Below are 144,179 nucleotides of genomic sequence, written 5' to 3' on the forward strand. Positions count from 1 at the left end.
ACTTAAGTAATACTAAAAACAGGTGAAAAGATTGCTGCCATTAGTAAGCTTACTGTGACAGTTGTGTGTGAAAGCCAGAGACATCTGCTAGCTTTATATACTGCTGCTGGATTATGTGAATTTCCCCTTGGGATTAATAAAGTATCTATCTATCTATCTATCTATCTATCTATCTATCTATCTATCTATCTATCTATCTATCTATCTATCTATCTATCTACCAAGAGGAGGTCTTCTCTTATTTGGACATGAATGGCTAAAAAGTATCCATCTTAACTGGCAGTCCATAAACAAAATGCGGGTCACCTCAGGACTGAGCACATGTCCTAAACAAGAAGAGCTGAATTCACTATTGGTTCACTATGCCCAGGAGTTCCAAGAGGGAATTGGGGGTCTCAAACACATCAAGGCACACATTGCAGTGGAAGAGGATGCACAGACAAAGTCCCATAAGGCTCGCCCTGCACCATTTGCTATTCACATTCACTAAGGTTGAGGCAGAGCTCAAGCGTTTAGAAGGGCAGGGTGTCCTCTCCAAAGTCAACTGGTCTGAGTGGGCAACGCCCATCGTGCCCGTGATCAATAAAAATGGTGCTGTATGCATCTGTGGTGACTTTAAAGTCACAATAAATCCTGTGCTACATGTTGATCGATATCCTTTACCACGCATAGACGATATCTTTGCCTCACTTGTTGGGGGCGAGTACTTTTCAAAGATCGATTTGTCCCAAACATATTTACAGATGAAATTAGAGGAGTCCTCACTATTAATACTCACAAGGGACTCTTTCGTTATAACAGACTGGTTTTTGGAGTTTTGTCTGCTCCTGCCATGTGGTAGAGACCAATGGATCACGTGCTACAGGGCATCCCTGGTGCTCAGTGTGACTTAGATGACATAATTGTGACTGATACAGATAATAGTGCATATCTGACAAACCTTGAAGCAGTCCTTACTAGGCTGTCAGAATTTGGACTGAGAGCAAATAAAAGTAAATGCCAGTTCTTTAGAGACTCCTTAGAATACTGTGGACATATTATTGATAAGAATGGCCTCCATAAATCCAAGACAAGACTGATGCTGTCCTGAAGGCACCTCAGCCTGAGAATGTGACCCAGTTACTTTTTTTCCTGGGCCTTGTAAATTACTACCATCAATTTTTGCTAAATCTTTCAACAGTGTTGCATCCACTAAACTGTTTGCTACAGCAGGGAAGTAAATGGGAATGGTCACGAGATTGTGAAGAAGCGTTTAATACTGCCAAACAACTGATTACCTCTGATGAAGTGCTGACACATTTTAATCCAAAGCTGCCATTGCGCCTGGCTTGTGATGCATCACCGTATGACATTGGTGCTGTTCTTTCTCATAAGATGGCACAGAAAGACCAATTGCTTTTACATCAAGGTCTCTAAGTCCTGCTGAAAAGAATTCGGAACAGATAGACAGGGAAGGTCTAAGCCTGGTGTGGGCGGTGAAGACATTTAATCAATACCTATATGGTAAACATTTCACATTAATTACTGATCATCAGCCCTTAGTTGCTATTTCCAATCCTCATAAGTGTGTTCCGACCATGACTGCAGCACACTTACAATGATGGTCTGTTTTTAGGTGGCCATGACTACCAAATTGAATTCAGAGACACAAAACAACATGCGAATGCAGATGGACTTTCCCGTCTACCTTGTAAGTTTAAGGGAACTCAAAACCTTTCTGATCCAGCTGAAATTCTCCATCTAACACCACTGGAGCCCTTACCCATTACAAGTGCTCAAATTCAGAAAGAGACAAGTCGAGATCCCACTATGGTCAAATTAATTGACTTGATAAAAGGTTGGCCTTCTAGAAGTGATCTCCCTGAGTTCTCAAATCGATGTGAACAGTTATCAGTTTGTCAAGGATGCATTATGTGGGGCACAAGAGTGATTGTACCACCCAAACGTCATACACAAATACTTGAGGCACTTCGTGAAGGTCATTTAGGTGTTGTAAAGATGAAAAGCTTAGCCCGAAGCTACATATGTTGGCCTGGACTCGACTCTTCAAGTATAGAATCTGGGCAAGTCACGCACAGGATGCCAACAGACTCGGCGACAGCCCCAAAGCGCTCCCCTTCATACCTGGGAATGGCAAAGCTCTGTCTGGAAACGACTTCACATTGACTATGCAGGACCTTTCCATGACCATATATTTCTTGTTGTGGTTGATACACATTCAAAATGGCCTGAAATTTTTGCAGTGAAAAAGGCAACATCATCTAAAACAGTAGATATACTCCACACCTTATTTGCACGTACAGGACTTCCAGAACAACTGCTCAGTGACAATGGAACTCAGTTTACATCTGCTGAGCTCCAGGCATTTATAAAAAAGAATGGCATTAAGCACATGACCTTTGTTCCTTACCATCCTGCAACAAATGGTCTAGCTGAACGTTTTATTCAGTCCTTCAAACTATCTATGAAAGCCATGGAAAAGGAAAAAGAGTCGCTACAGAAGAAAATGACAAACGTCCTTCTAGCCTATCGAAACACAGCTCACTCAACCACAGGTCAGACTCCAGCACTTTGAAATGTCAACAGTACCAAACAGCAGAATCTGAGCTCAATGAGGCCAGTGATTAAAATACAAAGCAGGACACAAACCTTTTAGTTTCTTTTCATAATTGGTGACAAGCAATGCCCCCCAAACAATACCTTAGCGTGTTAACCCTTGCATTATGTGCACACCCTGCAATACTCACCCCTGGGACCCTCAGCAGTGACAGGCTGCACACTTCTGGACCTACAAATAACAGTCTGGACCTTTCGTTTGGCTTCACTCAGTTTGTCCACCACTATGAGTGCCACACAAAGAAGTCCTACAGGACGTGAATCAGGTAATAAAGCAACCGCTAAAGTCTCGGCGACTTGTGTCAGTGAGGTAAAATCAAACTTTATTTCACCTTAACCTGCACAGGTTCGTTTTTCAGAGAAACAACACTTATCAAACACTAGGACTTAATTTAATTAAATAATTTCATTCACCTGAATGGTTTAAATTAATGTCCACACAGCAGGCTTCGTGTCAGGTGGGCTCCCTTGAGCAGTTACAGAGCTAGGAGTCTTTTCTTCTTGAGACAGCCAAGTTGATATTGATTGCTGGAATGCTGTTGTAAGCTTAATAATGTCCAAAAATAAACACAACAGAAAAAGCGTCCCCAAAGCCACTCTTTTATACAGTGCCTTGATTATGTTGGAAAAGTCCTGGTAAAGTTAGATGACACAGCGAGTCTCGTATCTTACATAAACCAAGAATTACACCCTGCTAAAATCAAGCAACAGATCACCTGCCACTGGTTATGTTCTTCATTAGTGAGACCACCATGAGATGACCAATACAACAATGATTATAGTCGTCCTCACTAGAAGACATCCCAGTCACTTGTTTTATATCTTCACACAAACACACACAATGGTGATTTATTCTGAGTGTTCAGCTCATACAATCTACACTCACAGCACTATATGAACTTTTACTCTCCATGTGCGTAACGCCCATCAGGCCACAGACAGTTCAGCATCTGCTGACATTCCTGTCTACAAACACTTCAGCTCGTGTCAAACTCCTGTCAGATGTAACCTCACTCACAGAGTCAGCCATTGCATTATGAGCTCCACGGTCTTCTTTACATATTTTATCCATTTACAAGCTGCATCTCATCTACAGTAATAATCTCATCTAATAATATTATATTCACACCACACACATTTTAATATCACAAGTCTTTGTTTGCACATAGTGTGAAAAACATTATTCTAAACCTTTTATACCTTGTCATGTGAAAACAGAGAGCATCAGTATGCCCTTATGATAATAATATTTATGTTTCTATTATTTATTTTTCTCAACACAAATTTGACACGGTTGTTGCATTACAGAGAGATTTAGTTTCTGTGGTATGAAAATATAATCGATATTCCCCCCAAATCCATCTCAAAACCAGTGAAAATCATTAAAGTGGGGTGACATGTATGAGAAAGTTGACATGGAGGGAATGCCACAGACAAGATTGTGAGAAGAAAGGACGACAGTGCTGGTCTGAAATGTTGACATGAAAACAACGAATGTGACACAAGAATCTGACCATTTTTCTGTCTTTTGTGTTTGATGAAAGAATAGAGTGAGGTATATACTGTATAGTGCTTTGGTGGGCTTTTATGCTAAATGTGCACATTAATTCTTTCATTTCTATCATTTTTGCATTCTCCATTAAACACACATTGGACTGTGACTATGTGGTGATAACGACTGGACATTTGCCAGTGATGCTTTGACTCTTCAGTTCTTTGTGGTGATAACCAGACGTTAAGTTGAGAGTACAACTCAAGCAATCGCAAACACTTCTCCAAAACCAAGACATGAATTGTGGTCCACAACCTGCAATGATTAATGAAGGAAACTGATGTAAACCCATGAAGGTAGTTTTTAGGGGGAATGAAATGACTGTATGAAGAAAAGTGATTACCTACTATCAGTAAAGATGTAAAACCCTTAGTAGGAGACAGATCTGTGATAAAGTCCATAGGAACATTCTGCAATGGTTGAGATGGAGCAAGAATGGGCTGCCATAACTTTATGAGAAAACCCAAACCTTGCTGAAACATCATCTCTTGTTTCTTTGCACATATTTTCACATTTCCAAATCTCTTTAAAATGGCCAAGCTATGGTGAAGACAACTCTCTCGGGGAAGAACACCCCATAATCAGTGTTCCAGGTCACTCCAGGTGTGTTGAGCACAGGGCTTACAACCCAATCTCAGAAAACAAAAGTTAACGTTGCAAAGTCAAATAATGAAACAGTTGGGATGGCAGATGAAAAATGAACCGAGTGTAGGTGAGAAACAACGTGTGGCTACTGATATAATTTACACATGGCCTGTCCTTGGGACTTCACATTTATCCACTCCATTGTTGTGTAAGTCAAACAATGTTTATTTTCTAAGTTATATATTTTCACAGGTATAATATGAAACTTTAAGACAGACACGGTAAGAAAGCCAGTGTGTTTCCATGGCTTTATTAATCCACACACACCAACTTATAAACTTTCTGTTCACATTAACCCCTGCAACCCAGCATCCCATTGTAAAGAAACAATATCCCATTAAAGCAGAATCATTTTTGACCCCAATTCTTTATACAAAAGCTAATCTTGAACTACAAAGTAAATTCAACTTAACAGGCCATAAAAAACATCAATGCAAAGTCTGGCTCACACATACCCGGCCAATAATTGTTTTCTGCTGCTAAAACCAATTATCATAACGCATGATTCAAAGTTATTAGAAAATTAAGAAATATGCCTCATTCTGCTTCTTGCAGAAGACAAATTAGTGATTTGTCTACCAAATGTCATTGTTATTGTCTTCACATAAACTTTACAGACAAATCAATGTTCATCTGGATGGACTCTGTTTCTAGGTAGGTCAGCCATTAGTTGGCGACCAGTTGTGCTATGCAGCCTGTGACAAGTTTTACACTTGGACCGGACTCTCCTGTTTCAAGAATTAGCATTGGGAATCTGGGACCTTTGACACAATTTAGAAGAATATGATAGCACCCAACGTGATGTATTTCTTTAGGAATCTCAGTTAATAGTAGTATTAACTCTGACACATGACGGTCTTTGCCATGACAGCAGGGTACTTGGCTTTCTCTGGCATTGCCGATAGACTGAGTCTCCCTCCAACACAAAGAATTCCATCTTGAGGTATCAGATTTAGATTGTAGATGTTACTGCTATCAGCTCAGGCTCCCAGCTACTCTTCTTCTTTTGTAGAGCTGAGATTTCCTCTTGATACTGACAATGATGGATCATTTCCATCTCAGCTTACATAAATTCCTCAGTTCCTCTTTAGTTGCATTTGAGAAGACAACCTTCCTTAGTGCAGCTGACGTTGTTGTGGAGCTTTGTCTGTTTCACTCTGTGCTCTGTTTGCTCTTAGCTCCTCACTCATTTTGGATTGGTTAAGTAATATCATTTTTAATCTAAAGGACCATGCCACTGTTCTTTTAGAAGTACTCTATCACTTGATTAACTCTATTTACCCTTTCATTAGCCACAACTGAATTAACCAGGACACTTCTCTTTATCTCAGGATCTGTTGTAGTAAGGTCTGCCAGGGGATCTTGACATTCTGCCCTTCATTGGTTGGTTTGGTATGAAAGTCAGGCTCAAACAGTCAAACCTTGTTCTGCATAAACACATCCACATTTTGGCCATTAGATGCATAATCAGCAGGAATGATTTGAGAGCTCACATACTTCCATTGAGACACCTTTGATGTTTGTAGAATAGCTAATACCTTATTAGCCAAAAATGTGCAGAATCTTTTTGTCTCATTGTTAATATATTTAGTTACTGTCTGTCCAAAACACAGAATGTTGTAATGGCAGCTGTAGTTCCTTCCTTAGCAATCTATCCATGCGTACTGCTAAAGTTGATGCTGTTAATGCTAATCATGGGATGGTTATGGGCTTGACTGGCCCAACTCTAGCCTGCTTCACCAAAGCATGCTGGCTTGAAACATCCATCGAGTTCAAATTCGCCTAATAGATGGAGATCTTACATCCACCTGGACCACTGCTGAGCGAGGTGTCCCGGCACAGTGTCATCCCACCCTATTCTCAACCCACACAACTCTTGTAAAATGCTTCTTGTAGACAAAATCACTGGTGCTAAGAATCCCTGTGGGTCACATACAGAGGTCACCATGGACAGTAAACTTCTTCTGCTTAGAGATTTGGTGTTGATGTCAACATCTAAAGTTGAAGCAGTCGGACTGGATACACACCCGGACCCCTAGTGCTCTTTCAGTAGGAAGTAAAACTTAATCGAGGTCAAGGCCTGTTATTTCCTTTGCCCTGTCATCTTTAGTAATGTTTTCCAACACAGCTTGATCATTGCTAACCCACCTTGATATCTTAAAGCCTCCTGTCTGAGAGATGCAGCTTTCAGATTGTGATACAGAGACACACTTTGTCCAGCTGATTCAATTGACTTTTATAGAAAAGTATATTCTTAAAGTTGATGATCTGCATATATTCAAAGAGAATCGGGAGCATATATGAAAATAAGCCTTATATCCTGGTGCACGTTAGTATAGTCTTAGACCATGAAGAAGTTAATTAAGAAAGGCCACAACTGATTTTAGCATAAAAGACCAGCCTGCCTGCCCTTTTACTTGCTTTGTTTTGAATTTCTGTGAATCAAGGACGTTGTGTTCTTTGAAGGAGGTCAGCTGACGAACAGCGAGATTTTGTTTTAGGAACACAAGTGCTGGGTCTTCTGCCTGACATACTGTGGATTAAGCAAGTCTCTCTAAGCACTCAAGGCTTAATTATGTGAACACTACAGGCAAGCTTTCATATTAGTGTATATATAAATATCTCTATATATACTGTGGCAGAGATCCTGGCCGGGACGCCCCTTTCACACTGGATTTGGGGGAGCAGCCATGGGATGCACACTACATCCCCCAGAACACTTGCTGGCAGTTTCCCCCCCCCAGGTTACATCAGGGCCACAATTGTGTAACACCGGAGCTCATCCCTGTTGGGCTCCGTGGCCACCGTCAGGGCGAGCTGCATGGCTTCCTGAGCCCATCTGGGCAGCAATACAGCGACACCCGGGAGTGCAGCCTTAATTAGGTTAATTATCACCTGAAGCACTTCTGGGTGGGCTATAAAAGGAGCCTGCAGCCACTACCTGGGGCACCAGAGTCGAGTGGAGGAGGACAAATCTGCCTAGGAGGAGTGGAGGAGAAAGACAAGTGACATTTGCGGTGTTTTGTCTTTTGTGTGTGTCTTGGAGACTGTGTAGGGCCTGTAGAACACGGTGAAGACATGCCCTATGCTGAAGACAAAAATAAAATCTTTTTGTTCATTTTAATACGTGCCTCCATGTCAGTCTGTGTTGGGTCGATGCCAAGGGAGCGCTTTTACCACAATATATAAAATCCAACGTCTGTCTGTATGTCTGTCCGCTTTTCACGAGAGAATTACCTAATGGATTTAGATCAGGTTTTTTTCTATAATTTGCTTCAACATTCCGGTTGATTTTGTGACGTCTCTCATTGTGCTAAGTATCATAGTTCGCTTGCAGTACCGATTTACTTGTGCGAATCAGAGGGGAGAGATGTGTGTCCCTCCTTACTCACGTGGCAGCCTCTGAGCTTACCTTGTTTCCGCTTAGCTAGTGAATGAGAGAACTACTTAACGGATTTAGATCGAGCTTTTTTCTATAATTTGCTTGAACATTCTGGTTAATTCTGTGACTTGTCTCATGGCGTTAAGAATCATAGTTCACTTATAGGAGGGATATACTCTGCTAATCTGAGACAGAGGCTGTGGGTCGATGGTGGGGGGAAACGTGACATCAGCAGTGGGGAGGCAGGCGGGGCCCTACTCACTCACGTGCCAGCCTCTGTTTGAATCTCTCTTCCTGTGGTCACGTTTTGGAGTGTACCTTACCTCCGCTTAGCTAGAGATACCGGTTTGATTTTTAAAGTTTGTCCTGTTTCACTGCTACGTTCAAATATATATACTGTATGTAGGAGCATTTAAGTTTATATGCTTGTGCCCCTTTATGAATAATAATAAAGTTACAGAAGTGTATACTAAACCAGTTTTAAACTATGTAAGCATTAACTGTTATGGGCCTTTGCATTTATTTCGAGTAGTTAGGAGGCACCACGCCAAGCTGTCCACAGCTTAGTCCTTATCAGTGAAGCTGCACACTGCCACCTAACTGGCATGGCTATTATGTCAGCCATAAGAGATGCTAGTGAAATGAGTAAACATTAATTGAATTATTAATTAAGCAGTCCAGTTTTCATAGGTGGGTTGTACAGAGTCTACAGCAGTGGTGAGAACTAATTAACAAAAAGCCGTCAATCTTTAACAGCTCAGGATTAGGGAGGAGTGATTAGGTGACGCTCACCTCAAAGAGGCAAATACGTCTTTTGAGCCAAAGGGATTTTAATGAGAAACAGATAGTGAAGGGTAAATTGTTATGAGAAAGTTTATGACAGCAAGATATTGTTATGAGAAAGTCAGCAACATCTGGTGATTGTTATGAGAAAAGGTGCTGAGCGAGGTCATCATCGTGAGAAACCCTGGAAAGTAAATGATGGGAATCTGTGTGAAAGGGGGATATTTAGTGATGAGAATTGTAATAAATCTGAAGCACACAGAATGCTCGGGTCTGAAGTCATCTGAGCTGAGTTTGTATGTGCGCCGTACAATAAAGTCTGATTTTGCTGCCTGTCCCGAGACTCCGAGTGCCTTCTTTTGGGCTCAAGGTGCCCGAGCTGCCTGATCTGCTTCAACACTTTATGCAGACATCAAAAAAAAAATTGTGCAAAACTGTGTCTACTAATGTAGCATCAAATAAATGCCTGCTGTCCTCAGCACATTGTCCAAGAGCATAACTAGCACAGCTTGGTGAGGAGGTGGCACCAAACAATGGCACTTGCATTCCTTTAATGTAACTATCTGGCCACCATAATAATCTGAGTAAATCAGCATCCTCTGAAGGAACACTAACCTGGAGGAACATGGCTTCCACATCAGCCATAATACCAAAGATTCTTTGTGGAACCTCATAATGACACCAATCAGTGTGCTAGTAATATCTGGCCTCTGAAGAAGATGCTCATTTAGTGTGGTCCTTTGAAAAGAAGCTGCACAATCGAATACCACACACACCTTGCGTTTCTTGAGCTGGTATACCCCATGATGCAGAATGCACCACACATTTCCATCTCTGCGACTGCAGTCTTTATTTGAATCTTTTTACTGCATAACCTTTAATGGCTATGGAATGTCATGGATTTGCTTGAACCACAACTGAGGCAGAGCAGAGTCTTCTTGTCCACAAAGATCTTCAGCCTTCTCAGCACAGAAGAGGGTGCAGATGAACATCATGTCTCCTTCAAGGCTGCTGACCTTGGAAATCAAACTCTCTGCTCCATTGTAATGTGACTCAGCTTTTCCTCTGTCTCATTTTAAAATGATACCTTCCTTCTCTCCTCCATTAATTGTCCCCCTCTGTCCTATTTGACACTCCCCTTCTGTCCCCTATCTCTCCTGTCTCTCTAACGATCTTTCTCTTTCTAGTTCTTCTTCATGCACCATTGTTTGTCTCTCTGTCTCTTCTCCTCTATCACACTCAAAGTCCATCTGTCCAAACTCTGCTTCTTGTCCAGCTGTCCAGGAGAAGCTCACCTTCAAGCTTAGGTCTCACGCTCCATCATCCAGGCCCTTAGTAAATGGACTGTCATCTCAGTTCCACTCTTACAGTGCATCCGGAAAGTATTCACAGCGCATCACTTTTTCCGCATTTTTTTATGTTACAGCCTTATACCAAAATGGATTCAATTCATTTTTTTTCCCTCAGAATTCTACACACAACACCCCATAATGACAACATGAAAAAAGTTTACTTGAGGTTTTTGCAAATTTATTAAAAAAAAAAAAAATGAGAAATCACATGTACATAAGTATTCACAGCCTTTGCTCAATACTTTGTCGATGCACCTTTGGTAGCAATTACAGCCTCAAGTCTTTTTGAATATGATGCCACAACCTTGGCACACCTATCCTTGGCCAGTTTCACCCATTCCTCTTTGCAGCACCTCTCAAGCTCCATCAGGTTGGATGGGAAGCGTCGGTGCACAGCCATTTTAAGATCTCTCCAGAGATGTTCAATCGGATTCAGGTCTGGGCTCTTGCTGGGCCACTCAAGGACATTCACAGAGTTGTCCTGAAGCCACTCCTTTGATAATTTGGCTGTGTGCTTAGGGTCGTTGTCCTGCTGAAAGATGAACCGTCGTCCCAGTCGGAGGTCAAGAGCACTCTGGAGCAGGTTTTCATCCAGGATGTCTCTGTACATTGCTGCAGTCATCTTTCCCTTTATCCTGACTAGTGTCCAAGTTCCTGCCGCTGAAAAACATCCCCACAGCATGATGCTGCCGCCACCATGCTTCACTGTAGGGATGGTATTGGCCTGGTGATGAGCGGTGCCTGTTTTCCTCCAAATGTGACCAGAGAATTCCAGAGAATTTTGTTTCTCATGGTCTGAGAGTCCTTCAGGTGCCTTTTGGCAAACTCCAGGCGGGCTGCCATGTGCCTTTTACTAAGGAGTGGCTTCCTTCTGGCCACTCTACCATACAGGCCTGATTGGTGGATTGCTGCAGAGATGGTTCTCCTTCTGGAAGGTTCTCCTCTCTCCACAGAGGACCTCTGGAGCTGTGACAGAGTGACCATTGGGTTCTTCGTCACCTCCCTGACAAAGGCCCTTCTCCCCTGATCACTCAGTTTAGATGGCCGGCCAGCTCTAGGAAGAGTCCTGGTGGTTTCGAACTTCTTCCACTTATGGATGATGGAGGCCACTGTGCTTATTGGGACCTTCAAAGCAGCAGAAATTTTTCTGTAACCGTCCCCAGATTTGTGCATCGAGACAATCCTGTCTTGGAGGTCTACAGATAATTCCTTTGACTTCATGCTTGGTTTGTGCTCTGACATGAACTGTCAACTGTGGGACCTTATATAGACAGGGGTGTGCCTTTCCAAATGTAGAATTCTGAGGAAAAAAATGAATTTAATCCATTTTGGAATAAGGCTGTAACATAACAAAATGTGGAAAAAGTGATGCGCTGTGAATACTTTCCGGATACACTGTATTTCTTATTATGTGTTTGGTGTCCTCCATCCCTCCATTTTATGAACCCACTCAGTCCAGTTCAAGGTCAACATCGGGTTCAATGCATGACATTTAACATTGGGTGGGCTGCCAGTCCCTCACACTTTGTAGACCAGCAGGCGTTTTGCTCTCATTACTTTTTAAATGGCTCACTTGTTCAGGCCACTGCTCCCTAAAGAGGGCACGAATGGAGGTGACAATGAGGGAATGACAAAGAGACCTGAGCCTTGTGTGTGTTGAAGTGTCACAGAAGTCCAAACCAGCACATGGTAGAGTCTGTTCCGTCACAAACAGAAGATGACATGAATTGTGTGCAAATGATGCAGTGAACCAGGAGTGGAGCAGACAGGGGTTCAAACAGCACCACATGATGTTGAGGAGCAGTAGGTTTATGAGGTTTCAGCTCAGAGGACCATCAGCTTGACCTGTGATGGCCCGGTGCCTGTCCAGAATTTGTCACCAATGCCAGGATTAGACTCACTTTCCATCACCCTACAACTGGACTGTTCACTCATGTCTGCTCCTGCTGCTGCCCTCGGTGGGCTTTGTTACCCCCGCTGGTTTCAGATGACAATTCTCACTGTGGCCCTCTGGCTGGTGAAACTCAGGGGTCTCTGGTCTGAACTTGTGGAGTTTAGTGATAAGTTAAGGGTGACAGGGTACAGAAACACAAGTGAGTTTAAAGAAGAAGCACACAGGCTGAGAAGACGACATGGAGAGTTTATTAAATATGGAGGAGAGCTGAGGGGATTATAAAAGAATAAAGAGGAGAATTCAGAGAGAGTGGACAGGGGGCGTCATCACAGGGGTCAGTTGATCAGTAGGTCCAGTCTTCTCATATCTTGATATTCACCTGCCGTCCAGTCCTGTTCAGCTCATCCTGTAGTGACCTCAGGTTCGTCTTCTCACTCTCACCGATCTCGTTACGACTCAGCCTGAGAAGGACACAAGTGTGAGTTACAAACATAATACAATACAATTTATTTTTGTATAGTCCACAATCACACAAGAAGTGCCACACTGGGTTTTAACAGGCCCTGCTTCTTGACAGCCCCCCAGCCTTAATTCTCTAAGAAGAAAAGGAAAAACTCCCAAAAAAAACCCTTGTAGGGGAAAAACTGGAAGAAACCTTGGGAAAGGCAGTTCAAAGAGAGACCCCTTTCCAGGTAGGTTGGGTGTGCAGTGGGTGTCAAAAAGAAGAGAGTCAATACAACACACAGAACAGAACACAAGCAATCCTCAATACAGTAAAAAATAAAAAATGTAGAAGTACAGAGTAGAATTTAACAATAGATGTTATCACATAATTTGATTTAGATTTGCCAGAGTCCTGGAGACCTCATTCATCAAGCTGCCTCCCCCATTTGGCCATTCCACAGCTGAAATAGCGCTAATCCGATGAAAGAACCCCTCTTTCCCATGATTCCTACGATCCTTCATCAGGGATGACTTTACCTTAGGCAGGCAGAACAACTTGGCAGGTGGGCCGTGGCACCATAAGAGGACCCCACCACACACACTGTACTATCACAGTGGCATGCCCACTCAGGTCAGCTTCCCAGAATTCTCCTTAGTGTCCCTAAGTCACATGACATGTCTGTCACCCCGCCGGTCACTCAGTTCACTGTCCAGTCAGGTCACCGACCTCAGTGAAAGTGTTCAGTCAGGCCGAGGGTCCTCCATGGCTGCTACTGACAGTTTTATTTTTTTATTCTCCTTCATTGTTTTCCACTGTTTTTATAACATTGTTCTGTTCATTTATTATTTCTTTAATTCTGTATTATCTGTTATTTTTATTCTATTTTGTTATTATTGAGTATCTGTGTCTTTCTTGCAGTTCTCTCACATTCCTTGTATTTTGTGGTTTGATCCCAAGACACAGGACCACCTGTCCCCAACTCTCTAAAGGCTGCAGCTCATTTGACTGCCCTCTGGTGATTGGTGGTCTTTGTGAGTATTTTGCTCTTTTGTTTTTAATTCTGATTATTGCCTTTGAACCTTTGGCTCTTGAGTTCAGATTCTCTTACAGTTTGTGTTTTTTGAAAGTTGTTAGCATTGGATTTCCTTTGACAGCGCCTTAAGCTCTTTTGTTAATAAACCTCGTCTTTTATAAAGACCACTTTTGGACTTGTCTCTGCTTGTGACTTCATAAACCCACACACCTCACCCTGCTTACTCACCTCAGTGTCTTTAATTTACAGTTTGGGGTCCACAGACCCTCACACAGCTGACGAGCTCCTGGATCTCTCAGTTTGTTTCTGTTCAGTTCAGTCAGCTGTGAGTGTGGAGAAGAGAAGATTGAGGAGAGAGATGAGGAACATCTGGAGGTGAGACCACAAAAGGACAGGCTGTGGAGATAAAGAAAGAGAAGTGAGGACATGAGGAGGGATAGACAGACAGACAGACAGACAGACAGACAGACAGACAGACAGAAGGCCACAGAGCTCAAAGGCTCAATGACCGCTGGCATTTTTACTTTTCACTGAGCCTGTTTGAACCTGAGACCACCGCTGTTCTCATAAGTAACTCACCAAACACCTGAGAGGGTCTACGGCCTTCATGCTGTACTGACAGATGAGAAGTCATTGAAACAGACACACAGACATTAATATTGGACATGAACCTCAAAGAAATGAGACTAACAGTGTCCTGCACTAGAGAGTCCACAGGGACTTGTAGAAGGTGACAATGTGGGGTGGGGTGACAAAGTGGGATTTCATTGTGTCATTCAGGATTCAGGATGTGTAGATATTTTGTTTGATTTTTAGGACATCATGGAAAGACAACTGTTAGACATTCTGGTCACTGCAGAGCTTAACACTCAGCTGTTTGTCATGATGGACTCTCACAGTAATTAGATGATGACAATGACACTCTGTTGGCTTAAAAGGACAAACACTGGGCCTGACTTTAGAAGTGATGACATAATGGACATGGAGGACAAGACTGACATGTGACACTCCTGTCCTCGGCCACTGAGATCTCACATACTGACCGGTGACATTAACCAGCTGACCTTTGACCACTAAACACCTCAGTGGTGCTGAGCTCAGTTTTCTTATTCCTTCTACTAATTTGTAATAAAGCAGGAGGACGAGCTTCAAAAAGATTGTCAGCGTCCCAGAGTGCAGTCCAGTGGGCATTGAGGTGGTCTGAGTGGATTGTGAAGAGACCCCCATGACTGCTGAGCACTGCTGTCCATTCACAGCTCTGCCTATAAGTGATTTGATCAAAATAACAGCAAAGGAAATCCACAGCACTTTATCAGCTGACCTCACAGGATGTGTGGGGGTCACATGAGTGACATGTTTGTGTCCTCACAGTTTGAATTTGTCACAACAACAGCTCATTTCTTTATGTCCTGCCTTTTTAATGACTTGTGTTTATAAAAGTCAGGACAGGCCAGTGGACAGTAAGGGGGTGGAATAAAGATGCTGGGGTCTTTACAAGGCTTTACAAATAATATCAGAAATATTCAAACAAAATGTTAAAGTCAATGGACTTGGGTAAGGATGTCAGTGCACACCAAAGGCCATCAGTCACACAGACGTCACCAAACCTACAAGTCCCCAAGTCCTCTGCTCTTTCCACCTTTCCTCCTGTTGCTCTGTCTGTCCTCCTCTCTCTCCTTCTCCTCTGCCTTGTCCTCCTCTTTTATTTATCCTTTTCTTCATTCTGTTCATCTACTTCTCTTGTCTCTCCTTATGTTTGCTATTCTATTATCATTGTTCTAATCTGTCACTCCAGTTCAGCTCTAGCTGTCCACTCCTCTTTGACTTCTGTCACTTTAGCCAGCTCCTCCGTATTCAATTTCAGTGATTTTTAACAAACTTTAGTAAGGACATCAGAGGAGTGTAAGGGGGAAAGTGACAATAGAAGACAGGGACAAGTACGAGATTAAAATAAAGAATGGACAGCGTGGGCTTGTGGGACAAGAAATAAAAACAGTCTGGACAGAGAGGATGAGGAGAGTGACCAGTGTGGTGGACTGGCTCAGGGTCACAATGCTGTCTTTAGGAATTGAATTATTAAAAGGAAATCTGCAGTTGTGTCACCTCATGTCAATCTGTCTGTCCATAAAGGACACTACAGTCTGTCCTGATTAAACACAGCGTTTGTGTTGTGGGAGTGGAAAAGTCAAAGCCATAATGCGAGAAGAAATAAAATTCATGACACACACTCTCTCACTTGTTGTTCACTTACTTCAGTTTCTCTAATTTGCAGTTTTCACTCCTCAGCCCCTCACACAGCTGATCCACTCCTGAATCCTCCATGTTGTTGTTGCTACACAGGTCCAGTTCAGTCAGTTGTGATTGTGGAGCAGAAAGAGATGAGGAGAGAGCTGAGCAACATCTGGAGGTGAGACCGCAACAAGACAGGCTGTGGAGAAGAAAAGAGAGTAGTGAGGACATGAGGAGAGACAGACATACAGACAGAAGGACAAACAACACAAAGGTTTAATGGCCACTTGTATTCTGACTTTTCACTGAAGTGCAGTGTGAACACGAGACCACTGCCATTCTTATACAGTACCTGACATGGTCTCCTGCCTTCACGCTGAACTGACTGATGCCAAGTCATTCAGACTAACATGTGGACATCAACACTGGATAAGAACGTCACAGACATGAGACTGACGGCGTCTTGCACTCATGTGACAAGAGGGACTTGTCACAGGTGACCATGGGGTGAGGATGACAAACTGGAATTCTGGTCTGTCATTTACCAGTCAGTACTGGCAGCTCTAGTGTTGACTGGCAGCAGGGACATTATACTCAAATTATATAATGCACTAGTGAGACGATATCTGGAGTATTGTGTGCAGTTCTGGTCACCATAATATAAGAAAGACATAGCAGCACTTGAAGCTGTGCAAAGGAGAGTAACCAAGTGTATCATGGGACTGAAGGACATGTCCTACGGTGACAGACTCAGAGAATTTAACCTGTTTAACTGAGCAGGTGAGACTGTGTGTGGACCTCATCCAGGTATTTAAAATCCTCAAAGGCATTGATAAAGGAGATCCTGCAGAATTCTTTCAGCTTAAGGGTGAATCACGTACTGAGGACATTGGTAGAAATTAAAAGAAAGTGCATTTAGGACTGAAGCCAGGAAGAACTTCAGTATGCAAAGAGTTGCGTGACTCTAAAACAAACTACTAAGACATGGAGTTGAAGCAGAAACCTTGACGAGCTTTAAGAAGAATATGGATGAAATATCGGAACAGCTTAGCTGTTAACTAAACAAACAGGCTTGATGGACTGAATGTTCTCCTCTCATTTGTCTTATGTTTTTATGTCACTTTGCTTCATCTCTTGTATGACCCCTTGTAAAGCACCAAGACTCACGCGAGGCTCCTGTTTGTAGACTTCTCTTCAGCTTTTAACACCATTCAGCCTCACCTTCTTACACATAAACTCATTAAAGAATTTAATTTCAACTTCAGTTTGGTAGGATGGCTGACTGACTTAAGAGACAGGACTTGAAGAGTGAAAGTCAATGGCTGTCTGGCTGACATGTTGTCCTCCTCCACAGGTCCCCTCATGTCTGTTCTTTTACCTCTTTTGTACTCCTCTACACTAATGGTGGTCTCAGTAAATCTGAGGTTCATCTTATTATGTGCTGATGACTCAGTAATTGTTAGCCTACTGAGTGTGAATGAAACCAGTCCTGGTCCAGTGGGAGATGACTTTGTGAACTGGTATGATGAGTCTTTTCTACTAATAATCAAAATTAGAAGCAACACCAGTCACCAACAAGAAACAATCACCAAAGAGCAGGCAGTGGAGATCATTGACAGTTATAAATATCTGAGGACAATCAAAGACTCAGAGCTGACTTTTAAATGAAGCACAGAAGCCATCAGCACAAAGGGACAGCAGCAGCTCAACTGTTGTGGATCACAGGGGTGTGTACAGCCATCCTGACCCCAATACAGGCATGCTGGGCACAAACTGCCACACAGCACACCTTTATTTATAGGTGGGGAAGCTTTGCTTCCTATGAAGAACATAATGTCCTCAAGAGAAAAACACAGTTTTCTCTCTCTCTCTCTCTCTCTCTCTCTCTCTCTCTCTCTCTCAGGTGTGGTGGACGTCCACTGTAGGGCTCTGCAGCTCCCCCTGGCACTCCCCACAGAACCAACAGGGCTTCACCAAACTCCAAATCCCAGCGTGCCCTGCAGGAATCCGTGCTGCCGCAGCAACCCAAAAGGGCTGCCGTCTAGCATCCCAGAGGAGGTAGCGCCTCACAGTTGCTCTCTTCCAGTGCTTCCAGCTGGGTAATGGCCGAGGCTGCCTGTCACACTGTTTATGGAAGCAGAGTCTTTGTAATGTGAGTCCTTCTGTGATGACACTCTTTTATAAATCTCGTATTAAATCTGTTTGTATTTATGCTCTGCTATCCTGGTTTGGAAATCTTAATGTCAAAAACAAAAACAGAATAAACCAGACTGTAAAATGGAGCAGTAAAATAACAAGGACTGAACAGTTCAATCTCACAGACGTGTTTAACAAGCAAGTGTTACAGACATCAGAGGGTCTTCTGTCAGACACGACTCATCCGCCACATTCGCAATTCCAGGTTTCACCATAAGGTCACAGGTTTCAAGTTAGAAGGACAAAAGGTAACCAGTTTAAATTCTGTTTCACTCCAACTGCTATTAATCTTTAAAATAAATTCAGTTTTAATAAACACACACATCCATAAATCATGGGATGATGAAGAGTAGCATTTGCATCTGTCATCAGTTAAGAGTAAATGTTGATTTAATTTTTTGTCTAATATGTTCTACCAGAAATATTACACTCACTGCTATATTTTATTTATTTGTACCAAGCTTATGTTTGATGGCTGTGTACTTTGTGACGTGTTCTTAACATTATGTTGTGGTCTCCTCTGTAAAACTTGATGAGAAACGAAATTTCTCTCTTAGGACAATAAAACAGAATGAGGGTCACTGCTGGACACTGGAGAGCTTGATGCTCAACTGATTATCCTGATGGACTCTCCTGATGTTACACTAACCAGGCGATGAAGACACTCTGTGTGTTTATAGTGACACCATTAAGGACACAGACTGGACTCAATCAATGACATAATAGACAGTGAGGACAACACTGACATTTGACACTTCTGTCCTCGGCCATTCAGACCTGACATTCTGACCGGTGACATTGACCAGCTGACCTCCACCACTAAAGACCACAGTGGTGTTGAATTCAGTTATTTTAGTCCTTCTACTAATTTGTTATAAAGCAGGAAAACAAACTGCAACAAAAACATCAGATAGAGTTAAAGTTCAACCTTCAGTCTAATCTTAATAACAATCACAGTAAATAATACTAGCATGACGTCACATACACAAGAACCTCAGATGTTGTGCCACTTCATTCACTCATTTCATTACAAACATATATCAGTTCAGCAGCTTATTACTGAGGTGCAGAAACTGCTCTTAAATCTCACAGTTCAGGTGTTCATAGTTCAGTAGCACCTGTCTGATGGATGGAGAAAGACAAATGTTCATGTTGTGTGACTAGGGTCCTTTATGATTTGTTTTGCCTTTTCTAAAGAGGTCTTGGCATCATAAATAAAGTTTATTCCAAGATGACAGATCAAACACATCAAAATCTGAGGTTGTGGGTTTAACAATTCTACCACTGACACTGTGTGACCACAAGAGAGTCACTTCACCTGTCTGTACAAAAAGAAAGAAATGGAACCAATTGAAAATCAAATGTTGTGTGTCATCTTGTTTAAAGGCATCAGTCAAACAGGAAGTAATAATAAAAATAACAATCAGCCTGATTTGCAGGTCTTCAAAGTCCCCCGCTCAGCTCTGCCCTCTAGTGGTGAAGCCCTGTCACTGCCCTCCTTGTATTTATTTCCGGCTCTCAGTTCTTTTCCCTTCTCCTACTCCTCTTTTTCCAAAGACCTCAGTTCCCATCTCCTTTTCTTTATCCCACTCCTTTTGTTTCCCATAATGCCTTGTGTTTCTGCTGACCAGTCAGTTATTTGTTCATTCAGTTGAATGAAGTTTGTGGTGTCTGGTAAACTCAGATCATTGACTGTGGACTCAGGTTCAACATCATTCACCATTAGTCCATCAAGTTACTAATCTGCTTATCAAAAGCAGGGTCAAGGAACAGCTGGAGTCTATCACAGCATGAATCAGGCACAAGGCTGGAACAACACCTGGACAGGAGACCAGTACATCACAGGGTGAGAACACAAACACACACACACACACACAGATCAGTTAATCATCACCAGTCCACCTAACATGAAGACCTTTGGACTGTTAAAGGAGACCAGAGATGCTGGAGGAAATCCATACAGACACTAGTAGGACATGCAGACTCCATGCTGTGGTTGGCTGGTAACTCCTACTGCTGCTGCCTGCCTGCCTGCCTTTCTTCCTGTTCTTTTGTATGTCCAGCTCTCACTCCTTCTCCTAATCTTATTTTATTTATCTTTTGACTTTTCTCTCCTTCTCTTGTCTCTCCTTATTTCTGATGTCCTATACTCATTGTTCTGTCACCTCAGTCCAGCTCTAGTTTGTCCACAGCCACTCTAGTCAGCTCTTCTGCCCCCACTCTCAGTGTTTCTCCTTCTTGTTCTGTTTCAGTGACTTTAACAAACTTTACTGAGGACATCAGTGGAGTGTGAGGGAGGAAAGTGACAAAGGAGGATGGGGGACAAGATTAAGTGTGGCATTGTGGGACAAGAAAGAAAATTAAAGACTGGATGGAGAGAACAATGACATTGGCCACTGTGGGGGTGGGGCTCATGGTCACAATGTTATCTTCATTTATTTAATGTGAGTCCACCTCATGTCCATCTGTCTGTCTGTCCAAATCTGAAACTGCAGTCTGTCCTCATTAAACACAACATTTGTACTGTGGGGGTAAAACAGTCAGAGCCATAAAGTCAGCAGAAATACAATTCAATGAACACACAGACACACACACTCTTGTTGTTCACTTACTGCAGTTTCTCTAATTTGCAGTTTTCACTCCTCAGCTCCTGACACAGATGATCAACTCCTGAATCCTCCATGCTGTTGTTGTTGTCGCTCAGGTTCAACTCAGTCAGTCATGAGTGTGGAGAAGAAAGAGCTGAGGAGAGAGCTGAACAACATATGGAGGTGAGACGACATGACCATAGGCTGTGGAGAAGAAGAGAGAGAAGTGAAAGGGACACACGTTGGGTCTCTCAGGTCACACATGCAGGATGGGAGAGGAGAGGCTCATCACAATGATGACAGAGAAAAGAAGAAACTGGAAAGAGCGAGTAGGAAGACCAGCAACAAAATGAAAGAGCATGTTGGCAATGAAATAAAAAGTCAAAGACAAGCAAGAAGAGCAGCTAAACAAAATGTATGTGAGCTGCTGGAGTCTCCTCTGTAATGATATACATTTAGAGAAGAAATGCAATAAGACAACATTGAGATTGTATGGAGAGGAAGACAAGAAAAGCACAGTGGGACAGACGTCATGTGGTTTGAAGACAACACACACGCTGGGATTTCATTGCTGTCGGTCTGTCTTTCTCCTTTCTTTCTTTCTTAACTCTTCTTTAGTTTTTCTTATTTTCCTCCACACAGTTTCATCTGATGAGCTCACCGAAGTGAGGACCTTTGTGTTTTCTACCCCATTAAATGCAGTTCTCTATTTCAGTCCATTCCTGCTTATCATGTCCACATGTGGCCTGTTGGTCAGACATATCAGTAACAATTTGAATGGACTGTTTACAGGACAACATGAGGAGCAACTGTCACCATGTGAGGACGTTGAGTGACCAGACAGGCCTGTTTAATAAAGTCAGAACAGACAATGTCACACTCTGAACCTGTCACCTCAGTCCACGTTCATTGTCATCACTTCTCCCACAATCCCTCACTTTATATTCATCATTGTCACCTCGTTAAAATCCCCATTCAGACACTTTTCAGCTCCATCTCATGTCAGTTTCATCAGGATATCATCTAAAATTGTCTGTTTGTCTTTCGGTTCTCTATAAATACAAACACATATAGCCTGGGGTCTCAATAAGTGACATGGCAACTACAGGCATAGCTGGACACTCAAGTGTGTCACTGAACTGCTCACATTTTATCTGAAACCCAATTTGAACCCAAAACCAATGCTGCCCATGAAGGCTCTGCACTCCTGGGTACGTCTTTTGTTCTTCAAGTCATCCTGAGTGGTGTAAGGTGGTCTCCTAAACTTACAGTATTCTCCACATAAGTGTCCAGACGGAGTTGTCACAGTTGATGGCAACAGAGTGACAAACTAATAATTCTGTTGGTCATTCACTAATCAGGACATGTGGACACTTTGTGTGACTTGAAGGTGACATCCAGAATAGACAATGAGGACACTCTGTTGGGTCTATTGTGACTCCTTGATTAGACGAGACTAGACTAGTTAAGAGTAGACCTATATTTCAGATCAATGACATAATGGACACGACTGACATGTGACACTTCTATCCTCAGGCATTCAGACCTCATATACTGACTGGTGCCATTGATCAGATGACCAGGCCTCAGTGGTGTTGAGCTCAGTTTTCTTACTCTTTCTACAGATGGTCAGCATCCCAAAGCCCAAACAGAGATCGTGTGAGAGTCTCTTTGTCTGAGTGGAATGTGAAGTGACGCCCATGACTGCTGACCACTGCTGTCCATTTCCAGCTCTGCCCATTCAGCTGAAGAGATCTGATCAAATGAATGGGTGACGCGCTGACATCGCCATCTGCTGGCTGAAACTGGAAATACACAGCACTTCATCACATAACTAGACAAGATGTGGGGGGGAGGTCACATGACTACCATCTTTATGTCCTCACTGTTTGTATTACTCAGAGCAGCTGATCATTTCTTCAGGGCTGACTTTTGTCTTTTCTCTGATGTGTTTTTCAATAAATAAAGCAGTGGACAGAAAGAGGGTGGACTAAAGATGACAGGGGCTTTATGAACATTTACAAACAATATAAATATTCAGGTACAATGTTAAAAGACATTAAATCAATAGACATGGATTCAGATTGTGAGTGCATGACCAAATCATGGAGAATTCACACATTTGACAAAAACAGAGGATTTAGGATCATGAACTGATACAGCGAGCTTCCACACCCACCACCTCAGGACCCCAGATTAGGACATGAGTTTAGGGCACCTCAGCACCACACTATTTCAGTTAGGATTGAACAGTGAGAGATTTTTTTACGGTGGTTGGAATGCCAATCCTTCCACCAACCCCCAATTTCCCCTGCAGATTGGAGGACCTACTTTCAGGGCTGGATGCAGGATAACGTCATAAGCAGGATGGAGCGATTGTAGGTTAAGGGCCATACTCATGGGCCGAATGAAGTGGAATTACCTTTAGCATTTACGGGATTTGAAGAAACAACCTTCCGATTGCCAGCACAGATCCATAAACTCAGAGCCATCACACTGCCCTATTAATAATATCATTATTATTATTATTATTATCACTCTTGGCTCTGTGATGGAGGATGTTCTTTCCAAGATAAAAGATCAGGTGTGTTTGTTCAAGACGTCTTATAAGACCCCTGAGTATCTGACAACATGCCATCACTCAGACCTGCAGGGTGGTATTCAACGAAGAGCATTTGTGAAACTGAGACTTAGCTGATGACGCCTTACTTGAAGAGGCCTTGTTTTCCATTTGAGGTTCAGTCAGTTCTATGAACGCCAAATGTTTCCAGTTAACACAGAGGTGTAAAATCATGAAGTACGACTACTTTGTTACTTTACTGAAGTACATTTTTCAGCTATTTGTATTTTATTTTTACTTTAGTAAATTTCTTTCATAGCTACTTTTATTTTTATGTCACTACATTTTAAGCTCAAATGGTATACTTTTTTCTTTGTTACATTCTCCAGCAAGTCCTCGCTACTCGTTACTCAGACTAAACTGTATCCTTCACCTAAACCATGATGGTGAACAATCTTTGAGAGTCATTTGAGAGTTGTTTTGTGACCCCCATGTTGCTACTCTTCAGAGAAAATTAAAGGAGGAGGGAAACTTAAAATTGACCCCCTTAAATACTCGGATTCACCTGTGTATGTAGGTTAGGGGTCACTGAGCTTACCAAGCCAATTTGAGTTCTAATAATTAGTTCTAAAAGTTTTGGAATCAATAAAATGACAACGGTGCCCAAATTTATGCACCTGCCTGATTTTGTTTGAACAATTATTGCACACTTTCTGTAAATCCAATAAACTTCATTTCACTTCTCAAATATCACTGTGTGTGTCTCCTATATGATACATTTAACTGACAATTTTTATCGTAACAACCAACGATTTATACAGGAAAATAATGACTATTAACAAGGTTGCCCAAACTTTTACATCCCACTGTATAATGCAGTGCCTTCTGTGCCTACCGGCATCTAAAGAAATCTCTGCTTTCAAGAATTCACCCTTAAATTTAAAAAAGCCTGTTGAGATTCGCGTTGTTTTCTCTTCTTATGCTGTGTTATATGGAGGCCCTGAAGTCTTTTCAGTTTTGTGCAAACAACATTTTATGGGCACTAGTAATATCTGGAGAGTACAAGTTGTATATTGTGCACATCATAATATCTGTATGTTGTACACACAAGGTATTGTGTCGGATTCTAACAAACTCAACTACTGAAAAGTTAGCGTGAACTCAGCCATAAAATCTGCTGGTTAGATGAAGAAGACAGACTCGGGTTCAAGTGAGATCTCGTGGTCACATGAGTTTCCATGAGAGTGGACTCCATGGTCCTGCTGTACCTTGTATGTGTGCCAATAAAAGAGGAGTCAGCTTTTCTACAAGCTGAGCTAAGTATTTGTGTTGCTAGAGGATCAATAAAATCTGATCGAGAGCCACAAAGACCAATGAAAGTACAGCTGACTTATGAAGTGAATATTCTAGCTTTGTGTACGAGAGTCAGTTCTGAGCAGTGATATATTTTAACGTTGTAAGTTGTTGGGAAATTACTGCACATTTGTTATTCTGTCTTAAACTGAACTGCAGTGTGTAACTTGTATCATCTCTGTTCTGTGCTAATTATTAGTTCTTTACGTGATTTAGAAGACAGAATTGAAATGTAACAGAATGTGCAGAGCATTCCTCAGTAGAACACGGACTCTCACATTTGTATTTGTCATTTTAGTGTGTGGTATGGAAGTTGAATTATTGGAGGGTAATATTAATGCAAATTGGTTAGAAGTGTGGGAAATTGCTATTCTGTAGACTTTAAATTGTCTATTGGAGGGCATTAATAATATAAATATGTATTGCTGCTTTTTTATTATTATTTATCTGATGGCTTTGTATTTTTTTAAGTATTACTTTATCAGTTAAGTTCACCAATTCATTATGATTCACAAACCAATTTCATGTACTCATCCTTGAGGGAACAAGAAACACGTTTTATATACTTAAGAGGGCACAACTCACTCGGGTCATGTCATGGCGGATACATAAGGACACTACTGTTCAAAATAATAGCAGTTAAAATGTCAGAGCAGCTGTGAGAAAGCCAGTGTTGGTGTTAATGCTTTGTGTAAATTAGCAGACATCCTCTCTGTGACACAACAACACTGAGGACTTTCAGCCGACGAATCATTGAGCAGAAGTGTGTGAAGAAACGAGATGAGGGTTCTTAATACCAACAGCAGCACATCTGTATAATGATAATATACAGTAATAATTTCTGTCCATTATTCAGGACTCGGGGTGAGGACACAACTGAAATGACTGACACAAGGCCATTTACAAATGTCAGCCTCTCCAGATGTGTGGTGACAGCAGCTGTAAATCAGTCAGCCTTTATTTTATAGAGCGCTAGTTACAAACTAACAACACAAACAAGAGGACAAATAAACACAATAAGGCAAAAATAAATAAGTGACAAAGGAAAGCTGACAGGAGAGGTGATGGGACATGGAAGGACATCACAGTCCAGTCCAGGAGGGACACACAGAGGGTCACCGGCTGCTCACAGTGACACTCCATTCTGTCCAGTCATCTTCTCTAAGGCCTTTCAGCAACCTGAGCTCAATGGACAAACTCCACTCAGCCGGGTGGTGACACGAGTTCAAGGTGATTGTTGTGTCATAGCGAGGGTCTCTCTCAGTGTCAGTGCACACACCAGCTGTCACAAACATGGTGGACCGAAGAGCTTTGGTGGTCAGTAGAGAGTTTTGACCCTGGACAGGCCTCCACTCTTCATGGACACTTAAGCACCAAATTTAAAAAACTGAATAATAAATAAGATAAAATAATAAGACAGAAAAATCAAAATCAAATAAAGAATACAAATGTGTTCGAGTGTCACTGTGACAAAGTGGACAAATGGACGCAGTTTACAAATTAGAATTTGTGTGCAAATATTGATGAAGATATTGCAGATAAAAAATATGAAGAGAGACAAAGCCATCCCCTTTATTTTATATAGCACCTTTCAATACAAATTCACCTCACATGTCCAGCTCTTTCCTTGTATTCTTAGTCTGAGCACAGACAGGTGACATTACTCACTCAGGGTGACACAACATGTGACAGGCAGGAACTGAACCCACGTCACTGGGATGTCAAGTGCGGCACCTCAGCCACTGGGCCACAGAACTGGGAATCAGGATTGGCCAAAATGACAGAGGAGGCGGGACATGAGCTGTCATTCAGCCTGAGAAGATGTGAAGAGAAGGCGGCCATCTCAGTGAATTTGATTTATCAGGCCTTTGATCAAATGGGACGCTTTAGTGTCTTTAGATGACCTAAAATGTGGATTGACTGAAGTGTTTGGTTATTGTGTTGTTAAACATTTGGTCAAAGTGTGAAGGCTAAGGGGGGGCTGAAGTGACACAAAGACACTCAAATGTGTGACATGAATAGGACAGTGGCACAGCGGTTAGACACACATCAGGGACCAGGGTGCAAATCTGAACACATGGCTGGATACTTTATAATATTCCCAGTAATGTGCAGTGAATACACTTGACTTGAACATTCCAAGTTTTCATCCTCTTTCTCTGTATGTTTAGCATTCGTTTGCTCAGAGGTTGATGCGCTTGATGCTTCTTGAGCAGTTCTTCTTTACTGCACCCTAGCGGCCCGCTGCTTCTCTTCTTTCGTCGGCATCTTTCACGTTAAAACTGATTAAGTCAGTGTTTGTGTTGTAATTACTTAGTACATTTTCCTTAATTTTTCACTTAAGCTGGCATTTCAGTCTGCCTCAAGAATGATTTAAGATATGAAGAGGGGAGGTGTGTGACCTGACATTTGCGTGATAGACATATGCGTGCCGACAAAATCGCGCAAGTTTCATTAAATATGAATTACTAGTTTAAAGCATAGATAATAATGTTTATTTTAGAAGTCAATATTATGAGATGCGGTATGCCATCAGCACGGCACGCAGATAGTCCTTAAGATCATGCCCTGCATATGTAGGAAGAATTGCAGCAAGGGTGTCCCACTCTCTTGGCCTCTCTCGCGATTTTGTCATGGCGATTTTGTCGGCGTGCATTTGTCGAAAACCAGTTAGTGGGTTTGTCGGTGCTCATTTGTCCGTCGCGGTTTTGTCGGGGCACATATGTCTATCGTGCTTTTGTCGGTGAACCGGGGAGGTGATGGCGAAGGTGGTAGGGAATGAGAATGGCGCCCGTACGCATGAGCCACACAGCTGCCCTGCTGGCTGCTGGAGAGAGTTGATTCTACAATAAAATAAAAATAAAAAGAGGAATAACCTTGGAGGTCAATCATCACCCGAAAGTAGATAGTGGGCGTCACGTAGTATATATGTACCAATTTTCAGGTGAATAAATCAAACGGTTTGTGAGCGACAGGTGATTTAAAATCCTGGACAGACAAATGAACAGTGACAGTAGCGTATTATATAGTTAAGCAAAATGACCCCTTTATTGGCTGACTAGAAAGATTACAATATGCAAGCTTACAAAGAGACTCAGGCCCCTTCTTCATGAAAGATGTTGATTACAAAGGTGTGGGAGTCACCATGTATATAAAACACAATTTAAATGGAAGGCTTCTTCAATTAGCTACAGCTACAGCTTAGTGAGGATGTTTGGTACGATGAGACAGCATTAGGGGTCAAGGCGTCATATTTGGAGTGTGTTACAGACCACCTAATGAAATCAATAGTTTCAATTTACATCCTTTTATAATATTAAAAACACCAGTTTAAAGGGGGATTTTACAGTCATGGGAGACATTAATTAGCTGAACATTTACTGGGCTAACCTTACAAATAACAAGAACAGGAGTTTATAGACGTAAGGAGTGACTGTTTATAACTCTGTATCTTAAATCATCTGAGCCACATGCGGTTTCTTCTTTTATCACATGACAAAGTCCTCCACAAGCCTCCTGTACTCCGACTCGTTTCTGTTAGTAATGTAGCCTATGATGGAGGGGTCATCTGAGAATTTCTGTACGTGGCAAAAGTAAACAGGAATGGAGAAACGACAGCTCCCTGAGTTTCTCCAGAATTTCACTCCACAATTTTTGACACACAGTCCCTCAGAGTCACAAACTGCTGTCTATTGGTCAGGTAGTCTGTGATCCAGGAGATTGTGGGGGCATCAAGTGCAAAGTCTTCAGCTTTTTCCCCAATCAATGAGGCAAAATGGTATTAAAGATACTGGATAAATCAAATAATATTATGCTAACTGTGATGCCAGCTTTGTTCAAGTGGGAGCAGACACTGTGGAGCATGGAGATCAGAACATCCTCAACAGCTACATGTGTCTGATACGCAAACTGCAGAAGACTGAGATGTTCTCAAACCAGAAGTTAGAACTGAAGTCCTCAGGATCACTGGATCACAGCAGCACATGTGAGGAACAGGAGTGCCAAGTGAAAAGTCAGCGTAAGTTTAGATGAGGAGATCATGTCTCACTGGTGAGGTGAAATTATAAGAGGAAGTAACAAAAACAGACTAGATACGTGTAAAAGAATAAAAAGCACAGTCTGTCTATGCGTACAGAATTGACTCAAACACAAGAAGCAAAGAGGTGTGAGGAGAGGAACCTTATCAAAACTTGATCACGTTAACAGTGGTGTCCCTCAAGGTTCAGTGTTGGGGTGATGCTCAGTTTAATATAAAAAAAAAATGGTAACAAACTGGGTGTATTGGTGGATAATGCAGAATCAGAAGGATTTGAAGAGCATAAAGGTTTGGGCATAAATATGCCTGATGGGATTTAATGTAAATTAATGTTTTATGTGTTACATGTAGGAAGTAAACATTTTAGATTAAAATACGCAATCAGAGGTCTGAAATTTGAAAGAAGAAAGGCCTGGGAATTGTAGTGAAATGCTCATCACTTACATCAAGACAGTGGGCAGGAGCCATGAATAAGGCTAGCAGGATGCCAGGTCATATAGCACCCCCATGTGGAGTACAAGTCACGTTAGGTTATACTAAAGCTTTATGACACACTGGTGAGGCCACATCTGGAGTGTTGTGTGCAGTTTTGATCTTCAGGCTACATAAAGTCTGTTTCAGCGGTAAAGAATGTCCAGGGAAGATCAACAAGGCTGATTCAGAACTGAGAGGTCTGCACTATGAGGAGAGACTGAGGAAGTTGAACCTTTTCAGCTTAAACAGAGGGAGATGAAGATGTCATTAATTAAGTTTTTAGCATTATGAATGTAATTTCTATGGTGGATGAATTTTATTATATTAGATGGACAACACAGATGTTAACATTTTTCTCCAGAAAGAGAACAACAGACACAAGTAAAAATTGTGGACTATTGGACCCTTCAACAGCTGACAGTTATTTTGAAAAATATTGAATAAGATTAGTGAGCTTTTTGAGATGAATGGCCTGATCCCATCACAATCGTTCTAACTGAGGTACAGAGTCCTAGAGGAGCTGATGATCGGAGACACAAGACCAGTGGCTTACCTTGAATATGAGTGTCAATGTGAGTGGGCTGGAGACTGGCCTGAATGTCCATCAAGTGGTCTGGTCCTAGTGAGATAACAACAAGAGTCAGTTACAGCAGTAAAGAGGAAGATTAACAAAAGTATACAGAAGTAAACAGTGAGGTATACAACCAGAAAGATATACAAAAATGAAGGAGCACTTTGTCTGGCAACAATGAAGACTTAACGTCTAAAAGTAAAAACAAACTAGCAAGTGTGTCCATATTGGGAGTCTGAAATTAACTGTCCAGGAAAGAAAACCAAGAAAATGACACACCAGACAGCATTAGGCACAGCAGACATATTGTGTGTTTATCATGCTGAGGAGAGCAGGAGGCAAAGTGGAGAGCAGGAACTCTTTACTGAGACCTCAGGGGAACAACAAGCTTCATGGGGATTTGAGGGGGAAACTTCTGAAAATACAAACATGGATGAGCATGAGTGTGGACATCTGGGGGCATCTAAAGCTAACATTTACACACATCGACATCAGTTGTGTCAGAAAACAACAGAATCTGTAACTTCCAGTTAAAGTAAAGAGAAAGAAAATATTACTGATCATCCAGGTGGGCTGTAGGTGTAGGCTTATAAAGTGTAGAAAGGGCGACATGCAAGTCAAATGTGCTGTCATGATAGGTGGCACACAGGTGACAGTAGCACACCAGTTACTAAATAATATGGTGGGACCACTGACCCCTTACCCCTTTAAAGACTTTAATAAAAACTTAAAAGAGAAAATGAGGGGAACTGGAGGAAGCATTGGCATTGATGGCCAACAATCAGGTGTCTCAGAGTAAGGAACAGACCTGACAGTTGTGTGTCCAGTGGCCTACAGACAGTAATGTTGTGTTTCTGTGTCTCTCACTTTGCCTCCTTTTGTGATTTGTACACATTTATTGTTTTGCTCTCTCTCAAGACCCCTTTAACTAGCCATGCTCTGTCACCTCCTTCAGTATTCTTGTCAGGTTTGGTGATGGAAATCTCGTAAATTCTTCAGCCAGTGCCTCCCACAGGCTCACCAGTACCACACTATCCATCTTCATTATGTCACTGATGAAGGACTCCACACCTGCTCGCCCCTCAGACTTTTCTTTGGCTTTGAATCTCTGAAAGACAAGTGGATAACCAGAGGGCTAATTTAAAAGAGACCACTGGTGGAGCAGAGCTAGTGGTCAGTAGGGTCTGATAAACTCACAATAACAGAAAGACCTGCTATGGAGGGTCAGGCAGTCTCAGATGATTCTCCTGAGCTCACCATCTCTGTGCCTTATACTGACAGGGAGACCTGCCTACCTTGGCCTCATCGTTAGTGAGGATGTTCTTGGTGACCAAGTTCTGTAGGATACTCGTGATGTTGTAGTCAATACCATAAGCCAGGTAGGGCTTGTAATACTCAGTGATCTTGAGGAGATCCTCATGAGAGAATGTTTGTATTACTTTAGGAAACTTGTGTGTTAAACCTGCAGTGTAATGAGAAAAGATGAAAATACACAAATACAAATGTGTTGGAGGCCTAGGGATGAGAATTTAGCCTGATATGACCAGCTATATTACTCCTAACTAGTAGCCTCATCTATTCACACAGTAAATATGAGAGACAGGCAGAACTGGTTGCATAAGACAGTGGAGCTGCTGTATATAAAAAAGGGCAGAGCAGACCCCTTTTTCAGAGAAAAGACAGTGCTCCTTTAATATGAGTTATGACATTCCTTACATGTTCTACAACTCTATGATGGCCTGTGTGGTTTGCTTGGTCAGTAATATCACTTCCACGAGAGGACCACCTAATCAACAAGATGATTGAGAAGGCACTCAATCACTGACCACAAAGATCAGGTTTGGTGGATTGGATCTTTGACACACTGAGTGAGTTCTGATCTCCAGGGTTCAATGAGAACAGCTGTCTCAGTCGCTATATTGTGTTCAGCTTCTAGCTCCAAAAGAAATGCTCAAACCTGATTTTAAGGGAAAAAGCAGCCTTATGGTGATCAAACTGAATCAAAGGTCCTTTCCAGTTACAGATCAAGTGTCTTTTTTAAGTCATCCAATTTAACCAGAGTTCAATTTGGAGTTTTAAGCCTAAAACACAAATGTCATTTTGAGTGCCTTGTTGTTTGACAGCATCTCAACAGACATGTCAGCTCATCCTTGAATTATGTCTTCATTCTCAGATGATTCAGATGACCACAATGTTTGTAGAGCTGCAGTTTTGCCCTTCATTTTACTGTTCAGGTGGTGGTAGTGCAGTCGGCTTTTTGCTCCTCTTCTTATTCTGACTAATTATCAGGCCTTGTGTGCCACAGAATGCCAAGACAAATGGGACACATACTGGCGCACATCACACAACTTCTGCCCCAGTAAATGTTTTTTTTTCCAACTTTAACACCCCAACTCTTTCATCAGTGTATGTGTGTGCATTATGATTTTGTGACGTCTATAATTGTGTTTAACTTGTGAACTCGTTAGGACTCTGAGCCTGCACTTGGTGAAGAGCGCATCACAAAATAAACTGAACGAAACTGAAATAGTGATGTCACAGGACCTGCTTGTCAGTTTATATCTGATTAGTGAGGTGCTGCTGGTCAGCTGTTCCCATGTTTGAAAAGTGTGGTGAGTGCAAATTCAATGTCATGTGATGTTGATGAAACCAATCAGCTTGGCCCCATATTTTTCACGTCAACCCTCAGCCAATCAAAATGCTCACACATCAGTGGTGAAGATGAGGCACAATTGGCAGAGTTGGCTTTTGTGAATCATTTTCATAATAAGTTTGAACTTCTTGAAGAACAAGCCCCCCGTTCTTTAGACAACTGGCCGCAGTGCCTCTTTTGTACGTTAGGTGATTTTTAAAGTTGTCAAATTGGGTCTCTGTCTCTCTCTCTCATGGTTTTGGATTCATTGTGACTCCTAGAAGGAAAACCAACAAACTGCTGGGCCTGGAAACGTGCGTAAGCCATTTCTTAATCAGAATTTGGAATATATAAAACACAAACTTGATGTGGAAGTTTCTTTAAAGTTAGAGAAGCATTTGACCATCAGTAAATCACGCACAAACTATTTTGGTGTTGGCATTTTAGGTATTCTAACCACCCGGATAATGAAGTGAACAGAAAATCATTTTTCATTGCACTTTTGAAGGTTAAGTCAGTCACACTGTGATGTTAGTATATTCATCCATCCATCCATCCGTTTTCTGTACCCAACTCTTCTAAACCCATAACTGAACTGGGATCGAGCTATTCATCTTTGATGGTCTCTGGAATGTCAGATCCAGGATGTATAAATCAGCTAGTAAGTCAATCATCATCATACAAAAATGATACATCTACCATTACAAAAATCTAAATGGCAGAAAATGTTGTGTTTTTAAGTCTGTTTCTCTGTGTGTTTTAATTGTGGTAAAATGAACACTTTCTTCTTTTAAGAAATTAGAAGACTAAGATCTGTTGTAAAATAAACATTATTGAGCTTAACTCCTGTTCTGTGTTTGTCTTCAGGTGTGACTTAGCTAACTGATTTAATAGGGTGTTGTACCGTGTCAGCCATTATGAATGGAAAGAAAACTGAAACAAAATGACACCTTTAATTGGCTAATTGAACAGATTACAATATGCAAACGTTCAAGGCAACTCTGGCCCCTTCAGGCAGTTTGTAATCAACTGATTTGATTTGACTGATAATTAATTGTAATTAACTGATTTGAAAGTTGGAGTGCTTTCTGTTATTGCTTCATGAAAGAGAAAGATACCACATTTTTATTTTTTTAACAAGTTACAGTGCATCCGGAAAGTATTTACAGCGCATCACTTTTTCCACATTTTATGTTACAGCCTTATTCCAAAATGGATTAAATTCATTTTTTTCCTCAGAATTCTACACACAACACCCCATAATGACGTGAAAAAAGTTTACTTGAGGTTTTTGCAAATTTACTAAAAATAAAAAAAAGCCCAGAAATCCCATGTCCATAAGTATTCACAGCCTTTGCTCAATACTTTGTCGATGCACCTTTGGCAGCAATTGCAGCCTCAAGTGTTTTTGAATATGATGCCACAACCCTGGCACACCTATCCCTGGCCAGTTTCGCCCATTCCTCTTTGCAGCACCTCTCAAGCTCCATCAGGTTGGATGGGAAGCGTCGGTGCACAGCCATTTTAAGATCTCTCCAGAGATGTTCAATCGGATTCAAGTCTGGGCTCTGGCTGGGCCACTCAAGGACATTAACAGAGTTGTCCTGAAGCCACTCCTTTGATATCTTGGCTGTGTGCTTAGGGTCGTTGTCCTGCTGAAAGATGAACCGTCGTCCCAGTCTGAGGTCAAGAGCACTCTGGAGCAGGTTTTCACCCAGGATGTCTCTGTACATTGCTGCAGTCATCTTTCCCTTTATCCTGACTAGTCTCCCAGTTCCTGCCGCTGAAAAACATCCCCACAGCATGATGCTGCCACCACCATGCTTCATTGTAGGGATGGTATTGGCCTGGTAATGAGCGGTGCCTGGTTTCCTCCAAACGTGACGCCTGGCATTCACACCAAAGAGTTCAATCTTTGTCTCATCAGACCAGAGAATTTTGTTTCTCATGGTCTGCGAGTCCTTCAGATGCCTTTTGGCAAACTCCAGGTGGGCTGCCATGTGCCTTTTACTAAGGAGTGGCTTCCTTCTGGCCACTCTACCATACAGGCCTGATTGGTGGATTGCTGCAGAGATGGTTCTCCTTCTGGAAGGTTCTCCTCTCTCCACAGAGGATCTCTGGAGCTGTGACAGAGTGACCATTGGGTTCTTCGTCACCTCCCTGACAAAGGCCCTTCTCCCCTGATCACTCAGTTTAGATGGCCGGCCAGTTCTAGGAAGAGTCCTGGTGGTTTCGAACTTCTTCCACTTATGAATGATGGAGGCCACTGTGCTCATTGGGACCTTCAAAGCAGCAGAAATTTTTCTGTAACCGTCCCCAGATTTGTGCCTCGAGACAATCCTGTCTCGATGGTCTACAGATAATTCCTTTGACTTCATGCTTGGTTTGTGTTCTGACATGAACTGTCAACTGTGGGACCTTCTATAGACAGGTGTGTGCCTTTCCAAATCATGTCCAATCAACTGAATTTACCACAGGTGGACTCCAATTAAGCTGCAGAAACATCTCAAGGATGATCAGGGGAAACAGGATGGACTTGAGCTCAATTTTGAGCTTCATGGCAAAGGCTGTGAATAATTATGTACTTGTGCTTTCTCAATTTTTTTATTTTTAATAAATTTGCAAAAATCTCAAGTAAACTTTTTTCACGTTGTCATTATGGGGTGTTGTGTGTAGAATTCTGAGGTAAAAATTTAATTTAATCCATACATAACAAAATGTGGAAAAAGTGATGCACTGTGAATACTTTCCGGATGCACTGTATATCTGTGATGTGTGACAAAGATTTGCTCAGAGCACCATGCCGCTCTTTGTACAGGCAGGCATAAGCGTCAGGCACATGTGCGTGCACCGCCATTTCAATGATTTTACAAACAACAAGGTGAGACCAATAAGGTTGCTGGGTGCTTTGTTTAGATTGTTTAGATATATATAGCGCAATAGAAAAGCACAGACACACATAAAGGTTTGGGGTTTTTAGCACCATATACTGTAACTTAAAGATGTCAGCAATTTTAAATCAAATCAACAGACAGAGAAGGTTTGGGAAAATGGACAATATATATGGGCGGACCGGAAATTAAACTGTGGAATGCGGGGAAAGGCGTGGAGATGGATGGGTGGTTAACGTCATCAGATGGGGACCAGAGGGAAGAAAGGGACCCGGAAGCACTGCCGCTCTTTAATGTTGTCTGGGTGTTAATATAGCAGCAGTGGTGCTTCGTTCTTTCTAAGGAAGTAAGAAAAGAGAGGTTATTATGCTGCCATTGTCCCCTGGCACGACTTGTCGCGGTGCGCGTCGGGGCCTCATGCTGCTCCCCATGCACTTGTGCGTGACAATATATATATCTCTTATACATAAACATCTAAGCATGGAAGTGTGGGTGTTTGTCCAGCCTGGAAGTGAGCGGTGGAGTCGGGTTAAGGTCTCCAGCTCCGAGGATACACAAGCAAAGAGAAACTTCCGAAGAAAGAGTCACTTGCTTAGCGGCTAATAGAGCACATCGGCAAACCCTTTTACTTTTCCTCCTGCCGCTAATACACAAGCGAGGAGAGTACGCTGGCAAAAGGAAACCTCTGAAGAAACTTTCAATTACCTGACATCTCAACATTTACATTTTTTTATTATGATTTTAATAATTTCTAGGACCACATGCTATTTACACAGCCAATATATATAAAATACCAAAAATAAGCAGAGGCAAAAAGAAAACACATCTTAACAGATCGGTGTCCACAACTGAACTAACATTGGGAAGGCTGTTCTATTTATATGAAGCAGACAGGAAGAACTGGGAATTCGTGGACTGGAAATGAGATCATGAGGAGGAGGGTTCTGGGAGGCGGAAGTGATGTCATCTGTAGGCAGGACTTGCATCCCTGAAATGACCGTACTAGGAGGGTTCTTGAGTTGGTCTGCAGAGGGACAAAGGAAGAAAGCATTAAATGGCAGTGCCAACCCCTGGTTTGAATAAGAAACAACATTATTTGAGAGTGAAACCGTTTCCCATGTGCACATGTGTGACTACAAAGTGTTGTTCGCTTTTCTATGATTATATCTACCTCAAGCGCAACTCATCACGTTTTTTGATAATTTCTTCATCATGGCTGGGCTCTATCACACACTCTTATCTTATCTTATCTTTTATTATTTGGTGACAAATGGCAGCCCTGAGGTTGTCACACAAACCAGAATTGAATCGGATTTACTGCCAGCAGTGCAGACTGAGGTTTCACTTCAATTCCACAAGGACAGAATAGCCCACAACAGTGGGTCTGGTACTCCATACTGTCAAGGCATCCCCAAAGGGCTATAGTGGGGGGTTGTGATGATCATTCTTCAGAAATGGAAAAGGCACGTTTGTTTAAACTGAAGCCTTTGCCACTTCAAAGTGGACATATTCAGTAAGTTTTAGGGCTTTTTTTCACATTAGGACACCAGTACTCTTCACCTCCATTATAAAAGGCAAGAACAGGCTACATATTTATTAAGGTTTATTAAATATGCTTTAGTTTAGAGTGCAATTTCATGCAGCAAACTAAGATATACAATGACTGTGAAGAAATAACATTGACTTGAAAAATATTGAAATTATCCTTTAAAAGTGAATAACATCCTAGTTTGTCCTACAGTCATCCTCACCATGACCATCAATGACTTTGTTAACCCAACCCCCTTGGACCTTTGGCAACTGCCTTCTGTAGTGTATGGGGTGAACCGGTGGGTCTTTTCAACTATTCCTACTCTGAACATTTCCTCCAAACCAAACAGTTCACCTTCTGTTAACCTTTTATTACTTATTTTGAAGTACACACAAGACCCACTGAACATTTTTGTGACAATGACAATTGGATTCACTCCTAGTTTGGCCAGGAGCTTACCCATCTGCTCAGGGTGGTCTCCTGCTTCAGTGTTGGGATGGTGACAGAGCTGAACAGGTTGCTACTTGTCTGTCAGTTATTAGTCTTCTCTTCTCTCTGGTAGTTCAGTTAGAGGACACCCACTGGGTCTTCAGTCCTGCTGAGGGTGTCCGGTATCAGAGATGACATCTTACTCTACAATGTTCTCTGAACTACCAGACATTGATAATTCTGTTGACAATGGTAGACAGTTTTGAGCACTCGCCTTGTGCTTATATCGGACCATAACCCACTAGCTGTCTGGACTGGAGTATCCTCCATCACCACTCTAGCTGTGCACAGTGTCTTTCTGAAGGTTCATCCACATAAGTCCCTCCAGTTCTCTGCTTCAACACTGGTATGCAGCATCTATAACTGATTTCCATACTATACATGTAGCTTTCTGACAACTGTTTCAAGTATACAGGATTACCTCGGTGGTCCACAAACCTTTTTCACACATGCACACAGATATTTTGGACTAATATATATATACTAACCGACGCCCGCCGTAGCATACGACGGTTTAAGAATAGGAACGGAAAAATGTGAGAAAGGAATTCAGAAATGAAGAAGTACTCTGGTCTTTGGGTATCCGACAGTGCATGTAGAATTTCCAGCCAAGTACATGTGATTACACGTGAAAGTGACAAATAAATCAGGCTTTCTGAATTTACGTACTATGGCCATGGCATGCCGATAGTTTTGTTGCATGTATCTTGGACTTCCTGGAAACGTAGATGGTAATATGATTATTTTGACTACACGTACGTTATTTTCAGCATGTTTGAAAGTCCTTTGTATTGTTCCATGTGCAGATCTTGTTGATGTAATCTGAGATAGTTGAGATGCGTGCCCTGTGTTTTAACATATGCATCTACGACGTGCTGTTGAAATAGTACTAGTCAGCCCACCACACTCATAGCAGGTGTGTTTTTTTTCCCATCTAACTATGGCTGTAACTATAGCCTACTCTTAGCAGTTTTATGATAAACACTTCAATTCAATTTACATATTTTTTGCACAATGTTCTGCACAAACATCTTCAAAATGAATGGTAATAACCTAAAGATCATTACAGTGCAGCATTTCTTGTAGTGAGTTCAGTTGCTTCATTTGTAAACTAAGTAAAGTCGCCCCTTATTTTATAGAAAAGAGAGATGCACAGGTAGCACAAAACAAAACAGAACAGTTGAAAAGAAAACTGAATGAGAGTGCTTTAAAATGTCTGAGGAATCCAGCTTGATATGCCGTGCTCTTCTTATGTGGATTAGCTGTAGAAAGAGGCAGCACAAAGCCCCCAAGACCCACCCCCCTCCCCCGGACCCTCTCTGATGGTGTCACACTGCACTCGCACTGAGGCCTGCTTTGTGAATGGCTGTGTTTTTAAGGGTCACTCTCATCTGAAAGCTGTGTGGCTTCATGTGTGTCTTTTAAAGAGCTATGCAGAAGCACCAAAAGCAGAAAAGTAAAAGAGTGATGATAAAGAGCACAATAATATGACATGAACTTACTTTTAAGAACGCATATGGAACATTTAAACAACATTCAACTATGGAGTTGTAAAAGCATTGCTCAGTGGCAATCAGATGTGAAGTCACAAAGATTAAAGCACAAACAGCAACATTCCCACACACAGTGATATAAGTCAGCAGTCCACCCACTGAACCTTCACAAAGTAAATAATATGTTAAAAAAAATAATAACACACACAAGGAATATGGTTTTGTGCATAAATTGTGTGGCTTTAAAATTGTTCTGGATGAAGATTTTGAAATTCAAGGAGAAAGTCTCCAAGTTTTTCTCACCAGACAGAGCAGCAATGTCTTTCTCAAATCTTCCTTTCCTGGAGCTCCTTGACACAAACTTCTCACACAAGCCGTCTTCACTAATCTTTAGGTTTTGTGGTTTAAATGACCATTTGTGTCTTCTAAAGGCTCCTTTCACCAAAGTTCAGGTGAGCTCTCAGCAGGCTAGGACTGTGGAAATAAAACAGAGAGGACGTTACAATTAAAATAATGACAAGAGCTGAGTAGTTAGATGGCAGATTTAGGTGTGTCACTCATTTGAACACTTAAAGGACATGATCTCCATGTGAAGGTCCACAAACATCTGAGCTTTCAGAAACTTAACAAGGGACTCAGGAGCTGAACTCCAGTTGTGAACCTCGAGTAAGAAAACAAGAAAACATTTTTGGGACATGTCAACTCAATGACCACTCCTGATCAGTCTGGAGCCCCTTATGGTTCTCCAGTGGATGTGGGAGCCTGTAGAGGTGAAATCACAGGAGGTTGTCCTCACATTGTATGACAGTCTTAACACCTTTGGTGGAAACAGAGCTGCTGCATCTACACAGAGATGCTTCACTTTCAGTGTCAATCACAATAAATGGTGAAGTAACAACCTCTGTTAGAATCTGCATTATAAAATCAGATTAACTTTTCATTAATTGATATTTATCTTATTAATAACTTCACTTTATAAGCAGAACTATGGTTTCATTTTCTGAGACATTCATAGAGATTCAATACAATGTGCTGTGAAGACCCAGCTGTTGTTCATCTTTTGGCAATAATTAACCGGAATATTTTCCGTTTAACATCTAGCACTAAGATTTCTTGGAAGTGGTCAATGCGTGGTTTAAAATTGGTAATCAAAGTGGGCATTCCCTGCTAGGTTCCCCATGCTACCTTCCCTTCAACTTCTTCCTTACAGCTCACCAGTTTCCCACTTGTTAGCTTTTCCAGGAGTTTGTCTATGAACTGAAAGGGGTTCTTGTAAAAGGCTTTCCTCTGTCGCTACTCCTCTCTCTGCTTTTTCCAGATCATTTCTGTATTATTGAATGTTCCAAACGTCCTCCTCCCCTTCCTTAGAGCTTAGCTAGCTCAGGGCTTCCTTTTCTGCATCATCTGCTTTTTGACACTTTTTCTTGAGTGTCCTTAGCTTATGCAGCCTTTCACTGTCTTCATGCCTTCCTACATGATTGTACCATGGCATTCATTTTCTTGGTAGCATCTCCTTTCTGGGTGCTATCCAGTATGATATGTACGTTTTCATCCAATTGTGTCCATTTATGATCTGCTGCTGGTGGTAATTTCAGCCACGGCCTCTATGACTTCAGATTCAGTTTATCTTCTTGTGCTCTGAGCAGATTCAGCAAAGAGGCCAGGGGCTCTGTGGTTTGCCTCCTGGCCCTGATCCTCCATTGACTTACAAGCCATACTAAGAGCTGGCTTTGATAGTAAGTGCTTTGCATGGTTGAATTTGATCATTGCACTTGGACTTAGTGTACCTTAGTGAATCTTTTCACCTTGTTTATTCTTGAAGACTCTTGCCACATCCAAAATTGTACTCTTGTATCTTGGAAGGAACCTCAGGTGTAGGTGGCAATGAAGGTTTGAGTGGTAAGTCAATTTTATCATTCTTTGCCACAGGTGCATTTGACTTGGATAAGTAGGAAAATGAAGTTACATCTCATCTGTTGGCAGATAATTACAAGAACCAATATGTTTTTGAACTCCAGGCTGTGATGCACCTTGTTCCCTTTTTGGAAACATCAGTGTTAAGATTTTTTTTTCCCTTGAAGGAAGATCAGAGGCCTTGCAGTGAAGAGGAGGAGGAAAGACATTGAGATGTATTTATAATTGTCTATGATGAAGGTGAAAACATGTGGTGTAATAGCATGTGGTGTTGAATGGTTAATTGGAAGACATTCTGTGAGAGTGCAGGTCTCCAGGGATTTGTATGTAAGATAACAGATTGAACGAAGCCTTTGAGATTACATTACAAACTTTCAATGCCCTGTTTGAAGTCAGATGGTATACAGAGATGTGTATGTGATGAATATTATATCACTTGCTTTCAGAAATGCTGCAGAGTCTGCAGATGTGAATTGCCAGGTGTTGTCTGCCACAAGAGAGTGTGCATGTTTCTGAATCTAGTAAGACTGAGATAAGGAAATGTATGACATTTTGAGTGGAGATAGAAACAGTGAAGGTAACTTCTGGCCACCTGCAATGATAATCAGTCAGGGCTAGTGTATAACTATAATTCCAGGCAGCCGTTTCCAATGGACCCCCAACATCTATTACCAGTGTTCCTCAGGATTCAGATGGAAATGGCACAGGTGCAGAAAAGGGAATTGGCTGTCTTATGAGAAGATGGGCACAGTTGAGAGTTTTTAACATGAACTTCAACCAAGTTGTCTATACCTGGCCACCAGTAGAGATGATACACACGCACTGTCTACTTTACACATATCTTTGGTGACATAGACAAGTGAATGCAACCAACATGTGACTCTGAGAGAAAGGAGCAATGAGGCAAGCACCACAGAACACATAACCATCTTGTACACTGAATTCATCTCGTAATTAGAAATATAGACATGTAACTGTGTCAATAGCATTAAGAGAAGATGGCTACCATTGGTGACCTGAGCTTGCAAGGCAGATAATTCACTGTAAAATGGAGTGGCAGAAGCAAACTCACTCAGTGACAGGGCAGTTAGAGCAAGATACTAAATCACCACAAAGTCAAGTTTTTTTTTCTTTATTTTGAATTTTATTGATTTTAATAACAAATAACATTCCATACAAATAAGTAAAGTTTTAAAAGACTCAAAACAAATCGAACACCACCTATGAGAAAGAGAGCTAGGCCAGCAGAGTTAAACTTTAAGCTAGTAAAAATAACTAAATAGATAAATTAATAAATGAGTAAAAATAGAGAATTCTAGAACTATAGAATATTCTAGAATGCTACTGATCAGATCCTGCAAGGTTTTAAAAGAGTTCTACACAGATCCTCTAAGCGAGAATTTAATTTTTTCCAGCTTTAAATCGTATATAACATCAGCTACCCACGGACTTAACAGAGGTGAGTTAGGATTCTACCAGTTGAGCAAAATAAGTCTACGTGCCAATAGAGTAGTAAAGGCAATTACAGTTTGTTTGTCCTTCTCCACTTTAAGCCCCTCTGTGAGCCCACCAAACACAGCTGTCAGTGGGTTAGGATGGATTGTGACACCAAGGATGTCTGAGAGGCACTTAAAAATTTTGGTACAAAATGAAGTTAATTTGGCACAGATCCAGAACATGTGGCCCAATGATGTTGGAATTTGATTGCAACGTTCACAGGTTGGATCTTGCACTGAAAACATTTTGGACAATTTTAAACAAGAAAGATGTGCTCAATATATAATTTTAAGTTGAATAATTGTATCCCTTGCACTTATGGAGCCCGAGTGAATTCTCCGCATTGCTCTCTTCCATTCCTTTTCTGAGATGTTGAGTGAGAGATCCTTTTCCCCACTGTCCTATTTGATCTTTGAAAGGGAGGGACTGTAAAATGCTGCTGGCTGCTTGTGCTGATCGACACATTTACATAACAAAAGATGCTGATGGAGAGATGCAAAGTGATTTAAGGTGGCCCGGGATTATGTGTTTTTTTAATGGGCTTCAGGAATTCTAGTGTTAAACAATTGTAGATCTCAGAAAGCAGAAACATTAGATATGCTAAATTGACAAAAGAAGAAGAAGAAGCTGAGTCACAAGGCAAAGCTCTCGATTTACCAGTCAATCTATGTCCCTACTCTCACCTATGGTCATGAGCTTTGGATAATAACTGAAAGAATGAGATTAGAAGCAGCTGAAATGAACCTTTTCCACAGGGTAGCTGGGCTCTCCCTTCAGGATAGAGTGAGAAGTGCAGACATCTGGGAGAGGTTCGGAGTACAGCCTCTGACCCTCCGCATTGAGGGGATCCAATTAATATGGTTTGGGCATCTGATATGGATACCTCCTGGATGCCTCCCTGTTGAGGTTTAACAGGAATGACCATCTGGGAGAAGATCCTGGGATTACCCAGGGCTCACTTGAAATTATTATATCTCCCAGATGGTCTAAGAAAGCCTTGAGGTAGCACAGTATGAGTTCTCATGTGTGACTGAGGAAAGGGACTTATGGGCATAACTGCTAAGACTGTTACTCCAGCATCCCGACTTTGGATAAGCAGTGGAAAATGAAATGAAATGTGAGGAACAATACAGCAACATTAGATAACATCTTATGAGAGGACACTTTGTAGCCTCGATTACCAAGCACAACTTGCCCCAAAACTCTTTGGTAGAACCGAAACTGACTGAAATAAACCTGGCATGTCAATTTGGGCCAGGCTGACCCACTGAGTGAACTTTGTGGCATATCACCTCATGTTCACAGTAACAGAGTGCAGACTGGAGGACTTAAGTAAATATGAACTGAATATTTCAAAGTATTTAAAATTTAAACATGAAAACAACAACCCTACACACCATTACAGCCCATAGAATGCTGACAGAGGAGCACAATGGAGCAGAGGTTGAAGAGTGGAGAAAACCTATAATGTGGAGTTTAGAAGCAGCTAGAGAGAGCTTAAGGCAAGAGGTAAACTGTGGAAATGACCTCAACCACTCCAGAAAAATGGGGGATGTCACTGGTGATGTCATTTTCTGGCATATCTGGAACACCGATTATATGTGCTGTTTGAGGATGTCCTATTGTGCTCATCTGTCAGTGTTCTACTGGCAGTAATGGAGTAACATTGAGAGATTTTACAGAATGAAAGGGTGTTTCCACACACATTTTAAGAACTGCCAAATTATTACAACTATTTGTTGTTGACATCATGGATGCTGCAATTCTTTAGGAAATTATTTTACCTTTGACCAAGCTATCCTCTTTGATTTCAAGTCTGTTATGATAAGAGCTTCTTTTGTAATTCTTTTTTCTTTTGTAATATATTTTCTTTTTTGTACTTGGGGAGGAAATGGTTGGGTGTAGCACACTATGAATAACTGCAGTATTTGACTAATATGTTTATGTAAATCTCCTCCACAATCAGCCTTTTGTAATTTTTAATGGTTAGCTTGTTATCCCAATTAGTAAAACTTTCAGCTGCTCTCCTTCACATCGTACTTTGGGACAGTTTTTCTGTTATGTGCAGTGGATGTCAAACATTTGCTTGCTATGTTATGGGATACTGCTGCAGTAATAACACTAAAGAGTCACTTCTTCTGCTTGTTTTTCTGTTATTTGCCTTAAAGCTCAGACAAGATGCATCTGCAGCTCCACACCTTCAAATATGGAAGTGTCCATAACATCAATGCCAGGACTACAGGAAAGCTTTGCCAGTTCAACAGCTTATTTATCTAATTATATATTTATTTATTTTGATATTTACATTGACATTAACATTTATTGGCTTGGCAAATACTTTTATCCAAAACGATTTACAACAGAGGTAAACATAATCGAGTAACATTAGCCTCGAGTCTGCTTGAACAGCAAGTGCAGTAGGACAGGGAACAAAAGATGATTGCCACACTGCTGACTAGAACATCGCATAAAGGGATCATTTTCCTGCAGATCACCTAATGTGGTCCACCTAATTCTCCGTATGAAATTTCCTGACACTGCACTCTATGTGGGAGAAACTTGACAGACACTCCGCCAGAGAATGAATTTACACATGTGACACATCAAGCATGGCAATAGTGAGGGTCCTGTAGCAGCCCACTTCAACAGCCATGGACACTGTGACAGGGACTTTAAATTCACAGCTTATGGGCAAATTCAGAACATAGCAAGAAAGAAAAGAATGGGACGTTAAACCCATGCTAAAATGTAACACATCACAACATGGTTTAAACAGAGACAAGAGTTTTATAACCAGATATGAGGATTGTTTGCATCTCTCTGACTGACAGACAACCTGACTACAGATCTACACTGTATTAAAAAACTCATCAGAAACTTCAAAAGACTTTGCTGGACAGTTATCTTATCCCAAGATCTTGACCATACATTGTCTTGCTTAATGAATCTTAGCCTGAAGAGGTCTATTCATTTTTTACATTTAAAATTTCTCACTTAAGGTTTTCCAATGTTGTTTCTTGTCCTACTGTGTATATAAACACAAGGAACTCCAGTCTCTCTATTACATCTCACCTGAAAAAGGGGCCGAGTTGCCTCAAAAGCCTGCATACTGTAATCTTTTTAGTTAGCCTATAAAAGGTGACATTTTTCTTGATTTCTCATTGCCACAAGTGAAAAGATGTAATAACTCATACATTTACAATCATCGATTATAATCAATAAAGTTAAACTTAAACTACAAGTTAATCATCAAATAAAAAAAAGATGACAGAGCATAGTTGGGTTTTTTACCCAATCCATTAAACAGATATTCGCAGCACAGGTAGGACTTCAATTGCTTCTTAAATACATTGAGGGATTCAGCAGGACCGATGAAGATTTGCACCTCGTTCTACCAACTAGGAACTACATACAGTAGAAAGTAGGAAAGTGCAGCAAGAGTCTGGATTGAGACTTGATGCCATAAAGAGGTGGCATCACCAGACGCTGTTCACTGGCAGACCTGAGTGGGCGAGAAAGAGCAGAGCACCTCACCAGAATCTCCATCTACACAGGTGCTGACCCATTTGGTACCTTGTATTAATCCCCCAGGGGAAATTGTCTTTTCATATGACCTTTTGAGGTCATAGTGCAGGGTCAGCCAATGCACAGCACCCCTGTATTGATGTTCAGGTTAAGGGTCTTGCTCAAGGGTCCAACAGAGTAGGATTCCTTCTGGCAATATTGAGATTTGAACCAGCAACCTTCCAGATGCCAGTGCAGACCCTTAGCCTCTGAGCCACCAAGATTTTCATTACCAACCTCTTGTTTTATTATTTAAATGATTTTTTTATTTTAAGAACAATTACTTGTCCTATATAAGTTATTTTTAACTAAAACTGCTTCAGGTTTCATGTTAGTACAAAAGAACGGTCAGAGAGTTTGTCTGGTCCTGAGTCAGGCACAGTTTGTGGCCTTTACATCAATGCCATCTTATTTAATGCCTGCTAATGAAATCTGTCTGTGTCCCTCTCAGAATGGGGGCTCCCTACACATCACTTGCAAAGAACTAGAACTCGTTTTGAAACTAATGAACTGGTGCGATTTCTTAAAACTAAAATGGTAAGCTAACAAATGACTTGAAGTAAAAAAGAAACAAGACCGATATTGACTTTAGACCATAGAGCATGTTGGATGGAAGTCTACGGGTATTTGTGAAAAGACAAAACAAGACCAATAACGACTAGAAACTGCCTGACTTGAAGTACAATGAGCGATGAATTGGTGCAGGGCCTGTAACAGCCGTGATCTGTGATAACTGCACTCAAATAAGACCAGAAAAACAGGATTTACAGGAAACACACGGCTGGATCTCAAGTTACAAGCAGGGACTTCTTAGGTACTGTAATAATTATGGGACACTTCAGGAATTTGTGACAATGCTATCCATTTGTCACACAGAAAACACAATGAAGATGTGTTAAGGAAGGGCTTCATTGTCACATATATTGTCACTTATCAGCGGCATGGTGGCGAAGTGGTATTGCTGCTGCCTCACAGTTAGAAGACCCAGGTTCGCTTCCCGCGTCCTCCATGCATGGAGAATGCTTTGAGTAGTAAGAAAAGCACTATATAAATGTAAAGAATTATCACATATCAAAGACACATGGGGTCTGACTTATCAGAATTCTGAAATGAACAAAATGGACTATCAGGCCCTTCAGTGAGTGAGCACAATGAACACCAGATTGACTAAATAGTGAGGTGGGCTACAACCACATGGTGCTCACTTTGGACTCAGAACAGAACTTCAAAACACGGCATCTTGTCTATCTGTGCCACACTTATGGGGGACTTCAGAATTCCTCAGTCATCAGTGCTTTAGTAGAAACAGTTACATGGATGGAGCCTCAGATTCACAGCAAGCATTTACTTCTTGCACTGTTTGTGAGCATGTGATAAAAACACACCTATAAAAGATGACCAATTCATGAAACTTCATCCTACTTTGCAGTCCCCGACTTCAATGATTTATTTTCAGGTAAAATTGCCCAGCATCTCCACTCAGGTCGTCTTTCTAACTGTATTGTCCTCATTTTAATCACAGCTACATAATGGAAGTACGCGCTACTGTTTTCTTGTTTTATTTGAAACCATTGCTCAGGTGTTAACAGTCAGTCATGTAGTTCCTGCTCCCCACTGAATCCTGACCAACATCCTCTGCCTTCAGACCAACACTTTCAAATCTCTTGTTACAAAATCTCTCGACCTAAGCATCCTTCACATGTCTTTTCATCCACTAACATGCATTTATAATTGGGGTGTCCACACCATGCCACCCTACTTCCCATTCCTATACCCTTGACATTTTGATGACATCCTTATTTATTTTTCTTTCTCTTTTCTTTTTGGCCTGATGAAAAGCTCCTACTTCTTCTTGATGGCCCAGATTGCATCCTCATACATCAGCACTGTTTGGACTCCTGTCTTATAAAACTTACAGTTACATTTTCTTGACAGTCTTTGAGCATTTGTACCTCCTCCTACTTTCTTCCATTTCTCAATCCTGCATCAGTTCCATGATGGCTGTTTGACAACCACCTCTTGTGTTAAACACCAAGGCCAGATATGTGACTTAGTTTATTTGTTTGAGCTCAAAATTTCATCTGTCTGCGGCTCAGATTCTCTTATCCCCTCCTTTATGGCAATTAATAACATCTGCCTTCCCAGCATTTACTTTTAATTTTTTTTTGTGTTTTATTGAAAAATATTTCTTCACAAACACCTGAGCAAGTTCAACTGAAGTAAAGCCGGCAGCAGACCAGGAGAAAAAAACAGCAGTGAGAAATTAAATTTGATCACTCAGCGGGTGGTGGAAACTTATAAAGCCGATGGTCTCTCAGTGATTCAGCTGAACACGGAAAGCGCCGAAGCACCGAAGTTACAACAAAAAATGGAGACGAGGATATCAACACTAAACGTAAGTTCTATCTGCTCTCTGCCTGTTGAGGGCACGTTTATATGTTGTGTATCCTGCAGCATTTACAGTTCAGGTTTTTCGGCCGATAGTGTAGACAGCTTCACCTACCAAAAGTGTTTAGTTAATTTAGAGTTGGTTGGGAAAATACGCAAATTGGAGGACCACGTTAGGAATCTGACAGCAATTAGGCAAACCGAAAATTGGATTGACTCGGTTTGTTTAGACAATTCGGCTACTTCTGATTCGGCTTCAGTCCCTCCAGGTCCCACTGTAGTCAGTGCGTGGCCAAAGTCAGCAGCACCAATTCAGCCACAGGGCGAGTGGGTAACAGTAAGACGGGGTCTAAGAAGCCAAAATTGAGTCCCCTGGCACCCAGGTCACCAATTCGGACCCAGAACAGATTCTCAGCACTCCGCAGCGCGCCTGTGGAAACTGAGAATAAGAAAGTGCTCATAATTGGCGATTCCATAGTGCGGAATGTTAGAATTCCAAACTATGTTAAACCAGCAGATAACGTTAAGTACCTCGCAGGGGCCAAGATTTCTGGCATAGAGGCCACATTGGACCGTGTCACCGACGATGAAGTATCCACCTTATTGCTGCATGTCGGCACTAACGATATTTATTTACAACAATCTGAGGTATTAAAGAGGAACTTCATCTCTCTATGCACCAAAGCTAAAAGAAAATGTCGGAATTTAATTGTATCTGGTCCCTTACCAAGATTATATAGAGGGGATGTGATTTTTAGCAAATTGCATTCCCTTCACTGCTGGCTAGAAACCTGGTGTGCAAATAAAAGCATAGCGTTTGTGAACAATTGGGATGATTTTTGGGAAAGGCCCAGATTTTTTAAAAGAGATGGTCTTCATCCTAACTGGAGGGGATCTTATGTGTTATCCCAAAATATGGCAGCAAAACTGCCTGGTTGACTGATTAGAGCACCATCCAGGCCGCAGTCATGTGATCTTAAATCATAGGCTGTTGTTTATCCCACCTGTTATTATCCTGAAGCTGTTACCCAAAATCCCTGTCGTGGGGCATCCAGTAAATTTAGTCTTAACACAAACCTTAAATTAATTGATAAACAAAAACTAAGGTGTATAATTAGACCACGGGATAAAACCAGACCCTCCACCAGGGGCATCTGTAATAGAAATTTACTTCAAATTAAAACAAAAAATATATCACCAGTTCAGAAAGAACCATGCAGTTTTAAATGCTGCTTATTGAACATTCGCTCTCTTGGCAGTAAAGCTGTTTTAGTAAATGATATTATATTTAGTACAATATCTGATGTGTGTCTTCTCAATGAAACCTGGCTTAGTAAACGGTTTGCTTTGGAGTGTATTATTACAGCAGTTCACTCAGTTCAAAGCTGTGTTGTGCTCGACTACTGTCATTATTAACTTGAGAAACAGCGATCACAATCGAAAAGAAGAAGGAAACTGTGCGGAAATATTAGTGAGATCGGTCACACGAACACCACTCTCATATGTACAGCATGTCGAAATCCACCATCTTGACAATTTTATAAAGAAAAGATTTGCATAAGGAGGCTCCTTCTAAACAATAACCACCTTCCTTTTCATTCTCCTCCTCCTCCTCCCTTCCTGCAGCCCAAAGATGTCAAATTAAATGGTGAGTACAGTATGAAATTGTTGTTTCTGGTAGGCTAGGCACTTTTTAGTTAGTACATTAGAAAAATTATTGGTGTTTTTGTAAATTATGCACATTATACAACCCTTTTTTTATTATTAAAAGGCTAAGTAAGTGTTGCTGTGGGAGGTTCGGAGCGCATTATGGGTATTTCCATTATTTCTTATGGGAAAAATAGTCTTGACTTACAACCAACTTGAGTTACAACCAGCCCTCGTGAACGAATTGAGTTTGTGAGTCAAGGGTCCACTGTATAGTGCTAGTCTACAGCCAACCAAGGGCATATTCATTATTCATGACTGAATTTAGCAACCTTCTATCTGATTTAGCTATAAATTATGATCACGTAGCACTGATGGGGGATTTTAATGTACACACTGATGTGGAAACTGACACTTTTAGCAAATGTTTTACTTATTTGTTAAATTCAGTAGGATTTTGTCAGATTGTCAAAGGTCCAACTCATAATCATAACCACACATTAGATTTAATTACAACTTACAAAGTTGAAATTCAAAATTTTAATATTACTCCATTAAATGAAGTTATTTCCGATCACTACTTAATTACATTTGATTTAGTTCTGCCCTTGCCAACACACTCAAAGATTAAAACAAAGAAAGTGAAACATCTACATTGTAATTCTGCTTCAAAATTTATAGATACTTTGAGTAAGTCGAGTGTAATTGTAGAAAACCATTTAGATCAGTTAACATCAAATGTAAACGTGGAAAACAATTTAGATCAGCTAACATCACATTATAATGTGACCTTGAGAGATGCTCTGGACACAGTGGCTCTCCTTAAAACAAAAGTGATCAAAGCACATAGAAACTCTCCCTGGTTTAATGAAAACACTCGAGCTCTTAAATTAGAGTGTCAAAACTGGAGCACAGATGGAGAACAACAAAGCTACATGTCTTTCAAATTGCATGGACAGAGAGTGTTAATAAATATAAAAAAGCCCTCTTTAAAGCTCGCTCAGAATACTATTCTACATTAATAGATAGCAATAATAAAAATCCTCTGGTACTGTTTAGAACAGTGGCTAAATTAACAAATGGAAATGTAGATCAACAGTGCAAAATACCAACAGATATTAGCAGTACAGACTTTATGAACTTCTTCAATGAGAAAATTAAAAATATAAGATCCCAGATCTCAGCATCACAGTACAAACCAAATACTAGCTTAGCAGACCCTGCCTCACATTGCATTCAGCACTTTGGCAATTATAATCCTATAACTGAGCAGGAAGTCTTAACTTTAATTTCTAAAATGAAGCCCACTACTTGTTCCCTAGATCCAGTGCCAACAAAACTAGTAAAAAGTGCAATGGATGTTCTTGCAGCCTATTCTAAACATTATCAATAGTTCATTATTGCATGGCACAGTACCTGATGCACTAAAAGTGTCAGTCATTAAACCATTACTTAAAAAGTCAGACCTAGACCCACACATACTAAATAATTATAGGCCTATTTCAAATTTACCATTTCTCTCTAAAATACTAGAAAAGTAGTAGCCAGTCAGCTTCAGTCACACCTTACGTATTACAATTTATTTGAGAAATTCCAGTCTGGTTTCCGCTCTGATCATAGTACAGAAATGGCACTAACGGGTTGTAAATGACATTCTGATATCCTCTGATAAAGGAAACTCCACTGTAATTATGTTGTTGGACTTAAATGCAGCATTTGACACCATTGACCATTCTATTTTACTGCACAGGCTAGAAATGGAGGATGGGTTACAGGCACTGTGCTCACTTGGTTTAGTTCTTATTTATCAAATCGATTTCAATATGTACAGAAATGTGCTGACAGGACTCCACCATTATACACAGAAGTTCAATATGGTGTCCGCAGGGCTCAGTACTGGGACCTTTACTGTTTTCACTTTACATGCTTCCACTGGGATCTCTCATTAGGAAACATAATGTTAATTTTCACTTGTATGCAGATGACACCCAGTTATACCTTTCATTTAAATCAAATGAAGTTTCTCCGATGTTGTCTTTAATTAGTTGTGTTAGTGAATTAAAAGAAGTGGATGAATGAGAACTACTTGTCTTTAAATACAGATAAAACAGAGATGTTAATTGTTGGAGGGAATGATGCTGATCACAATATTTTGTCATTATTTAACTCAGTTGGAATCCCCATTTATTTTACTGAATCATCCCGCAAAATAGGAGTTATGTTTGACTCTAGCGCGTATCACAAAGTTGTCCAAAACATGTTTCTTCAATCTTAAAAATGTTAGAAAATTAGGGCGCGATCTAAATAAACAGGATTCCGAGAAATTAATTCATGCATTTATCTCTAGTAGGATTGACTACTGCAATGCGGTGTTCACTGGATGTTCAAACTGTTCTTTACGTAGCCTCCAGTTAATCCAAAATGCCGCTGCAAGAATTATTACAAGAACAAGAAAATATGAACACATAACTAGTTCTTAAATCCTTACACTGGCTCCCAGTTAAGTTTAGGGCAGATTTCAAAATCCTCCTTTTAACATATAAAGCATTAAATGGCCAAGGTCCGGCTTACTTGTCTGAACTTATCATGACTTACAAACCAGAGCGCACATTAAGATCTCAAGATGCCGGTCTGCTTAGGATTCCAAGGATTAATAAAATAACAGTGGGAGGTCAAGCTTTTAGTTACAGGGCCCCTAAACTGTGGAATGGTCTGCCTGCTACTATAAGAGATGCCCCTTCGGTCTCAGCTTTTAAATCCCGGCTGAAGACTCACTACTTCAGTTTAGCATATCCTGACTAGAGCTGCTGATTAACTGTACATACTGCATCTCTGTTGTTAGTCATTAGCACTAAAACATAAGTAACATGATAGTTATAATTTGATACTAACCCTCACCTATTCTGTTTCTCTTCTCGGTACTTCAGTATCATACTTGGTGCCACGGCCCATCTGCCAAGTTGTTTTGCCTGCCCAAGGTAAAGCCATCCCTGATGGAGGATCACAGGAATCATGGGAAAGAGGGTCCTTTCATCGGATTGGCTGGCCCAGCACTGTTTCAGCCTGGAATGGCCGAATGGGGGAGGCAGCTTGATGGATGAGGTCTCCAGGACTCTAAACAAATCCAAATCTTATTACGTGATATCATCTACTGTTAAAATCTGCTCCATACTTATACATTTTTTATTTTTATACTGTATTGAGGATTTGTTCTGTTCTGTGTATTGTATCGATGCCCTTCATTTTGACACCCATTGTACGCCCAGCCTACCTGGAAAGGGGTCTCTCTTTGAACTGCCTTTCCCAAGGTTTCTTCCATTTTTTCCCTACAAGGTTTTTTTTTTGTTTTTTTTCCTTGTCTTCTTAGAGAGTCAAGGCTGGGGGGCTGTCAAGAGGCAGGGCCTGTTAAAGCCCATTGCAGCACTTCTAGTGTGATTTTATACAAAAATAAATTGTATTGTATTGTAAAGAAGAGGGACGCCTCAGACCTGGACAAAATGGTGAGGAAGGCAGGCTCTATTGTAGGCACGGATCTGGACAGTTTCACATCCGTGGCAGAGCGGCAGGCGCTGAGCAGGCTCCTGTCAATCATGGAGAATCCACTGCATCCACTAAACAGTGTCATCTCCAGACAGAGGAGCAGCTTCAGCAACAGACTGCTGTCACCGTCCTGCTCCACTGACGGTCTAAGGAGATCGTTCCTCCCCCACACTATGTGAGTCTTCACTTCCACCCACTTGGGGGGGTAAACGTTAACATTATACAAAGTTATTGCCCGTTATACCTGCATTTTTACCACTCTTTAATTTAATATTGTTTTATCAGTATTCTGCTTGAGTATGTGAATTTCCCTTTGGGATTAACAAAGTATCTAAATCCACAACCACACCAAGACAAGTTAGATTTGCCAGGCCACTAAACCAGAGCATCTTCAGAGAAGTGAAGAAAATAAGAATAAAAGAGCAGACATGGAAACTACATAGAGACTTAAAAAACATACTGAGATTCAAATTCATTCTGACAGAACTGTAAGGCAGTAACACAAACCGCAAATCTCTATAAACTTCTCCAATACTCACGAACAGACATTACTGGACTGGCTTTAGCACTGAAACATGGGAGTTTGTCATATTTCATACAGGTTATATGGGAAAAAGACACATATTTAAGTGTCTATTCAAGCAATGCATGTAAATGTCGGCATTGGGTTAAGCAGGTTTGAGGCCGTGTGTGTAAATACAGATACTGTTGTTCTCAGCTCGTATTCTTTTTAAGACTCTTCTCCATGGTTATGGACTCCAGATCGGTTTTCACTTTTACTAATCTGACTCTTCGCTATTCTTTTCATGGCCGGCCGCTCACCACCTCCGCGACTGTCTTTGAACTGGACACCGCGGAGAGATAAAAAAAGAAGCAAAAGGCAGAAATCAAAGCGCCGTACGTGTGGAATGGCCGTCTCCCCGATGTCTGCAATTCGAGAAGGAATCGACAAAAGAAACACATGGAGAGGACTGGAAAGGCGCCAGCGGTCTGACTGGGTGGAATGATTTAAAATTTGTGAGTCAGCCACGTTATGTGAACCGCAGATACAATTGAACAGAAACAGCACGTGGGTGGCCACAGGAGGATTCACTCAAGCAAAGTTTGGCGGTGGGCTAACGAACACGAACGCGACGCGCGGCGATTCCACACATCCACAAAATGCGTTCCCAAAATACAGGTCACTTACTGCCTACCTGTTGGCGATGGGATTGTTTCTTAACTTGTTCACTCAGCAACACTCTTGCGTCCGTAGTGTTTCACAAAGCGCTACAGTAGCTGTCGCGTTGTATGACGTCATCATGTGGACGACACTGGATCATCGGGCAGACACTGCCATAGACATAGAATTACTAGAAGCCGCATGACCAGCTGCATCGTACGTCAACGTCGCCGCCATATTGCGAGTGGCATTGTTGTGTAGTGAAATAGTGTATAAAGATGCCTCCCGCATGTGCTGCTTGGGATTGTACAAACTGCTGTACGCTCCAAACCAGATCCCGGGGATTACATTTCATAAGTAAGGCTGAACATTTGTTTTGGTTATATTTGGCCATTAGAAAATCCCGTTTTATAATTTTAAGACTCAAGGTCACCTTACAGTAAAATTAAACAACATTAGTAAAATTAAAACAAGAGAATGATAAATCAAAAAGCAATAATTAGCAAACAAACAAAGATAACTGGCAGTAACAAAATTTATAATTGGTATGCCAGTTTGAAAATATAAGTTTTGAGGGCAGTTTTAAAATGTTTTATGGAATCGAGCTGACGTATATGAGAGAGAAGAGAATTCCCGAGTTGAGGAGCACAATGAGAGACGCTCGAGCTCCCATAGCACAGACTCTAACATGTGGTACAGAAAGTAGAGCTGCAGATGAGGATCAGAGTGAGCGAGAGGAGTGCAAGTCTGGAGGAGATCAGTGAGGTTGTGGAGTGCTTGAAATGTTCAGAGCGGTGTTTAGTATTGTATTTAACAGGGAGCCAGTGAAGTTGACAGAGAGTCAGTGTAATATGCTCAGTGGATTTAGAACAGCAGGTTATTATCATGGCAGTAGAATTTTGAAGAAGTTGTAAACAATGGATACGTTTTTGTGCGATGCCAGATAGAATAGCATTACAGTAATCTATACGTGAGGTGATTCAGGCATTAACTTATACTTCAGTACTGTGTTGCGTAATAACAGGACAAAGTCTAGAAATGTTTCGGAGATGGAAGAAGGCAGTCTGAGAAATGTTACTTATATGGGAGGAATTATTTAATAATAATTATAATAATAATTATTATTTCATAATTCCCATTATTAGTGTATAAAATAAGTGTATATAACTAATTGCATTTAAACGATTTGCCAAAATCTGTTGTATGTAAATGATACTATTTTAAACGTTATTGTTTTTTCATCACAAAATCCGGTTTCCACGTCTACCTGAATTAGTTTAAATGACACTTTTGCCACTCGCAATAAGGCTGATGCGCTGACGTATTGTGTCGAGTGGGAAACACAGTGAATGCGGCATCTATCTATATATGTCTATGGGCACTGTCACTACCCAATCTGCGGTACCTACCCGATTTGCGCGCGCATGTGCACGCATGCGCAGAACTTTACAAATACGACCCTACCCAGTCTGCGTTTTTTTACGTACGTCACGAGTCCCCATCCGATTTGTCTCAGGCACGCGCTCTCTGCTTAATTAAAATTCATTTCACAACGCTGCCCAATGTGTTCTGCGCATGTCTAATGTTTTACGACACATGTCACTCGTCAGGTTTAACTTGTAATTGTGAGTCGTTTTTGTGTTGTCGTTTATCTCCATCTGTAAGTGGATTTGTTACTGGAAAAGATGGCAACTTTTGAATTGTATAACGTCATAGAAGATGTGTCGCCTGAAAAATGTAACTCCAGTCGAATGAAGAGGGAGCAAAATGAAATTTGACGTGTGTCTGTGAACTTTATAATGGCCATCTACAGCTTTTTGTAAGTACATCATTTTTAGTTTAACCACTTATTAATCTTGTGGCTTAATCATAAAAATCACAGCATTTTCCGTGTTTGGGTTAATGGATTAATAGATGTATGTCATTTATTTCGTAACACCCTATTAGCATTTGGTGGCGTGTTTCTTTTAACATTTGTCCACATTTTTAATCTTAAAGAGCGAATGGCATGCTAATAATTAATCAAAACAATGTAATCGAGGTGTCGCATTAGGAATAGAATTAGGAGAGTACGACTGACACTCAACCGGTGTAAAGTGTGCCCTCCAAAGCTATAGTTTTTTTTTATTATGTTGATATCAGATTACATCAATGCAATAGTTTTTCCATAATAAAGTTAACAAAATACAATGATGAAGGCTATATTACATACAAGAGAAGCAACAACTAAGTTATTACAAGAAAGCAGGATGCAGATAATAGCATTACAAATTGTTAATGGATTTCTTTAACCTTATTTAGTAGAAATAAATTCCATGGTTGAAAACAGGCAATTTTAAAATTTATATCCAAAGCCATCAGAGACGTGTGGTGTGCGTCTGATGTGGCACAGTGACAGGCTGGGCACCTGCTGTTGTCATGTGTTATAAGCTTATAGAAGTACACATACATACATTAACTGAATATAATGGAGGAGGCTTGCTCCTTACAAATAACTTTTCTTATTGCTGCAGTTAGAAAAACAATGCGACTTTATTGTATTTTTTTTCTTAGACCCTACAGGATGCCCGGTGGTAACCAGCCTTCCATGTGGCTGAACAGATGCCAGTGTACCCGAATACTGAGACACAATTGGATGTTCTTTTCTTCTGCTTTTAAGATTTCCAGTTCGAGATGATGTGCAGTTCATATTAGATTTGCTATTTCTACAGGTAAGACTACTTCCAGTTTCAGAAGTAATTTGTGCACAATTCCTGCAAAGCCACCCATATTTATTATTTGATCTGTAATATTTTGCTGCCTTGAATACTGTACTGTATGTCTGCTCACTCTGTACAGTAACTAACACGGCTTTTTAATTTTGGACAGGAAGCCTCAGAGTGTGAATCCTCACAAACACGGAGACTGAGAAGCATCAGTCCCAGCAGTCACTAAACAGGGATATTGTTCTGTTTCACAAAATAACATTTATTTTCTTAAGTTACTGTGCTTTTGTTGTTGGAAATTTAAAAGATCTGAGAATTAATTTTAACTTAAAACAAAACTATGGCAGGAGAGAAAAACAAAGATATTTTCATATAAGTACCGACACCTGAGCTCATCACATTACAAGTTTAGATATACAGAGATTGTAACACAATGTCTACTGTATGTATAATGTAAAAGGAAAAAAATGATGCACATATAATGACAGTTAAGTTGGGTTTCTTTCAAAATCCAACAATAAACCACAGCAATTAAAAAAATAGTATTAGTTAGACTTTACTCTAAGCAAACCTTTTTCTATTGTGATGGTTTACATTGGTAATAATTGATCTACAGGTGAACCAAGAAAGGAGGCAGAACAACAAGTAAGAGTACACTTGATTAATGTTTGAACTTGATGAGTGAACATCGTGTATCTACTGTGTTTATGTTTATAACAGTTAAAGTGAAGTGGAAGATTCTGTCTGTGTTATGGGGCAGCAGTTAAAGAAGAAGGATGGAGAGATGTGTGCCATGTTGAAGTAGAGGCTGCTCCTCCTGCCTGGCACTTCTAGAATCCTCCATCTAAACCTCTGATCTGCTATGGCTTTGCCAAGTGATCACGAGGTATTGGCCTTTTTGTTTTTTTGTTTTTTTCTTCTGAAAACTGTCTCGGCCTCATTACACTGGCTGTCTGTCTCCTTGATTTCAAGGTTCTATTAAATAATTAGAAGGCTTTGAGTATTTTAGACCCTGTCTGTGTTTTGTAGTGTCTGCTCCCAACAATTCTTTTCTCAAACGTTGCTTTGCTTTTTATTCCAAGATCAAACATAAAAGCCGGCAGCTTTCTGTACTCTGGAATGCTTTGCCAATAGAGAAGTGCCAGGCTACAAATGTCAAGCATTTCGAAAAACTTCAACAAGCCCACTTTTCTAATTTGGCATTTTCTTAATTCCTTGCTATTGGTTGTAATAGATTAGAAATGGTACTGTGTACACTTTGTAAGCTCTGCACTAGGCACTAACCTCTGTTGTTTTTCTCTGTTGTTTTTTCCAGTTTATTGCAATGGTGCCCCCCTGCGTCTCCACCGTCTATTAAATCAACTCCAAATGCCTGTGATAGAAGAAAAGTTCACAAGATGTCCTGAAATGGAATTGTGATTGGAGTGAGACGGCCACAATTATGTATGCTGGGAGGTCCAGAGGGGGTCTGCGTGTGCTTTGGCTTGAGACCGCCAGAGGTTTATTATCTCGAGTATCCTTGAAGGCTGCAAGTTTGTCTTTGTCCCAAGCCATTTGACTGGGCAGTGATTTATTACAAAGGACAAGGGCCCCTCCATTTGCTTCTTATTTACTTTTATAATGCCTTCAATTTTTTTTGTAATTGTATATTTTTGTAGAGCAATCTGAGCTACACTTGTAAGCAAAGGTGATATAGAAATATTATTAGTGAACATATGTTAAGGGACAGATCAGGAAAAACGTCAGTTTAAATAGAACACTTTTTTATGGAATATTGCTGTATAATAACTCTTTGACTCTGAGTAGCATCTTGTTCATAAAGCCAAAATAGCAATTTTCCTTTTTTGACTAATTTAATGATTCACTTTTACTGTGTTCAATACCTTGGCAAACATTTTTTTAAATACTAAGGTAAAAATCTGTAAATATATATTTGTGTTCTCCTTCCCTAATAATTTTTAACACCTCTCCTTGTTGGCCATTTTCATTGTAGTTGTGTTCTAGTTAAATGCATTTACCATTTATACATCTCTATGATTACTGAATTTTCTGCTCATATATATATATATATATATATATATATATATATATATATATATATATATATATATATATATACATATAAATATGGGTGTGTGTATAATTAGTTTTTGAGAAACATTGTTCACAGATCTTTCACTTTTGTTATTTTTAAACATACCATTTATTTCTTCAATAAAAAAAATATATGAATAAGTGTATTGTATTTCCTTTTTTTAAAGTTATAAAAATAAACTGGCTCAGTATCAATATGGGTGAATAAAACCTTTGACATGAGACGAGTCTGCACACAAACAGCGGTGTGTTATGTTGATTAAACTTGTAAGAAAGAATATCACTGCACTCTGTCCACATGGTGTTCATCATAAACTGAACTATTTCATGCTGTTTAAATTCTGCTCAGTTAGTGGAGAATAATTTATTTTACAGCTGTTAAATTCAGTTCAGTTTTATTATATTAATAGGTAAGTTGGTTTCTCAGCGGGCTTTATAGAGACACCTTGAAATAACATTAAAAACACATCACTGAGAACAAACATATTACAAATATGAACTATAGTAGCAAGCACTTACTGTAATAAAAAAAAAAAAAAATGATTCAGGTTATACCAGCTCACTTCCTTAATTTAAGTCTGTGGACGTAAAGTTAAACTTCTTTGTAAGATTAATAGCCATTAGAATAAATGAGGATTTGAACCAGTGGCTTCATGCTCTTCATTTCTTCAGCATCTGACCTGATTGCACAACTGAGAACGAATTAAAGAATGTTCAGAAGTAGACAGTCACAGTTAATACTAATGGGGACAGTCAGCACAATGCCGTGCAACACTGTGTTAATTATTTTTTTTTTTTTGAAAAAGGACCATATATTTCTATAAAACTGGTTGGGTACATTAGGTTTTGTAAACCTGATGCCTTAAGACAAATGGCAATTTTACTAATAATTGATGTCTAAAGTTATTTTCAAACAAACAGAATTTGTTCATTTTGTTCGTTTATTTTGCAGGGTGAATATTTTCATTATGGTCAACTAATGTTGAACTAAAATGAATAAACCGTAATGTCAAGTTGTACTGCATGCAAAGTTCCGATCGGACCGTGCCGTAACGTAGATTTTTTGTTTTTAATGTTTTTTTCATTAAGCGCATGCGGTATGTATCACTACCTGATTCCCGTTGCCGGCCCGATCTGAGCGCGCGTGCGTATTGAAAGACTACGTCATCACACAATTTTACGCATGTTTAATGCAAGCGTGAACACTTTACGGCATTAGGCTTCCAATATGCCTGCGCGCGCAAATCGGGTAGCGACAGTCACGCTGCCACTGTCTCGCTTTGTGAAACACTATGGACGCAAGACTGTTGTTGAGTGAGAGAGAAGTGTGAACGACTTCAAAAACAATCCCATCGCTAAGATACAGACGGTAAGTGCTCTGGATTTCGGGGATGCACTTTATGGATGTGTGAGTTTTCATTCGCTCCATTAGAATCGCCGCGCGCGATTTGAATGAGTGGCGAGCGGCGCGTTCGTTAGCCCCCGCCGAACTTTGCTTGAGTGAATCCCCCTGTGGCCATCCGCGTGCTGTTTTTGTTCATTCACTTCACGTGGCTAAGTCCATCCATCCATCCATTGTCTAACCCGCTGAATCCGAATACAGGGTCACGGGGGTCTGCTGGAGCCAATCCCAGCCAACACAGGGCACAAGGCAGGAACCAATCCTGGGCAGGGTGCCAACCCACCGCAGGACACACACAAACACACCCACACACCAAGCACACACTAGGGCCAATTTAGAATCGCCAATCCACCTAACCTGCATGTCTTTGGATTGTGGGAGTCCCAAATTTTAATTCGTACCACCAAGTCACGCCCCTGGCGCCTGTTCGTTCCTTACCGTGTGTTCCTTTTGTCGATTCCTTCTCGAATCGCAGGCATCGGGGAGACGGTCATTCCACACGTACGGCGCTTTGATTTCTGCCTTTGTTTCAGTTTTGTCCTCCCGCGGTGTTCAGTAGTGATGGGCGGAGTGAAGCCTCACGGAGCATCTAAACGTTTGAAGCAATTGTGTCGAATATCGTATCGAAGCTTCGAAGCATTTGATACTCGCCTCTCTAGTGACACCTCCTGGCCATTTTCATTAATGTTACACAAACTCATGATTCACTTCAATAACGCCTGTTAAAACTTATTGCTTTTACTTTTTCGCTGCTAAAGACTGACAATGAAGAGATGGGTTCGCCAGCAGCTTCTCGTCTATGATGTCTAAAAAAAATATATAACTAACGCCGACTGGCAGAATGCACTATACGATAGCAAGAGTTAAACAAAATAAGACGCCTCACTCATGAAATCCTCTTGAAAAGCTCTTTTAATGAATATTTACTTTTGCACTGTATCATTATAATCGCTCCTGTTATTAGTATTATAATTAACCCTCATCTTTTCTTGAGATCACATTTAATAGTCTTCAATGTTTTCTTTGTTCTGACTTAATTAAAACGGAGTAGATGGAAAATAAAGGTTTATCCGAGTACTTTGCCATGATATAGGTTAAACACATTTGAGAAAAAAAAGGTGAAATCCTTAAATCACAGATGTTATTATTCGTTCAAGTATTGAAATATTTAATTTATTAATACTTTATTTTTGTGGAATATAAAAGTAACGAAAATGCTACGAAGAAAACACACTGTCAGTGGCTTAACTAACTAAGGTGGTTGCTTTTCAAATTCTGAGCATAGTGCTAGCCCGAGTTCGATCCGAATTAAAGAGTCATCAAAATTAATAATAATAAAAAAATGACCAGGAGTGAAATCTTCATAACCAATTTGAACTAAATAATTTTGAGAGATACTGTGGAAGGATCGCATAAAAGATCTGTTTGGGAATCATCCCCACTTAGAATCGCCATCAAAATGTGATGTCTAATTGCATAAGGCAGCTCATGTATTTACATTAATTCATCTTCTATTCATTGCCATTTGACGTCCCTGAACCCCTCCATTGAATAAGGTGATAACAAACCCACTGAGGTAGATCAGGTTGAATTTGATCTGCTCCACCAAACATTAAAAGGTTGTCAATCCGGAGCACATCAGAGAGGCTGAGAGACACGGCGCAGATCGCGGATCCTAACCCACGCAATCCTTATTATGGAGCATCAACACTACCGCTGCACCACTACTGTTTTCAGCAGAGTGGACGTATATAATGCAGTTTTTTATGTATGTATGTATGTATGTAATGAAGAGGAAAAAAAATATATATAGACGTATACTATATGACATACGTTCAGTGTTGCATGAAAACGTTGCACGAGACAAAGAATGGATATTTATGAGAGTATTATAGTCAGAGAGGTGTTATCAACCATATTACTAAAGCTCTTCTTTGCAGCATTATTCGTTCTACAAGTCGGCATTTGTATAATGTATAATTTATAATGTTATTTTTTGTCACAAAGTATTATTGGGCACAATCATTTAAGATGTATTGATCATCCACAAACATTCATTTCACCTGGGAATTCTGTCGAGTTTTAAGATTCTGCTGATACCATATATACTTCAAACTGGAGCTCGATGAATAATGATTCAAAGCACTAAGCAGACATGCGCACTGGAATCATCAAGCTTGGTTAGAAGCACTGAGCAGACAAGCGTACTGAGATTGCATCATGGCAGGGCTTGGAAGCCTCGAGCAGACATGTACACTGGTTACTGAATCTTTCCGAAGCCTCAACATGCTCAAAGGCATCGACCTCTATACTTTTGAGAGTCTATCTGACACACAACTCTCTAGTTATATTTTGTAATTCGTATTGACACTACACACTTCAGTTGATATAGTTAAGTGATGGCCTGAAGCTACAATTCAGGTAGTTGCTGAGAGTTCATTATTGTTCTTGTGGATTGCTGTGATTTCCTTTGTCTGATACATAGTGTCAAAGATATATTGTCATATATCAACTTATATATAAAAAGATTGGGTAAATTGTGCAACCTTTTTATGGAACGCTTAGTTTTGTTCAAAACTGTACGTCATATACTATACATCTATAAATATAATTTTTTCTTCTTCATTAGCAGAATACAACAATAATACTCTTGTGTCAATTAAACCAATTTAACGTGCATATGTCAAACAACATTTTTCTGCATCCACCGCAGTAAGAACAGTAGTAGTAGTTAAGTTGTGCGGAGCTCGTTAATTATCCCGATTAGGTGTCTCAATGGTATTGCAACTGTCTCTCAGTAAAAACACCAAGGGTTCGTGTCGTTGATCCTCTTCTTTTTAAAGGTATTTTTTTTTCAATTCCTCCATTTAACAAAAATTTCGTACTTGGACAGATAGTGAGTGAATCGACCTATTGAGGGAAGGTTAGGCCGCCGTATTGAGCAGGAGGCACACGTACCTTATTATGTTGTGCATGTAAAGAGTTTCACTGTAAAACGTAATAAGCTTCATATTTGTGTGTTTGGAGACCCTGGTGTCATACTGAATTTGTATTGTAGAAAAATAAACTACAGTCCAGCATGCCTAAATGTGTCTTTTCATTTCTAATTGCTATACGGCACTTCCAATTTGGTACAATTCGCTATAAACAGTTTTAGCCAATCGGCGTGTTCTAAACATGCAGAATGAATGTGAACTTTTATTGTAGCGGCGCAGCATATTCATGTCAGTCAGTCATTGTCCTGTTAGACTATTTACTGTTAAGTGCTGCTTGAGCTACCGCTTATAGTACAACAGGTGGCCTACCTAGTTCTTAAATCGATATTGAAATGCACAAACAAGCCTCCTAAATTATTTATTAAAATGCCTACATTCACAGTGTCCGTTTTAGGAAGTCGTAGCTTTTACTTGTTCCCGTTATTAGGAATTGTAATTTCTCAATGTCACATATTATTTGTTACTACTCGCGAGTCCCGCATCATTGAGATTCTGTTTTATATTTTGTATAAGCAAACTTTTTAAAAGGAGCATTAATTGAACCTACTATAGCAGACTTGTCATCTTCTTAAAATGACTTTATTGATTTGATATTTACAATTAGGTCAAAATCAAGTAAGATATGAGTTTGCATGGACTATGCTGTTTCTTTGTTTTCGTAATATCGCTTCAGTAGAGTGTGTCAGGTTAACAATGCATTCTGTCCTAAATGACACCGCACATGCTTTTTTATATTTCCTGAAGGCCAATGTGTCTCAATTTGCTCATTAATATATTTTGACAGTGTATTTTAGTGAGAATGATTATAAACGTATTACCCATGTTCATTTCCCATGTAGATATGTAACGTTTGGTGAGAATAAATAAAAAAGTAACAACACATATAATAGTTATGTTGCATTGTTTATGATTAACTAAATTCGTTTATCTGAAATGTTCTACTTATACAGTCGATTTTTTCCACTTGTGAAGGTGTACATCGTCGATTTTTTCCATTGCATTTGCCCCCAGTGTAACGTGGGCCAGTGCAACTGAGGGGTGGCAGACGAGCTCACGTAATTGGTGACAAGGCACCTGCCAGTTTACTGTTGTTATTGCACATGTATGTAGAGGAAATGTGTGTCTTATGTGTATGAAAGGAAATACGGTAAAGCCTTGAATGAAACTCTGTGTTGATGCTTTGGTTAACAAGACAGGTAAGGAACAGGGAACATTAAATGTGACAGTGACTGCGGAGGACTGTGGAACTGAAGATGGTTTAAGAATACAGATAAAACAAAAGCTTAGTCTTTCAATAATTCTATTTACGTCAATCATTTACTCTCTTTTTGCTGCAGTTCGGAAGATTACTTATTTACCCCCCCAGCACAGCCTTTGATAAGATGCATTCACAAGGAAAGGATGTTGCTGACAAAGTCAGGTGCTTTTTTGAAAGTTTGGCTCCAGATTTGCTTATCCAGCTGCTCCTTCTTGTCAATGCTTGAGTGATCTTAATGTTCACCTTTGGATGAATTCGCAAAGTTTCTTTACAGTCTCATGAACGCAGAAATCCAGAGGCTTTCCTTAAATTGCCGAAGACATTGTTGATGGCGCTGAAAGACAATTGTGATTAGTTATGCAGCACATGCTTTTACTCATATTGCTTTTTGGAAATCAATAATACAAATCAGCTACAGATCTGTGAATCACTGAATTGTAAAAACGTTTAATGAGGAGTGTCTTGTGCATATACTGGTGTAATGACCACGTCGGCTATAGTGAAGTGTTTCTTAGCCTCTCTGATATAATCAACATGGGGTGGAATAGATTCTGGATTGTTATAATACAGTTATAATTGTGATTTCAAATTGTGAAACATTACAACACTTGTTCTTTTCATGTCCTGTTTTGGCCAAATTTTGGTTAGACATACACAGCTGGTTATCACTCAAGGTTATTGATATCCCACAGTTTGATTTGTCTCATATTATGTTCTACATGGATAACTTATATACATCTGTCTCTGATATGATTAACATTGTCATTCTCTTAGGTAGATACCATATACACTGTAGTAAGTGGAGAAACAGCAGACCATCTTTTACATGGTTCATTAAAGATTTAAAACAATACTTCCTATTAGATAAGAAACTGAAATCCAGCAAATCTGTAAGAAGGATTTATGACATGTCTCATTTTATACTGTTTAATTTATGTCTCCTGTGTCTTTTGGCCTGTGCTCCCTATTTGTTATCTTCCATATACTGTGAAATTTATCTAGCTCCCCTGTACTGTAAATGTTGTTTATACTTTTTTTAAAATGTTGAATTCATATCCTCTATGAGAGTTTTGCATATTATTGTGTTTCATTTTATGATAATAATAATAATTAAAAAAAAAACTTGACATTACGCTATATTCATTTTAGTTCCATATTAGTTCACCATTTTGAAATTATTCATCCTGCAAAATAAATGAAGCAGCTTTCTTGGTGTAATATTGATGTCCAAGGTTTAATTACCATAAGGGGAAACATAGGTGTGCACACCTGATGAGCCCCAATTAGGGCGAAACACATGTTGCATACTCTTTGTATTATTTGGCAAGTACCGCGTGTTTATACGTATGTAGTGTTTTTATTTTTCCACTCGCATAATAAATTATATAAAGTCCCCTTTCTGTTTTGATCTATTGTTGCAGTTTCCTTCTATGGACAGATTGTGTTTATTTAAAAAATATCTTTAGATTTCAATTATTAATAAAATTGCCATTTGATTAAGGCATCAGGTTTACAAAACCTAATGTTGCCAACCAGTTTTGTAGAAATAAATGGTCCTTTTTCAACAAAAAAGAATTAACACAGTGTTGCATGGCATTGTGCTGACTGTCCCTGTCCTTGGTGTTAACTGTGACAGTCCACTTGTTAAACTTCTTTAATTCATTCTCAGTTGTGCAGTCAGGTCAGATACTGAAGTACTCAGTATAAAGCCACCAGTTCAAATCCTCATTTATTCCAATGTTAAACTTTTATTAAAGTTAAACTACTTTGCAAGATTAATTTTACATCCACAGACTTAAGTGAGTGAGCTGTTATCACTTCAATTTTTTTTTTTTACAGTAAGTGCTTGTTGCTGCAGTTCATATTTGTAATAAGTTTGTTCTTAGTGATGTGTTTTTAATGTTGTTTCAAGGTGTTGCTGTAAAAAAAAAAACCCTGAGAAACCAAACTTACCTATTAAGACAATAAAACTGAGCAGAATTTAAACAGCATGACATAGTTCAGTTTATGATGAACACCATGTGGACAGAGGGCAGTGACATTTTTTCTTAAGTTTATTCAACACAACACACCATGGTTTGTGTGCAGATTCATCTCATGTGAATAGTTTTATTCACCCATACTGATACAGAGCCAGTTCATTTTTATAATGTTAAAATAATAAATACAATACACTTTTTCAGATCATTTTTATTAAATAAATGGTATGTTTAAAAATAACAAAAGTGAAACAGCATGAAACAGCATAGTCCATGCAAACTCATATCTTACTTGATTTTGACCTAATCGTAAATATCAAATCAATAAAGTCATTTTAAGAAGATGACAAGTCTGCTATAGTCGGTTCAATTAATGCTCCTTTTAAAAAGTTTGCTTATACAAAATATAAAACAGAATGAGGAATGTTTGTCAAAAAAAAAGAAAAAAATCACATACACTCACACACACAATGAAAATTGCCAACAATATGAGTAAAAGCATGTGCTGCATAACTAATCACAATTGTCTTTCAGTGCCATCAACAATGTCTTCGGCATTTTAAGGAAAGCCTCTGGATTTCTGCGTTCATGAGACTGTAAAGAAACTTTGCAAATTCATCCAAAGGTGAACATTAAGATCACTCAAGCATTGACAAGAAGGAGCAGCTGGATAAGCACATCTGGTGCCAAACTTTCAAAAAAGCACCTGACTTTGTGAGCAACATCCTTTCCTTGTGAATGCATCTTATCAAAGGCTGTGCTGGGGGGGTAAATAAGTAATCTTCCGAACTGCAGCAAAAAGAGAGTAAATGATTGACGTAAATAGAATTATTGAAAGACTAAGCTTTTGTCTTATCTGTATTCTTAAACCATCTTCAGTTCCACAGTCCCCCGCAGTCACTGTCACATTTAATGTTCCCTGTTCCTTACCTGTCTTGTTAACCAAAGCATCAACACAGAGTTTCATTCAAGGCTTTACCGTATTTCCTTTCATACACATAAGACACACATTTCCTCTACATACATGTGCAATAATAAGAGTAAACTGGCAGGTGCCTTGTCACCAATTACGTGAGCTCGTCTGCCACCCCTCAGTTGCACTGGCACACGTTACACTGGGGGCAAATGCAATGGAAAAAATCGACAATGTACACCTTCACAATTGGAAAAAATCGACTGTATAAGTAGAACATTTCAGATAAACGAATTTAGTTAATCATAAACAATGCAACATAACTATTATATGTGTTACTTTTTTATTTATTCTCTCCAAACGTTACATATCTACATGGGAAATGAACATGGGTAATACGTTTATAATCATTCTCACTAAAATACACTGTCAAAATATATTAATGAGCAAATTGAGACACATTGGCCTTCAGGAAATATAAAAAAGCATGTGCGCTGTCATTTAGGACAGAATGCATTGTTAACCTGACACACTCTACTGAAGCGATATTACGAAAACAAAGAAACAGCATAGTCCATGCAAACTCATATCTTACTTGATTTTGACCTAATTGTAAATATCAAATCAATAAAGTCATTTTAAGAAGATGACAAGTCTGCTATAGTCGGTTCAATTAATGCTCCTTTTAAAAAGTTTGCTTATACAAAATATAAAACAGAATTAGCATTAAAAACTATTAGGGAAATGGAACACAAACATATTATTTATAGATGTTTATACCTTGGTATTAAAAAGAAAATGTTTGCCAAGGTTTTGAACACAGTAAAAGTGAAGCATTGAATTTGTCAAAAAAGGAAAAATGCTACTTTAGCTTTATGAACAAGATATTACTCAGAGTCAAGAGTTATTATCCAGCAATTTTCCATAAAAAATGTGTTCTATTTAAACTGACATTTTTCCTGATCTGTCCCTTAACATTTGTTTACTAATAATATTTTTATATCACCTTTGCTTACAAGTGTAGCTCAAATTGCTCTACAAAAATATACAGTTGCAAAGAAAATTGAAGACCTCATAAAAGTAAATAAGAAGCAAATGGAGGGGTCCTTTGTAATAAATACACTGCTTGGTCAGATGGCCGGGAGCAAAGACAAACTTGCAGCTTTCAAAGATGCTGGAGATAATAAACCTGTGGGGTCCCAAGCCAAAGCCCACAAAGCCCCCTCTGCACATCCCAGCATACATAATTGTGGCCATCTCAGTCCAATCACAATTCCATTTCAGGACGTCTTGTGAACTTTGTTTCTCTCCAGCATCACAGGCAATTTGAGTTGATGTAATAAACAGTTGAGATGCAGGGGGGCACCATTACAATAAATTGGAAAAATACAACAGAGATAAACAGGAGAGAGATTAGTTAGCTTACAAACTGTACACAGTACCATTTCTAATGTATTACAACCAATGCAAGTAATTAAGAAAAGCCAAGTTAGAAATTTTGAAATAATCAACATTTGTAGCCTGGCACTTCTATTGTCAATGCATTCAAGATTTTGTTGGATGAGTACAGAAAGCTGCCTGTTTTTATGGTCGATCTTGGAATAAAAAGCAAAGCAACTTTTGAGAAATGTTGGGAGCAGACACTCCAAAATACAGGCAGGGTCTAAAATGCTCAAAGCCTTCTAATTATTTGATAGAATCTTGAAATCAATTATTGTGAGTCAGGCAGTCAGTGTAATGAGACTGAGACAGTTTTCAGAAGGAAAAAAAACAAAATAGGCCAATACCTCGTGATCACTTGGCAAAGGCACAGCAGATCAAAGCAGAGGTTGAGATGGAGGATTCTAGAAGTGCAGGCAGGATGACGAGCCCACTACTTCAACATGGCACACATCTCTCCTTCCTTCTTCTTTAACTGCTGCCCCATAACACAGCCAGACTCTTCTACTTCACTCTAACTGTTAAAAACATAAACACAGTAGATATTCACTCATGGAGTTCAAACATTAATAAAGTGTACCCTTACTTTTTGTTCTGCCTCCTTTCTTGGTACACCTGCAGATCAATTATTACCAAAGTAAACCATCACAATAGATAAAGTTCTGATTAGAGTAAAGTCCAAAGCTGTCAGCGGCTCCTCTTCAAAACTGGTCCCACCCTCATGCAGCTAACACTGCAGCATTTCTCAACAAGCTGCTGAAGTACGCTTACAAAATAACGCAAACTCTGCATTAGTTGAAAATATACTTCTGCAGCTAGATTCCATGCTCAGAACCATCAACCCCTTCGTTAAATCATTCATGCATGAAATCGATTTGCATCTATCCCATAGGCAACTCCTGTAAACAGATTTCCACACTCAATATGAATTCCGATCCTATGGTTTAACCACTTTTATTCTGTTATAGAGTCATTGGCTGGCACAAATATTTACAACATGTTCCCAATAAAAGAACCGCCAACCGAATCAGGCTTACTCAATGCCAGTTTTACGTGTTCAGATTATCAATAAGGGATACATTTAGTATTTTGCACTCCAGCAGCAAACTATTCCAACAGTACGTCGTAGATGCATATGTTAAAGATGAGGGCGCGCAACTCAATTATCTCAGATTAAATTAACAAGATCTGTGCGTGGAACAATACAAAGGACTATCAGACACGCTGCAAGAAAACAGTGAAAATAACGTACATGTAGGCAAAATGATCATATTACCGTCCACATTTCAAGGAAGTCCAACAAAAATGCAACAAAACTACCAGGATGCCATGGCCATAGTATGTAAATTCGGAAAGCCTCTTTTATTTATCACTTTCACATGTAATCCTGCTTGGCCAGAAATTCTACATGCACTGTCAGATACCCAAAGACCAGAGCACAGACCTGATGATATAGTACTAGTCTTTTGGATTAAGCTGCAGGAATTACTTAGACATTCTATAACTTTCTATCTTTTTGGGGTTGTTATTGATTATATTTACATTGTCGAATTTCAGAAGTGCGGCCTTCCTCATGCCCACATGCTGTTTACTCTTCACAATAATTCTTACAACCAGTCTTCAGCCACGGGCAGTTGTACTTGGCTTTTTCTAGGGTTAGATTTTTTTGACTCATTATCTATCGTCTCCACCAAAACACCTATTCACAACTGCGTCTTTCATGAAGTATTTATTTCTTCTTGATTTCTGAATTCCTTTCTCACCCTTTTCCATTCCTATTCTCACACCGCCGTATGCTACGGTGGGCGTCGGCTAGTAATAATAATTACTGTGTTTTTTTTTGTTGTATTTTGAAAGAACCCCAACTTAATTGTCATTATATGTAGCATCATTTTTTTTTCTTTTACATTACAAATACAGTAGACATTGTGTTACAATCTCTTTATATCTGAATTTCTCATGTGATGTGCTCAGGTGTCATTACTTAAATGAAAACAAGTGTGTTTTTCTCTCCGACTTTAGTTTTGTTTTAATTTAAAATTAAGTGTTGGTTTTTTAAAATCCAACAACAAAGCACAGTAACTTAAGAAAATACTTGTAATTGTTATTTTGCAGAGTGGAACAACCTCACTATTTAGTGACTACTGGTACTGATGTGCCTCAGTCTCTGTGTTTGTGAGGATTCACACTCTGAGGCTTTACTGTCTAAAATTAAAAAAGCCGTTTCAGTTACTGGACAGCACGAGCAGACATACAGGACAGTATTCAAGGCAGCAAAATATTACAGATCAAGTAATAAATATGGGGAGACTTTGCAGGAATTGTGCACAAATTACTTCTGAAATTGAAAGTCTTGGTAGTCTTACCTGTAGAAATAACAAATCTAACATGAACTGCACATCATCTCGAATTCGAAATCTTAAAAGCAGAAGAAAAGGATATCCAGTTGTGTCTCAGAATTTGGGTAAACTGGCATCTGTTCAGCCACTTGGAAGGCTGGTTACCACTAGGCATCCTGTAGGGTCAAGAAAAAAAAAACAATGAAGGGGCATTGTACTTCTAATTGCAGCAATAAGAAAAGTTATTTCTAAGGACCAAGCCTTATACATTAAACTGAATATAATGGAGGTGTGTACTCCTCCTAAACCAACAGCTTAAATGATAAGCTAATGACACGTGACAACAGCAGGTGCCCAGCCTGTCGCTGTGCCACATCAGACGCACACCACACTTCTCTGATGGCTTTGGACATCATAAATTTTAAAATTGTCTGTTTTCTGCCATATAATTTTTTTATACCAAAAGAGGTTAAAGAAATCCATTTCAAAATTCTGAGTAAATAGTAGCCAACAAACAAATTAATTCATAAGTTTGACATTAATATATCGCCAAAATGTAGTTTAGGTACAAATGAAGACACATCCCCTCTCACATTTCTTTTACTTCTGTTCCTATTCCAAAATGTTTTATAAAGATTTATTTTTGTTACTGTCTTGAATGACAAACCAATATCTCACTGTTTTAATTCTTTTCCTTCTGTATACAATTTTGAAAACTAAATGTTGGAGAATGCCGTAACTGTGGTTTCCCAGCTTCATAAATTTCCTATTCATAAGTGTAATGTTCAGAACGTTAGTCCCTCTGTTACATCTTTCTGAATGGACATTAATATGCTAGAAATATCTTAAAAATGGAAAACACACTAAAATATTTAAAACATGTAAGATTCTTATCTGCTTCATTAACAATGTGTAATGCTATTATCTTCATCTCACTTTCTTGTAATAACTTAGCTGTTGCTACTCTTGTATGTAATGTAGCCTTCATTATTATTATATTTGTTAACTTTATTATGGAAAAACTATTGTATTGATGTAATCTGATAACATAATAAAAAAATACTGATGGCTTTGGAGGGCACATTTTACACCCATCGAGTGTCAGATGTGCACTCCTAATTCTATTCTGAATTCGACACCTCGATTACATTGTTTTGCTTAATTATTAGCATGCCGTTCACTCTTTAAGATAAAAAATGTGAACAAATGTTAAAAGAAACACACCACCAAATGCTAATAGGGTGTTATGAAATAAATATAGCCATTAACCCAAATACAGAAAGTGCTGTGACTTTCACATTTAAACCACAAGATTATGAATGTCATATTGTAACTAAAAATGAAAATCCTTATTGCCTTTTCATCAATAAAAGGGAACAATGGAATTATGATTCCCTTAAATTTGTTAAGATTGCAGTTGTCCTTGTCAACAGCCAACGCACCAATCAGCCCATGCCACATGCACCCCACTTTGTTATAGAAAATTATTTATTATATGTGGTCTGTGACCACGAGGGGGATACAGAAGTTGTTGCAAATCCTTCAGACGTTACGGCGGCAAGTTTGTGAGTTAGCAGACGCCCAGCTCCTAGGAGGCCACCTAGGCACCGAGAAAGCAATGGAGCGTATTAAGCTCTGTTTCTATTGGCCCAGAATTAATGAGGAGATTTGCCGCTTCTGTATTTCATATCCGGAATGTCAGCTGCGGCAAATTCCTAGGAGGGACTGTGCTCCTCTTGTTCCTCTTCCCTTAACTGATGTCCCATTTGAAAGGATAATGGTCGACATAGTGGGACCCCTGGAACCCTTGGCCCAAGGACATAAATATATATTAGTCCTCGTGGATTATGCAACCCAATATCCTGAAGCTGTTCCTTTGCGCTCAGCTAATTCTAAAGCAATTGCACGGGAACTTATGGGAGTCTTTGCACGAGTTGGGGTTCCTAAAGAAATCCTTACAGACTAAGGAAAGCCGTTTACCTCGGATACGTTCAAGGAAACGCCAAAGTTACTTAAAATAAAGCACTTGAAAACCGCGGTGTATCATCCTCAAACCGACGGTTTAGTAGAGAGGTTTAATCAGACTCTCAAACAGATGCTTTCCAAGGTGGTCAGCAGGGATGGGAGGAATTGGGATCAGCTCCTCCCCCTCGTACTCTTTGCCTACAGGGAAGTCCCTCAAGCCTCAACGGGGTTCTCACCCTTTGAATTGTTATATGGACGACAACCCCAGGGCATATTGGACATTTTTAAAGAAGGTTGGGAAGGAGAGGCTCTTCCCTTGACTACTATTTTGGAGTATATTGCGCAATTACGCCATAGATTTGAAAAAATTCGGCCCATATTAAAAAGTCACAGAGGAGGCGCAAGCAGCACAGGCTCACTATTATGACCGTGGCACGACACTGCGGGAGTTTCAACCGGGGGATTGAGTCAGGGTGTTGGTTCCTACCTCCCACTCTAAACTAATTGCCCACTGGCAAGTACCATACAAAGTTAAGGAGAGAAAGGGACTTGTCAATTACTTGGTGAAACAACCCAGTCATCGACCAAGTGAGTGGATATATCACGTGAATCTGCTGAAACCGTGGAAGGAAAGGGACCCTGATCCCACCTCTGGCCAGCCCTGCTCCTTCTTTGCTCAGGTTAACACCCTTAACTTCGGGTCTAATTTGAATACTCGACAGAGGCAGGAGCTTGACGCAGTTATCTCATCTGTCCTGGAGGTGGTAGATGAAAAACCTTGAAGGACCTCTCTGGTTGCCCACAATATTGTGACTGAGCCCGGGGTCATAGTCCGAGAACGCCCCTATCATCTTCCTGAGGCAAAGAAGGCTGAAGTGGAACTGGAAATCAAGCGTATGCTGGAGTTAGGAGTCATAGAGGAGAGTCATAGTCACTGGTCCAGCCCAATTGTCTTGGTTTCTAAGCCTGACGGGAGTTGGAGGTTTTGCAATGACTTTCGTTGGCTTAATCAGTTTTCACAATTTGATGCTTATCCAATGCCTTGAGTGGACGACCTCCTTGAGAGGCTTGGACAAGCTGAATATCTGACCACACTTGACATGACTAAAGGGTACTGGCAGGTTCCTTTAACGGATTCCGCAAAGGGTAAAACTGCGTTTAGCACCCCTAGTGGGCACTTGCAGTATCATGTCCTTCCATTTGGGTTACATGGGGCTCCTGCAACTTTCCAGCATCTGGTGGACAAAGTGCTCCGCCCCCATAACACGTATAGTGCTGCCTATCTAGATGACATCGTCATCTATTCCAGCACCTGGAAGGAACACCTACAGCATGTCCAAGCAATATTACGGATGCTGGGTGAAGTCGGTCTTAGAATCAATCCAAAATTTTTTTCTTTGGATTGAAAGAAACCAAATATTTGGGCTACCTTGTGGGTCATGGTATTGTGAGGCTGCAGTGCTCTAAAATAGAAGCCATTTTGACATGGCCCCATCCGCGAACCAAGTGGCAGGTCCAGGCATTTCTCGGCTTGGCAGGGTACTACCGCCGGTTTGTACCACGCTTTTTCTGAGAGAACCATGCCCTTGACTAATTTAACAAAGAAGAGGTCTCCTAACACTGTGGTATGGACTGAGGCAGCCTTCGGTGACTTACAAAAGGCCCTGACGTTGGCACCTGACTTTTCACTGCCTTTTATCCTCCAGACGGATGCTTCGGACACAGGCCTAGGAGCTGTGCTGAGCCAAAGCGTCCATGGTGCTTAATACCCTGTCATTTTCCTGTGCCAGAAACTGCTGGATCAGGAGACCAGGTATGCAGCAGTGGAGAGGGAGGCACTTGCGATTAAGTGGGTGATTACACAGTTGAGGTACTACCTCTTGGGTCGGGAGTTTACGCTTGTCACGGACCATGCTCCTTTACAGTTGATTGCCTTGCATAAGGAGTCTAACCCATGAGTCACAAGGTGGTTCCTTGATTTACAACCTTATAAGTTCTCACTCGTTCATCAGAAGGGTTCTCTCCATGCCAACGCGATGCTTTCTCCCGCGTTCACTACCTCTCGGTGCAGAATGCCCGACCCGACAGGTCGGGGCTGAGGGGAGGGGGATTCCTGTCACACACGTGTGTTTTTGAGACAACTAAAGGGCTTGAATACTTGTGATTCCATGCCAGACCAGGGGGTGGTGAAATGCACTAATTTTCCCTCTCAATCTTTTGCAGAACATTCTAGGGAAATCCCGCCCGGTTCTGGGACAGCCACTGACATCACTTCCGGTATTGATGACATCACTTCCTTTGCTGACCTTTAAAGTTGCCGTCTTGTCTCCAGAAGATCAGTTCTGTATTGGACTCAGTTGAATGCACATGTCTTTGCTAATTAATCAGTTTTGCAGCCGGGAACCTTCTAAATGTTTAATGGTCTTTTTTGTGACATTATATAAAAACTGTAAGGTTATTTGAGAGTGCAATGTTTCACTGAAAAGTCTTCAAATTAAGAATTTGAACATGGAGAGACAAACAAAGATAAGTGCTCAGGGGTTTGGAGATACCGTTTTATGGATGAGTAACTTCTCATTCGCTCAACTCGGAGTTACTCCACATGATTTAAGTGAGGGGCGAGCAGCGCGACCTTCAGTCCAGCACCGATCTTTACTCGAGTCAATCCCCCTGTGGCAGCCCGCGTGTCTTTTCTATTCAATCATCAGTGTGTGTGTTTCCAGTTCACTTTACGTTTTTAAGTCTATTTTCTACTTCACATTGTCCAGTCACTACGTCTCCACCTCCTACTCTACATTGTGATTACTTACCTTTATTCCTGCTTTCTAAGCTAATTTGACAAAGATTAAGGAGAAAGTGGTGAAGATTGATTTACAACTCCAAATGCCACCTTCAACTGACCAGCAGAAAGCTGGTAAATATATTAATTCAATAAATAATTACAATTTGAAGAAACAGAGGCCAACAACAGCCGCTGTTAAACATAACATTAAAAGCATATTAATTTTCGATAATTGATTTGAGGATTAATTATTAATTAGGGCTAAGATTTACCTCTTCAGTGTTCACTGAGACAATCACAGCACCAGCTTTTGATCTCAATCAGCAAGATCTACCTCCCAAAACAAAGTAAACACAAGAGCATAAAATCAATTTAAAAACCACCACCAGCTCAAATGTTTACCTCTCCTGCCTCCACAGTCAATCCACACAGTGGGTGTCTTTCTCACAGCACAGTAATTACCTCACACACTAAATGCTGTCCTCTTAACACTAGAATTACCAGAGCCTATGAAAAAAACTCGTAATTCCGTTTCACCTTAAATCGCTTCTTAAATCCCTTCACACCTCTCCGCCAGTGCCCTTTCTCTTCTAAATGTGCTGATAAAGAGAAGCTTGGAGCAGCCGGCTATTCCATCCCCCCACCAATTTAGAACGTACACAAACTTCTCCCAGCTCATGCCTTGATTGGGTATCTGGGAGTTAAGTGGAGTTTTAGAGTGGAAATAATAGATAGTTATTTGGAACACACGCATTTCATGTCTGTTCCATTTCTACAGTAATATGTGTCAACACATTGTTAAAACAGAAACTTTTTTATATTCTAGTAGTAGATGACAAAATGTAGGCATAAACTATATAATGTATGAAGCCTGAAGTCCAAATAGCAAAGAAACATTTTCACAAGAATAACACAATTGCGCTTTTATTCAAAAATAATACTGCAGAAACAAAAAGCCGCCTTAACATGCAACATTGACAGCAGTTTATTGTAACTGCCTCCGTGGTTCAATAGAATCACTTCCCGCTTGGGAATCAAAAGGTCACGAGTTCGATCCTGCGCCACTCCGTTTTGAGAAGTAAACTGCTCTTAGTCTTACTGTTTTAGAATAAAAGCATACATTTGATTTCAGTCTGTAACAGCCGGTGCAATTTATGATCCTTGTAAAGGTTAGCTTTTTTTAATTCACTTTTCATTCTCTCAGTCGCGTTCAGAATCAATCCATACAACCCAATCTGACATGGCTGTTTTCACTAAAGACGCGCTATAGCTCTGCAGTGTACCACGATGCATACTAACGCCCCAACCAAACCTCCCCCACCCCACCAACCAGGTTCTGACACACAAACGCTGGCGAAGCTGCCTTCTTCGTATCTCACCGTCACTTGCTTTTCTTTTTATTCAGTTTTATTGAGTGTTCCTGCCAGTCCCCGCATGTTGCTGTATGCTGTTTCTTTTGTACTCCAGGACATGCAGAGGAACGAATGGTAAAGACAGTAACTTCCGCGCTATATGCAATAATCAGACACTCCCCATTTGCCCGTGTCGTTCAAACACAGGAACATATATTGGTGTAAAAGTATAACAAAAGTGCACTTTTATTCAATTTTATTTTATTTTATTTTATAATCGCACTAATGCAATATTATTTGAAAACGAACAGCGTCAGATCGGGTGTGAATTTATGCAGGAACTGGAAATTCTCTGATGCGGGACCTTCCCCCAGGGAAGAAAGTACAGTGTCAGGTGCTCATTCAGTGTAATAGGAACCATAGCACAGAGAGTTGTGTGCACTGTAACAAGTACACGTGTCGTAAATGTAGGAAGGACGGTCCTTGGGTGTGTGGGAACTGTTAATATTTGAATGTGATGATTTTATATAGCACAGAATGAAAATCTGCACTTCTTAGCATTGCACCATGCAAGGTGTCGTATCAATCGCCTACTGTAACTTGCTTTCTTTTTTCTTCGGTTATACAGGTAGTTTTGAATTTTTTTTTTTTTTTTAATTCACTTTTCATTCCCTCAGTTGCGTTCAGAATCAATCCATACAACCCCATCTGACATGGCTGTTTTCACTAAAGACGCGCTATAGCTCTGCAGTGTACCACGATGCATACTAACGCCCCCCCTCCCCACCAACCAGGTTCTGACACACAAATGCTGGCGAAGCTGCCTTCTTCGTATCTCACCGTCACTTGCTTTTCTTTTTATTCAGTTTTATTGAGTGTTCCTGCCAGTCCCTGCATGTTGCTGTATGCTGTTTCTTTTGTACTCCAGGACATGCAGAGGAAAGAATGGTAAAGAGCAGTAACTTCGGCGCTATATGCAATAATCAGACACTCCCCATCTGCCCGTGTCGTTCAAACACATGAACATATATTGGTGTAAAAGTATAACAAAAGTGCACTTTTATTCAAGTGCACTTTTTCCATTGCCTTTTCCTGTAAGAAGCAATGTACACACTTCTCTCTATGCTGTGGTTTCTATTACACACCTGAAAGAAAGAGACAATACATGTGAAAATATCCAGCATACAGCAACATGCGGGACTGGCAGGAACACTCAATAAAACCGAATAAAAAGAAAATCAAGTGACGGTGAGATATGAAGAAGGCAGCTTCGCCAGCGTCTGTCTGTCAGAACTCTTTTGGGTGCGTTAGTATGCATCGTGGTAAAACGCAGAGCTATAGCGCGTCTGTATTTTGTTTGTTTTGTACTCCAGGGCATGCAGATGAGAGAATGGTAAAGAGCAGTAACTTCTGCGCTATATGCAATCATCAGACACTCCCCATCTGCCCGTTGTTTTGTTATACTTTTACACCAACTTATGTTCCTGTGTTTGAGCATGCTCAAAAAATACACGTGTAATGCCACGAAAAGTGCACACAGACACTTCATTTCGTAAACAAAACAAGTGCACTTTTATTCAAAACTACCTGTATAACCGAAGAAAAAAGAAAGCAAGTTACAGTAGGCGATTGATACGACACCTTGCATGGTGCAATGCTAAGAAGTGCAGATTTTCATTCTGTGCTATATAAAATCATCACATTCAAATATTAACAGTTCCCACACACCCAAGGACCGTCCTTCCTACATTTACGACACGTGTACTTGTTGCAGTGCACACAACTCTCTGTGCTATGGTTCCTATTACACTGAATGAGCACCTGACACTGTACTTTCTTCCCTGGGGGAAGGTCCCGCATCAGAGAATTTCCAGTTCCTGCATAAATTCACACCCGATCTGACGCTGTTCGCTTTCAAATAATATTGCATTAGTGCGATTATATTTTCACATGTATTGTCTCTTTCTTTCAGGTGTGTAATAGAAACCACAGCATAGAGAGAAGTGTGTACATTGCTTCTTACAGGAAAAGGCGATGGAAAAAGTGCACTTGAATAAAAGTGCACTTTTGTTATACTTTTACACCAATATATGTTCCTGTGTTTGAACGACACGGGCAGATGGGGAGTGTCTGATTATTGCATATAGCGCCGAAGTTACTGCTCTTTACCATTCTTTCCTCTGCATGTCCTGGAGTACAAAAGAAACAGCATACAGCAACATGCGGGACTGGCAGGAACACTCAATAAAACTGAATAAAAAGAAAAGCAAGTGACGGTGAGATACGAAGAAGGCAGCTTCGCCAGCGTTTGTGTGTCAGAACCTGGTTGGTGGGGTGGGGGAGGTTTGGTTGGGGCGTTAGTATGCATCGTGGTACACTGCAGAGCTATAGCGCGTCTTTAGTGAAAACAGCCATGTCAGATTGGGTTGTATGGATTGATTCTGAACGCGACTGAGAGAATGAAAAGTGAATTAAAAAAAAAAAGCTAACCTTTACAAGGATCATAAATTGCACCGGCTGTTACAGACTGAAATCAAATGTATGCTTTTATTCTAAAACAGTAAGACTAAGAGCAGTTTACTTCTCAAAATGGAGTGGCGCAGGATCGAACTCGTGACCTTTTGATTCCCAAGCGGGAAGTGATTCTATTGAACCACGGAGGCAGTTACAATAAACTGCTGTCAATGTCGCATGTTAAGGCGGCTTTTTGTTTCTGCAGTTATATTTTTGAATAAAAGCACAATTGTGTTATTCTTGTGAAAATGTTTCTTTGCTATTTGGACTTTAAGCTTCCTACATTATATTGTTTATGCCTACATTTTGTCATCTACTAGAATATAAAAAACGTTTCTGTTTTAACAATGTGTTGACACAGATTACTGTAGAAACAGAACAGACATGAAATGCGTGTGTTCCAAATAACAATCTATTATTTCCACTCTAAAACTCCACTTCACTCCCAGATACTCAATCAAGGCATGAGCTGGGAGAAGTTCATGCACGTTCTAAATTGGTGGGGGGATGGAATAGCCGGCTGCTCCTAGCTTCTCTTTATCAGCACATTTAGAAGACAAAGGATGCTGGCGGAGAGGTGTGAAGGGATTTAAGAAGCGATTTAAGGTGGGACGGAATTATGAGTACTTTCGTAGGCTCTGGTAATTCTAGTGTTAAGGAATATCAGCACTAGTCTCACCTCCACTCGGTGATGTCACCTTTGTATCTATCTAAGAACAATCTCCTTAATTATTAACCTGACCACCACAACCTCCCTCACTAACTGGCTCAAGTGACATACGTGTTGTATCAAAGTCATTCTTCTGAAGTTGTACCCAATAAAATTAAAAATATGTGCACCAATTTAAACAAACAGATTTAGAAAATCCAGTGATCAGCAATAGATAGAATATACTTAGTGGAACTTTATTTGTCACAAGGTAGAAGTTACAGAAAATCTTTAAAAAATAAAAAGGTAGATAAATAAGTAAATAAACATACACACACTTTGGTCTGAACACACACCAGAATGACTATGAAGCAAGAAAAATAGAAAGAAAGAAAAGTTCTGAATTGGCTGCCACTGTCGGCGTGAGACATGAACAGACGTATTACTGTTGGTATAAAGGAGAACCCGTAGTGTTTCTTGACACACTTATGTGGAATGATTTGAAAGAACTCCATTTTATTGTGCAACATTGTTCATAATGGCACTCAGTTTTGTTTTAATTCTCTCCTCAGCTACGAACTCCAGGGGGTCCAGGGTGCATCTATGACTTATTTTGCCCTTTTAATTAGCCTGTTTATTCAGTCGGCCTCTCTTGACGTGATGTACACAGCTCAGCACACCGCAATGTAGAAAATCATACTGATCATCAGAATGTGATAGAAGAAGTGAATTATGTCACCTCCCTCATTGAAGGAACGCAGCCTTCTAATTGAAAAGAGCCTGCTCTGCCCTTACAGAGTTAAAACACTTTTTCCTTTTAACATGGCACACATCCATCCCTGTTATGGCGGTGCAGTTAAGTAGCTTAAGTCGGGTCAATTAGCTATTTACTAATGGAGAAGGGATGGTCACATAACAGAACAATGCACTTTAAAACATTTAGTGAGAACAAGGGGGTTTGATTAAATCTGATAGCACAATCAAAAGTTATGATTGATTCAGTGGGTAAAGAGGGTACTGGTGGCCTTTAATGAATTGAAAAGGTTTGTCAAACCTACTGACAAAAATAGAAGTTACGCACGGTCAGTTATACTTGTCAGCCTAAGCTAGTAAACCCCGTATTTCACTTGCTTGTCTTCTCCTGTTGCAGCTACGCATTTCAGCAAAGTTAAGTTCCTCTTTCATCTCCTCCCTCCAGACTTTTCTGTTTCTTAACACAATCCTGTGCCCCTACTTGTACATACCTTCACAAACAAAAACTGATAAGACAATTCTGGGACCCCAGCAGCACTGTATGTTTAATTCAAATAGTGAATACTGCTGACCCACAACTCTGTAAGATAGTGGTCTTGTTTCAGTCTGTTGGACCTTCACTCCACTCCCAAGATTCTGATAATCTGAAATGAAGAGCATTGAGTTACTGTCAGCATGCTACAAAATGTGTAACTTTACATAAACCACAACATAAAGCCTGTTCTAAAATGATATTCAAGTGTCTTTAGACATAAGTGATGAAGTTTTAATGAAGCCGATTCTTGTTCTTTTCACAGAGAAAAAGCAAAAGCTGCTGTTTACTGGAACATCTCAATGGATGTGAAATTGGACACCTGTGATGTGGATGCAAATATCATGGAGAAAACTGTAAATATTAAGGAGGAGGACTGTGAGTGGGAGTCCATCTACCTTAAACAGGAAAGTCTGAGCATCAAGGAGGACAGTGAACTGCAGCCAGTGAGCATTAAAGAACCACCTGAAGAGAAGTCTGTCAGTATTGAGACACATACCCATACAAATATGGACAGTGTAAAAGAAGATAACCTTCAAGATGTAGTGGTCACCAGGTTAGACTCTTCTCATAGCAAACACTGTTCATCTCCAGAGCCTTCTATTAATATGAAGTCTGAATCATTAGAGTCTGAACTAAAGAGGGCTGTGGAAACTACATCTGTTACAGCTCAGGAAAATAAACAACCACCTTCAAAGAAGTCTGGAAAAAGTAAGTGTAAAATAAAAATGTGTAAGATTTAGGGTTGAGGTTTATGAGCTTGAAAGGTTGGGTCTTGTGATTTTTATGAGAAACATAGAAATGGAGTAAAAATACTTTATTTTATTGTGTGATTGAATTTAGTGTGAGATTTCATCAATTGTGATGTAAGATTTAGCAATTTGCTATTCTTCCATTATAGTGACTTTATGCAAAAGTCCTCGGCCTATCCTCGATAAAGAGTGCTATACAAATGTCCAAGAGCAAGACAAAGGTATTGATCCCTCTGGAATTTCCTGGGTATCCATATTAATTCCTTTTAACAATGTAGCCCGATCTTCAACTAAACTCTGATTACAGACAGCCTCAGTTATCCTAAACTACTGTAATAACACAAACAATTGGACAGCTTCTTGTCAGTCCTGAACACATCATTTAAACATTCACAGTGCACTCCATGACCCTCCTATCTTTACAGACTGGTTGGTCCTTCTTTAAGAAATGACCTAAACATAACTTTTTGTAGCTACTGATCAGCAATGAATTTTAACCCATTCCTTCATTCCACACCTTTTCAGTTCCTTCATCCCTGATAGCCCTTTTCTGATCAGTTCTGTTTAGGTCAGGCCACAGCATCTCTTGTCTCTTATTGGCCATTCCAGAACACCAGTTACCGTATGTTTAACCCTTTCTGTTTTTAGTTACCTCCTGTGTTTGGGCTCATTGTCCTGTGACATCACTTAACTTTTGTTAAGCTTCTACTATCCTGATATTTTTCTGTCAGATTTTTTGATAATATTTTCTATTCAGTGACCATTGATCATGTCAAGTGTTCCAGGCCATGAAGAAACATGCAGGCTAAACCATGATGCTCCATTCACCTTGAGTCTTTAGTATCAGTATCCACTTTTGTCTTACTTCCAAACATGGTGTTGCAGGTTTTGACCAAAGACTTCAACTTTTGTCTCATTCATTCACAGATCATTGTCTGTTCTGGAACATCAAGATGATTTTTTACAAGTTTTAAGATGTGCAGTAATGGTTTTGCTAGATTGCATTGATCGCATTGGTGTTGCCCTTCTGTAAACTACATTCTTACACTTTTCTCCATAAGAACACAAGGACGGAAACTTTCTCAAGTCCCGAAGACTTCGGCAGGCCCTTTGCTCTGCCTGTCTGGGTTCCTATTCACCTCTGCTTTCATGTTGTGATCTTTGTGGGTTTGCCCTTTCCAGTAGTGAGTTTCCTCCATTTTTGTAGACAGTATGACTTTCTATACATTGATGTACACCCAGGTCTTGCAAAATTCTTTTATCACATTTGCCAGCTTTACACCTCTCTTCATTTCTTCTAAGGTACTTGTGAAATCCTTAAAGAAGTATTTGGATGAAACGTCAAACCTTTGGATTACACATTGAAGTGGTGAATTGGAGAAACAACTTAGACTGACATGCTGACATCATTCTTAAATCATAAACGGACAAAGTCTGTGTGTTCTGTGCTAGTCTGTGCTTCTTCTGTGTGAGTGTGCATTAAGTGTGACTTTTGTTCCTAAACACTTTGTGTTTTTTGGTAGCTATTAAGGAGCAGAGAAACAATTTGTTAGTTTTTAATGCTTTTTACAAGGTTTTTGTTTTATTTTGTAATTCACACAATAGCAGGTGTTACTCCAGTCTTACTCCAACTTTTTGGGTTTGTGGGGCAGAGAGTGGAGAAAGCTTTTGCAGTTGCCGGCAAGTCAGTGTACTAGCAATAAACAGGCAAAAATAACTGTAATTTCCTTGCAGCAAGAAGTTCAACATTTTACATATGATGTGAGATGGATTCAAAATATTTAATAAAATCTCAGCAATGGGTAAATAAGGAGGTTAAAAAGAAGCTGCAGAGAAAAAAAAACAACAACTGAGTAAGTCATTTAAGATGAATAACCCCAATTCTAACAGTAGTGCATTTGAGAGCAATCATAAGGAAAGTTATGAGGTCTCTAAAAGACAGTAAATATTACAGCCAATCACATTCTTTCAGTATTTTAGGAGTAAAATAACAGTCAAGGAGGAAGTGAAGTGCCGAATGAATAATAAAGGGGAATTACAATACACAGATATTGAAATATAAAATGTTCTAAACTTTCCATTTTCTGAAGATTTCATGTCTGAAAAAGTGGATAACCGCTCAGTTGCAACAGGAACTACTAAGAAGGTACTGACGGATTTGGAAATTGTAGAGAGAGAAGTGCTGCTGAGATTGAATTGGTTGATATCAAACAAACCTCCAAGACCAGATGCTATTTATTCTCAAAAGTTTAGTGAATATATATATATAATCCCTTGATGGATATTTTTTAGTAGTCACTGCACACTGGGACAATTTTTATGAACAAGAAAATGTAATCCCATTAATATAAAATGGGTGATTGGGAAAATTGAAGTATCAACAGGTCAGTAAGCTTAACTTGCATAACAGGAAAATAAAGGAATTATTAAGGAAAAGATTGAGTGACACATGGCAAGAACAGGAGTTCTACTAAACAGTCAGCATGGATTCAGATGAGGGAGGTTGCATTTTACTAACATGCTGGGAATCTATGAGGAACCAACCAAAGGATATGATCAAAGTGGAGCATATGATATTATTTATCTAGACTTTCAGAAAGTATCTGATAAGGTGCCACTAAACTAAAAGAAGTGAATGTTCAGGGTGTGGTGTGCAGATGGGTGCAGAATTGGCTAAACATAGGAAGCTTAGGGTTATGGTGCGAGGAACCCTATCAGAACTGGGTGGTTGTAAGAGTAGTGTCCTACAAGGGCCAGTGTTAGGGCCACTGCTATATAAATATACGAGCAAAATACCCACGCTTCGCAGCGGAGAAGTAGTGTGTTAAAGAATTAATGAAAAATAAAAGGAAACATTTTAAAAATAACATAACATGATTGTCAATGTAATTGTTTTGTCACTGTTATGAGTGTTGCTGTCACATATGTATGTACATATGTCCATACATATCTACATATATACATATATATTTATATACACATACATCCACATATATACATATACAGGAAACTGTTCATCTAGGAATGCTTGGACCTGACACCCATAATGTGGTGGTGCACCATCTTGCTGGAAAATCTCAGGGAACATGCCAGCTTTAGTGCATAAAGAGGGAAACACATCATCATGTAGCAATTTCGCATATCCAGTGGCTTTGAGGTTTCCATTGATGAAGAATAGCGCCACTACCTGTGTACCCCATATACCACACCATACCATCATTTTTTTTGTTCCAACAGTCTTGGAGGGATCTATCCAATGTGGGTTAGTGTCAGACCAATAGCGGTGGTTTTGTTTGTTAACTTCACCATTCACATAAAAGTTTGCCTCATCACTGAACAAAATCTTCTGCGTAAACTAAGGGTCCTGTTCCAATTTTTGTTTTGCCCATTCTGCAAATTCAGTGTGCCGATCTGGGTCATCCTCATTGAGATACTGCAGTAGCTGGAGTTTGTAAGGGTGCCATTTGTGAGTAGCTAATATCCGCCAAAGGGATGTTCGACTAATGCCACTCTCCAGTGACATGCGGCGAGTGCTACGCTGTGGGCTCTTGCTGAATGAAGCTAGGACAGCCACTGATGTTTCTTCATTAGTGACAGTTTCATGCGTCCACATTTTGGCAAATCCAATACTGAACCAGTTTCACGAAACTTAGCAAGCAATTTGCTAACTGTAGCATGGGAGATGGGTGGTCTCATAGGGTGTCTTGCATTGAAATCTGCTGCAATGACCTGGTTACTGCATTCACCAGACATCAACACAATTTCTATCCGCTCCTCATGTGTTAACCTCTGCGACATGTCAATGGCTGTAAACAAAGAGAAACTTGTAAATAACTCATGAAAGAATAAAGTTACGTTAAAACCAAGCACACCATTGTTTTTCGTGTGAAATTCCCAATAAGTTTAATGTGTCACATGACCCTCTTCCTATTGAAAAAACAAAAGTTGGATCCAAAATGGCTGACTTCCAAATGGCCACCATGGTCACCACCCATCTTGAAAAGTTTCCCCCCTCACATATACTAATGTGCCACAAACAGGAAGTTAATATCACCAACCATTCCCATTTTATTAAGGTGTATCCATATAAATGGCCCACCCTGTATAATGGAATAGTCCTTCAATTTTAATACATGCGAATAATTGAATAAAATTATCTGATCTAGATCACCCTATTTGTTCTGACACAGACTCTTGTTGGCTACATAGTAAGTTGCGGATGTTTTATTCATTTATTTATGTTGTAGGGAGCAGATTTGTTTCCTTTTAAAAGAAATGAATTCAAGTAATAAATTTTAAATAAATAAAATACCCAAGTAAAGATACAGACAACCTACCTGAAAATTCTACTCAAGCGCAGTAACGAAGTTGTTTTACTTCTCTTCTTCCCACCTCTGATCCATTGCATCATCATTAACAAATGCTTAACCTTCAGTCTGTGCACATTCTTTCTTCAGGTTTCTTCTTTTTATGTTTTTCAGCACCAGAGGGATTAGCCATTTTCCATGCCATCTTAGGTATCAATGTGACTTTCGCTCCTGTTATTTTCCTCCTAACTCTCAGTCGGCCTTCCCATCATACCTGTCGGTAGACGTCATTCATTGCGCGAAAAGACTGTCTGGTGATTTGAAATAATTACCCCATAAACACAAGCCAAAGCTTTCCTGCCACTACAGCTTGGTTTTGTTTAAATCAAATGTTTAATTTTTAAGCATACTGTAAGTGCTTCATTAAACACATGATGGGGCTTAGCTGGCTACAAACAGACAGGTGATGTTCATACTCCCCAAATATACAGAGGCTGAACTTGCAGCTTTGCCCTTAGTGGCTTCGATGGTCCTCTGCTTCTGTAGAGACTTCACAGAGCAAGAAATGGCGCTGTATATTGTACACAATTTTTATGATTTCTTGTGAAATTCCCAATAAGTTTTATGTGTCACATGACCCTCTTCCTATTGAAAAAACAAAAGTTGGATCCAAAATGGCCGACTTCCAAATGGCCACCATGGTCACCACCCATCTTGAAAAGTTTCCCCCCTCACATATACTAATATGCCACAAGCAAGAAGTTAATATCACCAACCATTCCCATTTTATTAAGGTGTATCCACATAAATGGCCCACCCTGTATATATAAATCAAAATACTCGCACTTCGCAGCGGAAAAGTAGTGTGTTACAGGAGTTATGACAAAGGGAACATTTTAAAAAAGCGCAGCATGATTGTCAATGTACTTGTTTTGTGACTGTTATGAGTGTTGCTGTCATCAAGGATTTGATTATCATTATTTCTTTCAATCAGGTTCATATTTAGAGGATGTGTTGTGTTCAAGTTACATTCCGTGTTTGTCAACCATTGTAAAGATATCAGGTTTCATTCATCAATTCCTTTCTTACAGTTTGTCTTCCTCTTTATTTGAGACATCACACACTTCATGCACGGGTTTTTTTACACTGTCTTCCTTTAGCTGGACATTGACTTTTTCCACTGTGTGCTTTGTTTCCGCAGTAGCTGAACCTATGAATATGCTTGTATACGTCACTCGCTTCATATTTTTTTGCTGCCTTCTCAATTGTGTAATGCTTTTTTGTTCAGCGCTCTTTGGAGCTCTTGCTTTTTGTCTGCGTACTGCATTCACAGTCAGTTCACGTGAGCCGCTCGGAGTACATGCATCGAAGGTTCTCAGCTGCGCTTGTGCTATCTCGTGCAATGTCCACGGCTTTATTTAATGTTAGCTAAGACATTAAAAGACACTTAAAAGTTTCTCTCGCAGTTTCGCTGAGTTTGTTCCAAACACCGCCCTAACCATCTCATCTTTGTTTCCATTAGCACAGTCCTTCACCCGTGAATATTTAGCGGCAGAGTGTTTCTATTGGATTGCCGCTGACGGACGGCCTTATATGGGCAGGCAGTCAATTACATGGGAGGCGTGACGATGAGGGATGCAACTCTGCCCCAGGCCAGTATATATGTACATAATTAGGCTCCAGTTATGACCGTTGCGCGTAGAATTTTGAAATGAAACCTGCCTAACTTTTGTAAGTAAGCTGTACGGAATGAGCCTGCCAAATTTCAGCCTTCTACCTGCACGGGAAGTTCGAGAATTAGTGAGTCAGTCAGTGAGGGCTTTGCCTTTTATTAGTATAGATTGTCAGACACATGTAATTGGGAGACAGCTGAATGGCCTAAGTGATAGAAATACCACGCCAGACCAGGGGGCGGAAAGGTGCGCTGACTGTCTCTCTCAATCTCTCTGCATGGAAAATCCTGCTGGGTTCTGGCAATGATGATGTCACTTTCAGTTCCAACAATGTCACTTCTGGTTCCGGGTCTGATGACATCATTTCCCTTACCGGCCTTTAAAGCTGCCATCTTACCTCCATAATATCCAAACTATTTTGGACTCAAACCTGTGAACATCTCATTTCAGTTTTCTTCAATTTTGCAGCCGGGAAACAATATACTGTATACGGGTGGCTGCCCCAAACCTTTATGATGTCAGTGACACATCTTTGTGACAGTGGCTTTTTAATATCTGTCGAATTTTCCCAAATCTATCGCGTAACTGCTTGATATTTTCTAGCATATTGGTAGAGGGAAGAGCCTCTTCTTCCCATCCTTCTTTTTAAATATCCAATATTTCCCGAGGTTGTCATCCTTATAACAATTCAAAAGGAGAGAACCCTGGCCCTGCTGACCACCTTGCGGCGCATTTGTTTGAGAGTCTGATTACATCTCTACTAGACCATCGGTTTATGGATGATACACCGTGGACTTTAAATGCTTTTTTTTAAGTAACTTGGCCATTTCCCTAAATGTTTTCTGACGTGAAAGGCGTCTCTTGGTCTATAAGGACTTCTTTAGGGATGACATTACGCACAAAGACCAATATATTTTCCCTTGTGATAGCTTAAGATGTGGCTGAGCGCAAGGGAACAGCCTCTGGATATCGAGTAGCATAATGATATAAATGATTTGGATAGGAATAAAAATAACAAGGTAGTTAAGTTTTCAGATGATGCCTAGGTAGGTGGATTTAGCAGATAATCGAGAATGTTTGAATCATCACAATAGAGGGATTCAGACAGTACACAGACTCGGGCAGATTTGTTGAAGATGAAATTTAATTTAAGTAAATGCAAAGTATTACATGTAGGAAGTAAAAATATATGGTTTGTATACACAATGGAAGGTGTGAATATCTAAAATAAACCTTATGAGAAGGATTTATGAGTTGTAGTGAAGTCATCACCAACGACTCCTAGAGAGTGTTCAGAAGTCATTAAGAAGGCTAAGAGAATGTCAGGTTATTTAGTGCCCTGATGTGTGGAGTACAAGTCACAGGAGGTTATGCAGAGTGTGATAAATAAAGAGTCTTCCAAAATAGAAAAAGATTTGGGGATTGTCCCCATATATTGTCGTCCAGACAAAAATGAAATAAAGAATGATTCAAAATGACTTTTCAGTACAGAATGAATGTTTTACTGTAGCAAGATGGCGTTTAAATAGCAGATTGTATCATGGGAGAGGAAATGGTTGGCAGGATGTGATGATTGGAGGCGGAAACACGGAACCAACATCATGAAGAGCAGACTGAAGTAGTTTAGTGTGGAACCGGAAATGATGCCATTGCAGCCATTTTGGAGCAGTAAAAAGAGGGATTTATTTTTCTTCCAGTTTTCTGTAGGTAGAAAGAGATTCAGATAAGTACCACGTGACAGACCCTTGTCTCGCGAGATTTCACTCACCTTTAGGCTCTTTGACTGCCTCCAACTCGCACATGTGTGACATTAGGGCCCAGACCCATCCGGTTGGGCGAACTGCACCGAGAGGTCGTGGACACGGGAGAGAGCATTTGCTTTGGCCTGCAAGGAACCCCTACGATAAGTAACGCTAAAACGATATGGTTGAGGATCCAAAAACCACCTAGTGATACGAGGATTCGTCTCCCGATGAAGGGACATCCACTGTAAAGCGGCATGGTCCGTCACCAGAGTAAATTCCCACCCCAATAGGTAGTACCTCAATGATGTGATAGCCCACTTAATCGCCAAGGCCTCACGTTCCACCGCAGCATACTTCGTCTCTCGGTCCAGCAGTTTGCGGCTCAGATACATAACAGGGTGTTCAGCACCTTTGACACATTGGCTCAACATTGCTCCCAATCCTGTGGCCGATGCATCGGTCTAGAGAATAAAAGGTAGAGAAAAGTCAGGAGATTTCAATAAAGGTGCTGACGTAAGGGCCAACTTTATTAAGTCACAAAATGCTTTATCTACTGCTTCATCCCATACCACTTTTATAGGTGCCCGTTTCTTTGTCAAATTAGATAAGGGCGTAGCAATTTCCAAGAAATGTGGTACAAAACGACGATAGTAACCATCTAATCCCAAAAATGCTTGTATTTGCTGCATATTTATCAGACGGGGCCAATTTATTATGGCATCAATTTTACGACATTGTGGTTTAACGACACCCCCGCCCACTAGGTAGCCCAAATATTTGGCTTCTCTCAATCCAAAGAAACATTTCTTTGGTTTAATATGAAGCCCTACCGCTGCCAGTGTGGATAGCACCATTTGCACCTGCCATACATGATCCTTCCATGTGCTGGAATAGGTGACAACGTCATCTAGGTAGGCGGCACAATAGGAATTGTGGGGCTGTAGCAGTGTGTCTACCAGACGTTGGAAAGTAGCTGGCGCCCCGTGCAAACCAAAAGGATGGAACCGGTATTGCCAATGTCCACTGGGTGTACTAAATGCGTTTTTTTTCTTTATCAGAATCCGTTAAGGGAATTTGCCAATACCCTTTTGTCATGTCAAGTGTAGTTAGGAATTGAGTGTTTCCTAGTAGATCGAGTAGATCATCCACTCGCGGCATCAGATACGCATCAAATTTGGAGACCTGATTGAGTCGTCAAAAGTCATTACAGAACCTCCAGGACCCATCGGGTTTAGAAACTAGAACAATTGGGCTAGACTAAGGGCTATAGCTTTCTTCGATAACCCTTAAATCCAGCATTCGCCTAATTTCTAACTCCACTTCCGCTTTCTTTGCCTCCAGGTGCCTATAGGGTCTTTCCCTGACAATCACTCCAGGGTCCGTAATAATATTATGCGCAATCAACGCAGTACACCCAGGTAATCCACAACCTCAGGTACAGGCAAGATAGCCGTTTCGAGATCTTGTCGCTGTTCGGGTGTCAAATCAGAAACAAAATTAAGCTTGGCACAGGACATAAAAAGTGAACTGGGCTGTCTGGAGGGGGGATCGGGTCCCCTTTCCTTCCACGGTTTCAGCAAGTTGATATGATATACTCTTTCGCTCGGTCGACGATTAGGTTGTTTAACTAAATAGTCGAGGAGACCTTTTTCCTTTTTTAATTTCATAAGGTCCTTGCCAGTACTCTAACAGTTTAGAATGGGAGGTTGGGACTAATTCCATAACACGATCCTCCGGGACTAATTCCCAAATGGTGGTGTTTCTATTATAATAATGTGACTGTGCTGCTTGGGCTTTTTCTAAATTCACTTTTAGGATAGGTATAATCTTCTCTAGTCTATCGCGTAAATGCTTGATATATTCAAGAATATTTGAAGTAGGGAGTACCTCCTCCTCCCATCCTTCTTTTAACATGTCCAAAAGCCCCCTGGGTTGCCTTCCATATAATAATTCAAAAGGAGAACACCCTGTTGAGGTTTGAGGAACTTCCCGATAGGCAAACAAAATGAGAGGAAGCAACTGATCCTAGTTTTTTCCGTCCTCATTAACTACCTTGCGTAACATCTGTTTTAATGGCTGATTAAAACGTTCTACCAGCCCATCAGTTCGGGGATGATAAACCAATGTTTTCAGTTGCTTTATCCTGAGTAATTTGGCCACTTCCCTGAAGGTTTCTGAAGTGAAAGGAGTCCCTTGATCTGTTAAGACCTCCTTGGGTATCCCAACACAAGCGAATATCCCTACCAATTCCCGTGCAATATTTTTTGAATTAGCTGAGCGCTATGGAACAGCTTCTGGAAAGCGAGTGTCATAATCTACTAGAACTAAAATATATTTAAAACCTTTTAACGAGGGTTCTAAAGGACCAACGAGATCAATTCCAACTTGTTCAAACGGGATGTCAATAAGGGGAAGGAGAACGAGAGGACCTTTTAGACCTTCTTGGTATCTGATGAAGTTGACACTCAGGGCATGAAGTGCAAAATTTCCTGACTTCCTCATTAACTCCCGGCCAATAAAATCAGAGTTTTATTCTCTCCAAAGTCTTGTCGGAGCCTAAATGGGCTCCTAGAAGGTGACCATGTGCTAACTCACATAACTTTCGCCGAAAAGTACGTGGGATTAACAACAAAGCTTGCATTTCACCCCCGTGTTCTGCCACTCTATATAATAAATCATTTTGAATTACAAAGAACGGCATCGGTGGCATGGGATCTTGGGTTGTATAACCCTCTGTAGATACTACTCTATTTCTAGCATTTTTTAAAGAATCATTATTCCATTGTTCTCTTTTAAATGATAATGGGGTTAATAGGAATTGTGCCGTTAAGTTCTGAATAGGATCTCTTTCGAGTTCAATGGGAGGGGCTATTTTCCCTACGCCTTCTACGTCAACTGTATCAGCTCCCGCAGAGGATGATGGGACATCAAAATTTCGCATTGGGTACCTGTGTGGGTCCTTGCTACTGAGGGACATGGCGTGGAGGCAGTCGGAGCATTAGTCTCCATCAATAAACTTATTAGGTGCAGTTACATTACTACCGCTGTTAATTTTATTCCAATCCCTTTCTAATATGACTGGAAAAGGGGGATCGGGTAATACAGCCATGGCCATACTGGGTATTTTATGATCAACCGATACCACACATCTGGCTGTTTTGTAATATTTGATGTCCCCATGTATACATTTTAAACTACAGTAGTTTTTACTTTAGTCCACTGTTGTGGTAATACGCAACGGGTAGCAACAATGGAAATGTTACTCCCGGAGTCAAACATTATCTTTATCTTCCTGCCATTTATAATAACCGCATCTGTATATGGAAGAGACAGAGGGTTAATCACTGTGGCACAATACCTTTCTCCCTTTATTACTGAGCAATCCATAGTCTCGTGAGCACAGTTCGGGGACAGATGTCTGATCTCCCCACACTTGAAACAGCGAGGAAGACCAGCTAGTCTGTCCCTTCTACGAACAGCAGGTTCGGGAGTTTGTCTGGGGGGCTCAGAGGCTGCCCCACATATCTGTTGGGTTCGGCAAGAGGTTTGTTCCGACCTCCCCGATTTACAGGCTGCCTAATGACTCTCCTCTATTTTAATCAAGGTGTCCATGTCCTCAAAGTTGTGCTTACGGACTTGCTGGGCAATGTGGTCAGGGAGGGCATGTATGAGCGTTTCGCACGCAAGGAGTTCAGCCATTTTGTGTGAGGTGTTGATGTCGGGCCATAGCCAGCGACACACCTTTCCCCAGGCTTCAAAGCCCTGAATTCTTAACCTTTTGGGATCAAATTGACACTCCCTCCACTATCTTGCCTGTTGTTCCGGTGATACGCCGTAGCGCTTGAACACTTCTAACTTAAGAGCATCATAATCGGCCGCCTGCTCCTCAGTTAAGTCATAGTAGGCTCTCTGCGCCGTCCCCTTCAAATGGGGAGCCAGTAGGTACGCCCACTCCGACCTCGGCCATGCGTTCCGCTTAGTGGTACGTTCAAATATCAAAAAGTGGGTTTCAATATCATCTGATTCAGTCAACGTGGTTAACTGAATCGGCTGTGACCGAGCCACCTCTGTCCGTACACCAGCAAGGGAATGAGCCTCGGCTTCTGCCTATTGGGGCCTGGTTTCCCCCATCTGGATCTTCAGAGTCTGGAGATCGCCCATGTTAGTATTTAACACGGTGTTGAGGTCTTGTTCTTCTGTCATGATAAACAAAAATCCTGCGGGCTACACCAGTTGTGATAAATAAAGAGTCTTCCAAAATAGAAAAAGATTTGGGGATCGTCCCCATATATTCGGGTCCAGACAAAAATGAAATAAAGAATGATTCAGAATGACTTTTCAGTACAGAATGAATGTTTTACTGTAACAAGATGGCGTTTAAATAGCAGATTGTATCATGGGAGAGGAAATGGTTGGCAGGAAGTGATGATTGGAAGTGGGAACACGGAACCAACGTCATCAAGAGCAGACTGTAGTAGTTTAGTGTGGAACCGGAAGTGACGCCATCGCGGCCATTTTGGATCCGTAAAAAGAGGGATTTATTTTTCTTCCAGTTTTCTGTAGGTAGAAAGAGATTCAGATAAGTACCATGTGACAGCCCCTTGTTTCACAAGATTTCACTCACCTTTAGGCTTTTTGACTGCCTCCAACTCGCACGTGTGTGACAAGAGGCTTTACAAAACACAGCAGGCCTCATCTGGAGTACTGTGTGCAGTTTTAGTCTCCGGGCTACAAAACAGACCTAGCAGAGCTAGACAAGTCCAGTGAAGAGTGACTAGGCTAATTCTAGGGATGTCGAGGTTCGAGTTATTGTGACAATAGGGGTTCTGCTCCATGCTCCCATCTGCATTTTGGGAGCTCTTGAACCCGACACCGTCGGTAATGTCACTGATTAGCTGGACAGTGAGGCACAACAATGTAACAAGGGGATGGTGCAAAAAGTGCAAAGTGCTTTTATTAAAAGAACAATCAAAATCAAAGCAGTGTTCAAATAAATAAGTGCAGCATCTCTCAAAAATCTTCAAATAAATAATCCAATAAAACACTGTGAATTGTGGAGGTTAAAAACAATAAATAAATCCTTAAACTACGAGGTTAAAACAATGCCTTTTTTACTGGTGACTCCCCTGCTTCTCCCGTCCAGGCTATGCACCAGGGGGGCCACGCTACTTGCAGCTGACCTTCTTTCTGCCTTGTCCTGCTGGTCTGTTCGCCTCGCCGATCCCTGGCTCCGGTGGGCTTCACCTGACTATAACTTGGGCTCCCAAGCAACCAGGGAGCTCACACTGGGGCTTTCACATCCCAAGTCCTGACTCCCACTGCCTTTCCGGCCATATGCGATGAGCCATCCTCCTTCCGGTCACTCCCGCTCCTCAATAATGCTCAGCGGTAGCGACCACTACCGTCTGCTTCTGGGGTGCAGGCCAAACGCCCAGGCTCACTGCTCAGCTGAAGGTGTTATCTACTACAAGCACCTTCGCTCATTCATGCACCGGCTTTCTCCTCCCTAGTTCCTACCTTCTCTCCTTCTCAAACTCCGTCCATTTTTTTTTTTTTTTTTTTTTTTCCTCCCTTTCTAACCACCACACGCTTCTATTTATCATGGAGACATGGATCAGATGTGGCAATCGGCAGCTCCCGGCATCAGTTACGGATGCAGACAACTCCTCACCTGTGCACTTAAGTGAGGACCGTCCGCATCATGAATCACACAGGAACTGCTCCGGCCACACATACCACGCCCCCTCTCTAAACCGTGAATGCGGTGATTATTTTAAAAAGTGGCCTTTTTGTCGTGAGCTGTGGACCTGCTATGCCACAGTTATCAGAAAAGTTTAAAAGAGTTCAAACTTTTTAGTTTAAGCAAATGGAGATTAAGAGGAGGCATGACTGAAGTATTTAAAATCATGAAGGTAATTAAAGCAGTCGAGCTCTACTTGGCTGATATTTTAAAAAGAGTTCAACAAGAACAGGAGGACGCAGTTGGAAAGTTATGGGAAAGTTTTACATAAACATCAAAGAGTTTTTCTTCACACAGAGAAACACAGACATGTGGAATAAATTACCAGGTAACAACAACATTTATTTATATAGCACATTTTCATACAAACAGTAGCTCAAAGTGCTTTACATATTAAAGAATAGAAAAATGAAAGACATAATTATAAAAAATAAATCAACATTAACATCGAATAAGAGTAAGGTTCAATGGCCAGGGGGGACAGAAAAAACAAAAAAACTCCAGACGGCTGGAGAAAAAATAAAATCTGTAGGGATTCCAGACCATGATACCGCCCAGTCCCCTCTGGGCATTCTACCTAACATAAATGAAACAGTCCTCTTTGGATTTAGGATTCTCACGGAAGGGCTTGATGATGATGATGGTCACGTAGACTTCTTCCTTTTAATCCGTCCATCATTGTTGGAGCATCATGAAGCTTTGAGTAGGTGGAGGTGGCGCAGGTAGTGTGGAGAGACGGACTTTAGGGACCTTCAAAACTCGAGTTGATGTTGTATTAAAGAAACTAGGTGCATCAGATTAGCAGATTGGGAGGACTTGCCAGTTCTCAGAAATTTGTTTGTAAAAATTTCCAATTTCTGTTTACACAAAGGAAAGTAACTTTGCAAGGCTCTCTCTCTTTGTTTACCTTGCTCATCTGTATGAGAAGGGAGTCTCTGGCCATTAGACTCACAGTACATCAAGGCAACTCATGTACTCTTAATTTAAGAAACAGAATAATACAATGTGTTGATAAACACAAGGATTATTTAAACTTGATAACTGATTATTTGTTGACAGTGAAGAAAGGACACAGACAGATGAGACTTACAAGCATATCACAGAAAAGATTGCTTCTTTACTTGCTGTTTAGAGTTCGAATTTGTCTTGGCTCAGATAAACAGTTTTATCATATCAGGGCCTTAAAGATGATTTCTGATGTTATGTGAAGTTGTTGCTGTTGTTATTCCAGGTTCAAATGGTCCTTTTCTCTCTTCAGAGTTGACTCGTCGTCTTTGCTATCTGTTCCTTTGTTCATGGTGTGCTGTGATTCTGTCTTTCTCAACTCACTGTTAGGCACTTTACTATTCCCTCTGCACCTCTCTGACACAAAAGGGTTTGTACTGAAACTCCCGTCTTAAAATAATGGCTCTTTTTAAGTCTTGCCAGACTGCTCAGGAGCTAGAACATAGGTTGGGAAGAGTGGCTCTTAGAGTCAGTTCAGGGCGTCCATGTCCAAGGCTCTATGGAGAGGAACTTCCAGGTCAAAGAAAGTTTGTGAACGGTTTTCTCTGCACAGTGTGGACGGCTTTCCACCCCAAAAGGGAGCAAATTGTCAGCTTCCAGCCCACACAGAAAAAGCATTGTCTGTTTCTTGGCTCCCCAGAGAGAACATATCCTCAGTCCTCATCCACCAAAAGAGACAGAAGAGGTGAATGCAGCTACAGTTAAAGGAAGGTGTAGCCCCTGGTGATTGTATTAAAGCCCCTTCTAGTTGCAGATCCAGGGCCTGCTTATGGGCTTGCTATTTTTTTTTCCTCACAAACAGGCAGGTTTAGTTCTCGGTTACAAGCCTAAGATGAAAGTCAATTTGTGTGTTATTTTGTTTGAAAGACACTCTGAAAAGCTGCATTGTGTTTAGACGAAGTACTGGGCTGATAACTGGTATGAGCTGCACTTCAGCCATTCATTCAGGATTACAAGGTGAGGTGGTGCAGCTGACTTTCTGCATCCTTATTAAATCTTCTGTCTTAACGGGTCTTGAGTGTCACTAAAAATCCTATTAAAATGGCGATGCCCACTTTGACCTGCACAGTCATGGAGTATCTGGTGTTATGACATAAACACTTAATGTGTGGCCTGTGCAGCTCCCCCTCCTAGGCCTGGTGTGGCAGGTGGTCTTTGTGTCTCAATAACACTTGTATGATATCTGGAGATTTGTGCTGCTGACCAGAACTATGAAGTGTAATTGTGACATTGGTGACCAGTATTTTGATTGCTATTTAAATTGTGCTTATTTGTGATGAGAAGACAGCATTTTTCATAGTTTTGTAGAAAAAAAAAAAAAAATGCTATAAATTAGTTTTAGTCTCTTATAATTTCTTCTAGTCTCTTATTTTAAAATAATAGCATGGTGAACTGTTCATTTAGTAAATTGTGCACGATGGTGAAATGTTAAGATCACATTGTGTATTTAGGACTCTCCATTCACTGGATATGCTAGGCCTTACATTCATCTTATTTTGTGCGTCTTGTTGCCTTTGCTCATTGGACTTTACACCCGAGCATGGGTACCACAAATTTTGTTATATATGTATTTAGAAATGTTTCTCTAATTGTTAGTTTCTCTTTGTAGAATATGAGAAAATAAAGCAATTTTGTTATATATGACATTTTTTTACTTTCTGAAGTTGCTGTATATAATTTTAATTTAATCCTTAATTTTGCCTTTGTTAATTTCCTTAACAAGCAGTGGAGCAGTGAGATAAGCACTTTGTGTTGCCTGTGCAGTTTTACCACATCTCAGGTTGACATGACTGGTCTGCCTCAGTGGTTCTCCCAGTGATGTTGTGTGGAGATTTGTGCTCATGACTAGGTGAGTCTAAGAGGAGGTGGCAGACAAAGAACAATCCATGAATGGCTCTCTCGCTTGTCTTGATCCATTCACACAACTTGTAGAGATTGAATTCTCTAACAGCAAAGCTTGCCTAGTGGCATACAAAAGTTCAGGCACCCTGGGCAAAATTTCTGTTACTGTGACCAGCTAAGTAAGTAAAAGATAACCTGATCTCCAAAAGGCACAAAGCTGAAGATCACAAATTTCTTTAAAATTTTAAATTATTAAATTAAATTATTCCACTCATACACTAAAATTATTCAAAGTTATTGTCTGTTTTTTACATGAATTTGTATTACTCTTTAATATTGTTTTTTGTATCAGTATACTGCTGCTGGATTATGTGAATTTCCCCTTGGGAGGAAGGAAGTGAGTGAGTGTGTCAGTCAGTCAGTCAGTTCTTGACTGTTTTAAAGTAACAAAAAGGGCATGAAGTAAAAGTGTGGGCATCTGCATGGTCCTTACTTAGTAACACCCCGTTTGGCAGAAATCACAGCCTGTAAACACTTTTTGTGGCCCGCTAAGTGTCTTTCAGTTCTTATTTGGGGAATTTTCACCCACTGATATACACAAAAGGCTTCTAGTTCTGTGAGATTCTTGGGCCATCTTAAATGCATTGCTCTTTTGAGTTCTATTCGCTGTGAAGCCCAGGGTGTGTACAGCCACCCTAACCCGACATAGACAGGCAGGACACAAGTTTCTCCACACAGCACACTTTTATTTATAGGTGAGAAGCGCTTTCTTTGCTCCTCACAAGAGCACAATGTCCACAACACCAAGCACAGTCTCTTATCTCCAGTCCTTTTAACCTCCACACCTCCTCATAGGTTTCCTCCCTACTCTGGCCATTGAGTGGTGGTGACTACTACTCTGCTCCATGCATCCTCTCCATTACACAGACCTTCCTCTCATTTACACACATGTATTCTGTCTCCTTTCTACTGACTTTCATTCCTCTCATCTCTAGAGCATATCTCCACCTCTACAGGATCTCCTTAACCTGCTCCCTACTATCGCTACAGATCAGAATGTCATCAGCAAATATCATAGTCCATGGGGACTCCTGTCTAATCTTGTCTGTCAACCTGTCCATCACCATTGCAAATAAGAAAGGGCTCAGAGCCGAACCCTGATGTAATCCCACCTCCATTTTGAATGCATCCGTCACTCCTATTGCAGACCTCACCACTGTCATACTTCCCTCCTACATATCCTGTACAACTCTTACGTACTTCTCTGCCACTCCCAACTTCCTCATAGAATACACAACTCCTCTCCAGGCACCCTGTCATATGCTTTCTCCAGGTCCACAAAGACACAATGTAACTCCTTCTGGCCTCCTCTAAACTTCTCCATCAACACCCTCAGAGCAAACATTGCCTCTGTGGTGCTCTTTCTTAGCATGAAACCATACTGCTGCTCACTAATCATCACCTCACTTCTTAACCTAGCTTCCACTGCTCTTTCCCATAATTTCATGCTGTGGCTCATCAATTTTATCCCCCTGTAGTTACTACACATCCCACTTATTCTTAAATATCAGCACCAGTACACTTCTTCTCCACTCCTCAAGAACCCTCTCACTTTCCAAGATTCCATTTAACAATCTGGTTAAAAACTCCACTGCCATCTCTCCAAAACACCTCCATACTTCCACAGGTTTGTCATCTGGACCAATGGCTTTTCCATTGTTCATCCTCTTCATAGCGATAAAATGTAATAAACATATTTTGCTGCATTTCATGTTCAAAATGATATTGTCATCATATGTAAATATGCTCTGTATAAAGTGGCTCAGGTTGTGCAATATTATAACTGTATTGCAAGTTTACAGTGAGGTGTTTGTATTTATAAGTACAAACAGTTCTACAAGGAGAACTTGAACTGATTGAGTGCGTTTAGAGCTCTTGAGGTAAAACTGTTTTTTGAACTGCAATGTCTCTACAGGAAAGGCTGTGAAGCGTTTGCCATATGAGAGCAGTTCAAATAGACAGCATGGCTGAGGCAGCATGTGCTTGATGCTGTATCCTGATAATTCTCTTTCCGATCAGCTGCTGTAGAGCTGTGATTTCACACTCGGATACAGAGGGATAAATACTTGAGAGTAAAAACGCTAAAGCTAATATGGTATTTGGAATAGTTTGGCCATTCCGTTAACCATTATATACATTATATATTATATACACGTTAATTACAATCAGATGCCTTAAATCAATTAACAATATGTGGTTAATTTCAGTGTACAGTGGAACCTCGGTTCACTACCATAATTCGTTCCAGAACTTTGGTCGTAAACCGAGTTGGTCGTGAACCAAAGCAGTTTCCCCCCATAGGATTGTATGTAAATACAATTAATCCATTCCAGACCATATGAACTGTATGTAAATATATGTAAAGATTAAGCACAAATATAGTTAATTACACCATAGAATGAACAGTGTAATAGTAAACTAATGTTAAAACATTGAATAACACTTAGACAAAACACCCAGGCCCCCGTTCAGCCTGCTCGCGCTTTCTCTCTCTCTGTAGCACACACACACAACCCACCCCTCCCCCTCCCTTCCCTGTCAGCAGCAGTGCTCGCTCTCTCTCTGCGCTTGCTAGCTCATGTTGTCTAATCTCTCTGTAGCACGCACACACACACACACACACACCCTCTGTCAGCAGTATGTGCAGCAGTTTTTTTTTAAATTAGTTTTAAGCACAGCGGAAAAAAAAGGAACATTAGAGCAAATCCGAAATGTATTTAAAAACCAACCAAACACAAGCAACCAAAAAACATTGCAGGAGTTCATGCTAATAGCCTTACAGCCAGATCGCTGTAAACACTTTTTTTAAAATTAGTTTTAAGCACAAGGAAAAAAGCGAACATTTGAAAAAAGAGAAAAGTAACATTGCAACAAATCGCGATATGAACTGAAAAATTAACTTTTGAAAAATCTGTAATACAAAAACCACCAAGAAAACTAACCTTGCATGAGTCGAGTTCTGGCATGAAGTGTTTTCCATGTAGGTTTGTATTTTTTTTTCTCCCTAAATAATAAAAACCATCATTTAAAAACTGCATTTTGTGTTTACTTGTGTTATATTTGACTAATGGTTAAATGTGTTTGATGATCAGAAACATTTTGTGTGACAAACATGCAAAAGAATAAGAAATCAGGAAGGGGGCAAATAGTTTTTCACACCACTGTATGTCTGGCTCTTTTCAAACAGTGCCATTATTGACAGCTAAGACACATTTGTTTCCTTAGTGGTTTTCCTGCTTTCACTGCATAGCTGAAAGTCGATGCGCTTAGCCGAGTGTTGTACCTAAACGTTCTCATCAAATTAGTTGTGGCAGATGTCTTAGTTGTTAGTTGTGGTTTATTTAAAACAAACTTTTTCATTTTAAACTTTATATATAAAATTCCTATCACATTTCAGATATGTTAAGATATTTCCAAACAGCAGTTATTATCTTCATCAGTTTCCACTCATGTGCCCTCAGCTTAACATATTCCATGTCATGAAATCAGTTGATCAGTCAACCAACTACAAGCCGATTTCACAATAAACAACAAAAACTGGACACTTTTAATTCAAGACTGATTAATTTGTGTAACACTACTGTTTAACACTAGAATTACCAGAGCCTACGAAAAAACTCGTAATTCCGTCCCACCTTAAACTGCTTCTTAAATCCCTTCACACCTCTCCGCCAGCGCCCTTTGTCTTCTAAATGTGCTGATAAAGAGAAGCTAGGAGCAGCCAGCTATTCCATCCCCCCACCAATTTAGAACGTGCACGAACTTCTCTCAGCTCATGCCTTGATTGAGTATCTGGGAGTGAAGTGGAGTTTTAGAGTGGAAATAATAGATCGTTGTTTGGAACACACGCATTTCATGTCTGTTCCGTTTCTACAGTAATCTGTGTCAACACATTGTTAAAACAGAAACGTTTTTTTATATTCTAGTAGTAGATGACAAAATGTAGGCATAAACTATATAATGTATGAAGCCTGAAGTTCAAATAGCAAAGAAACATTTTCACAAGAATAACACAATTGCTTTTATTCAAAAATATAACTGCAGAAACAAAAGCCGCCTTAACATGCGACATTGACACCAGTTTACTGTATCTGCCTCCGTGGTTCAATAGACTCAGCTTCTGCTTGGGAATTAAGGGGTCATGAGTTCGATCCTGCGCCCCTCCGTTTTGAGAAGTAAACTGCTCTTAGTCTTACTGTTTTAGAATAAAAGCATACATTTGATTTCAGTCTGTAACAGCCAGTGCAATTTATGATCCTTGTAAAGGTTAGCTTTTTTTTTATTCACTTTTCATTCTCTCAGTCGCGTTCAGAATCAATCCATACAACCCCATCTGACACGGCTGTTTTCACTAAAGACGCGCTATAGCTCTGCAGTGTACCACGATGCATACTAACGCCAAACACCCCCCCCCGGGTTCTGACACACAAACGCTGGCGAAGCTGCCTTCTTCGTATCTCACCGTCACTTGCTTTTCTTTTTATTCAGTTTTATTGAGTGTTCCTGCCAGTCCCGCATGTTGCTGTATGCTGTTTCTTTTGTACTCCAGGACATGCAGAGGAAAGAATGGTAAAGACCAGTAACTTCGGCGCTATATGCAATCATCAGACACTCCCCATCTGCCCGTGTCGTTCAAACACAGGAACATATATTGGTGTAAAAGTATAACAAAAGTGCACTTTTATTCAAGTGCACTTTTTCCATCGCCTTTTCCTGTAAGAAGCAGTGTACACACTTCTCTCTATGCTGTGGTTTCTATTACACACCTGAAAGAAAGAGGCAATATATGTGAAAATATAATCGCATTAATGCAATATTATTTGAAAACGAACAGCGTCAGATCATGTGTGAATTTATGCAGGAACTGGAAATTCTCTGATGCGGGACCTTCCCCCAGGGAAGAAAGTACAGTGTCAGGTGCTCATTCAGTGTAATAGAAACCATAGCACAGAGAGGTGTGTACACGGCAACAAGTACACGTGTCGTAAATGTAGGAAGGACGGTCCTTGGGTGTGTGCGAACTGTTAATATTTGAATGTGATGATTTTATATAGCACGGAATGAAAATCTGCACTTTTTAGCATTGCACCATGCAAGCTGTCGTATCAATCGCCTACTGTAACTTGCTTTCTTTTTCTTCGGTTATACAGGTAGTCTTGAATAAAAGTGCACTTGTTTTGTTTGCGAAATGAAGTGTCTGCGTGCACTTTTCGTGGCATTACACGTGTATTTTTTGAGCATGCCCGTTTGAGCAGTATAAAAAGTATTGAAAAGTATAACAAAACAACGGGCAGATGGGGAGTGTCTGATGATTGCATATAGCGCCGAACTTACTGCTCTTTACTATTCTCTCCTCTGCGTGCCCTGGAGTACAAAAGAAACAGAATACAGACGCGCTATAGCTCTGCGTTGTACCACGATGCATACTAACGCCCCCCCACCCGGTTCTGACACACAGACGCTGGCGAAGCTGCCTTCTTCGTATCTCACCGTCACTTGATTTTCTTTTTATTCAGTTTTATTGAGTGTTCCTGCCAGTCCCCGCATGTTGCTGTATGCTGGATATGTTCACATGTATTGTCTCTTTCTTTCAGGTGTGTAATAGAAACCACAGCATAGAGAGACATTGCTTCTTACAGGAAAAGGATGGAAAAAGTGCACTTGAATAAAAGTGCACTTTTGTTATACTTTTACACCAATATATGTTCCTGTGTTTGAACGACACGGGCAGATGGGGAGTGTCTGATGATTGCATATAGCGCCAAAGTTACTGGTCTTTACCATTCTTTCCTCTGCATGTCCTGGAGTACAAAAGAAAAGCATACAGCAACATGCGGGACTGGCAGGAACACTCAATAAAACTGAATAAAAAGAAAAGCAAGTGACGGTGAGATACGAAGAAGGCAGCTTCGCCAGCGTTTGTGTGTCAGAACCCGGGGGGGTGTTTGGCGTTAGTATGCATCGTGGTACACTGCAGAGCTATAACGTCTTTAGTGAAAACAGCCGTGTCAGATGGGGTTGTATGGATTGATTCTGAACGCGACTGAGAGAATGAAAAGTGAATAAAAAAAAAAAGCTAACCTTTACAAGGATCATAAATTGCACCGGCTGTTACAGACTGAAATCAAATGTATGCTTTTATTCTAAAACAGTAAGAATAAGAGCAGTTTACTTCTCAAAACGGAGGGGCGCAGGATCGAACTCGTGACCCCTTGATTCCCAAGCGGGGGCTGAGTCTATTGAACCACGGAGGCAGTTACAATAAACTGGTGTCAATGTCGCATGTTAAGGCGGCTTTTGTTTCTGCAGTTATATTTTGAATAAAAGTGCAATTGTGTTATTCTTGTGAAAATGTTTCTTTGCTATTTGGACTTCAGGCTTCATACATTATATAGTTTATGCCTACATTTTGTCATCTACTACTAGAATATAAAAAACGTTTCTGTTTTAACAATGTGTTGACACAGATTAATGTAGAAACTGAACAGACATGAAATGCGTGTGTTCCAAACAACGATCTATTATTTCCACTCTAAAACTCCACTTCACTCCCAGATACTCAATCAAGCTGAAGTTCGTGCACGTTCTAAATTGGTGGGGGGATGGAATAGCCGGCTGCTCCAAGCTTCTCTTTATCAGCACATTTAGAAGACAAAGGGCGCTGGCGGAGAGGTGTGAAGGGATTTAAGAAGCAGTTTAAGGTGGGACGGAATTACGAGTTTTTTCGTAGGCTCTGGTAATTCTAGTGTTAATTCAGTTGTTCTTCTTCTTTATAGCGCTCTTCATTGAGTGCAAGCTTGGACTGCTTGATGTTTGCAGCCATAACAGAGATAATAATTACATATATGAACATACACATTGGATCAAATAGACCATAAAACCTGGCAAATTTTAGCTTAGTCAACATAAATAAGTCCTGATAGTAGATACCCTTTAACATTATAAAGGTGAGTATAAATGTCACCAGCGTGTTACAAAGGTTACCAGTCCTGGCGTCACCTGCCACTCACCTGTAGAGCTGAAACACCAACAGCTGTGCTCTTCCTTGGTTTTCTTATCTAATTTTTCTCTGAGGTCACTGCAGTTCTGTAGGCCTGTGCATTGAGGTGTCACTCATCCATTGCTCTCTTTTCCTTTGGTGAATGAAAAAAGACATTTTGTTGTTTGTTTTGGTGTCAAGTGGTTTTAGTTCAAGTGTGATTAGGAATGTCAGGACACATTCTAATTATTGAAGGTGCACTTTTCATGCTTGGCGTGGGATTCTGTTTTATATAGTACCCTCCATAATGGCTGAAACAATTAAACATTCTTCTTGCATTAACTCCTTTAATCCACTGTTTTAAAATTACAAATTAAATAATTCAGATGTAATTAAAGTACAAATTACTGATTTTCATTTAAGGTGATTTGCATATATTTCAGTCACACCTTGTAGAAATCACAGCACTTTTTCTGAATCGTCGTCCCATTTCACGGCACCGTAATGTTTGGGACAATTGGTGCCAGAGGTGTTTGTGATTCATCAGGTGTGTTTCATTGCTTTAGTCTTGCAGGCCTAAGACACCTCAGCTTACTCTTACCTACAGACTACCTTTGGTCTCTGTAGTTGCCATTGTTCAACATGAGGGCAAGAGCTGTGCCAATGAAAGTCATAGAAGCTGGAAAATAATAATGAAATCAGTAGAGACATCGGAAAACCTTAAGATTACTCAATTTAAAGTTTCTGGAATATCAATAACAAGAAAGAACACACTGGTGAGCTCAGTAATCATAAAGGGACTTGTAGGCCAAGTAAGACCACCACTGCTGAAGACAGCAGATGTTGCTGCAGATTTAATTTTTATCACGACTTGCATACCCTGATGGTAACGATATTGCATGTATCTCTCTACCGTCTTAAGTATACCATCCCATACAGATGGCATTACATGGCTCAGGGTGACTGAGAGATTCCTCACCAGTCAGGCAGTTCACACTGAAAAGCCGCCATCGCCAAATAACCCACAGCTGTTAAGACCTGTAAGAGAAAAGGGATTGTGTGATTTCTGTATGGTGGTCTCTGTAACGAAGGCTGCAGTTCAGCACACACTTCAAAGAGGATGACAGTAGGGAGTCTAAATCAGCTAAGTCATCATCATGAGCCAAAATGTCATTGTGATATATCAAAACTCACTCCTTGTGTAGCCTGTCAAACATTAGAATGTGAAATGTGTAATGAAATGAGATTTTCTATTCATTTCTTCATTTTTCCACCTGGAGTTGCTAAAATGCCAACACAAAGTCTGTATGGGACTTACAAATGTTCAAAACTTGAGGGAATTTTGAGCCAATTTAAATGGCAAATTCTAGTTTTGTAAATCCTAGCTTTTGCATAAGAAACAGCTTTCATATATGTGGCTGAGCATAAGGAAGTTTTATACATTGTAACAGAATAAGATGCTTCTCGCACCCTTGTACCCTCGGACTATACGTCAGACAGCAGGTAAAATCCAATGATGATATTTTATTATAATAATAAAGTGCACAAAGCACGCTCCTCTCCACAATTCTTCAATAAACAATAAATCACAAATACAATAAACCAATCCTCCACTCCCAGACGCTTAGCCACCCTGCCTCCCAACTCAGCTCATCGTCTGGGAGATCCCACAGTCCTTTTATATTCCCTGACCCGGAGGTGTTCCTTCCCAACAGTCCACAAGTCCTTATTCCTTCCGGGTCAGGGTAAATAATTTTTTCTCACCCGAAGCTCGCCGCTCTTCCTATGACGAACTTCCGGGTCATAGGGCATGAAGAACTCTTCGGTCCTCCCTGCAGCTCCCTCTCGTGGCCCCCATGGCATCCAGCAGGGCGGTGCATAAAAACTACATGGTCCATAATGCCCTGCTGGTCTTCTGGGGACCTCCATGCTGCAAGGAGGGCTCCATCTGGCGGCTTGGGGGTATTGGCCAGGGTACATGGCCGGCCATATCTTACAGTACTCCTTACTCTGGGGCTTGTCCACAGTTTGGGTCTCTCTATTAGTGAAAGAGAGCCCTTTTACTGTCTGCACTCCCTTTGATTTATAAACAACATGGGTCGGGGTCTTTAGGATCGAATCGCTCCAAGAGACAGCACCATCCAGCTGCTCTGGCTCGATCGGTCCTTCCCCCGGCCGCTCCGTAACGCTTCGGCCTCTCTTGTAGGGCACGCATCCATTTGGCACCCGCTATGGATTAAAAGCGGGCCCGGTCACCTCGTCCCTATTACATTATATACGGTACCGACATTACCTGCCTGTACCGCCAAATCACATAACATGGGAGGCTCCCGACCAAATCGCCGTAAGTATTCATCCAGCTTTCTTAAAGGCGCTTCAGCCGCTGCTCCCAAGTCCCCAACGATCTTCTTTATTGTTTCCACCACCTGTAAAAATTTGTGCACGGGCTGAAGCAACTTTTTCAGCTTGTGCACGTCCAAAAAGTTACTTAATTCACCCGGAGGCATGCTCGAGCCATCATTAGCCTTACCCTCCGGGTGGGAGCCAATAAACACGGCCGCTCCTGAAGCGTGCTCAGACAGGTCCCGCAAGGGAGCCTGGGATTTGGAGTTCTTTTCGGAGGACGCGGTGCCGCTTTTGGCTGACTGCGATCCGTCTGTATCGATTTATCGACGGACCGATCAATCATTTCCCGGACCTCCTTACCTTTTGTAGGGAGAGCGGTACTTCGATCGCCTCCCCTTTCCCTTCAAAAAACTCAAGTCCGTCTTTTCTTGGACGAAGCCACAAACAGCTGGATACGGAACGTCACCTTCCTGGAATCCCTTGTGGTAGGTCACGTGTCCCTCGCCGGCACCCGTAATGCGGAAGTGCTTCGGGTTACTCGTTTGCCTGAATGAGAGCGGCCATCGCCTTCGGGTCTGTCTTCTGCCTCCCGCAGAGCCTTCGGATGGACATCTGGGAGGTATGTACATGGGACATCATGTGTTAATTTAAAAAGATTATTCAGTACATTCCCCGTACATACCTCGTCGGAGACGTCCTCCTCCGGAAATCTCTCCCGAAATGCGTAGCCGCTCCATAGCTCCTCTTGAGCGCAGGCAATGCCGGCGCTAGACCTCCGCTGTTGCTGGCGCTCTGCTTTGTCTTCTTCTTCCCCATGACGGACTTGATAAAGATGAGGTTTCTGGCGATTTTTCTGTGTGTGTCATGACGCTGTCTTCCCGGGGTATTCTGTCCACAATAAATTTTTTAAATTCAGGTCCCCTGCCAAACTGACGGCCAGAGAATCCTGCCGAAGCTACGCCAATTGTAACAGAATAAGATGCTTCTCGCACCCTTGTACCCTCAGACTATACGTCAGACACCAGGTAAAATCCAATGATGATATTTTATTATAATAATAAAGTGCACAAAGCATGCTCCTCTCCACAATTCTTCAATAAACAATAAATCACAAATACAATAAACCAATCCTCCACTCCCACAGTCCTTTTATATTCCCTGACCCGGAGGTGTTCCTTCCCAACAGTCCACAAGTCCTTATTCCTTCCGGGTCAGGGTAAATAATGTTTTTTCTCACCCCGGAAGCCCGTCGCTCTTCCTATGACGAACTTCCGGGTCATAGGGCATGAAGAACTCTTCGGTCCTCCCTGCAGCTCCCTCTCGTGGCCCCCATGGCATCCAGCAGGGTGGTGCATAAAAACTACATGGTCCATAATGCCCTGCTGGTCTTCTGGGGACCTCCATGCTGCAAGGAGGGCTCCATCTGGCGGCTTGGGGGTATTGGCCAGGGTACATGGCCGGCCATATCTTACAACATGTGGCTCTACTGAGCAGTTGTAATAAAGGACGTAAAATTAACACATTAAGTGTGTTTTCCAAGTACAATAAAAGTTTTATAATTGCTTATACTGATCAAAGGTTGTTCCTAATTTCAGCCATCTTGTATTTAATGTGAGTTAATGCTAATAATAAGGCAGCGAATTGAAAATAAGCAATTTTTTTTTTTCCTTTTTGTTTTAAATTTTACATAGGAAAGAAAGATCAATGCAGTGTGGAATGTGGCAGAGAATTCTCTAACAGGAGTGCTCTTCAGAAACACACGGGAGAGAAGCCATATTGCTGTGATGAATGTGGTAAACAGTTTTCACAGATGGGTAATCTACAGAATCACATGAGTGTTCACACTGGGGAGAAGACTTATTGCTGTAATGAATGTGGCAAACAGTTTTCAGAGATGGCGAGTCTACAGCACCACACAAGAGTTCACACTGGAGAAAAGCCGTATTGCTGTAATGAATGTGGTAAACCGTTTTCACATATGAGCAATCTTCAGAAACACACAAGAGATCACACCAGAGAGAAGCTGTATTGCTGTAATGAATGTGGCAAACAGTTTTCACTAAAAGGCTATCTTCAGAGACACACAAGAGTTCACACGGGAGAGAAGCCATATTGCTGTAATGAATGTGGTAAGCAGTTTTCACAAATGGACAGTCTTCAGAGACACACAAGAGTTCACAACAGAATAAAAAGAGTAGCAGTTCAAAAATCAGTCCAGAAAAACAAGAACCCTTCAGGACTGAAGAGTGAGGGTCAGTCCTGCCCTGAAAAGTAAGCAAACTAAACTATTGTTGAGAAATGAATCTCAAAGAGAAACCATATTGCTGTTTGAAATGTGGCAAACAAATCTGTTAGAGCATTACACTTCAGAGACGCACCAGAATTCCCACAGGACAGAAATACAACTGAACTGTCCTGAGTAATGAGTGAGGTTCACTCCTGCCTGGACAGTAAGCACATGTAACCGACACAAATCCATCCTACTTTGTGTTGTGTCAAAACCAAATCAACATGGAGGAGACTTAGAAGTTTATATCCTTTTTCCTTTTCCAGAAACAAAATAAAGAACAGGGCGTCATACAAATGGCTTCTCACCAAAGCCCCTACAGCCTCCACCATGCTCCTAAGTCTGTTTTCATTTCATAACATACGTATTACATATAGAACTATTTACAATATATTAAACACATTTCATCAGAAAAAAGAAAAAAAAAAAAACACTTTACAATATACATATCCTCACACATTAAATTATAGTTCAGCTTTATAATATTATATATTTTGCTATTTTAATATAAGAAAAAATAAAAAAACAAACTTTGCCAAAAAAAAAACAAACAGCTTCTTGCCAATGCTTATTAAATAATAAATCAAATCAATTACTACTAGTTATAAACAAAAATCAATAAAATGTAAAATAAAAATTAAAATCCAAAATATACACATGAACATGCTGTGCACCAGGCCAAATTATGTTTTAACACTGTGGCAGTGCACTAAAAGAATAAATGCTTTTTTTAATTTTATTTTGTTTTTGTTTGTTTGCTTTAGATAATAAAATATACAAAACTGTATATAAGAACTCGGGGGTTATGGAGGGGGCACATAACTTATTACCAAATAATATACATGTCAACTTAATAGAATAAAATTAGAAAAGGCTTGGAGAGACTTGACTTACCTGTACAGCATCCACAATCGTCTGAGGGTGCCTGCTGTCTGTGGGGAGTCACATTAATTAGCATCCGTACTCCAAATATGACACTAAGTTTACACAAACAATTAGTTTTGGGAAAATTCATAACTGAAAGATACAAAAAAATTTAAAATACAGAATGCACTTTGTTACACATATTGCAGCACCCTGGATATGGCCAACAATTCTCACAAATCGGAATTTTCTGGGCCACAAAAGAATTCAGACTGGGTGCCACCTCCAGAAGTGGACTTCGTTGGAGAAGATCTACACCGGGGGCTGTCAACCCTTTCTCATGGTATACCCCCCAAAAATATAAATGTTCTGAAATATCTGCATTTTATTTTGGTGTTAAAATGATAATTACTGAATTGTTGTTATGTTAAACTAGATGTGGAATTTCTTTTTTCACCAAGAAAAATGTTATTTCAGAGAGCTTTTATAAGGTACTAGCAGTGTTAATCTGTCAAAGACATGTTTTAGAATGAATTTCAAAAGAATTTGATATGTTAGGACTGATAGGCACTGACAGTGTGTCACCATTAGGAGGTCACTTCATCTGTCTGTGCTAATACTGGAAAAGCAAAAGAAATGCCAGCAATTGTGTCTCAAATGTTGTAAGTCTCCTCAGCATCAGTAAATATTATTACCAGTAACGGTAACGTGCAGTGAATACACTTGACTTGAGCATTCCTAGTTTTCATCATTTACCATTTGTTTGCTCAGAGGTTGATGTGCTTGCTGCTTCCTGAGCAGCTTTTCTTTTCTAAACCCTTGTGGCCCGCTGCTTCAGTTCTTTCGTCTGCATCTTTTCGCATTAAAACTGATTACATTAGTTTTTGTGTTGTAATTGCTTAATACAGTTTCTTTAATTTTTCACTTAAGCTGGCACTTAAGTCTTCAATCTGCCTCAAGAATGATTAGCGAAGGTGATAGGGAATGAGAACGGCGCCCATACACATGCGCCGCACGGCCGTCCTTCTGCGTGCTGACGAGAGTTGATTCTACAATAAAATAAAAAGAGTAATAAAAATCATCGCCCCGAAAGTGGATAGTAGATGTCACGTAGTATATGTGTACCAAATTTCAAGCCAATAGGTGAAATGGTTTGCGAGCTAAAGGTGATTTAAAATCCTGGACAGACAAATGAACAGCCACGGTAGTGTATTATATAAGAAGATTATTGTCAAAAGTTTAGTAAAGTAACGCATTTTGACTAGAAGGGGTTTCCTGTTCCCGAGAGACTTTGCATTCCACTATTTTTGTTTACCTACAGTGTGCTTACTTTATTGTTGTATGTTGTTTATTGTTTTGAATAAATTACAATCGCCTGTCTGTCATCTCCAGTCATCTGACGATGACTCCTAGATAGATAGATAGATAGATAGATACTTTATTAATCTCCAAAGGGAAATTCACATATTTCAGCAGCAGCATACTGATAAAAAAAATAAAAACAATTTTAATTAAAGAGTGATAAAAATGCAGTGCAAGTTAAAAAATGTAAGGTGGAGGAGTAACAATCTATAATCTTGTATAATGTTAACATGGAATTGAAGAGTCGCTTAGTGTGGGGGAGGAACAATCTCCTCAGTCTGTCAGTGGAGCAGGACGGTGACAGCAGTCTGTCGCTGAAGCTGCTCCTCTATCTGGACATGATACTGTTCAACGGATGCAGTGGATTCTCCATGATTGACAAGAGCCTGCTCAGCGCCCGTCGCTCCGCCACAGATATCAAACTGTCCAGCTCCGTGCCTACAATAGAGCCTGCCTTCCTCATCAGTTTGTCTAGACGTGAGGCGTCCTTCTTCTTTATGCTGCCTCCCCAGCACACCACCACATACAAGAGGGCGCTCTCCACAACTGTCTGATAGAACATCTGCAGCATCTTATTGCAGATGTTGAAGGACGGCAGCCTTCTAAGGAAGTATAGTCGGCTCTGTCCTCTCTTGCACAGAGCATCAGTATTGGCAGACCAGTCCAATTTATCATCCAGCTGCACTCCCAGGTATTTACAGGTCTGCACCTTCTGCTCACAGTCACCTCTGACAATCACTGGGTCCATGAGGGGCCTGGGCCTCCTAAAATCCACCACCAGCTCCTTGATTTTGCTGATGTTCAGGATTAGGTGGTTTGAGCCGCACCATTTAACAAAGTCCTTGATTAGGTTCCTATACTCCTCCTCCTGCCTACTCCTGATGCAGCCCATGATAGCAGTGTCATCAGTGAACTTTTGCATGTGGCAGGACTCTGAGTTGTATTGGAAGTTCGATGTATATAGGCTGAACAGGACTGGAGAAAGTACCTGAGATGCTCCTGTGCTGCTGACCACAATGTCAGACCTGCAGTTTCTGAGACGTATATACTAAGTTCTGTTTGTAAGATAGTCCACGATCCATGGTACCAGGTATGAATCTACTCCCATCTCTGTCAACTTGTCCCTAAAGAGCAGAGGTTGGATGGTGTTGAAGGTGCAAGAGAAGTCCAGAGACATAATTCTTACAGCACCACTGTCTCTGTCCAAGTGGGAGAGGGATCGGTATTGCAAATAGATGATGGCATCCTCCGCTCCCACCTTCTCCTGGTATGTGAACTACAGAGGGTCAAGGACGTGGTGGACCTGTGGTCTCGGGTGGAGAAGCAGCAGCCGCTCCATGGTCTTCATCACATGGCCGGAAGTCATTCAGCTCACCAGGACGTGATACCTTTGGGACTGGGGTGATGCAAGATGTTTTCCAAAGCCTCGGGACTCTCCCCTGTTCCAGGCTCAGGTAGAGGATTCCCCAGCTTCACCGCACAGGCCTTCAGCAGACATGGAGATACTCCATCTGGACCCTCTGCTTTGCTGGGCTGCTGTAATTGTGGGTTGGGGGAATCTCTCTCTTATGCTGGTATCGGCAGCAGAAGGATGGGTGGAGGATGCAGTACTCTGAAATGAGAATGAGACTGGGTTAAAGTGGTCAAACCTGCTAAAAACATTGTTCATCAGGTTTGCTCTCTCCACGTATCTCTCGATGGTGGCATCCCGCTTCGAGCTGCAGCCAGTGATGATCTTCATCCCATCCCACACTTCCTTCATGCTTTTATTCTGCAACTTCTACTCCAGCTTTCTCCTGTACTGTTCCTTCGCCGCCCTGAGCTGGATTTGGAGTTCCTACTGCACGCGCTTGAACTGATCACCGCCTTTAAAAGCCCTTTTCTTCTGGTTCAAAAGGCCCTTGATGTCACTTTTAATATATGGCTTGGACGAGAGGGTAGCCTCCCTCCACTTTTGGGTGGGAGGACGGGTCCTGACTGTTGTTTGTGTGTATGCGCCGAAGAGAAATTTGGAGTACCCACCCTTTTTGGAGTCCTTGGAGGAGGTGCTAGAGGGGAATACCATCTGGGGACTCCCTCGTTCTGCTCACATGGGCAATGACAATGAGACTTGGGAGGAATGGCCCCCCCGATCTGAACCGGAGTGGTGTTTTATTATTGGACTTCTGTGCTCGTCACGGATTGTCCATAACGAACACCATGCTCAAGCACAGGGGTGTTCATATGTGCACTTGGCACCAGGACACCATAGGCCTCAGCTCGATGATCAACTTCGTGGTCATGTCGTTGGACCTGCGGCCACATGTCTTGGACACTCAGGTGAAGAGAGGGGCGGAGCTGTCAACTGATCACCACCTGGTGTTGAATTGGCTTCGATGGTGGGGGAGGATGCGGGTCAGGCCTGGTAGGCCCAAACGTGTTGTGAGGGTCTGCTGGGAATGTCTGGCAGAGTCCCCTGTCAGAAGTAGCTTCAACTCTCACCTCCGGCAGAACTTCGACCACATCCCGAGGAAGGTGGTGGACATTGAGTCCGAATGGGCCATGTTCCGTGCCTCCATTGTTGAGGCGGCTGACTGGAGCTGTGGCTGTAAGGTAGTCGGTACCTGTCATAGTGACAATCCCGAACCCATTGATGGACACCGGCGGTGAGGGATGCCGTCAAGCTGAAGGAGTCGTACAGGACCATTTTGCCCTGTGGGACTCTGGAGGCAGCTAATAGGTACTGGCAGGCCAAGTGGAATGTGGCTTCGGTAGTTGCTGAGGCAAAAACTCGGGCGTGGGAGGAGTTTGGGGAGGTCATGGAGAACGACTTTCGGACAGCTTCATGGAGTTTCTAGTCCACTGTCTAGCATCTCAGGAGGAGGAAGCAGTGCAGTGTCAACACTGTATGTGGTGGGGATGATGCGCTGCTGACCTCGACTCAGGGCATTGTGGGTTGCTGTGGGGAGTACTTCGAAGACCTCCTCAATCCCATTAACATGCCTTCCAATGAGGAAGCAGAGCCTGGGGACTCAGAGGTGGGCTCCCCCATCTCTGGGACTGAGGTCACTGAGGTGGTCAAAAAAACTCCTTGGTGGTAGGGCCCAGGGTGTTGATGAGATACATCCGGAGTTCATCAAGGCTCTGGATGTTGTAGGACTGTCTCAGTTGACATGCCTGTGCAGCATCGCATGGACATCAGGGACAGTGCCTCTGGTTAGGTAGACCGGGGTGGTGGTCCCCCTCTTTAAGAAGGGAGACCAGAGGGTGTGTTCCAACTACAGAGGGATCACACTCCTCAGTCTCCCTGGAAGTCTATTTGGGACTGGAGAGTCCCTGGAGAGGAAGGTCCTTCAGATAGTCGAACCTCAGATTAAGGAGGAACACTGTGGTTTTCGTCCTGGTCGTGGAACAGCAGACCAGCTCTAAACCTTTGGCAGGGTCCTGGATAGTGCATGGGAGTTTGCCCAACCAGTCATTCGACCGTGTCCCTCGGGGAATCCTGTGGGGGGTACTCTGAGAGTATGGTGTACCGCACCCTCTGATAAGGGCTGGTCGGTCCCTGTACAATCGGTGTCAGAGCTTGGTCCGCATTGCCGGCAGTAAGTTGAACCCATTTCCAGTGAGAGTTTGACTCCGCCAGGGCTGCCCTTTGTCACCGATTCTTTTATGGACAGAATTTCTAGGCACAGCCAGGGCGTTGAGGGGGTCCAGTTTGGTGGAGTCTGGATTGGGTAACTGCTTTTTGCAGATGATGTTGTCCTGTTTGCTTCATCAGGCCATGATCTTCAGCTCTCTCTGGATCGGTTCACAGCTGAGTGTGAAGCGGCTGGGGTGGGAATCAGCACCTCCAAATCCGAGACCATGGTTCTCAGCCGGTAAGGGTGGAGTGCCCTCTCAGGGTTGGGAGCGAGATCCTGCCCCAAGTGGAGGAGTTCAAGTATCTTGGGGCCTTGTTCACAAGTGAGGGAAGAATGGAGCGGTAGTTCGACAGGTGGATCGGTGTGGCGTCCACAGTGATGCGAGCTCTGCATCAGTCTGTCGTGGTGAAAAAGGAGTTGAGCCATAACGCAAAGCTCTCAATTTACCAGTCGATCTACACTACTACCCTCACCTATGGTCATGAGCTATGGGTAGTGACAGAAAGAACAAGATTGCGAATAACAGTGGCTGAAATTAGCTTCCTCCGCAGAGTGTCTGGGCTTTCTCTTAAAGATAGGGTGAGAATCTCAATCATCCAGGAGGATGGTAAGGTGTTCCAGGCACATCTAACCCGGAGGAGGCCCCGGGGAAGACCAAGTACACACTAAAATGACTATGTCTCCCAGGTGGCCTGGGAATGCCTTGGGATTCCCCCGGAAGAGCTAGAAGAAGTAGCCGGGGAGTGGGACATCTGGGCATCTGTGCTCAAGCTGCTGTCCCTGCAACCCGATCTTGAATAAGCAAAAGAAGATGGATGGATGGATACTGTGAGACGGTAGGTAATGTTTTGTCCAGCGTTGCGTGGTTAAAGTCTCCAGAGATTAGCACAAGTGCCTCGGGGTGCTGCGTTTGTAGCTTCAGTCCACCCGAGGAGGGATGTAAACAATAACAACAATGACATGTCGAAACTCTCTGGGCAAGTAATAGGGACGCAGACTTACGGCCAACAGTTCGATGTCCCTGCAGCAAGTGGAGATTTTGATATTTACATATCCAGGGTTGCACCACCTTGTGTTTACATAGAGAGCGAGTCCTCCTCCTTTCCTCTTCCCGCAGGTATGTGTGTCTCTGTCTGCTCTAACTGTGCTAAACACGGGTAGCTCCACGTTAGCATCTGGGATGCTAGTTGTTAGCCACGTTTCACAAAAACACACCAAACTGCATTTGCTGTAGGTCCTGACATTTTTCACCAGCGCAGCCAGTTCGTCGATCTTATTTGGTAGTGAGTTCATTTTTCCCACAGTTCGTCTATCTTATTTGGTAGTGAGTTCATTTTTCCCAGGATCATAGAAGACACCGAAAGCTTGTTTCACCACTTCCTCGTTAGCTGCTTAGCCTTTAGCTTACCACCGGTTCTGCTGCCATGATACCGTCTTCTTACCTTGTCAGGTAAATAGGGAACCGGCACGGGCCTTTGTTCTCAGTGCTAGAAGTTGACTACCTGAATAGACGAGACTCGGTGTGTTAACATCCATGTCCAAGTAGTAAAAAGTGTCCAGGAAATATGTCCACATAAAAGAAAGTGGTAGGGGTGATCATAGAGATAGAGAAAAAGGCACTCGACTTTCTGTTGGCCAAACCCTGCGAATTAGCACATTTTCCAGAAGTCCATGGTACCCCTCTTTTACATGGTCCTTTGAGCCAAAAGCTAAACCGACCAACCTGAGAGAAAAATTGACAAGGCAGTGTGTGCAGAGGAGCCTAACCTCATTTCTAGTGCACTGGGCATTGATGTAGAAGAGAACATCTGAGCTGAAATCTCCACATTTAGCCAAACCCCTAACTCACACACTGCAGACAACCCATCTGTGGGCGCCGCTACGGCCTTTCAGACAACGGTCTCCATGCACTAAGCTTGAAGTGCTCGGCCGACGCTGCTGAGAGACGAGAATTCCATCTCACCTTTTGGACTGGCATGTGAGATACTGTCCTTCCAGAGGTAACGTGTTGTCCATCACAAGCTCCAAGCAAAGCGTAGATAGCAAACTGAGAAATCCAGTGAAGTAACCGATCAGTTAAATCACATCATGGCAGCAACACATGCAGTGTGTGTACAGCTTTATTCTGACACTTTGTTTTTTCCCCCATCAAGACAAGTGAAGAAAAGAAAAGCGCTGAACTGGAGGAGATTAGGAGTTTGTAAGTAATGAGAAATGTAATGAATTTAATTTAAATAATGTTTCCCAGCACTGGTCGCTTGTGAACTTTTGTTTTTGTATCTGGGATATCAACACTTAAACAATTGGTGGAAATAAACTGATGTCTGCTTAAGCAACTGGCTAAATAAATAGGTAGAAACGCAATAATGTTTTAATTTTTTATCTTCATATCATTTTAAAGACAGAATTATTGATATAACCAATCAAAGTTCCAGCTTATTTGCATTGTTTGTGGCTCAAAAGTATTAATTAATCCTACTTTGAGCCATTCACTAATTAGTGTTGTACTGTTTGTTCATTTGTTTCTGTTTCACAAAACTGTTCAATAAAGAAACCAAAATAATTTAATATACAGAGGCAACTGATTATTAAAACTGTTTTGTATTAGAAAGTAATTCCCGAGTTATTTCTGCATTAAAGAAAAATATTAATTTGTTTGAAGGAAATATGACAAATTGCAATTAATACATAATGACTTTCGATTATAAATTTGAACTGAGAGATTAATTGCAATTGAATTTTTAATCAGTTGTCCTCATGCAAACACATACTTTAGAACATTCCAAATGATGAAAATCATAAAAATTATGTACAATATACAGCGCCATTTCTTGCTCTGTGAAGTCTCTACAGAAGCAGAGGGCCATCGAAGCCACTAAGGGCAAAGCTGCAAGTTCAGCCTCTGTATATTTGGGGAGTATGAACATCACCTGTCTGTTTGTAGCCAGCTAAGCCCCATCATGTGTTTAATGAAGCACTTACAGTATGCTTAAAAATTAAACATTTGATTTAAACAAAACCAAGCTGTAGTGGCAGGAAAGCTTTGGCTTGTGTTTGTGGGGTAATTATTTCAAATCACCAGACAGTCTTTTCGCGCAATGAATGACGTCTACCGACAGGTATGATGGGAAGGCTGACTGAGAGTTAGGAGGAAAATAACAGGAGCGAAAGTCACATTGATACCTAAGATGGCATGGAAAACGGCTAATCCCTCTGGTGCTGAAAAACATAAAAAGAAGAAACCTGAAGAAAGAATGTGCACAGAATGAAGGTTAAACATTTGTTAATGATGATGCAATGGATCAGAGGTGAGAAGAAGAGAAGTAAAACAACTTCGTTACTGCGCTTGAGTAGAATTTTCAGGTAGGTTGTCTGTATCTTTACTTGGGTATTTTATTTATTTGAGATTTGTTACTTGAATTCATTGCATTTAAAAGGAAATAAATCTGCTCCCTACAACATAAATAAATGAATAAAACATCTGCAACTTACTATGTAGCCAACAAGAGTCTGTGTCAGAACAAATAGGGTGATCTAGATCAGATAATTTTATTCAATTATTCGCATGTATTAAAATTGAAGGACTATTCCATTATACAGGGTGGGCCATTTATATGGATACACCTTAATAAAATGGGAATGGTTGGTGATATTAACTTCCTGTTTGTGGCACATTAGTATATGTGAGGGGGGAAACTTTTCAAGATGGGTGGTGACCATGGTGGCCATTTGGAAGTCGGCCATTTTGGATCCAACTTTTGTTTTTTCAATAGGAAGAGGGTCATGTGACACATAAACTTATTGGGAATTTCACACGAAAAACAATGGTGTGCTTGGTTTTAACGTAACTTTATTCTTTCATGAGTTATTTACAAGTTTCTCTTTATTTACAGCCATTGACATGTCGCAGAGGTTAACACGTGAGGAGCGGATAGAAATTGTGTTGATGTCTGGTGAACGCAGTAACCGGGTCATTGCAGCAGATTTCAATGCAAGACACCCTACGAGACCACCCATCTCCCATGCTACAGTTAGCAAACTGCTTGCTAAGTTTCGTGAAACTGGTTCAGTGTTGGATTTGCCAAAATGTGGACGCATGAAAACTGTCACTAATGAAGAAACATCAGTGGCTGGCCTAGCTTCATTCAGTAAGAGCCCACAGTGTAGCACTCACCGCATGTCACTGGAGAGTGGCATTAGTCAAACATCCCTTCGGCAGATATTAGCTACTCACAAATGGCACCCTTACAAACTCCAGCTACTGCAGCATCTCAACGAGGATGACCCAGACCGGCGCACTGAATTTGCAGAATGGGCAAAACAAAAATTGGAACAGGACCCTCAGTTTACGCAGAAGATTTTGTTCAGTGATGAGGCAAACTTTTATGTGAATGGTGAAGTTAACAAACAAAACCACCGCTATTGGTCTGAGGCTAACCCACATTAGATAGATCCCTCCAAGACTGTTGGAACAAAAAATTTGATGGTATGGTGTGGTATATGGGGTACAAAGATAGTGGTGCCATTTTTCATCAATGGAAACCTCAAGGCCACTGGATATGCAAAATTGCTACGTGATGATGTGTTTCCCTCTTTATGCACTGAAGCTGGCACGTTCCCTGAGTTTTTCCAGCAAGATGGTGCACCACCACATTATGGGTGTCAGGTCCGAGCATTCCTAGATGAACAGTTTCCTGGAAAGTGGATTATCGTGGGCCAGTTGAATGGCCCCCAAGGTCTCCCGATCTGACCCCCTTAGACTTTTATCTTTGGGGTCATCTGAAGGCAATTGTCTATGCTGTGAAGATACGAGATGTGCAGCACCTGAAACTATGGATACTGGAAGCCTGTGCTAGCATTTCTCCTGCTGTGTTGCTATCAGTGTGTGAAGGGTGGGAGAAGAGGGTTGCATTGACAATCCAACACAATGGGCAGCACATTAAACACATTTTATAAGTGGTCAGAAACTTGTAAATAACTCATGAAAGAATAAAGTTACGTTAAAACCAAGCACACCATTGTTTTTCTTGTGAAATTCCCAATAAGTTTGATGTGTCACATGACCCTCTTCCTATTGAAAAAACAAAAGTTGGATCCAAAATGGCCGACTTCCAAATGGCCACCATGATCACCACCCATCTTGAAAAGTTTCCCCTCTCACCTATACTAATGTGCCACAAACAGGAAGTTAATATCACCAACCATTCCCATTTTTTTTTATTAAGGTGTATCCATATAAATGGCCCACCCTGTATTTATTTGCACAGTGCAAGTCTTTCATTTCTGTATGTACAAAACATTAAGCGCATGGGAGAGAAGCGAAAGGAACAGCACAAGCAGCAACTGTGATGATTTAAACAGCGAATATATTGTCAAACCAAAGTGAAGCAATGCTGGGCTTATTAATGATATCAAAGATACAAGGAGGACAGAAAATACGCCCCTTAAAAGTGGTTGGCACAAAAATGAGCCTTGGTGAATGTGTCGCCTTTTGTCCCAGTCATAAAAACAAGAAGTGATGGCGTTCAAAATTCACCTTCCGATATTAAAGAAACACATTCGAGAGAAACAACTGAAGAACTGGTTGTGGAGGAATAGTTGGCATTCGCAGCAGGGTGTCGATTGAAACACTTGGAAAGTAGATTTCATGTCCAAACTCTAATATGCAATATAGACACACACACACACGTGTATATATATATATATATATATATATATATATATATATATATATATACGTGTGTGTGTGGTATACAATAAAAAGTTAAATGAGAACGAGTCTTAGATCCCAAATTACACATAAAGGAAAATAATGTTGCAAAATCTTGCAAAAATATGAATCGGAAAACGACAATACTAAAGTTGCTCACTAGATGGCACCATTGTTACTACAGGCACTATTGAGAAGCGTTTCACAGAGTTAATGAAATTACAAATAGAAACAAAAATAACATTAAGAAATTAAATATTCTGAGTTAACGGTGCCTTATAAGAACTGCAGAAACAATTAAAGTTCTCCAAAATATACTATAATATAAAAGCTTCTTGGTTTTAACATAAGCCATATATATGCAAACAATTTAATAAATTCTTATTTTGCAATTCTTATCCCATTCTTATTTGCAATGGTGATGGACAGGCTGACAGACGAGATTAGACAGGAGTACCCGTGGACTATGATGTTTGCTGATAACATTGTGATCTGTAGCGATAGTAGGGAGCAGGTTGAGCAGACCCTGGAGATGTGGAGATATGAAAGGAGTGGAAAGGAATAAAGGTCAGTAGGACCACCAAGACAGAATACACGTGTGTTGAGTTGTCAGAGGATACATGAAGAGACCCAGTGCACAACAGTTAAAATTTTTAATCCAACAACTGGAAACAATCGTCCTCCGAACTTTCTAGATTCCTTAACACTCTTTTTCTATTCCTCTTCACTATCTCCACCTAGTGGCCAAAGTACAGACCATATTCCCCCTTTACTTGAGAATAGTACAAATTACAGTAGGTAGTTAAACATCACTAGCATTCTAACGATCACTGAATTACATCAAACATTCAAATTTATGTAACAACGTCCTCAAGCCAACTTTTGCCAGGGTTCTAATGGAAATGGAACAGGTTGCAAGATGCAGGAGAAGGATTAGCTGTCTTGTCAGATGACTGGTGCAGTTGACAATTTTTAACTTGAGCTGAGACGATATCATCTATACCTGGCCACCAGTATAGCTCACGCAGACACTGGTTATTTCTCACAATGCCTTGGGGACCTTCATGAGCAAGCGCTACCAAGGTATGGTGCCGAGAAACAGGAGCAATGAGACAGGCACCATGGAACACAAACTCGTTCTGTGCACTAAATTCATCTTATAGTCTGAAATATGGACACATAACTATGTCAACTGCATTAGGAGAAGAAGGCCAACCACAGGTAATCTGATTTTGCAGAGCAGAGAACTCGCTGCAAGAGGCAGAGGCAGAAGCAAACTCACCAGGTGAGAGGGCAGTCAGAGCAGGAGACAACATTGCCACAAACTCAGGTTCAGTTGCAGAGATGGCCTCAGCAGCAGCAGGCAAAGGCAAGTGAGAAAGACAATCAGCAATGTCATTCTGTGACCCAGGATGGTAAGCAACAGTATAGTTGAAACACAACAGTCGTGCTGCCCAGTGTGCAATCCGCATTCCTGCACGATCAGACCCTTTTGAGGACAGTAGAGTGGTCAACGCTTGATGATCAGTACGGAGGATATATTTACGACCCCACAAGTAAGTCCTCCATTTTTCCTCAGCCCACACACATCCAAGAGCTTCTTTTTCAAATGTAGAATATTTCCTTTCAGCAGAGCAGTAAGAGTCCTAGATGCAAAAGCAACAGTCCGCTCCGTAGGTCAGGTTGGACTTGAGGTAGGACAGCTCCGAGCCCATAATCAGACGAGTCCGTGAAAACTCTAGTAGGCAAATTAGGGTGAAATAAGACCAAAGCTGACTGTCAATTAGCAACTGTTTCACTGACATAAAGCTGTGCTGAGCTTCCTTAGACCAGGAAAACTGCGTATCTTGGCGGAGGCAAGCGCATAAGGGTTCTACAATACTGGCAAATTTTGGGATAAACTTATTATACCAAGATGCAAATCCAAGGAATGAACGTAACATGGTAACATCAGTTGGAGTTGGAGCATGTAGAAGAGCAGCAAGATGCTTTTGATCAGGTTATATCCCTTGTGCTGCAACAGTATGACTCAGAAAACGCAGACTGGCCTGATTAAAATGACATTTTGACTCGTTTAACTGTAATCCTGCATCTTTTATGTGTTTAAGAACTGCTTGAAGTGTCTGATCATGGTCGGCTTGTGTTCGTCCCCACAAAATTATATCATCTAAGTAGTTTGCAACATTTGGCAACCCCTGCAAAATTGTAGCGAGCATCTTTTGAAAAGCAGATGGAGCAGATGCTAACCCATATGGGACCCGGCAGAACCTGAACAGTCATTCATGAGTAATAAAGGCAGTCAGATCACGGCTCTCTTCGTGAAGCAAAAGCTGGACAGTATGCACTTTCTAAATCAATAGTGGAGAACACTGTTGCTCCTCTCAGCAATGACAGCATTTCATCAATGTGAGGAAGAGGAAAGCTGTCTGTAAGGCTGACAAATTAAACGCTAAGTAGTGATACTTACTGAATGCAGCATTTAATTTCCTATGTGTCAGATTAATTATTATTTAATATGTCATAATTCCATATCAAATGTGAGAACATGGGAACAGTTTAAAGTGAAGTACAAGAATATACTTCAAACTGGTAAATATTGGTATATATCTAATTTAAAGAATTGCTAGCATAAAGAATCATATAATATACAAAACATTAATTTTAAAGCTAATAAGAAGGCAGACAAGCAAAAAACAGGTGGAGGTCCACACAGTCCAGACCTAACCCCTGCAGAAGAGTTGGCTCTCCAGCAAAATGCCCATTACCCTGTTTCTGAGGGCATTCCAGGTGGAACCTGCTCCTCAGAACCAGTGGCAGGATGCAGCGGTCACTTCATTTCAGGTAAAGGATGGTCATTGCATAGATTTGTCCTCAATGTGTGCCATAGGTATGTTCCATATAGCCCTTTTTTTGTTGGGTCAGTTGCAGGGAATGTCATATCCCTAGAACCTGTGTCTGACCAACGAGATATTGACGAAGGTCAAATATTTGATGAAGACACTGTGTCTGATTATTCGGATCTGCGTACAATCCAGTGCCCCAATCACATTTGGAAATCCTGGGTAATGAGAATGTTAGGCTGATTGTGAGATTCTTTATGGAACTGTGGGTGTTTTTGCCCGTGTATTACCCACCTGCAATGGCATGAAACGCCTCTTTTATTGTCTGCACACTCAGGTGTCCAGGAAACACTATGAAAACCCGAAGGAAATATTCCAGAGCCAAACAGACTTTACGAATTGCCTGGCAAACTGCACTTTTAGACAAGATTTTCCGCATTACATACAGTATATAAAAAGTGCCGCTTGCAAAAAACCTCAAAGCAATGCATACTGTGTGTGGTTGTGAGAGCCCGACTTCATCGAGTTTGACTTCGAATATAAGGTGCTAATAAATCTTTGAGGTACAATATCCCCCCTCGGCTAAAGCCGTATATCTTTCAAAAAGAATTTCCTCCGGGAGCAATAAAGGATCTTGCCGATCGCGCAAAACCCTCTCTATATGAAATCCTCTTCTTATAATTTGCGCACCGATATCAAGTGGTCGCTCATTCATGAACTCCGAAGCCATGACTGAATGAATTCCATGCACGGACACTGATTAAGTATGTGAGCTAATCCTTGTTTACACCGAGCAGGTTTGAGGATTTGGATGCCAGCAAGAGTTTTGAAAAACCGACAGATCCTGGATCAGGCCAAATCATCAACAATTACATCCGGCTAAACGAGTAATCCACTTACGAAAAATACCCCCTGGTGTAAATTTCATGTCAACAGCCCCAATAGAAATAGATTGACAGAAAAACACTGACGTGTTCAATATTTATTTTCCCCTTTGTATATTGATGTTATGACGATGAAGCCCACTTGACTTTTGTCTTTGTTGTACGCTTGACGGTGAAATGTCGCGTCGAGAATGCAGCTCGTCCTCCTTGTATTACATTCACAATAGCGATGTAAGAAAGCAGAACAAATATAAATTCGTGCAATTTGATCAAATGGGAAAAAATGTCGGAGCGGACACTCGTGCGGCGGACATACATCAACAGATAGCCTAATAAAGGGGAACAGTCGTCGGGTCCTCAAATTTCTCGGCGAACACTTCGAAAATGACTGTCTGGCTGACTGACTGACTTACACTCACACACCGAGTTTTAGACCGATCTGAACAAAACGCACCCTGAAAGAATAAAAATGCTCCGAACTCCAAGAGCATCTCGTCATCACGTTAACAGTCACTGAGCTCAAGTCGTACGGCTCACCCAAAGGACTACTAACGGAGGAATACAAGCAAGCGATGGGTTTACCGGTCCGGGCTTTTCTAGTATAAATGAGGATGTGAACCGAGCTGAGGACTCGTGAGCTGACCGGAGCACAGCTGCTAGGCTCGAAGTGCCAGACGGTTACAGTCTGCCGATAAAAAAGTACTGCTCGTCTGATACGATTTTTTGTACAAATTCTCTCTATTTCTTGCATATGTCACGTAAGCACGCACCTTTTGTTCTCCATAAATTGTATTGTGCTGTCAAGCGTCAGACACAGGGAGGTAGTGCACGCATGCCTGGAAATTAAAATACATGCGCGAAGCAGATCGGGTGGTCCCAAACACAATACAGACTAAAGCAAGCGCAGGGGGGCGGATCTAGCTGACAGAACCGAATGGACGATATCCACAATTAATACATTATTACTATAAAAACGAAACCAAATAATGGTGTGCACATACCGCTTATTTAAAACTAGACGTCTTTAAATAACAGCATTTCACCGCAAGGTAATCGGTTTCGTCTGCTATTGCGCTACTTACTGAAAGCTGGTATTTTCAATGTGTTCATAAACTTTCGTAAAGCTGCATATGCATAAGAGGCTGGAAGCACCTACGGCCAACGTCTCCAGCGCCTGTCTGCTTGCAGAGATAACAAAGACACGCTGAAACTGGAGGACATTGTGCTGTTTGCGAAAAGCGAACTGAGCGGCAGCGGCAGTCTGGAGGATATGTGAACGCGCAAAGGGCTGGCGGCTCGGAAGGATGTTAGCGGGCACGCGCGCCCGACAATCCAAGATTTAAAGTGAGGCGCGTGCACCATCAGGCGGGACACGTGTAGGCATTTAAGCCATTCAAACGGTGGGCTTCAGTTTAGGGTCGGTCACTTCCAGTGCTGGATGATAGTCCTGCTCTTTCTCTCACATAAAGAAGAGTCTTTGCTGCGGGTACTTAATTTTCTTTAAATCTGCTAGGATTGTTCTTCTTTTTTCTTGTTTAAGTTGCAGAAGGATTGTAGAGTGTAAAGCCATTGGAAAGAAGATTTTATTGTTTTTTTTGGTTCTTATTTTTTCAGTTTATTGAAATCTTAATCTTAATGATTGCATCTTGCCTGAAGAAGGTCCTGAGTTGCCTCGAAAGCTTGCTTATTGTGATCTTTTAGTTAGCCAGTAAAAGGGGTCATTTTGCTTGACTTCTCACTACATCCATAATGGCTAACACGGTACAACACCCGACTACTAAAGAAATGGAGTTAATTGTATCTCAAAAGTTGTAAATCGCATCGGAGGGAGTGAGCCGAATAAGTAAAATGAATGTAAATGTAGTAAATAATGGCATATATAATCAGAAACTCAAAAAAGAACCAAATACTATAAAAATAATTTTTATGCATCTAAATCTTAACTTCATTCAGTGAAAATTTAGCATGATCAATCTGCAACTGATAAATAAAATAAAAATCAGCTAGGAGGTATCTGTTATGAATTCAAAGTTCATATGACTTTCTTTCCCAGAGAATATCCTGTAAATGCATCTGACACAAGATAAAGCTTCCATAGCATTTGTTTTTTAATTGGAAAAACTTTCACCCCATTGAAAATATTAGTGAGACGCCTGTATCACAAATGTACATTTTCTAATATCTTTACAAGATTGTGTTTTGGGATCCGCACCACCATTTTATAGCTCGGTGTCCCCGAAGTTTGTGATCAGCATTGTGAACAGTGCGACGGTGGCCATTTTATTCAGCTCAATATCTAACTTATTGGATTTCTTAAGGACTGTTATTACACAATTATTCTTGCACAACGATACTTTTTATCACACAGGTTTATTTTACTTTATTTATTTGTTTGTTTGTTTGTTTCTCAGATCATTTGACTACAAGTCTCTGACTACGCATTGCTTTCTCCCTTTAGTTTTGGTTCTTCTTCTTTCCTGCCTTTGGTATTTTTTACCAGGTGAGCCGTTAATGTCTGCCTATTGATCCATCAGCCTTGCTGTCTTTGCTTCATCGCGGTACAAGAACAGGAACAGCTTAATGTAAGAGTCCTATTAAAAGAAGTATTTAGGGCGGATAAAAGTCTGCAGCCACAGGGGGGCGCCAGAGCAGGACCTGAAAACTGCCGGCCTGAAGAACGCGAGTCATCAGAGTCGCACAGCGCAGCCACCGAGAGACAGCATTAAAGACGCCGTAATTCAGATATTTAACACTCACAGCAGGAACACAAATGAATATTCATGCATTGCCAGTTTTTCTTGAAGGTGCTAACTCATATCACAGAGAACTAAGACAAGAGATGAATGGCAATCACGATGGCAATCACTGAATCCCAGAGCTGAGCCATTGGGTCACTTTAAAAGGCTGTAGTCTGCCAGGCCTGAGGCTTCACCTGCGCACCCCTGAGAACACTGGGGGTCTAAGGGCCTGAAACAGGGACAAAGAAATAGATAAATACTCTGAAAAGAAATACATTTCTAAAGAAGAAACTGCATTGAGTCTGTCGTGAAAATCTGAGAGATGACAACTAAGATGAGGTGGCGACACACATTTTAAAAATCTGATGGAGTCCGGCTTTACTTAGTTCATTTCTTACACAACAGTGCCATCTTCAGGTATGTTCCAGATATATAATGATGAAGGCCAAACTGTGTGTGTGTGTGTGCTCTGTGGTGGGTTGGCGCCCTGCCCGGGGTTTGTTTCCTGCCTTGTGCCATGTGTTGGCTGGGATTGGCTCCAGCACACCCCTGTGACCCTGTATTCAGGTTCAGCAGGTTGGAAAATGGATGGATAGATGAAATTTAGTACGCAGCTAGCATGGACGGTGTGCCCAAAGTAGTGGAACTGCCAGCATCTCAACAGTTAGAAATGCATGAAACAAAACAAGAACTGCTAAGGCTTGATATGGAGGAGCAGTCTTGACCGAGCTGTGGTCTGCACATGACACGGATGTGGGCCTAGTAGTTGAGCCAGTCCAGTGGGAGTGACGGTGAAGCCTGGGTGCAAGCCCCTCTTAAAGCTGAGGCAGAGGAAGGCATAGAGAGCACGATAAGAGGGCTTTAACAGGCAGGAGTGTTAAAAGAGACACAAAGCGTTTGTAACATGAGACTGCTCCATGTCTGGAAAGGTGATAAATCAAAGTGGAGGTTAGTAGATGACCTAAGAGCGGTGAACGAGGGGGTACAGGACTGGCCAGAAGAGATCCCTAACCCCCACGCGTCGCTCACAGACATTCCTGAGAGTACAAAACGCTCTTCACTCACTGATTTATGCTCAGCCTTTTTCAGCAGTTCACTAGCTGAGGCCTGCCAGCTGCTGTTTGCTTTTACGTATAAGAAGAAGTAACAGACTTTTACGAGGATGACACAGGGGTTCAAAGACTCCCCACATGTTTTTAATCAGGTTTTCAAAACTGACCTGGAGAACTTGATTCTGGATGGTGCATTGATTCAGTATGTGGATGATGTTCTACTTTGCTTGGTATCATTGGAACAAAGCCATGCAGATTCAATAAAAGTGCTTGAGAAACTCGCAGAAGGGGGACATAAAGTCTCAAAGGCTAAACTGCAGTACTGTGAACCTGAGGCTGAGTATTTAGGAAGGATTATCACACAAGGCAGTAAAGCAATAGCTCCACCGCAAATGGGAGGGATAAGCAAGGCACCTAAGCCAACGACCGTGGGACAGATGGTGACGTTCTTGGGGATGACTGGTTTTTAGCTCAGACTGGAGTCCAGAGTATGCTTTGAAAACAGCCTCATTGAGATATCATGAGAACTGCAGGGTTACACAATCTGGGAAATCACTTGGAATGGACGATTGATGCTAACGTGGTGCTTGATTCCATTAAGCAGGAGATGCAGTCAGTGCCAGCACTGGCCTCACCTAACTAGGACAGGCGTCTTCTCCACCATAACACTGGGTTATCATTTACACCCATCACAAGATTGTTGAACTAATAAAGCAGGGCAGATTTGTTTGGACTCCGGCTAGACTGATATGTGCTTTTCAGTTTCTGAAAAATCCTGATGTGTCATCCAAAGGCGTGACACACTAAACATTGCAGAGTTTGTGCCTGTGGAAGGTGAGCCTCGTGAGCGTATAGCAGAGTCATTAGTTATCACCAGGCTACGTGCGGACTTGGAGTCTGTGCCTCTACAGAACGCTGATCACACGTGTTTCATAGATGGCTCATGTTATAGGGATCAGGTAGGAAACCATGGAGGATGTGGAGTTGTAGAAAGGACAAAGAGTGGCAATTTAAAGTGTTTGTGTCACAAGGCTGTCAAGAGCCCTGCTCTGCCCAACTAGCTGAACTTAAAGCACAGACTGAAGCTTACAAGCTGGGGATGAATAAAATGGTGAAAGTCTTCACAGACTCAGCCTATGCCCGTGGAGTACGTCACTCTTTAGGGGACAGTTTGGAAACAGCGAGGGTTCAAGAAAAGTGATGGATCACCTATACAGCATTGTGAGAAGATTCAAGAACTGATCAGGGATATGATGATGCCTACTAAGTTGGCGGTGATCAAGTTTCAAGCACACCAGAAAGGCAATGAACTTGTGAGTGAAGGGAATAACATGGCAGATGAGGTAGACAGACGAGCTTCTGAAACATCAATTCCTATATTAGCTCCACTTGTGATTATTGAGCCTGGCGTCACTGAAAGAGGCTTAAGTGACATGCAGAAGGGAGCAGGACTGTATGAACACGAATCAAAGAGGTGCAAAGAAGGACGAGCAAGGATTATGGCGCTCTAGCGATGGCCGAATTGTTGCTCCTTCCGTGTTGCTAAATCTTCCAATAACGGATGCACATGGTGTTGACCACTGAGAAGTGGGGAAAATTATTAAGAGAATTAAAAATCAAAGATGTTGGTCTCCTCATTAATAAGCTACTGTTGATAATTTTTGTCAGAATGTATTATTTGTGTAAAACACAATGTGAGAAAGTGAACTACTACTCCATTAGGACACATAGCAACACCAGAGGGCCCATTTAGACACCTGCTAATGGACTGTGTGGATATGCAAAGAACGGTGTGAAAACAGAGGTACCTGCTGTAATAAGAGACACGTTTAGCAGATGGCTGGAGGTAACCAGATCAAGGAGCAGCTGCAGTTGTGAAATGTTTAACTAGGGAGGTCAGACCAACGATTGGCATTCCATCAGTAATAAGCTCAGACAACAGCTCAGCATTTTTTCAGAAAGAAGAGAAACAAGACTAGCAGGCATTGGGTGTTAATCACTTAACATGCACACGTACCGGTCCCGGTACATAACGACGATTGGACGACGTCACAATCATGTCACAGCCATGTGTGCATGCCCCTCTGTCATGCACCTCGACATACTACACATCAAATGAAAATTCAGAGTCTCGTCTTTCCGATGATATAAACCATTTTGACACACAACAACCACAGCACTGACACTAAATCCTTTTTACAGAGAAGTAAATACTTTTTAAGAGCTGACTTTTCCTACCTTTGACTACCTTTGAAGGCTCTCTGCAAGTCAAACATCAATATTTCCGAACAGTATTGATCTCATTCTGTCCATAAGGCTCCAGGAATATAATCCAGTAAAACGATTAGGTCCAAAACACACGATAGATCCTCAAAGGGACAAAAACTCCAGAAAACGTTTCTTAACTTGAGACTAGCTCCGACATTTTTTTTCATCTCTATTGGTCATATCAGACGTAATTTGTTTCTGTCGGCAATAACCATGCTAAAGCATGTTACACGGAAGTGTTAGCTTCTGATTGACACCTAAGTTGGCCAATTACGAGGGGTCTGGGGGGTGACTGGCACCTCGTATAGCCAACGAGTGTCACAGACAACTGAACGATGACGTACAACTCCAAACCCTGGTAGAATCTACCAGTTTGATTGGACGCTGTGAGTGACACTCCAAACTTACAGCCAATGAGCAGCTGAGCACGCCGATATGTAACTTGCCATGCCAACTTGTAAACAAAACCGATCGGAGCTGCGCGAAGCTGGCATTTGTGCCAGTCTGCAGACTTGGTGCGTGGTTGTTTATTGTGATTTCACCTAGTTTTTTCGCATTTTAAATATGGATAAACGTACAGATAAACGTAAATACACTCTCAATGAAGTAGTAGAGGCATGTACGCGGCGTGACAGTTTTCAATCGGACCAGGAGACATCTAATGGCAGAGAGCGACATGTGACACGCCCTTGTGCTTTCTGCCTGCTAACGATTGCTACAATCAGTGGCACATGGAAAAACGCTGAGCTGTGTTGTAACAGTTTGTAAAAAATGTATATAGTTTGTGTGCATTTTATTAAAAAAAAGTAAAAAATAAAATATATATATATATTTTTGGCCCATAAGACTTGTTTTGACTATTTTATATTGAAATGTGTATTTTTTATTGTTTTTAGTATGGAATATGAATTTCCATAACTAATAGAGTGACACTGTGTGTAGATATAGATTCCTTTAGGTGTAAGCTTTCAGTAGAGCCCTCATTGATATCTGTGGGTTGAAGCATTCAAAAGTTATTACACTTTTTCCATACGTTCCAAAATGTGGATAATGGATAAACCAGAGGTCCCTCTAAAAAGCACCTGGACATGCCCACATAAAACTGGTGTAAAATGTCATTTTTACAGGTATTCTTTTCAAATTTGAAATGTGAGTAGTCAACAAGTTATTCTGTTGGTACATAGTGTGTTTCTGTCCCCACCTACCTACTGCAGCTATAGAGGCCTTTATTTTCACAAAAAAACTTAGTCGAGAACAAAAAAATTCATTTTTCTGTGAGTTCTAATGTGCATAACTTTTGATCAGTCACACCTACAGTGATTCTGACTAATAAGGGTGAAACTAGAGAATGTTACCTTTACAAAGAGACCAAACATGTGTTTATACTCCAGATAGTTCAATAACAGCAAAGATTCTAATTTGGAGAGGTCGAATTACAAGCGATTTAGCAAAAATGACCCCGCTTGATAAGGGGACTGAGACTTGGCTGTGGGTACCATCGACAATCGTAATGAATGGTGGAGCAAATGAGACATTGAAGGCAAAGATAAATAAGATTTGTACTCCAGCGAAGATTAACTGGTTAGATGATCTGCCGCTTGCTTTAATGAGCTATCAGATACAAACTAACAAAGTAACGCATCTAACAGCACATGAAGTGATTACTGGCCATCCAATGCCTAGGCCTGATTGCAGGGAGCCTTATAAGAGGCTCTCATCAGAACAGCTGTAATTACAAATTAAAAATTACATGAAGCACTTAACTGCTGTCCATCAAACTATCTATTTACAGGAGAAGAACTGAGTGCCTGAGCCAGCTGAGTAGCCCAAAAGTGTGATCAAGTCTGGGAAATAAGTTTTCCTGAGAGTGTTTTGAAGGAAATGGAATGAGCCGAGATGAGAAGGTCCATGTGAAGTTGTACGGGCATCTCCAACTGCTGTCCACGTGAAGGGAAACTCGACCTGATGTCATCTGAACTACTGTACTGCAGTCCCAGGGGCCGCTCATGTCAGCCACCATGATTCTTCTTCAGAAGATGAGGAAGATGTTGCTGAAGATGTTCCTGACAACAAACAACACAGATCAGCCCTCAAAGACTAATCAAGTCCAGGAGGAAGTGCTACAGAATCTGTTGTGGAAAAATCTTCAGAAAAAACTAGCAGAGTCTTCAGAAAGGCAGTCAGAATTTAAACTTCATTACACAGCATAAACAACAATTGCACAGTTCATACAACCATCTCAGTTCATGAAGTGAGCCCTGAGTGTTCAGTGATCCCCAAATATATTACAGTTCTTCTCACAAAATGCCCCCCTCTCACATTAGTTTCCTATCATCTACTGTACAGGGTTTCTCATGATGATGACCTCATTCAGCACCTTTTCTCATAACAATCACCTGGTGTGTCAGACCTCCTCATAACAATACCCTTGCCCACAGACATCCCCATAATAATCTCCTACCCAACCCTTCTTCTCATTACAACCACTTTGGCTTGAAGGACAGATTTGCCACCCAGAGGTGGGCATCACCTGATTACCCCTCCCTTCATTTTCACGGCCTAATCCAGAGCTGTTAAAGATCGATGGCCTTTCAGTTAATCAATTCTTAACAATTCAATGATTAACAATTAAGTTTGGATCAGAGGGGCCCATACTATATATATGAAAACTGGACTATTTAATAAATAATTCAATAAATGATTACATGTTACACTAGTGTCCTGTAAGGCTAACATAATAGGTGACTGTGCCAGTGAATGGCAGCGCACAGCTTCACTGATGAAAACCAAACTGCAGAGACCTTGACATGGAGCTTCATAATTGAAAGAAGGAAAAACACAAGCCTTTAAAAATTGATTCTTTAAGCTCACTCATATGTGCTACTATATCTTATTATTATTATCACTAAGCTTTATAAAGAAACATTGCCATGTAAACTTAAATGCTACTGTAAAACATATATGTGTGAGCTAATATAAAAGCCCATGAACACAGACAGCAGCGCTCTTAAGTCATGGGATGCCGCTGCCCGGTGGTCTGACAGAGGCCAAGCTACTGCTTACGTCACAGCACATGTTCAGGAAAAAGTCCCTAACTTTCAACAATCAACTCTTAAGCCCTTATAGTGATCAAACTAACTAATATCAAAATACTGTACATTGTGTTTTAATTTTATTGCCTAATCTGTTGATGTGCTCTAATAAATCTACATGTCAAATAAGTGCGTATCTATTTTATGTGATATCTTGAGAGCCTGCCCTGTACTCACACAGACAAAGGCCCTGCACGAAGTTTGTTTCGTCTTCTATCGGTAAGAAGCTCGGCTCCTGCATTCTCAAAAACAAAATCTGCCTGCTTATTCCTCGGAGATCATGATGACCTCGACTCGCAGCTCGACTCTCAGAAACTCAAAACAAGGCAAGTGAGGAGGAAATGCAGGCAAGAGGCCTCTCTAACAAAATTAATGGTGTCCTTGTAAAGCTGCTCCAGGCCTAGGCTCTTCATAGCTAAGAACACTAAAATTAATAATAAAGCACATGGACCCTTAATCGAAATTCTCAATAAATCATCTGAAGTCTCACCCCAATGACAACCTATACCTGATAATGATGTGACAAGAAGGAGCTCATGTGATGGCGCTGTACCTGGTAGCAGCACTCATGACCCTAATGATTCTGCCAGGAATAATGATGACCCAGCAAGTCAAGGAGTATGAGCATCGAGAGGACTTCCCACCATTAGTTTCTCAGATTTTCAATGGGACATTCGAGAGCAGCAACTGGATAATGGACAATAAGACTGAAGTGGCAGCTGGACTGTAAAGTGATAAATGTTATGGGACTAGAATCAAGAGAAGTAGTGTAACTGAAGAGGAAAATGAGAATGGCATTGACAGTGTGTCCAGAAACATTACTGCTATATAAATGGGCTATGTACACAACTGAGGAGATAGCAAGGGAGGAATGTTGGTTGTGTGAAAGCAAAACCAGCGGGAGTCGTAGTCCCATTTCCATATTTTACAAAGATGTGCCAGCAGTGTCTGAGGGAAAAAGAGACATATTGTCCTTATTGGTGTGTCATACTGCAAGGGTGGTCAAACTTCTCTAGAGAAGGATTAACGTGTCTAGATTGTAAATGTTCTGGTATTTGGCAAACCACAAAGCAAAGACCACCCTCTCACACCAAGATAGCTCAGTCGGAGTTCAAGTGCTATACTACGAAGGGTCTGGTACCGGTGGGGAGATTTGAAGGAAACTGCACCAAAACGTGGAATTTGACGTGTGCCTCCTTAGATATGAGATCAGTAAATGCGCAGGACAGACCTTAAGCAGACAGATGGTGGTTATGTGGTTCATAATATGGATTACTAGATGTTCACCCACATGACTGGTCAGGGAGGTGCACAATGAGTTTAAAGCAAGGGATGGAATTCAATCAGGACTGAGTCTGTATTTGGGTGGATTACGCCTAATAGAAACATAGAGTGGATTCATTATCAGTATAATAAGCAGAGATTTATCAACTGTAGTGACTCCGCCTTATCAGCGCTAGGAGAGCAATTGGATGGTACCAGTCACATGACGTGACAGAATAGGCAGGTGTTAGACTGGCTGTTGGCAGAAGAAGGAGGAGTGCGCCTTATGTTAGGAGAGGAGTGTTGCACTTTTATACCTAATAACACAGCACCTGATGGATCTTTTACACAAATTATGGCCAAGCGTAAAGCTTTTAGGAAAGTAGTTAAAGAAAATGTAGGATGGGATTTCAAATTTTGCTATTAATTCCATTTCAACCTGGACACATGAAAGCATTATTAACAAAAGCAGGCATTATTCTCTTGATTATACTTGGATGTCTTGTATTTGTGTTTTTCTGCCTGTTGCCAGTTTTCAGATCACTTATTGCCAGATCTGCTGTCCAACAGATGAATAACCAAGTTATTGAACCACAAGCATCTGTAGCTTCAAATGTTGATTTTTCTCCTCGATGACATTTTGGGAAAAGAGATGGCAAACTAAAGGCTTCCTGGGTGAAATGCTGGTAACCGCTCCCCAGGAAGAGGACCCTCTATGGTGCACAAAGTTCCTGGGTCATAGCAATATTTCACACAATTACACACTGGAAGACATCTGAACAAGACTGGAAAGAACACTGGATTCTGTAATCATCTGCTGCTGCTGCTCTAAACTGTCTTATATTGATTTTTAGATTACCTGTAATCCCTTGTGTTATTGTTATTTCTACTTATATTTGTCCTACTGTATTCTTGTACTACTGATACGTCTTGCACCTCCTTTGATTTGGCCAGCAAGAGGTCTTTTACTCCTCTCTAGTCTATGAAAGGGGGGAGATGTTTGGCTTCTGTGTCACCAGGAGGGGAAAACGGTGAACCAGAGGTTGTGAAGACTGACAGTGGTCTTGGGTTTAAGGCCCAAAGAATATTGAGAGCTGGTTCCTCCTTTTCACCTTCTGTGTTATAAAAATTATTAGGCCTCAAAGCAGGGAAAATATAGAAAAGTATATTCTTAAAGTTTATGATTTGCATATATTCAAAGAAAATCATGAGCATATATGGAAATAAACATTATATCTTAGTACACGTTAGTATAATAAGGGTTAAATCACAAAAAGGCCTATGACTGTATATTTTTTCTATTTTTTCTTAGAAGGCTGGAAACTACCAATATTTCATATGTCAAAGTCAGACATTTTCTGTGTGGTGAATGTGAGCTGAGGACTGGAAATAGGTACTGGATGGCTGCAAGGTGGGAAGAGGGTCTGTCAAATGGGCATGATGGACAGAACAGAGTGCTGCACTCATTAGGTTGGTAAATATTGGTGGAGCCAATCAGAGGCAGGACCAAAACAGTGGAATGTTGGGAGTCAGATGAGGGGGACAATTTAACTAAGTGAGGTACGCTCTTGACAAGGCCTGTAATAAAAGTAAGATGGCCCCATTGCTGAGCACTCAGTTCACCTGACTCTGAGTCTGTATGTGCATTGCTTAAAAAAACTTGATTCTGCTACCTGTCCTGAGACTCCGAGTGCCTTCTTTGGGCTAAGGGTTCCCATCTCCGCTTTGACAGTAACAAGCTGCTGGTGCAGATGATACCATGCTGGGTGAATTGACAGATAATCTCGAATTTGTGGAATCATCACATAGGGACTTGGACAGCATACAGGACTGGGCAGATTTGTGGCAGATGAAACTAAATGTAAGTAAATGTAAAGAATTACATATAGGTAGTAAAAATGTGAGAGTTCAATACATAAAGGAAGATTTGAAAATTGAAGTGAGAGTGTTCAGAAGCCATTAAGAAGGCTAACAGGATGTCAGGTTATATAGCGCCTTGATGTGTGGAGTACAAATCCAAGGAGGATCTGCTCAGGCTTTATAACACACTGGTGAGGCCTCATCTGGAGTTCTGTGTGCAGCTGTGGTCTCTGCTCTACAATAAAGACATAGTAGCACTAGAAAAGGTCCAGAGAAGAGAGACTAGGCTCATTCCAGGGGTTGAGTTATGAGGAAAGTTTAAAAGAGCTGAGCCTTTTCAGTTTAAGCAAATAGAGATTAAGGGGAGATATGACTGAAATATTTAAAATTATGAAGTGAATTAGTCCAGTGGATCAGGACTGTGACTTAAAAATGTTGATCAAGATCACAGGGACACACTTGGAAACTTGCTAAGGGTAAATATCGTAGAAATATTAGGACGTCTTTCTTCATGCAAAGAACCGCAAAGACCTGGAATGGGTGACCAATAGTGTGATGGAGAGTAGGACTTTATGGAACTTCAGAAATTGACTTGATGTTATCTTGGAGGAATTAAGCGGATAAGATTAGCGAGCTTTGTTAGTAGGAATGGCCTGTTCTCTTTAAAATGTTTTAATGTTCAAAAGTTACCCATTTCATAATATGCGATATATTTGTTTCATGACATTACATGATGGTTCATCTTACAACCGGATAAATATTTTTTAATAAACCCTCTGAATCCCTTAAATGCCAGTAGTGACTCTATTTTGCTGGACCCTTGAGCAGGGCCCTTAACCTACAATTGCTTCATTTTGGGTATGATGTTAATCTGCAGCCAGCCTTGCAAGCAGGTCCTCCAATTTACAGGGAAAACTTGGGGGTTGGTGGCAGGATTGTCTCTCCAGACACCATAAAAAACCTCACACAGTGTCCAGTGTGGTGCTGAGGTGTCACCCGCTACACTCGAGTCCCTATCCAGGCGGTACGATGTGTGGTGCTTCCAACCTCTCACTCTCTTAATAGTTTAATTTGAAAACTAAGAGCGTTTAGGAGGCATTCAAATAAGTTTATGAAGGACTGACCAAAATACCAGCGAGCCTTAAATGAATAACTCAATAATATTTGTGGCCCGTGTGCAACCCTGCTGTCTGATCGAAGTGCTTCTCTCTCACAATACAAAGGACGTCTGTCTGCGGCCAGGAAATGTGTGCACATGCGCACTACAGCTCTGGCCGTTCCGGCAAGATATTGATGCGCATGTGCAGTTCAAATCAGACAGTGATTTCTTAAATGAGGGACAGAATGTTAATCGGAGTCGTGCTGGGGGGTATTTTCCGTACATCGCTTAAATCATCCGAGATCAGATGCCTCATCTTGGATGAGTTAATGCCGGTGAAGCTCATCCGTGATAAGTCGGTTTTTCAAACGCAGCGGTGTAGTAGGTTAGTTTAGCTGGATCTAATCATCAGAGATGAGTGCGCGCGCCCGCGCTGATTGAAAAGCCCACATATATCGAGTCTAGAGACCATGATCAGCAAGTCTTTGATGGGCTGTAACAAAACGACGGCAGAACGGACACAATTTTTCACACAAGCGGAGCAGGACCTTTTATTCGAAGGATATGAATAATTTCAATATTTAATATACACAAAGGGTAACACTGCAAAAGCAGCCCAAACCAGAAAAAACGGCTGGCAAAAAGTGGCCGACAAATTAAACGCTAAGTAGTGTGCATTGTACTTACTGAATGCAGTGTTTCATTCCCTACGTGTCAGATTAATTATTATTTAATATGTCATATTTCCAGATCAAACGTGAGCACAAGGAGAACATGGGAACAGGTTAAAGTAAAGTACAAGAATATATTTCAAACTGGTAAATATTGGTATATAACTATTTAAAGACTGTTGACATAAAGAATCATATATAATATAAGAAACATTAAGTTTAAAGCTAATAAGAAGGCAGACAAGCAAAAAACAGCTGGAGGTCCTCGCGGTCCAGACCTAACCCCCGCAGAAGAGTTGACTCTCCAGCAAAATGCCCATCGCCCTGTTTCTGAGGGCATTTTTTTTTTTTGTTGGGTCAGTTGCAGGGAATGTTATATCCCTAGAACTTGTGTCTGACCAACGAGATATTGACGAAGGTCAAATATTTGATGAAGACACTGTGTCTGATTATTTATCAGGACGAGAGGTACATTTTCCAAATAATGTTTGATCAAACTCCACTCTGATCAGTCCCATGTGCCCCAATCACATTTGGAAATCCTGGGTAATGAGAATGTTAGGCTGATTGTGAGATTCTTTATGGAGCTGTGGGTGTTTTTTGCCTGTGTACCTGCAATGGCACGAAACGCCTCTTTTATTGTCTGCACACGCAGGTGTCCAGGAAACACTATGAAACCCCGAAGGAAATATTTCAGAGCCAAACAGACTTTACGAATTGCTGGCAAACTGCACTTTTAGATAGATTTTCCGCATCGCCTACAGTATATAAAAAAGTGCCGCTTGCAAAATAACTCAAAGCAATGCATGCTGTCTTTGTGGTTGTGAGAGCCGGACTTCTCCTAGTTTGACTTCGAATATAAGGAGGTAATAAATCTTTGAGGTACAATATTCCCCCTCAGCTAAAGCGATATCTTTCGAGAACAATTTCCTCCTGGAGCAATAAAGGATCTTGCCGATCGCGCAAAACCCTCTCTATATGAAATTCTCTTCTTATAATTTGCTCACCGATATCAATTGGTCGCTCGTTCATGAACGGTGAAGCCATGACTGAATGAATTCCATGCACGGACACTGATCAGCAGAGGGCTGTTCCACGAAGCGAGCTTATAAAATCGAGGATTATTTGTAATAGCCTCGCTTGAGTTAGCCTAACAGTTCACTTCAGGCTCATTGAGTTCCACGAACAAAATTCAGGTGTATTTAATCTCCGCTAATTCAAGCCAAGCTTGATAAGCGAGGCTCGTGCGCGTCCACGCGATATAAAAGGCAGCCTTGTTAATCGATGCTGGATAAGTAAGAATGGAAACAGCGGAAAGAGCTGCGTTTTTTTCGCAGGCGGAGCAAGAATTATTATTACAAGCCTATGAGGACTACAAAGCTATAATAACTAGAAAGGGGAACACGAGCTGTATTATCAAAGTGAGCTCAAGTGAGGCTGCATGGCAGAAAATAGCTGACAAGTTAAATGTGTAAGAACATGATTTTAGTAACTTTTGTGTTAAGGATGTCAAACTATTTAACAACTAAATGAGAACAGTTTCAAGCCTTCATAATGTATAGTCATTAAAATTTCCTTTTACATATGCATTTTGTTACCAGTTGTAAGGTACTTGAAGGTTATTTTAACACATTGATAAACAGGACAGCATGTTAATTATATGGGTTCATCTTGGATAAAAAGTGATATATAATTGTAATTATTAATATAATTATTAATAATGCTTGGTTTCAGGAGCAACATGAGTGGAACGAAAAGGTCCTGGCAGCAAGTGAAGATTAAATACAAAAATATTCTTCAGAATGGCAAAAAGTAAATCTAATGTAGAACTACATTTTTAAAGAATTAATTTAAAGGCCACTTTTGCATTGTATAATTTAGCCACAAAAAAGAGAGCTGCGGCTGCTGCAACCGGTGGGGCCCACCTCCAGCAGCCTGTACCCCAGCCGAGGTGATGGCCCTTACACAGAACTATGCATGGCCTATTATTGAGGGGATTGAGGGAGGAACATCCTCAGATGTTCTTCCTTCTAGTAATGTGCAATCATATGTTAAAGGTATGGTAGGTCTTTACTCTGTTTCTCCTCTCTGCCTTGCTTTCTGTTAAATGTCTTAAACAAATATTGTAATGCATTACAGTAGTGGATGGTGTCTTGACCCTCTTGGATCCTGAACATTAGAATCTGTTGTGAGTATTGTATTTAATCATATACTTTAATACACTGCAATAACTGTGGGTTTTATATTTAATGTTCCAGTCCAATGCCTTTATCTGCTGCTAATTCTGTCATGTATTGTGGATTTTGTTCACTTAAGTTTATTCTGTAAGTTAAGCCCCGCTTCTAATGGAAATAGCTTTACTTGTACTGTTAACACTTGTAGTCAGGCATTGTACAGCAATAAGCATATGTGACGATGTGGGTTCTGGCTCCACGCTCCCATGGCTGTTTGGGAACCCTTGAACCCAACACCGTCGATAATGAAACCGAGTGAGCCAGTCAATGGAGGCAAATTGAGCATCTGAGCAAGGGGATGGTTGAAAGTACAAAAGTGCTTTTATTAAAACAGTCAACAAAAACAGTGTTCCATAAATAGTGCAGATCTTCAAAATTCATTAAATAAATAATCCATAAAAAGAACGTGGAGGTTAAAACAACAATAAGAAAAAAACACATCCTTAAAACCAGAGGTTAAAATCTTTTTAGGAAGCAGTCTTAAAACCATCAACAAATACGGTGCTCTTCTGTTAGCGTCTCACCTGCTTATCCCGTATGGGCCAAGCAGCAGGCAAGACGCTCTCTACAGCTGCCCTCCTCAAACACAAGCAAGACTGGAGACCTCCCGATCCCTGGCTTCGGTTTGGCTCTCATCCCAGCCTCGAGACTTGGACTCCTTGGTCTCCAGGACGCTCACACCAAGGACTGCCACTCCAAGCCTCCCGACTTCCGCTGCCTTTCTGCGGCCTTCTGCGGCTCGTCGCTTTCACCTTGGTCACTCCGCTACCTGCTCGCTCAGCGGGAGCGACATCAACACAAACACGTGGGTGTCGGCCTAACACCCAGCTTCCATGCAGCTGTCCACGAGCGCTCATTCGCTCGCACGTCCGCTCGCTCTTCGCGGCTCTCTCCCTCTCACCGACCTGCTTCCTCTCCTGCTCCCGGTAACCTCCGTCCTCTCCTTTCCTTTCTCTCTCCGATCGTTTCTTTCTCTATTCCCGAACATTTCTTTTCCCCCTAAAACCGACTCGCGCTTCTTTTAAAAACGTGAGGGGCCATCACAGCTGCAGCATTAGCCACGGGAGCAATCACGAATGTGGGCAGTTCCTCACCTGTGCACACGGTGAGAAACGCCCACATCAACGACTGCCCCGCGGCTCGCTACAACAACGCCCCCCTCACGAAGCCGCCTCGGGTGCGATGATTATTTATTTAAAATCAATGGCCTTTTTCTCCACGAGCTGTGGACCCATAACACCACAGCATACCACTGCATGTCGTACTTTGTGTGTGACAAGTTGAATTTGATTGCATTGTGGCCATGGTAAATATAACCAACAAATGTTCCCTTTTTGCAGATCGCGGGGCCATCCACGACACAGGAGGATGAGGAAACTGTTTCTGTTTGCTCAGAAATGCTAGCCGTATGAACTTTAAACTATTTTGCAGTGAATAACTTTTGTCTCTTCCTTATAAACCCATGCAGTATTTGCTGTGTACAGGAGTCTGAAGACCCAGGTGGGCAACGCTCTCAGCCCTCATCAGCACAGCCCACATGTACTCAAAGACCGTCAAAGGAAGAAGGTAAGTAATAAACTGCTTAATGTAATTAATAAGAATGAATGAATAATTATTTTTTCCTTCTAATGAGACAGATATTCTTGCTATTTACAAGAGGTATTTGATCCAGGAAATAGAAGTCTGAAAAGCAGACCTTGAATATAGACACCTGAAAATAAAAAAAACTGAAGCTTGAAATTAAAAAATTGGAGTG

The 144,179-nt window shown here is 41.0% G+C and overlaps 2 protein-coding genes across 10 annotated transcripts; one reads left to right on the forward strand and one right to left on the reverse strand.

The window, feature by feature from the left end:
- Positions 1-12,450: 12,450 nt before the first annotated feature.
- On the reverse strand, positions 12,451-61,199 carry LOC120533554 (ribonuclease inhibitor-like). Of its 9 annotated transcripts, none has more exons than XM_039760495.1 (9): positions 61,097-61,199; positions 39,049-39,219; positions 31,005-31,171; positions 30,656-30,817; positions 29,692-29,757; positions 20,740-20,919; positions 15,954-16,130; positions 13,931-14,098; positions 12,451-12,685 (listed from the first exon to the last, which is right to left on the reverse strand). In XM_039760495.1, the coding sequence occupies exons 6-9, from the start codon at positions 20,808-20,810 to the stop codon at positions 12,586-12,588; spliced, it is 516 nt and encodes a 171-aa protein (XP_039616429.1). In that variant the 5' UTR covers positions 20,811-20,919; positions 29,692-29,757; positions 30,656-30,817; positions 31,005-31,171; positions 39,049-39,219; positions 61,097-61,199; the 3' UTR covers positions 12,451-12,585. The 9 variants fall into 9 exon arrangements, 8 of the variants coding, with proteins under 8 accessions (XP_039616429.1, XP_039616426.1, XP_039616423.1 ...); XM_039760492.1 differs by lacking the exon at positions 61,097-61,199 and adding an exon at positions 54,492-54,606 and having other exon boundaries at positions 20,740-20,881; XM_039760489.1 differs by lacking the exon at positions 61,097-61,199 and adding an exon at positions 54,492-54,606.
- LOC120534738 (zinc finger protein 83-like) lies at positions 60,473-110,829 on the forward strand. The gene is made up of 4 exons (XM_039762322.1): positions 60,473-60,625; positions 82,396-82,841; positions 110,271-110,668; positions 110,734-110,829. The coding sequence occupies exons 2-4, from the start codon at positions 82,433-82,435 to the stop codon at positions 110,827-110,829; spliced, it is 903 nt and encodes a 300-aa protein (XP_039618256.1). The 5' UTR covers positions 60,473-60,625; positions 82,396-82,432.
- The last annotated feature ends 33,350 nt before the right edge of the window (positions 110,830-144,179 follow it).

The sequence above is a fragment of the Polypterus senegalus genome, chromosome 8, assembly GCF_016835505.1.
Source record: "Polypterus senegalus isolate Bchr_013 chromosome 8, ASM1683550v1, whole genome shotgun sequence".
Taxonomy (NCBI): Eukaryota; Metazoa; Chordata; class Cladistia; order Polypteriformes; family Polypteridae; genus Polypterus; species Polypterus senegalus.

Coding starts and splice junctions, on each gene's coding strand:
- LOC120534738 (XM_039762322.1), top strand. CDS start 82,433: ATGGATGTGAAATTGGACACCTGTGATGTGGATGCAAATATCATGGAG. Junction 82,842..110,270: donor TTCAAAGAAGTCTGGAAAAA/GTAAGTGTAAAA, acceptor AATTTTACATAG/GAAAGAAAGATCAATGCAGT. Junction 110,669..110,733: donor ATCTTCAGAGACACACAAGA/GTTCACACGGGA, acceptor ACAAATGGACAG/TCTTCAGAGACACACAAGAG.
- LOC120533554 (XM_039760495.1), bottom strand. CDS start 20,810: ATGGAGGATTCAGGAGTTGATCATCTGTGTCAGGAGCTGAGGAGTGAA. Junction 16,131..20,739: donor TGCAAATTAGAGAAACTGCA/GTAAGTGAACAA, acceptor TCTTCTCCACAG/CCTGTCTTGTTGCGGTCTCA. Junction 12,686..13,930: donor TGTAAATTAAAGACACTGAG/GTGAGTAAGCAG, acceptor TGTCCTTCTCAG/GCTGAGTCGTAACGAGATCG.